Source organism: Chroicocephalus ridibundus, chromosome 9, assembly GCF_963924245.1.
Source record: "Chroicocephalus ridibundus chromosome 9, bChrRid1.1, whole genome shotgun sequence".
Taxonomy (NCBI): domain Eukaryota; kingdom Metazoa; phylum Chordata; class Aves; order Charadriiformes; family Laridae; genus Chroicocephalus; species Chroicocephalus ridibundus.
In genome coordinates this window covers 36834067-36978245 of record NC_086292.1, presented here as the reverse complement: position 1 = coordinate 36978245, position 144179 = coordinate 36834067, and the positions used below count along the sequence as shown (strand labels likewise).

General features: G+C 40.6%; 4 protein-coding genes across 8 annotated transcripts; 2 read left to right on the top strand and 2 right to left on the bottom strand.

Moving 5' to 3' along the window:
- Window positions 1-12753: 12753 nt before the first annotated feature.
- On the top strand, window positions 12754-62117 carry TNFAIP8L3 (TNF alpha induced protein 8 like 3). The gene is made up of 2 exons (XM_063347063.1): window positions 12754-13004; window positions 59029-62117. Exons 1-2 carry the CDS (start codon window positions 12776-12778, stop codon window positions 59589-59591), a joined length of 792 nt encoding a protein of 263 aa, XP_063203133.1. The 5' UTR covers window positions 12754-12775; the 3' UTR covers window positions 59592-62117.
- Window positions 62118-64847: 2730 nt separating this feature from the next.
- On the bottom strand, window positions 64848-89383 carry AP4E1 (adaptor related protein complex 4 subunit epsilon 1). Of its 3 annotated transcripts, none has more exons than XM_063346293.1 (21): window positions 89165-89383; window positions 88637-88708; window positions 87655-87778; window positions 85311-85384; window positions 83773-83894; window positions 82748-82907; window positions 82068-82234; window positions 81377-81450; window positions 79305-79427; window positions 79106-79215; window positions 78683-78822; window positions 77160-77272; window positions 76901-77019; window positions 75888-76190; window positions 75019-75133; window positions 72823-72958; window positions 71410-71665; window positions 70049-70624; window positions 68446-68630; window positions 67493-67647; window positions 64848-67024 (listed from the first exon to the last, which is right to left on the bottom strand). In XM_063346293.1, exons 1-21 carry the CDS (start codon window positions 89327-89329, stop codon window positions 66864-66866), a joined length of 3450 nt encoding a protein of 1149 aa, XP_063202363.1. In that variant the 5' UTR covers window positions 89330-89383; the 3' UTR covers window positions 64848-66863. The 3 variants fall into 3 exon arrangements, with proteins under 3 accessions (XP_063202363.1, XP_063202364.1, XP_063202365.1); XM_063346294.1 differs by having other exon boundaries at window positions 88964-89307; XM_063346295.1 differs by lacking the exons at window positions 88637-88708; window positions 89165-89383 and having other exon boundaries at window positions 85286-85384; window positions 87655-87728.
- Window positions 89384-94655: 5272 nt separating this feature from the next.
- SCG3 (secretogranin III) lies at window positions 94656-125593 on the top strand. Of its 3 annotated transcripts, none has more exons than XM_063345434.1 (12): window positions 94656-95085; window positions 95771-95823; window positions 96417-96462; window positions 96557-96772; window positions 97834-97976; window positions 99193-99354; window positions 99680-99857; window positions 101761-101877; window positions 114717-114800; window positions 115419-115547; window positions 117981-118049; window positions 122271-125593. In XM_063345434.1, the coding sequence occupies exons 1-12, from the start codon at window positions 94698-94700 to the stop codon at window positions 122387-122389; spliced, it is 1704 nt and encodes a 567-aa protein (XP_063201504.1). In that variant the 5' UTR covers window positions 94656-94697; the 3' UTR covers window positions 122390-125593. The 3 variants fall into 3 exon arrangements, with proteins under 3 accessions (XP_063201504.1, XP_063201506.1, XP_063201503.1); XM_063345433.1 differs by having other exon boundaries at window positions 94661-95085; window positions 117981-118061; XM_063345436.1 differs by lacking the exon at window positions 96557-96772 and having other exon boundaries at window positions 94657-95085; window positions 117981-118061.
- Window positions 125594-126127: 534 nt separating this feature from the next.
- On the bottom strand, window positions 126128-141773 carry LYSMD2 (LysM domain containing 2). Its single transcript, XM_063345437.1, has 3 exons — window positions 141401-141773; window positions 135844-136181; window positions 126128-128979 (listed from the first exon to the last, which is right to left on the bottom strand). Exons 1-3 carry the CDS (start codon window positions 141596-141598, stop codon window positions 128928-128930), a joined length of 588 nt encoding a protein of 195 aa, XP_063201507.1. The 5' UTR covers window positions 141599-141773; the 3' UTR covers window positions 126128-128927.
- Window positions 141774-144179: the final 2406 nt, after the last annotated feature.

The following is a 144179-nucleotide window of genomic DNA, read 5'->3' as shown; positions in this document are numbered from 1 at the left end:
CCCATAAACTTGAGTGGCTTACCAAGAAAGGGAGTGAAGAAAAGATGGCCAAAAAAACAGATCACTGCCTGTGACAGGAGGCTGGATTTTTAACAGTCAAGTATCTGAGACATAAAAATCTCAGGACTGATCCAGGAAACAAACATTACATTCCCCACTGAACCGTGGAACTTCAGCTATCTAAGTGCACAGGAAAGAAGATAATTTCTTCATAAATCAGGAATAAGAGAAACAGTGAATAAAGGCTGAGTCATCACAACTAAAACTTCAGCTTCCACCTACACCTCTTACACATGCACATACACACAGAAGATGAACAGCATTGTTTATGAACACTGACACATCTTAATTTCAGATGAGTCATTACATAAGGTATTTCAGGATTCATTTTATCATAGTTTGTGAGAGGGATACAACAAATGGACTGCTTAAATCCAACCCACAGATGCTTTGCACAATGCTTTGTAAGGTTGCCTTTTCATATAGTATTTTTCAATATCAAGACAATCACACTTTAACACAAGTCCATTTCTGAAACCGAACCTGTTACCCCAAAGTAGGTTTGGCTAGCGTTCAGTGTGATACTATGCAGTTCTAATTGTATATGTCCCTGTACTTCTTATATTTATTTTCATTTCTACCTCTTAAATCTATCCTTAACTTGGAAAAGTTTTTAGAAGTTACATAATCGGTTAACTAAGGCTCACCTCTCCTAACAGTTCCAGTAGGTCACAGCAAAATTTTATTGCAATGGTGCCTCAACTGTGAATATTTGAATCAGTCCTCATTTCTACTGCAAGATGCTGTGAGGAAGTGACAGCAATACCACAGGCTCCATGCCTCCTTCACGGTGCTAAACGCCGCTCATTAGAACTCTAAAAGTCCTAGAACCCATTAGAACAAAGAATGCTGTCCTTCAGTAAAAACATGAATAGCCAGGCCCAGTCTTACCCCAGATAAGATATTTTTATCTCTAGAATGACATCCGCTACTAAGCACTTTAGATCCTTCTCTTGAAATTCTCAGTACACTGTTAGAACTTCATGGTACTTGGCTGAGTTTAACAAAGCTCTGAACACTCTGTTTAGGGACACGTGGTCTCATTAATAGGATTGGTGATTGTTGTGCATGCTTTCCTGTTAATTATTTGGTACAGTCACAGTTCATTGTCCTTCAAAACGGTGGAAACCTTATCTCATTTCTTTATCTAATGAAATAACATGCTTACTTTAGTACCCTGATGTTCTCTGCAGCATTTCAGTTCATAGACTTTGTGATGGCTTTCTATCGTTCTTCAAATTCTTTCATTGTAACACCTGCTTCAGCAGTTCATCTACCCTTGGGCTTGTGATATCCATGATGAATCTCCGCAGTGACTCAGCTCGCTTCTCATGGTAACTTGATACAGAGCTGAAAGTGTTGTTATATAACCAACCCATGGATACTATCCGAAATCTGTTGGTTTACTTTTGTTCTCAGTAATGAACTGGGCTTCCTAGCCACACACAGAGAAAGAGGGTAAGATTCTCACAGTCTGAAACACATAGTGCTGTCTCCTCTTCAGGTTTTGCTCCACGTGCTGCTGATCAAATCATCCCACACTAGCATCCTTCACATCACGTTTTACAATACTTGTCCTAGTCTAATACCTGCCTCCCTAGAGCAGTCTCACCTACTGAAGCTGTGAGAATTCATTGAGTTTTAACCAAATGCCTTTCCCCAGGATGTGCTCTGCTATGGACATGTGCGGATGAGTTGAGACTGACTCGGCATCCTGCCCTCCCAGCTACCATTGTGCAAAATGCACTAGGAGTGCAGTCCAGTAAATTCCACATGCAGGCAATTCAATCTGCCTGCCCCTCCTATATTCCTAAACTAGATGCAGCTGATAACTGCAAAGAAGGGGCCAATGTGAGAGAGCACAGTGTTTCTCCCAGATTGAGGGCTTCGCAATGAAGTTCTATTCTTGAAGGAGACTTGATATCAAGCCAATTCCCAGCAAGTCTTGTTTTGAGACCTTTCCTATCACTTCACCGCCATTGACCCCGTAGACCATTCCTTCTTATCTCAGCTGATCATATTTGTGAAAACTAAGAGATCATCTCTCCCAGTGCTCCCACAGAATAACACATGAAGTGTGAGGAAAAGGACTTCAGTTGTCCTACTTGGACAACGTGAAGTCATCTTTGTGTCACTTTTACACCTCTGAAATGAAATGGAGGCCTTACTGAACTCTCAAAATGTCCATTGACTTTAGATAGCAGGATTTCACCCATAAAACGATTCACTGTATGCTCAACAGTTCTAACGGTTTGATTTACAGTTTGATAAAAATGTATATTTTTTTCCATATTCAATCCACATTACAGCACAGGTTTTACATTTGTCTTTCAATGTCTGCTACATTTTCAGAATTCTTTTTTCTGTAAGAAATAACCTTATCATTTCTCACTACAATTTATGAACGCTACTATTTTTTACAAGATACACAAAAAACTAATCCTCAAAAAATCCCAAGTAGTTTCTCCTTGGCTTTTTAAATCTTACACAGCAAGGCTTGGAGGTACACTATCAATTGCCACTAGGTAAATATGCCACACAATATGCCTATTCATGTAATATTTTCATCCTCTATGTCAGGCTTCAGCTGAACTAATACTATGTTGCTTTGAAAAATCTGACTATCCTTTCTCCTGATCCTCATGTCATTAATTTCATATACCAGCTGACAACAGGCCCTTCTACAGAGTTGAGGAGCCCCAGATGTCTTATATCACTTCACAACTTGATTTTCTAACATAAACCTACATTAAAAATCAATAATCTCAAAGATCAGACATTTTACTTAGTCGCACTCACCCCAATTTTTAGACTGTTTGCATTTTGAACTCTTTTTGTCTGCCTGACTCTCCAGTTTAATGATCAAAGCATATTGCTATTTTATCTCATTACCATTTTCATCATTATGGATTTCTTCTGGTGTATATACATTATTGTTTTTTTCTTTTTTCAAACAACTGCCTGCTGGTCAGAATAAAAATGGGAAGGATCATAGTGAGTCATGACAGCAATTTTCTACACAACTGTAATTCCACTTTCAAATATGCTGTTACACACATAGAGAAATTAACATACCTTCTTTCCTGTAGATGTGGATCCTTCAGTACCTAAGCCACTCCTATTTTCTTCCCCACACCACAGTAAATTGCAATTTACCTTCCAAAAGGCCTACCAACAAAGAGACAGCATGTGATACACTACCTAAATCTGAGTTAATGCATGACAACCGTCCAGGCAGTTGCTGCCAAACAAACAACAGATGAGTTTTCCCTCCTTTTTTCCTTGAGCAGGGATACCAGTTTGGTTGCTGCGTGAAGGAGGGAGACCCAATTTTCACAGTTTGTAGAAACTGAATCATTTTTGAGGCATGCTTTCCTCCTCTCCTGCCTTTTTGAAACTGGCTAGTTGTATTGAAAGTTATTCAGGCAGAGAAAGACAACCCGAGCTTGTTTTCTTAACAAAGCAAAATACAAAGACACACTAATGCAATGCTCCTATTCTACCTCACATTTTTCCTCATAACTCTGTACCTTTCAAGGACAGAAGCACATCTGCTCTCTGACTTGGCAGCCACAGGTATTTCTACATCAGCATACCGCTAAGACATTAAGCACTTTTCACAAAAAGCATTGCACCCAAGTGTTTTTATTCCAAATTACACAGTACCAGGTGTGTTAATAAGCATTTTTCCTTCTTAGCTCTTTGGTATGCTTTACCCGCTGTATTTTTTTCCACTTCTCAACATTACTCTTCCCCTGTATATGCTGGAAATAGAATTTACGCAAAATTGTGGATTAGACATCATTAGGCAGACACGTCCCACACTGCCAAGCTCAGAAATATTAAAGGAAGATAGTCTCAGTACTATCTATCAAGAGAACAACTGATTTACATCTGTAGCCCAGCTTGAACCTCTCTTGCTAGAAATATTCACTTTGAATAACTATACATACACGCAATGAATCAGAACAACTCATAGGCAGTTCATATGATGTGAGATAAATAGATAGGTTCAAGTCTTCATTTTCAATCAGGCAAACGAGGACTGTGAACCTGTGTTTCTCCAGAACCAATAGGAAACTACTAAGAAGTAGGCTATAACTGAAACTTGCTTGTGTTCTGTTTTTCCCCAGTCCCAAACCTTAAAATCCTTCTCAACCAGACATTATCTTCCTCCCTACTCCTGCAGAACATTGAGAATGACTGCACCAATTCTAATGCTCAATTAAATGGCTGTTTATCAACAGTGTTTTCCTCGGAAGAAGGGGTGGGGTGGGAGGGAAGATGGAACCAAGTTTTTCCATAAATTCTTCTCTTTGGGAAAAAACAGGAACTGCCATCTGAACAAAGGATTCTGCCTAAAGACACACAGCCATCAAAGATTGCAAGAGGGCTTTATTTCAAAAAATCCTGGCTTGAAGGCCACATCTCGTACAGGGATAGGTAGGTTTCCTGTAGTGGTTGCCAATGGCAAGCAGTCTGTAGAGCTCACTGAAAGACTATGGAAAGTTATCAATGTCCTTTACATTTTGTGTTTCCTTCAAAATTCCACCAGTATTAAAAATGGCCTTTATACATTCTCTAGCCCGTTCAGCTACCTTAGCTGCAAAGAGGACCCAAGAGCTACAATTCAAAAATCAAGTCATACGAAAGTAAAGGCTCTAGACCTACCTATCTACAGTCAAATTCATACTGTCTAAGTTAATTCAAGTCATTCACATATTGTATTTACAGAGGTACTCGAAATCCCTCAGTGTGTGCAAGAGAAATAATTCACCTGAAAGTGGTCTGGGCAGCAAGTTTCTAAGTGATTTTATTCTCTTTAGTGGGACTGTTATAAGACTATATGTAATCTAATTGCCTATGTTGCATGTTCCTAAGACTACCCATAAAATGCAATTTTACTTTTGGGTTGATGATCTTTAGTTATTTATAGATAGGTGGGTAGCAGAGTGCCTTCTGCCATGCTCTTAGAAATGGTCATGAAGTAATGCCCACACACTGTCAGATGAAGATGATGTTCCCATACTGTTCCAAAAATCCCATCAAGCTCCGCAGAAACCACAAACAAGTATATTAACATGCTGCTATTTGAGCAAAGTCGGTGGATGTTAGTGAATTGCTCCACAAAAAATTGTTTTCTGTCTCTATGATTGCCTCTTGGAGATTATGATTTCCTTTAGTCCAAAGGGTGCTACAGTTCTTAGCAGAAGCTCTATACCAAGACTGATCTCAGATGTTGCATCACTATTTCAGTCACAGGTGCATCACTCATGGACTGAAACCCACAGCAGGGATTCAGACACCTTTCCAATATGCAGATACATCTTATGGCTGTAAAATGGGAGTCACAGCACCCAGTGAAAAGGAGCAATCAGACCTAGTTTTCTGCAAAACACCATATGCTTTAAGACTTTTTCTTGATAATATCCAATTTGAAAAGTGTTAATAAGTTTCTAGGTAAGTTGTGTAACTCTGTGGATGTCAGCATTTGTCTTTTGTGGGAGAGCATGACCTACCATATCCTAATAATTCAGAATGCCTAGGCAACATTATCATGTAAATAAATACCTGCCTTCAAAACACAACACAATCTGAAATGTTTGGTGGGTTGTTTTTTGTGTGTTGAAGAAGAGAAGAAAGCAATACAGAAATAACCACAGAAAGAATGTATTTTCTAGTACACATAAGTGTGTAACAAACATCATGACTATAGGAAAAAATATGGATGTTTGAATAAAGAATAGGATTAGAATGAGAGTTAATGAAATAACTGACACTAACTATAAAACATTCTGGAAAGACAGTACAGTATAGGTCCTCCATAGTTTCCTAGCAACAAAATTTTCTCTGCTTTCTCAGAGTATCATGTTGTGGAATCCTCCTCCTACACATAATTTGAAATCAGGGATGAAAACAAGGATGACCCATCTTCCACACCAGAAGCAGAAAACTGTTTCAAAGCTTGGTGAAATACAGCTCAGTAACAAGCAGCATCTGTTGTTGGTTTAACTGTATTTTACTTGCATTTTAGACATTGTCAAAGGCTTAAATGTAGCCTTCAGAAAAATCAACCCTCGTAATGAAGCACATAACTCAACAACACGTGGCAAGCAAGGCATGTGACGTATTTTAAAATAACTTCAGTGACCACCACAAGAATTCAAAATAATTTCCAAAGACAGTGGCAGACAGGAAAATGGTTTTGACCAGCAGCTGTCTCCTAACTTTCTCTACAGCATCAGAATGGGGACAAAATGAAAGACAATCCCCTGCTTTATCCTATATTTTACAGTGATTCCCTTGAGTAAAATTCTTCAAAGTTTATTTTCCCAACGCCAGAACAGAGAAAGCAGAAACAAAATTCATGTTTCAGCTAATTAGTCTTATCCTTTAATGTTATTAGTACCCCACCTGTAATGAAATTTAAAATTGCAAGTAAAATAAGTAACTAATTTATTAGGGCTTTAAAATAGAGATGCCTAACTCCCTGCTCATGAAAACAAGTGAGGGTGATGGCCTAACCAACAAAATTTCCACAAATAATTTCCTCAAAAGAAATTTTTCACCAACAGAATTAACTGATGTGTTTTCACAGTTTGGGAAGGTAGCTTTTATTTCCTTAATTGCTTAGAATGCAAGGTTATGAATGCAAGAGTTTGCTAATCTACAGCAAATTGCACACATAGTTGCAAGATCGGCATTCTTCTAAGCACAGGACCAATCATCACCCCAAAAGAGTAGTAAAGTACCTTTAAAAAAAAACAACCCAAATATCACTAACCCCTATCACTAACCCAAATATCACATTCTCTAGGTGACCCTGCTCTGGCAGGGGGGGTTGGACTAGATGATCTCCAGAGGTCCCTTCCAACCCTATGATTCTATGATCACTGAAGTAGTACAAAACTACAAAACCACACAATTCAAATTACAGTTTAATACAGAAAATCTTATTCTATGAGCAAGACCCTACTCTAAGTGAACAGAAAAGTAACATCATCCTCATGGCCAAAAAACGGACACGAACATTTATGCCATTCAATGATCACAGGAGTCTTATTTCTATAAGGTAAGAGGAAACAGGATAAGTTACTGCTTGAGGGGGGAAAAAAAAAAAAAACCCACCACAAAAAAACCAAACCCACAAAAAGTGGGCACTACTCTGGGTGTGCTGTTCTCCTGTGTCTGTAAGCATAGATGTTATCAGGCTTGCCTCCCAATTTGACTGCTCCTTCATTAAAAGTTTCTGCCCTTGTTCAGTGTTGCACAGCTCAAGGGAAACAATATTTATTGTTCCATCTTCCTTTCTTAGTATGAGCGGACAGAATTTGGATCAGACCAATTGCTTACCATTATTAAACTTTTCCTGTGCTAGTCAGCCCACAATCCCAGCCTGTTTAAGCAGGTGAAAATATCAATTTCTGACAAAACTACCCTTTCTGATAACCTACCAAGAGTAATGCAGTTCAGCATGATGTAAGTTGCACAAGAGTACAATATTTTTCTATTCTACTTTATTTCATTTCAATTAAAATCTCTTAAGACCACCTTACAAGGCTCTTCAAGGTGACTGAAGCTAAATCTCAATCCTGGCTTTAAATCTGATATTCCAAAAACAACACAGCATAGGTTAGCACCAGTACCAGCCTGCAGCCTCAGTCTGTAACTGCTTCCTCAACTCTTCTTCAAGAAGAGTCAACACCAGAAAATGACAGAACGCAATTCAGCAAGTCCAATGGCTAAAAATATGTCTATAGTATGGTAGGTATTCAGAGCTGATGCCCTACATCTCTTAACAGCAACTTAAAAAAAAAAAATGGGTTGGCAGGACATACTGCACTCTTCCATATTTATTCTCTCAACACAGGATATACATGCACTGCCTAAACCAGATATTACAAAAATCTAGATCTTTGAATACCTACTGGCACATGAGTAAGAATTAAAGTAATGCAAACATCTTGTTCATTATTGGAATTCTAAATCAACTATGAAGAGTGTTTGTAGACCACCAATAGATGCCTTATTGCAATTAAAATCTATTAAAAATGCATGCAAAACGTATACACGTATATGCATGCTGACTAGCTTCCAGACATCAGTAAGAATCTAAGTTCCTGGCACGACGAAGTTGTTGACAGAGAATCTACTGATCCTTGATATTGGTTATTCATGTTTTGCCAATAAAGGTACAAAAAGTACACGTATATATATTTCATGAAGAAAACTGACACCACAAAGAAATTGGAAAAAAAAAAATCTAAAATCTGCTACAGTACATTTCATTAGTATATCAGTCTGTGAGAGACGCTTCTCTGTTTAATACATTCAGTAGCAATGGCACCTGGATATGCGAAATATAGTATCATAAATTGTGAAGCAAAGTATCAGGCAACTGTATCAGAAACAGTACATCCTAGGGTAGACCTTATTTAAATAATGTAAAAAATTATTTGTGAGAAAAGAAATAATCTACACTTTTACATTTAGAGCCAAAAAGAAGATGTAATCCTACCCACGTGTCTTTACAGTCTAATACATACAAGTCAGACACAAAGATGGTAGTGCAGAAGGGGTTCTGCTAGATTTAATAACGGAAAGAAAAAAGAGATTGCTTCCTGGGATAGGTTTGAAGGCTCAGTTTGAAGGAGCAAAGCTCAAGAAGCAAAGCACAGGCAGCTTGCCAATCTTTTATTTAGCAGAAATGGGTAACCTAACAATTCAGGTACAGCTTAAGAGGTACAGGTGAAAGTCTGTGCTTCACATTCGACTTTAAATCACAGCTTCTCAGTATCCCGTTTCCCTCTCTCTGAAAGAGAGATATATTATTATCCTTATTTCACAATAGCCCTGTAAGGATAAATATACTAGACATAGATACTATGGTAGCTGGGCCACTTAAGTACTTAGAATACAATAAAATTCTATTTGTGTGAACATGCAAGCATGATTTGCAGATAGAACAGTGAAAAAGCATGAATCCTAAAAGCTCTCACAGGCAGACCTTCAGCACTCAGATACAATGAGTAGACAGAGGAGGATTTCAGATAAATTCCATATGGAATGAAGATCAAGACCAGATGCAGCTGAAATGTGAATGGAGGAGCCATACAGTGATGTAGCCGCTACAGACAGCGTCATATAACTCGGAATATACCCAACACATGGGACAGTTCCAATCGGCTGTGTTACCAGCTCCCCTGGTAAATCATATTTGTAGAGATTTGCAGGCAAACGTATTAACTAAGCCTTAAGAAAAAATGTTCCAGTTTCTAAATATCCCAACAATCTTTAGATAGAATCATAGAATTGTTGAGGTTGGAAGGGACCTTTAAGATCATCGAGTCCAACCTTTAGCCTACCCTGACAAGAGCCACTTCTAAACCATGTCCCTCAGTGCCCCATCTACCCTTTTTTTAAACACCTCCAGGGATGGTGAATCCACCACCTCCCTGGGCAGCCTATTCCAATGTTTAATAACCCTTTCAGTGAAAAAATGTTTCCTAATATCTAATCTAAACCTCCCCTGACATAACTTGAACCCGTTTCCCCTCGTCCTATCACTTGTCACCAGGGAGAAGAGGTCAGCCCCCATCTCTCTACAGCCTCCTTTCAGGTAGTTGTAGAGGGTGATAAGGTCTCCCCTCAGCCTCCTCTTCTCCAGGCTAAACAACCCCAGCTACCTCGGTCATTCTTCATAAGGTTTGTCCTCCAGACCCCTCACCAGCTTTGTAGCCCTTCTCTGGACACGCTAGATCTACCCTAGTAATAAAGGAAACAGTCACAGAGCTTTAGCTTGTAACAATGAATATGTAATTGCACGATTTGTACTAAATGCAAAAAATAAATAAGTTAGGAAACATCAACTTTCTTCATGTGGAGTTTCATTTAATATGCATTCAACTGGTATATATATCACTGTTAATAAACCTCTTGTGTTTTTCTCTGCACCAGTATTGTAACGAGCGGAAACTATGAAGTTCAGAACTCTAAGCATATGGAATTTTCCAGGTCACATGTTAAACCAAGTGCTGGACTCTGCTGGGCAGAGACCATTAAGGAGGAAAAAAACTGAATTCTAACCATATGTTTTGAAACAAAACAATATGCTCATTCTGTTCCAGCTGAAAACTTTAATACCTGCTTTACAGTTTGCAGTAATAAAGGGGGAAAGTAATCTTGAAACAGCATTTACTGTGGAATAGAAAGTAATTACAGCATAGTAATGAGAATGCCCAACGTATATATCACAAGTCTGATGCAATACAATATTGATTAAGTTACACCATTTTCATCATAACATTTATTATTGTGGTTATAGAAGGATAAAAAAAACTGACAAGAATTAAAATAATTTGGATTCAGTTTTCGTTTTAACTATTCTGTGCCAAGACTTCCATCTTTCATGAAAAATAATCTGCCCTTTTACCAACTGAACTATGATCAGTAGCAGAGAAGACTGACTATTCAGAGTTTACCATTTAAGTGCAATTATAGTATAGGTTATGCACTCAGACAAAAAAGGCCACACAGAAAATAGGGCAAAAATACCTTGGAACAGAATACCTTGGAAGCGCATACACAGCTGCCTTGTATCAGCTCATTACATGACCCAGAATACACTGTACCGGGCAGTTCCCTTTGCCGCTGGGGGAGCAGGAAGGGTTCCACTGTACACGTGTCCCTGCAAAAAACACTTTTTTTTTTGGCTTACCTAATTACAGCCATTGTCATTAGAAAGCCAGAGTTCTTCCAGGTTAGAAACTACCGTTATAGTCCAGAAAATTAACTAATTACACTCAAATAAAAAATTACCGTTCCTATTAGACTTAAACTGTTCTACATTTATTGGAGAGGGGTTTTTAGGTTGCATTTATGCTAGTAAGAAGCAAACAACAAAAGGGACAGAGAGAGACTAAACTCTTTCCAGTTCTCAAGTTCTGTTGTTGGCGTGGTATCTGGGATTATCTTTTGTGACTTAATCTCAGCATTTTTCTATTGCTACACTGTTTATATGATGCTTGTAGATTCCCCACATCATCCACATTCTGATTTTGCATTGGCTCCTCACAATAGAATCCTAGAATCACTTAAATTTAAACGTTTTTCCTTATATGATACTAATTTATGGGATTATAATCAGCACTATGTGGAATGTCATTTAAAATTTAATGAAAAGAATTACAAACAAAAGTCAGAACTTGTATTCATGGAATAAAAAACAAAACTGACTTAACACTACAGCCCCAGGGTATGACAGCAACATGAAAAATTAATTAACACTTAACTTTTCAATCCGGAGATTGAAGAATTTTGTGGCTAAATTCAACATACCAATGCATGCATTCCAGGGCCAGAAAGTTTGAGATCTTCTATCTCTTCGGGCTTAATCCGATTTGAAGGCAGGGGAGTATGCTAGGATTCACCCTGGAACATAAGGCAAACTCGCCTTCGTTTTTACTATTGTAGTTCTCAGCATTGCACAGGATAAGCCATCACTGAAAAGAATCTGACAGGGCCCTTTGATTTTATAAAGAATCCTTTTTTCTTTCTTTTTTTTTTTTTTAGAAAATGTCACTGTATACACTAACAGAGAAGGTCTTCACATTTGTCAAGGGTGTTTGGCATGGTCTGATGACAACAGATAACTTCATACACGCAGCTTCAAAGCAGCGTCCAGGCGCTGCTTTCTCCAGCAATGTGAGGTTCCGCATGGTTTGGGAAGGAAGAGAGTTACAGAGCAAAGAAAGAGATACCTGGTCTACAGCTACAGGCATAAACGCCTGGCTGGAGATTGCAGTCATCTGCAGGTAAGAGTTCAAGGCACCAGCTCGCTCCTAGGAGGTGCCACATCTATGGATCAGACAGACCTATGAGGCCTAGTCTATGATGACATTTTGTTCCCAGTTAGAAAAGTATTCTTGCTACTACTTTCCTGGGACTTTTCTGTGCTAGAATTAGTGATCTTTGGCCTGTAACAGCAAGAAAAAAAGGGAAAGGAGCAAAAGCAAAGGGAAAGATCTACCTAACCTCACCCGAGCTGAACAAGCGGCCTCAATCGCTGAATTAAGGTCTGGGTCAGGACTGTAGCAGCCAGCAGGACACAGGCAAAGTCTGCAGAGTTCAAGCTATAAAGTTTTCAGGCTCAAGAGTTCAAAAGAGTCTTCTGACACAGCCTTCATTTACCAAGTGTTGCTCTGTCTCCCTGAGCCTGCAAACAACGTGCAAACCAGGCAGGGGCAAAACTCCCTCCTTCGATATTCTTCTGGGCATGAATAGCTGATAAGAGCTGACACGTCCCCGTTAGCCCCCACGGTTCGAATTACTAATTTTTTAGGAAAATTATCATTAAGGGGAGAGAGCTAGTGAAAAGAAACGCGAAGATAACGCCCACAAGAGGGAAAAGACAAAGTAACAGCAACGGCAGCCAGTGTGACAATGACTGTCTGTCATTTAGGTCCTTTTCGTCCTCTGAAGTTCTGCCTCAGGAGCGGCCTGGAGCCCCCGGGGGAGCGAGGAGGCCGCGGCCGCCCGGCCCTCACCGCACCAGGGCCGGGCAGTCCCGAGGACCCGCGGCCCCGGCGGGGAGAAGCAGGCGGCCGCCAGACCAACTTGTGTAACAGGCTCGGGAAGAGCCCGCTCCTCCGCCGCGCCCCCGCTCCCTCCGCCCCTCGCCCGGAGCCCGCCCGTCTCCGCTCCTCCTTTGCAGCCAATGGCACTAAGCGAGGTGGCTGCATGTGGTGGCGCCGACCCAGCGCCCGGGCTGGGAGGAGAGGAGGAGGCAGCAGGCTCTGCTCGCCGCTCGCTCCAGGCTCCCGCTCCCCGGCTCCGGGCACTCCTCCCGCCCCTCGCTGCCCCTCGCTCCCTCTCCCCCGCCCGTACCTGCAGCATGGACTCGGACTCCGGGGAGCTCAGCGAAGGCGAGCCGGTCTCACCCGCAGGTAAGGGGCGGGGGGTGAGGGTGGGGGGGCCGCTGTCTGAGACACCGGCGCCGCCGAGCCCCGCAAGCGATGGGGCTGGGGGGCTGTTGCGGGGAGGAAGGGATCTCCCTCCCCCTCGCTGCCTCCGAGGCGGCTCCAGGGCAGGGCTGAGGAGAGGGAGGGAGAGAGAGAGACCGCCGCCGTCCCGCGCCTGCCCTGAGGCAACTGCGGCCCCGCGGGGTGCCCGCGCCGAGCCCTGAGGTTAACGGCGGTCCCGCCGAGCCCTGAGGTAACGGCGGCGCCGCGGGAGGGCAGGCACCGGCGGATGCGGGAAGCCTCCCCTCGCCCCTCCGGCGGTGCCAGCGGTAACCGGCCGCTCTGGCGGCTGCTGGGGCAGAGGCACCCCGCGGAAGCGGGAGGGGTGCGGGCCGGCCCCGGGCTGCGCTCGATCTGCCCCGAGGAGGGGAGAGAGCCGCCCCGAAGAGTCGCGCTCAATCACGACATGACAGCCGGTTGATTTAGCAGTGTTGGCGTGAGGCGGATGCATTGTGCTTTATATCCAGACGCTGCAAAGTTTTTTTGGGTTGGGTCGGGGTGATTTTGCTATCGCTCCAGGACCACAGCGGTTCGTCCCCCCCTCAGAGGCCGGCAAGCAGAGCCCTCGGGCCACTGGGCTTTTGTTTTCAAGTCTTAACTTGTCACCAAAAAAACCATAAAAATGCTGCTGTCTCACTGCTGCGGCCCACATAGTTTTCAGATGAGACAGAAGGAAAAAAAAAAAAATAAAAAGTCTCGTGCCACTTCCAAATCTCCATGTTCCTGTGTCCTACACAAGACAAGCCATTGCTGTAATCAAAGGCTGACCTGCACAAAGAGTAAGTGGGGATGATAAACCTGTGTGAAATCCAGCATATATAGAGGTAGGTTTGCGCCAACAGCACAGCACGCGTCCCAGCGCTGCTCCGCTGAGAGCTGCCATCAGCTCAAGGCCACCCCCTTTCCCCCTGCACATCTCTGGGTCTCTAACTCTTCTTCCGTCACCGGCGTGTCAGCCTGCCATCAGCAGGGCAGGCTTCAGTGGTATCACACACATGGCTGGCACACCACAGGCGCTGGGTGCAGAAGGGACCTGTTCGACCTGCAGCTTCCCGTGGTGGAAGCCACGGGCACCTTCTCTGAAGCCATTTAACTGGCATCAGACACGAGTAAGCGCCATTGGAATGATGTCTGAAATTGTCATAGAGATCATAATAAACCCAAATAGAAAGTTACAAAAGATCTTTGAGAAAAGTCTTTTCACCATGATCTGTCTAGTTTAGACATCTTTATCCCAGCTAGACCCCACCCTTCCCCCACTGCCCTCCAAAAAGAAAGGTTTCAACACCAAACAATATTTTAACTAGAACAGGAAAAAAAAGTGCCAGATATTTTGTGAAATATTTTAGCTGCTTTGTTAATACAGCAGTGATGAAAAATGTTAGGAGCTCATAAGATCAATAGGCGTCATCTTGTCTAGTCTCCCAGCAGAACAGGATTTTATAGCATAGTCTTAAATCCAATTCAGTTTTAAATATTAGGGGTATTTACTCTTGATACTTGCTGTGTATTTTCTTGCTTGATATCTAGAGAATGAAATAAGACTAGCAACAGGTCATACAGCTCCTTAGATTCATAAAGCTCCCTTAGGCTGAACTTACTAACAGAGACCACCAACAGCTATACTTTTTCATCCAAATATTTAAAGCAGTGCATGAAGCCCAAGTTACAAACATTACATTTATAGACAAATTAACGTAATATAGCTCCTGCCAACAACTTACTTGCGTTCTGAATAGGATTTTCTTTTAAATAAATTAAAAGTATCTATGCTTTGAGATTGCCATAAGTGCTTTTTATGTTATCACTTGCTAGCTGCCAAGAGTTGATGTTCATCATTCTCCTCTCCTCTTTTCTATTCCTTCTTTGTACTATCTGAGAGAAGAAAAATCTGGTATTTCGACCATACATAGCAGATGCCTATGCAGTAGAATAAAATTGGAACAGAGTGAAAACTTGGTGGTTTTGTCTTAACCAGTTGTGATCATCTTTTCTGCTCTAAAGAATTGCTTGCTGTTTGTATCTCCCACCCTCTTCTGAAAATTACATTTTTGCTAGATTTTGTTTGGTCTTTTTTCTGTACTCTGCCATATGTACAGTGCAGTATCTCTTTGTATGTGGGTGTTCCATAGTCATGCTGTCAGTCACTGTTGCAGGCACAGAAGCTGAGGGGTTATAGTGTGGATTTCAGCCACCACCTTGTTCAGGGTGATCCCAGTGACCAGGGCCATTCTCCCTGCAGTTTATAGGGCACGCAGAGCGCCTCACGGGATGTATTTGGGATAAAGTCCTAGTAACGGCCTGATTTTGTCCATTGATTGTAGAAAAGCTTGGATTTTTATATTGAAAGTGACACCAACGTGAGTGTTTAGCTTACTCTCTTCATTACCAGTCTTCACACTTCTAAGTTTGTAAAGCAATGAGTTCTGCTTGCACAGTTAGAGTTCCTTGTAGCCAATGCCCACTTAGGTTGTCTGATTTTTCAAGCCCAGCTTGATACCGTTTATCAGTAGGGCTCCATGATGCTAATGCAATACAGGTCTTTGAAAACATATCCCATTTAAGAGTTCGCACTACTCATGCAATACTTACTCAGCCTTTTGCTCTGTCCCAGTGGGGCAGCACCCCTGCCATTCCTGGGATTCACACGAGTGTGCACAGGAGAGGAGGCTACCTTGTACGCCCCCACCATCTGCCACGCATGCTTGGCTTCCAAGAGCCAGCTGGAGTCTTACTCCGAGATCCCAACAGCCTCATTTGCTTTAATAGCCCACTTAAAGCTCAGTCTCCAAGGAGGAAGAAATATTTTTTTTCCTGTATTTATTCTGAACATGTTGTCACAATAGCATTTTCATATTTCTTTGGTGCAAACAAAAAGCTCCTTATACGCAAGTAGTGTAAGATGTTAGCTGTGCTTTAAAAGAAACCAACCAAACAAGAAGTACCACACCTCTGCACGCAAGAGCATCCAGCTCCATGACCTTGGCTACCACCAGTCTCCTCACACCCATTCATTACTGCTTCACATTTGAGTTGTCTATATAGTAAAAGAGTGTTCTGGGTTGGTATTTTGTTTCCCCAAAAAAGTTACTCCTGAGACAGACCCCTATTAAGACCATTAAACAGCTCTTCATAATTCTGAAAAAATATATAATATAATGCAAGAGAAAAAAGTTACATGCCTATTAGCATTCCCCTCAGTGAAATTTCTTGAGTTTTACTGTACACGTGACTAGTCACATTTCTTTTCTTGTCCTACAGATAAGCTTTTGAGAACTGAACAGGTAATCTTAAAATAGAACATGGTTCTCATTTTTTAATGTCCACCTATTGAGAGGTTGTTTTTTTTTTTAAAAAAAAAATTCCTCAGTAAGGCAATGGATTACTTTTTCCCAGCTCTTTCATAGGCAGCACACCACATGAAAGTACGTGCTGTCTTTCAGAGTAATATTTCACAAAAACCCGGGTCACCTCCAACAGCAGTGATTTTGCAGTGGATTTGGAGATTCTGCATGTAAGAGAAAGAAAGTGCCAGACCTTCATTTGGTGTGCCTTGTCCTAGGTTCCCTGGCTGAAACAGCAGGAATTTGGCCATATAGCTTTTATGCAATATTGATTTAAGCCTTTCTACAACCTACTAAGTCAGAACATAGATTTCCATGTTATTTTGATGGAACTATTATTATGTTACACTACTAACATATGATAACTAGAGGCTACATTGCCTGTATAGTCTTTGAAACACTACATATTATTTTTTATGAAGTTTAAGATATCCTGGAGAGTAAACTGTTGCTGGTCCCTTCTCTGGCTTTCCTCCTGATGAAGACAAAAGACATCTGGCCTAGGAAAGGCAGAAGCTTGCACTACACATAGAGCTCTTAAGTGTTTTTTTTATTTTTTTGAAACATCAACACTGCGGAGCCTATGACTTTGTATGATGCCAGGAAGAAGAAAATGAAGACAACCTTATCACCAGGCTTGCATCCATAAAAGTAGTGGGAGGCTTATTATTGTGTTCAATAGGGCCAAGATCTTTCCCTGCAACTGCTGGCACAAAAATATTAATGAATTTAAAATTATTGGATAAGTTGTCTGAACTCTATTCTGGACAATAAATATATACTTAGTAAAAACATGTTTAAATGTTATTTACTGTTGTAAAACAGCCCTGGCAGACGTGAATAATTTTTCTGGAGCTGTAATATTATTTAATTTGCAATGCTTAGCAAATAGTTTTTTCTGCAAGTTATTTATCATGCTACGTGAACTGCCTGTACTTTTGTGATATTAATCTTTTATGCCTATTACATATTTTAATCACCGTTTTACAGAATTAAATGCCATTCAAGAGCTAATATATTCCTGTAAATATAAAGTAAATTAGAAAGTCTAGCGTAAGGTATTTAGCGCTTCATTATTTGAGGCATCAGTAACATGCTTATGTGATATAAAGTGCAAGTAGGCATTTTATAACTCTTTTTGCAGTATCACAATGGTCATTTGAACAATGTTTATCACAACAAAAGGTATACTTTGCCATAGGGAATACTCGGGTGTTTGAACAAAGAGGGTTTTGATTTAACAGAGCCTTGTTTTGATTCTACATAAAAAGGTCTAAGTCAGATAGGCAATAATATTTACTGGACTTTAGACAAGCCAGCTGAAGGGGTAGATAACATCATGTTCTAAGTATGGAAGCTGGAAAAAAAAAAGCGCAACAAAACAACAACCAAGGAAAAAAAAATATTTTGAGTGGTCTGTAACAAAGTGCTTTCTAACACAGGTCTAATAAAGGGCTCTCCCTTCCCTTCTGCTGGAAAACAAAGGAAAAAACAAAAGCTAGTTGAAAAAAGATGGACAGATGACAGACATGAACTAGCATGTCATGCAAACCCATGCTCTAAACTCTCTTACAGGGATTTTTTTGATCACACTGCAAGTGGAGGCAAGCACGTGTCCAAGTTTCTCTGCCAAGACGGAGTGGGCAAGAGACACTTCAGGATGAGCAGGCAGCAACTGCCTGTAAGAGCAGCAGCTAGGGCAGGCATGTGAGCCAAGAGCCTGGTTGGGCGATTTTTTTTTTTGATCTCTTTACTGTTCCCTCTAGGAAACACCTGGGCTGCTGATTTACACACAGACCCCTCTTCAGCACAGTTACTGTCAGATTGTGAGCCTTGTCCAACTGAAAAAGAAGTAAAAACTTTGAAGGGCAAAAAATATCTAATCATACTGTGACAATAATAAAGATTGTAAATAATCCTTTTGTCAAGTTGACTAGACAACTTGGATAAGCAGAATAGACAGTTTAGTTGAACAGGTCAACTTGTTCAGGCTTCTGTTCTTTTTAAACTCAAGTGGAAACAAGAGCTTCGTGAAGCACTGGATTAAAGCCCAAGCTCACCCGCTTGTGCGATAGCAACATCTGTGGATGAGGCAGCTGAGCAACAATAGCTGATAGTGTATGATGTAACAACTCTTCTCAGTAGCTTTGATAGTTTCTTACTACTTTTGAAAGGATGACATATGAAAACATGTAGCCTCAGAAGGACTTGCCACAGGTGAAGCAGAATCTGACTCTCCTAGCAGGCACATGAAGTATGTTGTGTTAAGTTATCTTAGTGCATACATATTTTATATTCTTGACCAGAACTACTCACTTTCAGGATGGGGTACACTAGTGCCACCCAGACACACAAATAGCAGGCAGAGGCCAGCCACAATTTTGCCAGGTCAGAGACAGACCATTTCTCAGACAAGGAAGTTGATTTTACACTTACTTATGCGAATGGTAGTTGTAAGGGGCTCTCTGTAGCTCCAAACTGAGATGTTCCCACCTGAAATTATGATGCTGCTAGCAGTCAGTGAACAGAAAGCCTCTGCTTTTTCTAATACGTGGATATGGAAAAGTCTTGGTGCAGGAATTTATGATGCCAGATGAAGTTCATAGATAGGAACATGAAGCAATATCCTGCCATACACCATTCCTGTCTGCTTGCCAAAGGCCTGGGATGAGGGTGGGTTCCATTTGATGTGATATTTTGACAATAGTGGATGACAAGGCAATGAGTGCATCTCCTTAAAAACCTCACACTTCCTGTTTGAAGAAATAAATCTTTTAGCCTTTCTGCTCATCTACACCAAAGGCTAAACCATGGTAGGAATGGTAGGTCACCCTATTTTGTTGTTAACAGGAGAACAAAGCTATGAACACCAGGTAAAAAGGAAAACTTTAGGCAAGATAGATGAGAAAGGTTCTTCCAGAACTACTCTGACCTGCCTGGGGAGCCTTCTGTATTTACATTTTACCCACAACATCAGATTTGGGGTGACAGGCCCTCTCAGGTCCCATGAAAGTATGAGACCCTGTACCTTTCTAAGAACACTGACTATCTTTTCTCGTAAACAAAGCAGGACCCAGCTTTGGGCCTGAGCAGTGGTACACTATCCTCTAAACTGTTTATCTATTAATATACTTTCTGGCACTGTTTCAGCCCATGCCAGATAGCCTCCCACAAGATGTCCTGGCATGAGACAGAGGATAACAGTGGCCGGTATGAATTAAACAACGTGGAGTGTGGGAAAGAATTCAGCTTGCATCCAGATGGCAATAAGATGCATGTATTACAGGTTCTGTCCCAGGTATTTTGTGGTTTGGGGTTTTTTTGGGGGGGTTTCTTTGTTTGTTTTTTTTTTTTTAAAAAAAAAAAAACACAACACAACAGACATAGCCCCTGTGGCCAGAGCAGGGTGCGGAGATTCTTCACTATTACTGTGACTTCTAGTGCGCTGCTAACAGCCATCCGGGCTGTTGGACTGCTTGCAGACCTCTCTCATGGCAGTTGTCTCAGGCCAAGACCAGGGTTTGGAGCCTTGCCCAATTAAAAGTGTGTTATTTGCTGTTTGTCTGCAGAAATCTCTCTGCCAGTTCGATTATGGAAGGGCATCTTACAGGCTGACAAGACTACCCTACTCATAGGAAGCTGAGACTAACTTGTTGCAATAATTATGACTTTATACCTAAGACCCAAACTTCTTGAGAAGCCGAGATTGAGCTCAGATGCTGGCTGGTAGCCAGTGATTTTTCTGCTTTTTAAGGCAGCTGTCTTTAATGGAAAAGGCTGAGAAAGAGCAAAAGTCACTTTGCTGTCCTTTCCAGTGGTCACAAATCCCTCCTTGGTACAGATTCTGTTTTAAGTCAAGTTTTATCAGTTGGTTCTGTCTAGCCTTCCTACAGAGGAACAGTGTGACCAGTCCCTCTGTACAGATACAGGTTTTGTCTAACATCTCTTGGTGTAACAACAGACAATAGAGCAGGAAGGTTATTTCCATCTATGATACGAAACAAGCACTTCACCATAAAAGACATTCCCTTTGGTCTTCTTAATATGAAAGATAATCTTATGAAATACAAATAGTAAAATTAGCAGAATACCTCACAACCACCAATGAGCATCTCATTTCTGGCATTAACTTTGTTTAACCAAGTAGCTGGTTATAGGAAAAACTAAAGTTTTCTCTCTTTGAAGAAATGTATTAACACTATTATTGTGTTACTGTTTCCTTTCCAAGTACTTTACTTTTAGAGCAAATAATTTACATGGTCAAATCACTGACAGACACAGATCAAACAAATACAAGTTTCTTTGACTTTTCAAAGTGAGGTTTTTGAGTTATTTGTGTTTGGTTTTGTTGTTTTGTGGTTTTTTTTTTTTAATTAAGATAACCATCCTTCAGGTGATTTTTCCAACAAAACCTCTGGACCATGTAGTGTTATGCCAGGTGAATGTCTGTGGGTTTTGTTTACTCGCATTTAATTTTAGCTTTGTGTATTTGTACATCATTTCCCCTTCACTCCCAGAAGTCAGGGAGGTTAAGAGTACCAAGAGTGACCTTCATGTTCATTTCAAAGCAAGTTGTAGTTGGTGCCTCAATATTTTGATACTCGTTACTATTTTGATACATTATTTCATTAGTGATCTCTACTGTTAGGAGAAACATTTAGTAGTAGATGCAAAAATAATCAGTACAGTCATTATGATGCACAGCTACTGGATTTCTCAGAAAATGATAAAGAATCAGTGAGGAAAAATGTTGACTTGAATTACAGATTTAGGAATGGGATAAAAAGTTCAAGCCCAAGTACATGTAAAGACTGCTTCCAGAAACTTCGCAGAGTGCCAGTATACCTCATTCTTACCAACTTGGACTAACTGGTGCCTTTTAAACATACCAGGCTAACTAAAAGAGGAAGTTTTTGTCCAGTGATTAAAACTCATCTGTATCAGAAACCAGCTTCTCTCATATAAATCTCACCTGACCTCAGCTATGAGGTCTCTCTGGCTTCTCTGGCTTCTGTCTTACCTGTGCTTGTTTTTAAGAGTCTATTTCCATATCAATTCTTAAAGGCTGGTATCAGATATCATACTGCATAAGAAGGAATGACATAACACTTTGTATCCTTGGGGCAGATATGGCCGAGATTTCACTCTTGCCTGCACCGCTGCCCCCCAAAAAACCCCAAAACAACCAAAAAAACCACACAAAAGAACACCACCACAAAAAAAACCAGACCAGTATACTCATCCAGAACAGTCACCACTGGCATTTCTCCACAAAGCACTTCCCCTTACAGAAATCATACAGAATTGACGGAAAGCCAAGAACAAATCATTTTAAGGACGATGAATACCAGTGTTCTCCACAATTCCATGATTTAACTTTAAAATTTGGATTAAATCAGATGCCTGAGGGCTTCGAGCAGTCCCAGTACTCTGTTGTTAGTCAGCTGGTATCTGTTTATCCTCCAGACCACGAGGTCTCTTGTAGTTTTGAGGCGGACTTCCAAACTGTGAACTAGGGTTCTTTTTAACCAGTTGTTACCATTCACTTCAACAAGTTCAAGAGAAAGTTGGGCTACGTGTTTAAGAGCATAGCTATGAAGAATCAAAACACACAGCCACTTTCAATGTTATGTTGCTACATGCAACAGCTTGTGCTGGTAAATATGGATGTTTTGACTCCATCAAGAACAGTGAGTGGAACTGCATCCTGGGAGGACACGCAGAAATACCTCATGCTTGGAGAAAAGGCCTGGCACATACAGCATACTTTGGCATGCAGAAGGCAAGGAAGGTCAAAAGTCCTCATGCACCCTCCCTTTGACTGCCACATGCTACCAAAGAGGTTAAATCCCTTGCAGGAATGCACATACCAAGATTTTGGCTATATTCTCCATCTAACCTCTAGAATGTTTTTGTATTCCTTATCTTTCCACCCATCCTCACCTTTTACACTAATAATTTGTTTGTGTTTGTCCTCCATATACCCTCATCTTTCTAGCCTATAACTGATCTCATTTCCCCTGTGCCTCAGCCAATATGCTATTCTTTTGCAAGCCTCAACTCTTCCAGTATCAGCCTGATTCTTCTTCTTCCTTAACTCATTTCTTCTCAAATATTCTTAGGTTTATGATTTCTGCCACTATGAAAGTGAGTAAATGCTATCAGGTTATATTTCATGAAAGGGAAAACTGATGGGAGTGAGATATTGTCTTGTCTTTGTCACTAGAGGTATTAGAAACAGATGTGCCTTGCCAGAGGAACTAACCTGCCTCCTCTGGCAAACAAACAATACAGACAGTAGGCTTGCAAATGAGATCGGTGTCATCTTTATTAGTAAAGCATGTTGAGAACAAGAAAGTTAATTTGATTTTGAAATGCTGAAACAGGTAGATGCAATATTTGCCAGAAAGTGAGAACACAATAGCGTCTCCACAGATAAAAAGAGCCTCCCTGGTGTTTCCAGAGTGCATTCCTGAACAAACACCTACTTGGAGAGACAGTAAGATCTCACCTCTGTAAGATCAAATCATTGGGCTTGAATAGCAGGTCCAGAGGAGAATTGCATTTCTCTCCAGACACAGCAGCCTGCGACTGTCACTGATCAAAGGAGGTCACTGCTTTCTAGTGACACAGCTTAATCACAAGGAATAAAGGAAAACAGAACCTAGCCCCCTTTTGCAGAGTATTGTGATGACCCATGGCATGCAGATACCCCCCACCCAAGTTTAACAATATGTTTTCCTAAAAGTTTAATAATTTTAAATGAGAAGATATTGTAAGAGGATTCACAGAGATTGCCTCTAGAAAGTAAGAAGCAGCTTTAAACAGCCGTGAAAAGGCAGTGAAGGTGCTTCTAGAAACCAAACTCTCCTTCACTTAGGACAAGAATGTCTCTTTCAATGTTCTTCTGCCAATGACACAAGGATAAGAGCACAGAAATGCACCAAGGGAGGCTTTAGGGAAAGGACTTGAAGCAGGGGAATTGCCAAGATGGTACAGGTTCACCAGAACACCAACACAGTGCCTGCATCCACCTTTCCACTCCACCACTGACCTGGCTTAGCTGAATCAAACTCAAATCAGAGCTGAGTCTGCCCTTTGCAGCACTCTGACACCTAAGTTTTGTCTTCCATCACCAGGGTGGCTAGAAACATTTTCCATCACAGCATCTCTCTGGATCGCTAACCCTACATGCTCAGCCCACTTCATCTGTCCTCAGTCGGCAACATCTTGTGTGGGATCTGCCAGAGCAGAAGAGGACACACCGTCCTGCCCAGGGAGAGAGACAGGGCAAGCACAGCTCTGCCCTGGTGCAGCAGAAACACGCTCACATTGCATGATTCTGCAGCCAAGATGTTTGTGCAGCTTTCAAATTCCCAAAAGCTATGTCTACACTTGCCCATCCACGTCCAGAAGATGGGTAACAGTTGCTCTTGCACTGCTTAAACCTCTGTGTATTTACCTTTTAGAACTTCTCTAGGAAAATATTGCCTTAGCAACAGCTGAGCAGTATTAAGACGGAGAAGTGATGTGTAGGAAGAGAATAAGGATGATGGTGGTGGGGGGAGCCATTATTCAGTGTTTTCCATATTTTCATAGAACAGAATTTCATTTCCTTGCAGTTATTGCAGTCAATGACAAGGAGGTAGAAAGGTGCATGTGAAATACTTCTGGCTGTGCACTGAAATAAAGAATGACTAGACATACTAAATAACCAACGCAGGCAACCACAGACTGTGAGGTTTTTTGATTATATACTCGTTACCGAAACAGCTTTTCTATATTTGGAGTTCCTTCTTCCTCATAGCCACATTTGATGGAAATTCAGATAGCATGTGCACCATTATGATACAACTAGTTCTGGAATACTTTGTTTCTTTCCTCACTTTCACAGACATTAAAGCAGTAGTTACACTTCTTAATAGGGATTATAACTTAGGGACAGTTGATGCCCATGCTTACTCACTTAATAAATGACTAAAATACAAGTTCTGTCTGCTCTACAGATCATATATTATTAAAGAGATTGAAAATAAGGTTAAATAAGTACTTAGCTTGCTTTTAAAGCAATGTGGCTTCTTTACCATGATAAAGTGATAAAAATACACATGACATCATAAAGCTCATGAAACTCACAGCAATTTTGTTGCTGAAAGTTTTACAGCTATCTACTTGAATTCATTTGGTTTGAAATGCCTTGGTCTAACATTTTTGGGGGCTGAAAACATTTTTTTGTATGCTAACAGCATACAATTGAATATAACTAAGCTTCATTATACATATATAAAATGGACAAAAGTAATTTTCCTTAAGTAAGGAAATGCTATATATAGAAAAGCTAAATACTTTCAAGTCATAGGCTTCAGTAGGTTTTTTTGACAGCATCCCTAGAGGCAGAAACATAACAAGCAATATAAAAGCAGTTTCCTTCATAAGAATACACAGAACATCAGAAACAGCTTAGCAAGAAGAACAGCGTCCTGCAGAATGGAAATCATTATCTTGTTGGTTCACGTTTTTCACTCGAGTAATGATCAAGCCCTGTAATCATGAATGGGAGGCGTACACACATCAGTAGGTGAGGCTTTAAAGCTAAGTTTTAAGTATTTTTAACAAATGTCAAGACCTGAATAAGTCATAGAAGGTGCAGGCTCTGCAACTCTTGAGAGGTACACTGGGTAATAGCAGCTCTGGGGAAGAAGAGAATGTTACAGAGCATTTTTGCGCCACCAAAACTGCAGACTGGTATTGGGGGTAAATCAATCTCTGCCTCCCCATAGCTGACCCTGGGGAGCACCATGGCCTGGAAGCTGCCTCCCCAGAGAGAGCCGCACACAATGCTGCTGCTGCTGCTTTGCTGGGAAAAACCTACATCCTGGCCTTTTGCAGCTCTTTCTCAGGCCTTGAGGATAGCACACCTGGATTGTACCAGGAGTTGAAGTAGCACATCTCTCTTGTTGAGGTTTTTCTGTTTTGTTTTTAGCAGATCCACCAAAAAAGAAATAGTTTATATACGCAAACACACATAAAATTGGTATGTAAAGTTACTTTCTCTTGGGCTCATATATATACACACACACCCCTTTCATGATAGTAAGGGGGAAACAGAGGCTAGCTTGCCTAAAACAATTTACAGTGAAAAGGCAAATAAAAGTTTATCTCGGGACAGGCACTGAAAGCAGGGTGACCAATTCTGCAATAGCACAGTTACTCATGTAGAGCAGACATCACAGAGAAAATGTTAGATGCCTACAGTTAAATGGTATTGGGAGGATACTCTTGGGATATGCCCAGATATGTCAGATTTCAACAGATGGAAAGCTGATTTGGGGTTTATGTAATTCAGAGCTGCTCTAACAGAGTATACAGCAATAAACACATGCAGAGTAACAAAAAATGGCAGTATTTAAGAAGCTTCACCATGTTTCCACATGCTAATATGTAAAAATAATGGAAAGAAAATATCTGAGTAAGGTTTTCCAGGTTTGGGGTTTTTTTTCTTCCTCTCTTTTCAGTTTTTCCATGACTAAAAACAAAGAAACAAACAAAACGGAGTGGCAGGATTCCTTTCTTCATGTAACATCCCAGTGGGTGCATGTATTAGTAATACTGTATTCATATTAAGCCTGGACTTCCATATTAACAGTTTGTCCACCAATTTAATACATTGAAACTGTCATTTGTATATCGTAGAACAAACTTAGCCACTCCAGATTTCTGTTAAGTAACACTTTCCTGAATTTCAAAGCAAATAGGATTTGAAGGTTAAGGACATTGTAAAGATACCAGTCCTATTTCTTTGTGCAGCCTCCCATATGATATCCTTTCAAAAGCTGATGGATGAAGTACTGGACTGACAGCAGGGTCTAAATCACAGCCTTAAGCAAATGTTTCACTTGTGTCTGTTTCTCCTCCCACTCCTGGTCTGCTTTGCCTGTTTACCTTTACTGTTTTTAGGTCAGGTGTGTCTTTCACTATGAATTCGTGCAGGAAGAACCCCAAGATGTTTTATTAAAAACCAATAAATACTAATATCAATGCAGTGCATGGTCACTGTAGGTACTTGTATAGGTATGTTACAAGAGAACTTCCATCCCTGATAAGGAAGCTGCACCTCTGAAGTTAACACATCGTCTTAAATATGAAAGATACATATGCATCCAATATGGTCTTTCAGAAGTCTTTCATGAAGGACTGCAGTTTGAGAACTAATTTATCTTAACCACACTTGACACTCTGTCATATTAAACAGATGACTGTAATTATTTTTTTCCAATAAGCAGTGCTACCGCATACAATAAGACAATAAAGGAGGGTTACAAACAGAAGTAGAAGATTCATATTTTCTAGCAATTCAGCTAACACACTCATGTTTGCCCCCCTCCCCATCTTTCCATTTGCTTCCGATTCCAACTGTCTAGATCTCTGGCAGTGAAAGCATGTTTGGAATAAAAATAGAATCCCCAATTTGAAACTATTGGGTGTTGTTTTGCTTTTCCCCTTTAATACTGGAGCCTCTTACTGAAATGAGGAGAGCTTTTCACCCAAAGAGAATTTACAAGAACAAAAGAAGTTCGGCAGAATTCATATGCTCATGACTGCTGGCATATTTTCTGATACAAGCCTTTCAAAATACAGGGTGGGATCAAGCACAAAGAGAGATCCTGATCAAGTGATAGACGCAGGCTTTCTTCCATGACTGCGATACACACACCATGGTCAAAGACCACAGTCTCCCCAGGAAACCCCCTGGAAGTCACAGAGTGAAAGTATTCCCCACAGCATGTGAAGTCACTCTGTGTTCTTCATAACCCAAGTTCCACTTCTTCCACATAATACAGTTTCTGTGGACTTTACATATAACAGCCACCTACACCATAATCTTGTCAAGAGGTTGGTTGCTGCCAAGCTCTCTTGTGTGCAGGCCAAGGAATATGGACATTTTCTGATCCTGTCTGTTAAGATTTTTCTGCAGGAAGCTGGCTTTCTAGGGTGTGAATTTGTGCTTTAAAAACCATCTGCCCTCTGTTGCTTCATCTCAGGCAATGCCTCAGCGGAAGGAATAATAAATCCAGTTCTAAGGTGACAAGATCTGGTAACCTGGCACTAAACCTCCAATTCTAGAAAGCCAGATGAAACCTGTCTTGAAATATAACAAACTCCAAAAATCAGGTCCATCTGAGGCATAGCCTTCCATTAATAGGGCTCTGACAGTAATCTTGCTGGTAGAAGCACAGGTTGAAGAATTACTAATAAACAGCTGTAGCAGATAATGTTGTTTTCCTTCTCTCACTTCTCAGGGTCATCTTATTTAATCTAGAAATGAGATCACTACAGGACAACGTTTTCCCCGCACACACGTACTGGAAGTTTGTTAAAGTTAGTTAATGCGCAGAGGGATTGATGTCTGCTGGAGACAGAACAAGAAGCACTCAGCATATTTGCAGCCAGGGAGATTTAGTCTGACATTAAGAAAATCTTTCAAACTGTCAAGCATTGCATTAAGCTATGAAGGGATGTTCGTCTTTAAGAACAGATTAGACAAGTATCTCTTCTAGCCTGCTAGTCTTATCTCAGAAAAAGGAATGGATTAGATTATTGATAAAAAGTTTGTTCCTTCATCCTCATGTTTCTGTGATACTGAAACAATACACAGCAAATTGAAGCTTAGTTCAGCGATATAAACAAAAATTTCCTTCACCAAACCAAGTTGTTATCCTACCTTTGCTTTCCATGCAAGCAGACAGAATAACCTTTGCTAAAAGTCTGTCCTTAACTCCATCTCATTTTCAACACTGATAGTCTTTTAGATACAAGCTCCAGTCTTTCTAGATAGTGTCATTACTTCGGTTAATATCTGTGTAGATTAGGCTAGATTGCCCACTGATCCCAACAGTAGCCAAACAACGCTTGAGATCAGAGTGTATCACGTGTGCGTATCTTATGCTATCAGATCACATTCACAATCCATTCTTGTCTCCCTAGGTTCCATTCAGATGAATCCCTCCCAGCACCACCTCAGGTGTTACCGATCCTTAGTCACCACAGCAGGCACTGCCCTCATCTCTTGGGAAGCTAACGTTCCTCTAGGAGCCAGGTGCAGCCACCTTCTGCGCCAGCTGGCTTTGAAAGCAGAAAAGAGACAGTCTAAAACATCAGCACACTACACCTGGAGGTCTGTCAATAATATCCTGTATTTACATATCACATAGCCACTAGCCATTGTTGACACCTAATGGCAAACTTCCCCTCCTTAAATAATACTAAAATATAACTATCTCCTGTAGATAGTTGTGGACACAACTTGCCTAATGCCCACTAGAAGCACTTTGCAGGTGTAAATTACACCTGGAAAAGAGCAAGGTGGATTTCTGCACAATTAAAAACACACCATCTACTCCCAGCCTATAGACTGACGACGTATTGTTTTACAGATTAACAGTGCATGAGGCCAGGAGGCAAATTAATACCAAGTACGGTTGCTGAGGAGCAGATACACTTTCTGGCAAACCTGACAAAGTGATTTTATACATTGAACATCTGGAGTTTTTATTTTAATCTTGTTATAACAAAGCCATATATAGCAGGGAAAAAACAGTCTTACAGAAGTAGAACTGTTCCTGAAGTGACCTAAGATAGACTAAACAGACCATCTGTCTTAGGAATCTGATTTTTAATCAGAAAAAAAAAAAAAGAAAAAAGAAAGGAATGTTAGAACCTATGAATTATAGTTAGCCTTACTCCTTTCTTCATAGTGCTATAACTTTCCCATGGAAAAAATCTAAGCAGACTGAAGGGCGGGGGGGGAAGACAACCTTTCCAGTTACAAGAATGGGTGAAAGAAACAAAGTTTGGTAGGTTTTAGGTTATATCTTAACAGAGGGAGTATTCCAGAGTCCTCTTGCAGATTCCAGCCTCATCCTAAGCCACATGGGAAAGACTTAAGGTACTTTAGCCTTCCTCCTACAGACTTGACTTTCCGTACAAAGGAAGGGAGGTGAGATGCCCTCCAGGCGGTCACTCAACTGAACACTGCGAGGACCAGGTCTTGAGTTGCTCCGCTGCATCTACAACCAGGAACACCAAATCTTTCATTCAGCTTTTATGAATTCAGGGTATGGCAAGGCTAAGAACACGGACTCTCTTCAGCTCCAGACTATGGGAGAAGAGAGAGATGCAGGCTGCTTTATGGAAATAAGACTCCAAACCAAGTATGATCTTTTCTTCCATCTACCTGCAAGCAACAAGTTTGGAATTTGTTAGCACAAAGGTTTTCTTAAGTTTTGTTGTATGGGGAGACAAGGGAAAAGTCATTTTTCCCCTTTTGAAGACTGTGCTACAAAGTCACTCTGAGTTATGTAGGGAAAGCACATCAGAGAAAATTACTGAAATACAACGCAGGAACAAGACTACTATGGAAAGCAATTGGCATGATGTTCAGAAATAATGCTGCCAGAAATAAACTAATCAAGCCTTGACGGTATTCATTTGAATATTAAAGGAGTTAAACATTCATCTGCCTCACAGATGAAAATAAAAATACCTCAACAGAAAGCAGCTGAAATATAATAAAACAGTATTCTGAGGGACCCTTTGAGCTTACATTGCAAGAAAACAGTCTTCCTGTGAACACCGTTGGGCACGGAGCAGGTACTTGCTTGTATTGGTTAATTGAACAGTTTCTTTCTTTCTGACTGTTAAAGAATATTTCTGCTTTAAAAAACAAACAAACCCAGATAACCACACAACCTAAACAAGAAAAAATTCAAACGCTGCCAAACTAACCTGAATATTAAAGTCACAGAGTAAACAGGAATGCTTTAAATACATAGTCAGACAGACCAGTGGACGCATTAGCACACAGGGCCTTCAGAGATGGCTTCTTGGTTCATGCAGGACTTACAGAATGCCCTGCCAGACACCACTATAAGTTTATGATTAAAGAATTACAGCTTCAGATTTTTATATGCTTAAATAGGCTTCTTTCAGCAAAAAAAAAAAAAAAAAAACCAACAAACAAACAAAACCAACTTGGACAAGCAGTTGGATCCACTCTCAGTTCCATAAGACAGTGAAACAAAACTGTAGTGACCACCCAGAGAAACCCTGGTTCCACCTGTGCCTGCTGCCAGAGCAACAGAGAAGGACCATGAGACCCCTATACACGCTCTGTAGCACCATGAAAAAGCTACTGTCCTTTGCAGAGATTCTCTATGCAGGCCCTAAGCTCTCTATTGTAGGCTGCACAGAATGGCCACCAAGTCAGAACAAAGCTCCTTCCAGCCCAGCCCACAACCTCTCACAGCAGCAAATGCCCAGGCAAGAAAAACAAAGTACATCATAATACCAGCACAAAAGTTTCTCACAGCCTCCAACAAGTAACAACCCCAAGAGCCATAAGATACACCACCAGTACCAAGGAGCTACACACCCACCTTGCAAGTTGTCCGTGTGGCATTTCAGCCTTCCACAAGTGCCTACCCCCCCTGTGGGTGTGGTGGGTAACTCATCCTCCTCCCATCTCTCTTCCATTTCAAGCCCCAGGTGCAGCTGAGCAGTGAAACCCTTGATTTGCTGATGAGGAGCACCTTGTGCTATAGGTGAGACAGCAGCAAGGCACTTTGGCCTGGACTCTATTAGGAAGGTCCTGGTGTAGAAAGGCTGACAGATTACCACATTGCATCCTAGCACCACTGGTCTTTCCTCATTTTGTGCCAGATGCATTTCCCATGACAGGCTGCAGCACTTCCTTACACACTGGAGGTGAAGACATGGTTGGACTCGATGATCTTAAAGGTCCCTTCCAACCTAGGCAATTCTGTGATTCTATGACTTTTGCACCGTGGTGGGGGTTGTGACGCTCAGGTTAGCCATGAGTCTATCAATACTCACACAGACCTCCATCCCTTCCAGCTGGGAATTTCCCAGCTCCAGAGGCTGTGAGGAGCAGCAGCGTTACCATGCGCATCTCCCATGGCCACACATTCTGTGCGTCTCAGATGCATAGACCAAAATCTGACTACGTGGTTCATGTTATTTTAAGCCATTAGTTCATTTATATCCTCGCTTTGGTACTTTGAAGTCTGCTATGTGGTTTTCCGTTTCAGACATTCCTGTGCTCAAAAAGCAAAATATAAATAGGATGGCAGAGACCGATCTTCCATCCCTTCCAGAGTAAAAATTAAATCTGCAGTATTGACAATGTCATATGCAAGTAGCAATTGCAGAGTAGGACTACATAGCAAGGCATAAAAAGATTCTGCAAGTATTAAAGGAGTTTGATTTTCAATTGGACTTCCAGCTGTCAGACCGTTTTTTAAATTCTGTTAATATTTTTGAAAATCAGTGACAACATTGTTTATCTTGCAGTGTAAAATTGGTTAACATATGAAATAATTCAGAGTAGAGTAAAGCAATTTAAATGCTCGAAATACTTTACTGGCATTATGGGGGAAAATGTAATTGCCAATTTTGCTATTAATAAAATAAATAAAATAAATTTTGTTTATTGTTTTAACACTGAAGCAGGCCTAACCTTGCAGTTTGACTTTGGTAAAACTCCCATGAAGTGAGGAGTTAGTGCTAGACATAAGTCATTATGTGGGAAGGAAGCAGGAAAATATTTTTCTAATGAAATTTTACAAGTTTTTTGGAGTAGCTAGCGGGTATTATCAGCCCGGTGGAAATTAAATGCTTAAGTGCCATCTTGGACTGTGAAAATCACACTGTTAGAGCCTGCAAGGGATATAGCATTGAAGAAGGCAAATGGAAATTTAAAATTAATTTACCACTAACAGGTTAGTCTAGGTGGAAGTTCTCAATCTGGAAACGATGTTATTTGGGTCTCTCTTTCACATCCTTCACCATATCTCTCACGGTTGCTAAGAAACAGCAGCATTACAGTAGAGTAATCATTCCTACACCATTCTAAATTGTAGTTAATGAGCCTCTGTGTGAAGTGGGATTTCTAGCATGAGAAGAGGAAAAGTTTCTGTTTAAATGCACAAACCAAAACAACTGAAGAACTGAGGATTCGTTCTAAATCAAAATGTTCAAATGGCAAAAAGCTTTGGAAAGTTTACATTTCCCAGAATGTTTTATAATACTTGGGTAGAATAAAGGAATCATGATTAGCTGTGTCCCCAAATCTGCCCTTTTGCAAACCTTAATGAAAATTCTCAGCTTGAGTGTGAAATCTGATGGGTACAAAGACAAAGATGATGTGATTGGATAAATTAAAAAAACCAAGGAACTTGTTCCCTGACATGCATAGCATATACAGCGGGAAGAGATTTACAGCTTAGGAGAAGGTGGGAAATGAAAGATGCTGCTGGGGGTTTTTTTAGAAAATTTGAAGGTACACTTTTTATATGGAAATTAAAAGAATCTGCTACAAATTATTTGGGAATAAATCTGTTTAGGTTACACAAATATATCTGATTGTCCTCGTCTTGTGCATTTCTTATTTACCTGAATAAGTTTAAACATCATGGTCTTGAACAGAAATGAGTCTTGGCTTTGTCATTTGCCAAGGAATTTTCTAATTAGTGCCTTCGCTGTACGTAGCTGTAGTCAAAGGATTTTGTCATTTGATTTCCAAACATGAGTGAAAATTTGGTATTTCATTGTGAAAGAACAATGAGCAAGTGCCTGCTATTTGAAGCTCAGGACAGATCTGTCATTATCTTTCTAGCAAATTTGTGGTAGCAGTAATATTACTTTTGAACTATGTCAAGTAAGGGAATTTTAAATACCTCAGAAACTGATTGCTGTGAAAGCCTTTTTTTCTCTGTTCAATTTTATGTGGAGAGGCTTTTCATAACTGCTGCTTGGAGAGGAAAAGGAAAAGTTGTTTCAGTGTCTTTTCCTTTTTTCTTTTCCAAATAGGGACGTTACAGAAAGACCTTTCTAACGCAAATGCAGTGGACCTCTCTGTTCTCACTGAGCAGCGACTCTCATAGACTACCCAGGTGCTAAGCGGTAACATTAATAACTGGCTAGATCTACGCTCTTAGACAGCCTTCATTTTAGTGGTTATTTATAAGAGCCAACGTGCCACGTGGTGATGATTTATTAAGCAGGACATACTCAGCAACCCGGAACTGAAAGGTATTTGTGTTCGGTATGCTTTGAGCGCTTTCAAATTATAAAAATGAGAAAATATGTTTAAAATCCTTATTTGTTAAATGTATGCGTATGTTTGTGTATGTGTTGCTATTTCCACACTGAAATTCAAAAGTTATTACTCTGATTATTACTCAAGCCACTATTTTCCTTCCTCTCCATAATGGTATAAAGATTGATGCGTCTTGTAAGAAATCAATGATTATTTCATTTTACTACTTATTGGGATGTCAGAGGGCTTTTAAGATGTATTGTAAATAAACAGTGTGACAGAGGCCACATTGTCTGTGACCCAAAAGAGAAGCTGTGATAATTTTTGGAGCAGCTAAGTGCTATTTTGGAAGTGAGCTGAACAACTAGCTGTTGTCAAAGGGGCAGAAGGTTAAAGTGTACGATCAGCAGGGATGGATGCAGCCCCGACCTAGGGGAGGAAGACAGGTTGTACGGCCACCCGAAAGCACATAACGAAATTAATTAATTGAGCAGAACTGGGGGCGAAAGGGTGATAAGGCTTTCTCTTCTCTCAGTCCTCCCTCTATCCATCCCAGCTCTGACTGTGAAATTCGTACGGGTCTCCGTAGAAGGTCTCCGTAAGATACACTTCAATAAGGATCTACGGTCCACAAAATGCTAAGGGCTTATGTTGGCCTTAAGCAATTTGAAAAGTTTTGTAGGGATTCTTTATATGTTCCATTACCCTCAGATAATATAGCATTAAGAAAAATCTTCAATTCTAGCCACAAAAGATTATCCATGGTTGATCGTGGTTGGTAAGAGTTTTACAAAGCTTGCTGGCTCGTGAGAATGCAGTTTTAAAAAGCACGGTGGACATTCCACAAAAATCTGTTTAAGGGCATGTGTTTGAAGTACATAAATATGTATTTTAGTGTGCCACTACCCTTTGAATGTCATTGTGAAAATGTAATGAGGTGTGGTATAATTCAATGAGATGCCGAGTTTTGTTGCTGGGTCCCAAATCTAATGCATCGTTTGATTGTACGGAATGTTACCCGAGGGACTGACAGCCCTACCTGAGCCTAGCACAGTGGCTTTAAATTCTCTTTTATGAGCTTAATCTGTGAATAAAACTAACCATGAGTTAGAGTAGCTCCACTATAATAATCACAGAATCATCCGCTGTCTTGTGAGTGCTCTTTGGCTAACGCCTCACAGACTACATCTCTTCTGGCTTGCTCCTAAGGACTTGCAGAGTAAGAACTGCGCTCAGCGGGAGCAGCCAGGGTTCTGGCTGCCCGTACGCAATGTAAAGGAAAAGCAGAGGTGTTCTGCACCTAGTCAGAAACTCTCCTCCCCCTACCCAAGGCACGTCTTTCACTACTTTAATTCTGTCCGTCTCAGCCAGAACTACCAATGTATTGTCTCCCACGTGGAGATGGTTGCAATGTCTTAAAAGCATCGATTTAGATGGTAGTTCTGTGCCCAGAAAACTTGAGGTCCTGAAACAAACCTAAAGAAGCCTTTATTGAAAACAGTAGATAGTTCTATAAGTGCCAACCCCTTCATATATGGTCACATGGAGCAGCATGACAGGGTAATTGCACTCTGCAGGAAGGAAAGCAGTTTGTGTCAAACTGTGCCCTGCCTGCGAGTCCGAGTACTGTTGGAACATTGTTTCGGGGAAGTCCTCGTAAAGGCTGGTGGAGATGCGGGCGCGTGACAAATGGATTTGGCTTCACGAATCCTCTGGCTAAAACTCCTACGTATGGCATGAGCAGCAATAGCCACTATTACAGCACATGAATTGTCGTAGCAGAAAGGGAGGAGCTGGCCGGACGTACAGACACTAGGCAAGGACTGCATTCCTGCATTCCCAGTGGCGCGCTCTGGCAGATCTCTGTGCTCCAGTGTTTCAGCTTTCAAAAGGAGCTTTTGGAAAAAGGCTATGGAACAGCCACTCGGTTTCCACTTGACAGAAAGCAGCAGTTCAGACCCACTAACTGTAGATTCTTTTTAGAGAACAACCCTAGAAATGAATCAGTGAAAGGCGTAGCACAAAATAGGCTGCTGTTTCAAGTGGCAACTGAGGAATACACTTACATTGGGCTATTTCTGTCTGTCTTGTACGAGAATAATTTCCATCATTTTAATTCATTTTTCCAAGTAACGCGATCTGGTTTCATTTTCCACTGCTAATGGAGGAGAAACCTTTATTTAAATCTTGTAAACGATCATTGGTAACTAGATGAACTGGTAACAGAGCTAAATAAATATGCCAGATACCCAAATGAGCTTGCTATCTACTCCAAAGTGCTGGAAAAAATAAATAATTCTAATTAGTTCCTGGAGTGGCAAACTTCCAACCCCAGCAATAAAGGTGGGTCCTATGTTCAGAGCAGGCATACTCCTCGAGCATAGAACAAAGTGAACTCTGCAGCAACGATGACTATAGCCAGCTATGGGAAGGGTGATCTGCCAAGGAATAAACACTTACCCAATAGTCTACTGCAGTGATTTTTCAATATTTTGTTTCATTTTGCAGATTACTTAACTTTTCTTCAGTAAAGCATCCTTATAGAGTAAATTTAAGCTTATAGATAATTGACTGGGTTTTCGTAGGTACCTTTTCACTGACATCTTGGAAAAAGTTCACGGGCTGCTCTAGTCTGGGTATGTCCACCCAGGTCTTACTTATCTAGGCTGAGTGCTAGCCTTTACTTTCTATCTGGTTTACCTAGGAAATAAACTCAAAGCTCTGTGGAGAGTTGTGAAATTTTTTGCTGTATGGAGAGCTGGTACAAGTGCTAGTAGCATATGAGCAGTGGTGCATATCCTCTCTGTAAACATCTGAGTTTCGTCCAATAGAAGAGGGAAAGAGGATGCTTTATGGCTTGGCGGATTTTCCTGTTTGGCATTTTTGGGTTTAATTAATCTGTCTTTATTCCCCTGCTAATAAACTAGGTCTTGGAGTTACATCTGTCTCGTTGTATAACTTGAACAGCGTAGGCACTACCATGGAAGTCAATGTTTTCTGTGCTGCACTGTTTTCTGCAGGTTTTTTAACACGGTCATTATCAAAGAATGAACAATACAAATATAAATGAGCCCTCAGAAGTTATAAGCTTTGAAGATTTGTATAACAACTGGTCCTAAATAAAAGCAAGTACTTAAGCAGCAGCAGCAGTTATATGGACAAGAAAGAAACCTTTCATGTAGTGAGTAGCTACACAGAGACTCCTACTGATCACCACCACATGAAAGGATACCAAAGAGGAGACATGCGAGACATCAGTTGTACAAGGTTAATACATTACTTACTTGAATCATGGAAAGACAGAAGAAAGAACACAGGACACTGAGAAGTTAAAAAAAATAAAGTCAGCCTGATTTAATTGGAAAGCACCACTCGTCTGTCTTCTTTAGTAATTGTTGGAAGCCATCCCAACTCTTTATATATTTAGAAGTGATATAATTCAACTCATAAATAATTTCTTAATAAGCAACAGTTCTCCCAAAGTATGTGATTTAATCCTGCAGAGCTTGTGAGAAATAGGGTTGTTCCCTTCATGCTTCATACATTTAGAACATTTTATGACAACGGTAATTTTTCCACTGTATATTTTAGAAGTAGGGTATCCCAATAAAAGCATTTGGTATCCTATGAAATGACAAAGGCTTTGGACAGTAGGTAATAACAAATGCTGAAACAATTATTACTGTCAGTCCTGTGGTGTCACAGAGATGAAATTACAGTATCATTAGGGAAATCTACATAAGTGTATGCAAGATTAGACCTGATTAAAAGGCAGTCTTTACACTGCTGAAAGACTAGAAAAGTCTATTGGAGCTGTGTTGTCATTAAGAATGAAAAATTTCCTGAGAAAATGTGAAAAATGTATGTGTGTATATACATATTTCTGCATATATATATATATATATATATATACACACGCATTTTTTTGTTAAGGTTTTGGTTTGATTTGGTTTGGTTTGTTGTTTTTTTTCCAAAATGACACTGAGTCTACAAGACCAAGGTCAATGTCAGCTCTGTTAGTTTGAAGAGGAGCAGAGCGCTGGATTCCCTATTACACAACAGGAAAAACTCACTTTTTCAGCCAAAATCTGTGCAGCAAAGCTAATGCAAACGGCAGACATGGGAAGAAGGGGCTGTCTGACAACCTGGGAGATTAACAGGAAATCATAGGGAATTTTATCAAAAATACATGCATTTCCAATAATCCTTCAATCAGTCAACATTTTCAATCAAAACAGCTTAATAAGAACATTTTCAGCTTATATTAATGCTAGGGATAGCTCATAATTCATTAATTTCCCTGTTCGCCATTGCGTAAGTAGATAGAGCCATAATATTTGCCCATTCTTATGTCTCTTTAGGTCCAGAGTGATCATTGTTCTTCAGTCAACCTATTAAAAATAAATCTGATGAGGGGAATGCTCCCTCCCTTGGTATAGAACTGTACGGGTTTATCAGTGCAGGTGGAACTATGCCAGTGTACACCAGAGGATTTCGCTTCTTATTTTAAAGAGGAGCAAATAGTTTCAGAGGCTGGATCTGCGCCTTGGGACAGGAGATATAGGAAAGACCATAAATTCTTCTTGATTCAGGGGTTATGTTTTTCCATGACTTCAGTGCAAATTTCAGGAAGGCTCTGACTCACCTTTGGGATAATATTCAATATGGCTATTAAACGTTAGATTGTACGAACAAGGTTACCCTAGTGCAGGCAAAAATTTAGGGCACATTTGGAAAGATATGAGAGGGGAAGGGAAAAAAAAAAAATCAAGATTTTTTAAAATTCAATTTCACACGAAGGTCTGTTCATTTTACTCAGAACATACCCTATAAAATGATAAAGCTATTTACATGAATAAATTTAAGCAGGGCTTGGCTGTGAAATCCCTGGCTGTTAAAGAAGCGTGTTTTGATTAGTTTCAACTTGCTTTGGGTTTAAAAAAAGTAACAAATAGTGCTGAAAATCAGCGAGGTGCCAAGGCTGGCAACTGGAAGTCCCCCGAGCCGCCAGCCATTCTAATCAGGGTACTGCTGAAAAGCGCTGTTTTGAGAGCTGTTCTCTGGCAATGGAGAAAGAAACGGCTTTTCATTCATTTTCTTCCCACTTCAGTGGGTTAGTCAGGACTAACCAAGCAGAATAGGCTCATTATTGTACCTGTTCAAAGGATAAGGATTTTATATTTTCACATGGCGGTGGCTTTGCTGGTGTAACTAACCTCTCGCAGTTAGTTAGGACTTCAAAAGCGTTACTTTGCTCCCCTTACCACTTAGATCATTCCGTTCATTTCTGTACATCTCAATTAGGGAAAGCAAACCAGACAGCTTTACTCTCTGGAACTCATTCATTAACTGTGCTGCAAAATGATGTTGCAAATTCTGCAGGGAATCGGAGGAAACTTTTTCCACTGAATCTTTTAAAGGTTCCACGTAAACACGTCTGTTACCATAAAATTTAGCTAAGCATTTTCCGCTCCCCAGTAAACATTAAGTCTGAAATATTAAGCCAACAGCGGCCATCTTAAGCTGCAAATCCAAAAATGCAGCAAAAGGCAGCAATTAGAATAAACAGACTTTGGGAATTGCTATAATTACAAAACACTTCTGCTGGAAAATACCATGCTCTATATTGCAAGAGAAATAAAAATTTAGTTGTAAAAGGGAAGCAATGACCCTTCTGAATTCAATGCTTTTCTTCCGCGGTATCCCGAGGGTTGGATCTATGAGTCCATTTCCCATGCTAACATTTCTGTACGGATTCCTTACCGGTGAAATAAATGGCTCCTTTGCCGTGTCAGTGCTCCGGAGGTACAAAAGTGCGGAGAATGCCCCGTTTGTTAGAGTTTGTGCGGGTATTGTATCTTATCTGAGGAAACCGAGAAAGCGGTGCTTAAGGGCATAAGGAGGTCCTTATGAAAGATACCGTCTTTTTTGAAAGATACCTTATTGGGAAACCTCATACAGCCCTGGACTTCTCTGCTAAACAAATAGTACCCAAAGCAGTCCCTGGCTGCGTTAATTTTCCTTGGTCCCTAAAGAGATAGCACAGCTCGCTCCTAAGGCAAGAGGAGCTGAAGCCGCAGTATCGTAACCGTGGTCCTGTGTTTGATGAGGAGTTTCCACCCCTGCATCATTGCTGCTGGCGTATTGAGTAGCACACAGATAAACCTACTCTGAAGCAGGGAGGAGAGCAGGGGAGTGTCTGTGTGTCTACTGAATGATTACTATAAAACAAGGTATCTGAAAGAACGTTATTTTGTAGAAATGAGGGAGGAACTAGGTATGTTTTGCAAAAGGGATGAACAAACCAGGAGATGCAGCGGTTAATGCAATAGAAAACGTCTATTAAGCAACAAAGAGCAAGCTAATGCACTGTGTGTTGTTCAACACTCTCCATCTAATCTTTCCTCACCCAAGTAGAGATGTGGTGTAGATTTTCCAGGTCAAACAAATACCTAAAACCAACTAGGAAAATAAATAAAATCAAAATTTCATAGAAATATACCCTTATGATTTAGACCTAGACATTGTCAGAGGTCTAAACTGGTTTTGGCCCAGGTTTTTATTTGAAGAGGAAAGTCCATTTTTCTTGTATAACAAAGAAAGGGGAAAAGATGACACAGGCGGGACTTGAAGAACAGAGTGTGAATGCAGTTGCCCGTATTTAACCAAAACGCATTAACTAGCATATGTGATAAGAATGACAGCCAACAAATAACATAGAACTAAGAGTTCCAGAGATCTTATAAATCATGAGAGCTTGATAGAATTAGCCTATAATATTTCAAAACTATGGGGTTTTTTAATCATTCATTCCACACATTCCTATCTCTGAAGCTGTTTTTTCATATACTGCTTCGGTGACCTATGCCTTTGTCTCTTCACTTCTGAAGCTAAAGCAAAGATAATGCCATTAAAAGTCATTCCTAAATCTATCCATTGACACAAGTAATTTATATTCCCATATTCCAGATGAATTGCATAATTATTTTGTGAAAAAAAAGGAGGAGGAATGAGGCAAGAACAGACACAGTAAGACTTCAGCTTGTTCTCTGTTTGAGGAGTTGTCATAGTGAAAAATAAACATAACTAAAAGAAATCAGAAAATAGTCCTTCTCTGCATTTACTGATGCAGTCCCCAGTCTGGAGGATGAGAGCCTGAGTATGAGAAAGACGCACTTTTTGAATTTGGGACACTAATTCAGGCGCAGCACCGTGCAGTGCATGGTTATCTTCTGGTAGCTGTGGGAAATTAGAGCGATAGCACCAGATATTCTGTATAGGGAAAATACAGTATGAGAAACATGATGCAGGGAATCTCAAAAAAATACATTTGATTGGAATACATCTCCCTTAAACAGCAATTTCCTTCTAAAAGAAGTAGGAAAGAGCACCACGTGGATATTAAGTCAGTCTTGGATGAGAAATGGCTGAAGTCAAACCTGAGTACATCATGGAAAGCAGGGAAGCGTCATTGGAAAAATAATCTCCCTGTCATCGTACATGACATCATAATTTTACATGGCCAGTTTAGGCCATTATTACTGATATTAATAAAGACTTTCTTTTGCGAAACACTGAATATAGCAAAAGAATTCCGATTTATGCGTAAGGAGAAGATTTATGCAAAAAGAAGTGAGTCCTTAGCCTCCTTGCTCGTATGCAACTTAATGATCTACAGGTATTTCACAGGTGGATCCTCATACAGCAAAGGCTCCTCCACAAGGCAGAATTTTCTTTAGCTTTGTTAAGAAAAAAAGATCAACTATTTTTTTTTTAAAATTTTGTTTTCTGTAGAAAACAAATCTATCTTGAAGAACAAAAACTTCTCTATCTATCTGAGAAGATATTTAGTTAACTTTTTCTTACCACAACATCTTGGGCATTTATTTCAATTTTTGAAAATTTCTTTTTTGAAAGAGAATGAAGGAGAGGCTGCCTTTGAAATAAGTTTAGTTTGCTCTTTAAAATAAAGATCTTTTATATGTAAACGTAAAGTAAGAAAGTAACTAAATGGCACTAGAAGAAGCCATTACAGGCAGATCCAAATTAAGACATTCAAGTGTACGCTTTTTAAATATTGAAATACGCTAAATTGCTTTTATGGTGTTAGTCTTGGTTTTATTATGGCGTAAAGCAGATGATAGCTGTAGAATTGTCAAGCAGCTCTGGATTTTTATGGACCATACCCATCACAACGTTAATGAGACTTATCAGCTTCCGTTTGACCAGTTTACAAAGCAATAGAATTATCACAGCTACCTAGATTAAGTGCTGCCCTGAATAAATTCTTGTGGTGTATCATCACATTTCTAGACCTGTGTTTATAGCATGAATATTCTCAGTTAACGAAAAGTCACTGGATACAAATCTCTCTTGCAAGTTCTAACGCGCCGCATGGATTTCTAGGCAGTCTCTCACTATGTAAGAGACAGGGTTCTGGCATTTGGAGCTTTATTTCTTTGACAAAAGCTTTCTACAAGTGATTTCTGTGTACATTAAAGTCAAATAAGCGTCAACTGATGCACCATTACGCTGGCACCGCTGGGCTGCGCTTAATGAGAGTTCACGTAGTGGGGAGCTCGTCTGAGAGGCTCACTGGGGCCCCCGTTTGCTGTAAGAAAATGTGATTTTATCATGAGTGTATTTTGCATTGGAGGGACGTTTGTTAAGCATCCTGGAAGGGTAAAGCTTCTGCGTGCGTTTTCTCTGCAAGCATGTGAGAGTATTTAATATTTGGGGAAAGAATATTGAAAAGCAGTGAGTGGTAACTCATCTTCAGGCTTTAGGCTTGAAGAAAGGCCAGCCAGGCAGCTGGCTGAGGGGGAGATGCTGGCAGCATCACTGCTACAGCAAACCTCGAGAGACGTGTAGCTGGGGAGGGCCCAGGGGAAACGCAGGTGAGCGAGCTGACCCCAAAGGCAAAGGCAGGCCTGAACAGTTAGCGCTATGCCGAGGGGTCCTCAGCAGCACCATCAGGCCCAGAGGAAGAGAACAGGTTGCTGCAAAAGAAACTTTTTGAATAGACTTGGTGGGGTAGGGGGTGGGAGGAAAACATATCAAAAAAAAAAGCATGCCAGCTCTTGAGTTTGGCAGCAAAACCAGCTCCGCTAAGGTGAGGTCAGCGGAGTTAAATTTCTGCTCAGTTATTTCCAAGGGAAGCTTCAAATGTATTGTAGTGTAGGGCTTAATAGCATATCACTAGCAGCTCAAATTAGCATTAGTTAAAATGAAAAAAGAATAAACAAAAGGGCTCCTCTTCCAGACCTTTCATGTTGAATACGTAATGTACTGTGTCTCTGTGGGGAGCACTTCAAACTTTCTCTCTTTTGGTTTAAATCATCCTGGGAAGTTTCATTAAATTAATAATGACTTAGTAAAAGTTAAATGATTTATTTTAGAGTATCATTCAACTTGATGATAGAGTTTATTTAATGTTCCTGCTAACAGTTTATTCCCTACGAGCAATACAGTGATACCTATATTCAGAGCACAAACACTGGATTACTGTTCTCCAGGCTTTGGAGCAAACTATGAAATCATAGTCATGAATGACAGGTATACAGTCATTCCTTGTCAAGGCTCCAGTCCCCATTTACAAGCGTACAAATGTATCATTTGATTGACGGCTCTCTGCGGCAGTGATTGCTTTCCACTCGCTGTTTATTTCATTAGATGTGAAGGTCCCTGGGTTATGCTACGGCAACTGCAGGAGCACAGGGCAGGAGTTACAGACAGATATAGTTTTGGGAAAAGTTGAACCCTACAAAACGCATAAGCATGGTAGTCTTACTTCTCTAGACAAGCGTATGATAGGGATTGTTAGACCCTTCTGCTAAAGGGAGTCGGACCAGTTATCAGGATTGGGGCGTCCAAAAGGTCTAGCCCATCCTTACCTGACAAAGTCCTCTCTGATGGGTGGCCCGTACACAGCAGTACAGACCAGAACTGTTCAAGTCCCTCTTCAGGAAAGGAATTCACATTTTTCTTCATCGTAGAAAAAGTTGAATGAGAAACATGAGATTGGGCAGAATCCAGTTTGTTCCTACGGGACTGGTGAGAGCTGAGCAAGAAGTAGGTATTGTCACGCTTCTTCAAGCAGAAAAAGCGCTGAACCCAGCAGAGCCCTAGAGCAGGACTAAGAAATGCAGGATTAAGTATCTAGGAAAGAAGGATTTACCAAGTCCTAAAAAGCAGTAAGAGGAAACTAAGCTGTATTTCCCCTCAGGCGACTGCTAGACTGAGGAAGCTCCACAGGGTGTTCACTCCTTGAATACCATGTCAAATCCAGGAGACGTCAGATGGGTCTAAACTCACCTTTGGAAACTTTCTTGATCAGCCTCGAGAAGCTGCCTATATTTAGAATGGCTCTGGGAGGAAAAGTAGCACACCGGTGGCTCTGTTTCCTCAGCGTGTACCAGACACACTAAAAATTCACACTCAAGAGTAAGAAACGGCAAAATTGACTAAATTACCTTCAGAAGTAGCAGCTGTTTTGGTGGAATCAATTTTTGTTCTTAAGCACAACTTTTTAGCAGAACTGTCTATTATTCTGTTACCATTAACCAGATATAAAGGCGGCAGTTTTGCTGGCATCCGAAAGAGCCAGATGATGACAGCGTGTGGGCTGTGCTACGATACTTCCGCTTAATATCAGTCTGGGCCTCATTCAGGTCGTGTGGAGTCTCTCTCCAGAGACCGTTGTGGCTGCTGTACTCAGGGGGGACGTTTCTGCATTATCCTGGCTATTCAGCTGGATGCTTTCAGTACATGTGTAGGTATCGGCACAAATAAACTCAGTACGTATGTACTCAGAGATTTCACAGAATTGAAACCTCACGAGGGACGGCACATTCTGCTTATTGTGTTTATCGCCGAGGCGTCTCATTTCAGAGTTTTCTTTAGGTAGCATAAAGGCAGTGATTTTTTTACTTTTCCTCTGCAGATTCAGTCCTGATTCCATATATCTGCAATATCATATAACAAGGATACATACATGTATATGTTTCTTTTAAAAAACCAAACACGACACATTGCTGTTACTCACATGCCTCAGAATAACGAAACAGACCTCCTAAGAACTGTCTTGACCACTTCAGTGCTTTTCCAGCATTTTTCCCGTTTCTGCTTTCCTGAAATAAAGAGTTGCACTTAGAGTGAACTTCTGCACCATGGGTGGTTACAGCTACTGCTGTTAAACTGTTATTAGAGACTCCCTGGTGACAGAGAAAGCGTCCCTGTTATCAGGATATTCCTCCTGGCATGATCTGTTTTGCAATATGTGTACACACAATGAACAAGATAAAAGTACAAACCCCGATTATCCTCATTAGCATTTATTCTCTACAGGAGTTTTGACTGTAAGATATTATTTATGCTGCTCGGGTCAGTTACATCGCTGTGAAAGAATTGACACCACGCTTAGCGCTTTAAACCCATAACAAGGAGAACATCATTTGTAGTCTACTTTCTCCTCCCTTTTTTCCAGTATGACCTCAGGATTTTTTCTTTCCTTAGTGTAACAAAGTGAGACACTGTAAATTTGAGCAGATATTATTCATGCAGATCTTGAACCAAGGAGGAATGGAACTGACCTGCAGATCCACCGTACTGAGTTTTGTGGCCTTCCACAGGAAATAATCCTTTGCTCTTATTGTAAGATTCAGCTTGTACTTTCACTAGGCTATACTAAGGTTTTCATGGTTTAAAAAGTATTCCTTCTTATTAAAGAAAATGATGGCTAAGCAGTGGTCATTCTTTGCGACAGGCTTAGAGAGAACGAGCATGGAGAATACAGCAGGTGGTCTAGTTCATGTGGGATGGACAGACACGTATTAGGCTGTGTCCTTTCTTCAGAGGGATGGAAGCCATCACATATTCCATTCTTAGTCCTTTGTGCATCTTCATCGGGATGCTTGACCTAAGACTGCAGATGAGCAGCACAGAGCAGATCACCCAAAGGATATATTAAAGTCCAAATCGGGCTTCATCTTAAAGGAAAACAGGGTTATAGATCACATCTGAGGCATGAGGCAACATGTGCTCTCTTCCTACCAATAAATCCCCAATCAGATGCACAAAACCACGTAAGAGATGGAGAGCCTGATGAATCCCAGCTGCATTCACCAGCGTTAATTTTTCCTTTGGTCAGGAGTTGTCTATTTAGAATCTGGGTTGGCCATCTCCCCAGCAGCTAACCCTTCTCTAGAGGCGGGGGGAAGGAAAAAAAAAAAAAGAAAAAAAGTCAAGGATTCCACACAGCCTAATATTCCGCAACTGTAAAAATCTTTTTCTTTTTTTTTAATAACCAGGCAAACAGTAAAGCATTGTTTAAAACAATAAGTAAATGGAGACTCTTGCAGTTTTGTTGTCCTCTTTTGGGACCAACAGTTCACAGGCACAAGCAGACTCTTTCTTTTTTTCTTTTTAAGTATTCATGTCTTTTGCCTTTTCAGTTTCAGCTTTGCTGTTGTTAAGAAATACTTTTCTAGCACTTTCAGACTGAAAACAAGACATTGATTTCACCCTGGATCAACAGTATTGACATGTTCAGTTTAGATTTTTCTTGTAAAGGTCTGCAGAGCACCCGTGTTTGCCCGTGGGCGGCTATTTCAGTGGAGCACATGCTTCATCTGTTCTCTGTTGAAGAAAGGAAAAAAAAAAAACAACCCTAAACTACAAGGAAAAGGAATTTATTCATTTGCTTGTCAGCCAGGATAAGCAGATGATGTTTTTTTTAAAAAAAAAAAAAGGATTCTTTTATTTAAACCTGTAACACCGTTGGTTCGTTTATAACTATACCATTGAACTAACCCATTGAAGATGGATTCTGGACTATCAGTTCTGATGGTTAAAATCAAAAAGCAACCAGGTTGTTTCAGCAAGGCCATAGTGGCCGTTAGAAGTATCTAAAGAAATCTTTAAACTTTGGGGGAGGGGGGGATACTTCAAATGAGTTAAAAGAAACCAGAGCAAGCACGATTCAGACACTGATATTATCAGCATCTCTCACTCAGAAAGGGAGGGTGCCCTCAGGTCTCTTCTGGACTTGCGGAAGCCGCATTCCCCTCTGGTACTGCGCTCTAAACTGCAGCACAAAGCATCAGCTAATCGCAGCTGGGCGAAACACAACTGTCTGCTTCAAGCAGCCATGAAATCCTCACTGCCGTGTTTGTGCGGGCAGAGCACGGACCCGTACCCTGTCAGCTATTATGGTAAGTGAAGTGTAGTAGCTTAAAACCCATGTGAGAAGGGCTGGTACGCTCTCCACGCCGCAGCGGGGCACAGAGCGGAGGGCAGTGCGTGGCTGCGTGCCCAGCACCGCGCGCTGGGGCAGAAGGACATGGGGCCAAGAGAGCAGGGGCTGCTCTGCTGCCAGGAGGCAGGAGGAGGGTCACTGGTGTGGCGAGTGGTGAATTAATCCGGAGTATTTTCTTTACCCCAAAAGACTTCACAAGTTTCAGTAACTCTTCCTGATTTCTTGTAGTCCTTTTTTTTTTTCTTTCCCTCCTGAATATTCTCAGACTAGGAATTAAAATTTTAGACTACACTTACTGATACATTAGGTGCCTTTACAAATCTAGACCTTTGTATTCATAGAGGGAATGAAAATTCATAAATACACAGACATAAGTAGCACCCACATACCTTGTAAGTAATGATGCCGTGACATACCAAATATTGTAACTAGGCATGACTCAAGCTGAGGGTTCAGAAGAATATTTCTTTAGAAATTGACTTACACACCTGCAGAGTCTCTTCTATCAAGAGTTTTGGGTTGGGTTTTTTAGTGGGTTTTTTGTTTGGTTGGTTTTTGTTTGGTTGGGTTTTGTGGGGTTGTTTGCTTTTTGGTTTAAGAACATTAATCAGTCACAAGATATGCCACACTTTGAATTCCTTTATGCCCCTACCAAGCCCTCACGTAGCAGCAGGTTTGACACCCTTTGTTTCCGTTAGTGATAGTCACATCATGGTCCCACTGTTTGGGCTGTGTTATAGCCAGCGCCGTGCCTACCTGTTGACGGCCAAACAGCAGGTCCAAACGTGTTCAAACCTTTAAGCCCCCGTCTTCCGCAGCCCTGGGACTAGGAGCTGGTTTGTAAGCACTAATCAGCATCTTCAAAACACTCTTCTTTTGACTCCCCCAAAGCACAGAAGCAAAAAATAGAAATTAGATAAATAGTCTAAGGTTAATCAAACTTTTTTTCTTAATAGTTTTAAATATGTTGTGATCAGTCTAGAGAGTCTGCTCCCGACTTGGGAAAGTTAACTGCTGTCTGACACTTCTTGCACCGTTGTCATAGAATCATAGAATTGCCCAGGCTGGAAGGGACCTTTCAGATCATCTAGTCCAACCATCAACCGAACTCTGACAAAACCCATCACTAAACCATATCTCTAAGCGCTCTGTCTACCTGGCTTTTAAATACCTCCAGGGATGGCGACTCCACCGCTTCCCTGGACAGACTGTTCTAATGCTTGATAACCCTTTCAGCGTAAAAATTTTTCCCAATATCCACCCTAAACCTCCCGTGGCACAACTTGAGCCCTTCTCCTCTTGTCCTATCGCCTATTACTTGGGAGAGGAGAGCGACCCCCACCTGGCTACAGCCTCCTTTCAGGGAGCTGTAGAGAGCGAGAAGGTCTCCCCTCGGCCTCCTTTTCTCCAGGCTGAACACCCCCAGCTCCCTCAGCCGCAGTTCATGAGACTTGTGCTCCAGACCCCTCACCAGCTTCCCCTCATTTGACTTTCTTCTCTGGTTTAAACACAGCTTGGAAGCACGGCTGGAGTTAATTGGGAAAATTAACAGCTCCTCTAGTGTTTGATTTAGGGACCCACAGTATGTTTTTCCAGATGTACCTGATCTCTGCCATTGTTTTATTTCCCTCCCATCCATCACCGTCTTGATTCAAAACCTAGTGCAAGCAAGTACCAAGGTAGTAAAACAACGGCATATGGCGTTCATAAAAAATATATGTCCCTCATTTGCCAGATACACAGATGCCATTAGCTTAAATCAATTCCAAGCTTAAACAGCCTGCCTTTCCCCTCCACCCCCCGCTGCCCTTGGCCTCTTCTCATTTACACGCCCGGTTCAGGGTTACCCACCCGGCACTCGCGCTGTGTCACTGCCCTCAGAGCGTTTCAAGCAAAGGTGGCTAAGTGGCATTGTCAGTGGGGTTTTTTGCTTTTAAAACACAAGACAAAAACCACACAAGAGTAAATTGCAACTTTGCTTCCAGTCACTCCCCCTCTGTGGGACAAGGAGGGCTATTTTGGGTGTCTCTGAGCAGGATGCTGGAGGATGGTGGAGAGAGGCGTATGCTCTGCAGAGACGCTGGTGTAGTTCCGCAGGGATGCGGTGCCAGAGCCGCCGACCCCCATCCTCTCCCTCTGGACGTGGCAGAGCTCAGCCTGGTGCAGCTGGAGAGCCCACTGGGTCAGCTGCAGCTTGACACCTTCTGCAGGTGCAGCCTATTCTGTGTGGTTTGGAAGTTTATTCACCTTGACCTGCTTCAGCAGAAATACTTTTCCCACCCATTTTCCTTCAGCCTCGTATTAAGCTGCAGAGAAATGCCATCTTGGAGTTTCACAGCATCTTTGGACCAGCTACCCTTGGGGTCCCAATTGCTTGCTTTCTCACGGAGTTTTGTGCATCCCCAGAGCATAGATGTGCTTATTTTTCATGCCATTCTTAATATATTAGAGTCAAAAATAGAATTAGTCTATGTAAAAGGCAAGGATGTTATATCTCTGGAGAAAGAGCAGGGTACTGCAACAGCAAGCAACTTCAAGGCACAAAAATAAACCCTCGGAATTTTCTTCCTGAGGGGACGGGAAATAGGGGAAAAAAAGAAATCAGTGAGCCAGTACCAAATGGCCTCTTTCTTAGCTGCACTTTATCTGTTTGAAGCCTGCATATTGCACGGAGGCCTTGTTTAATATTTAGGGCTGATATTGCCAGGCCTTGCTGTACTAACAGCATATTATTGTGTTCCTACTGGGAGCGACTGGCTCCTGCATGCTAAAGAGACTTCCGTGGATGGAATAGAAAGGATTTGAGCTACAGAAGCACGGGGAAATCGGCACCTCCTGTTACAGGGGTGATGGCTGCGGTACTTAATAAGCACCGAGCCCCAAAAAGCAGAGACACCTCCATAGCCCTTCGCCTTCCCTCACCCGGCCAGGGGAGGCCGTGAAAGAACACACAGAAAAGCTCGTGTTTCCTGATCAACAATCCAAGTCACTCGTGAAATTGCACTCAATTTCCCCAGGATCTGTTACGAGCATCACAGTGTTTGAACACTCAAACATCAGAAAAAGGGCATAGCTGCTCCCAGGCACCAAACTCCCCGCCTATATCAGGAAAACATAGCCAGAGGGTGAACCAGGCGATTTGCTTCTGGGCCACTGCAAGTGAATACCAAAGCACAGATACAACACTTAACAGGTGGAAAGCACCTGCCATGTAGTTGTACACGGTCTGTCCTGGCTCTGTTTTCTCTGCATGTGGTTTGGGGTTTTTTTTAATTTGTTTTAAGAGGCAAGGGGAGAGACTGAGTACTTGTTACACTCCTGGAGCAAGAAATATTGTATGTACTGAAACCAGAAAGCCTCAGCAGCTGTAAGTGAGGCGATTCTAGCTGCTGGCTTCCAGGATGCCTGGCTGTATCCCTCATGTTTAGGTAACACAGCCTGGATTTTCTATTTGCAGTGCTTGCAGTTTTATTTTTTTTTTTCCCCTCTTCAAGTTTTTGCTCAAAACAGAATCTACCGGTTTGGAAACTGATCATAAAGTAAAACTGCACGCAAGTTCTACAGATCATCTACAAAGAGAAAGTTGCTACTCTAATTGTATCTGGGTTAAAACAGCATAGCTGCGAGATCTTGAAAGGTTCCTCATGGCTTATACGAGCCTCAGTGGCAAATAATACTTTGGCAAGAAAATCCCTTCTTTTCTAGATAATTGTTACTTTTCTGTGGAAGAATATGGTGGTTGAGTCCTTTTAAAAAAAGGACTTTCCCTTAACAAGATAATGGGTTTATCCTTCATTATATGCCTGATGCTCCCCCAGAGCCTGTCTAAGCGATAAACAGCTCCTTAGCACACACCAAAGAACTCCTTACTGTCCTGTTGTGTAAATCACATGGACAGACATTAAAACAAGCCTAATTTTCCTATAGAGATAATAATTATTCATCTAATTAAGTATTTTTGCTGCATAGTCACCACGAAACCTTATTTTTTAATGCAGTGTCTTTAAAAGGAAGGTGCAAGAACAGTCATAATGGTGGAGAAGACAAAGGAGATTAAGCACAAAATGTTTCAGAGACCAAAGTTAGGCTCTTCAACAATTACTGCCCAGGATTTGCCATATAGCATATATTGGAAAAAAAAATAATAAAAACTATTAACAATTTGAAGGCCAAAAATCCTAGCCGAGTCAAGATGTCCCCTATTGCCACCAAAGCGCTGTCTGCTGGTTTGTGTGAGCTATCTACCCATGCTGACCTAAGATCCTGCCGTAGTGTTGTGGGTATGTCAGCACGCCTCTTTGCTCTAGAAGACTTTTTTGGACCAAAGCTAGTATTTAAAGAAAAACATGCTAATATAATCATAAATATCTGTCTCAAAATACAGGAACAGGATCAACAGGTCACTGCAACAGGTAGTAACCAATCCTCCAGCATTCCCATTCCCTAAAGACGGGCCCAGGCGATGCCTTGGTCTGCACGGCTCAATACCTCCCTCCCCAGACCTTTGCTGTCGGCGTGCGAGTGTTGTGTCTTGCAGCGTCAGCCAGAGTTCAACCAGCATTTTCTGGGGTAGGGATGTTCAGTCTTTTCAATGCGTTCTGCACTTGCTATCAACATAATGAGCTGACACTGAAAGACTTTAAACCTCTTTATAAGCTACAGTGGTCAGTTTGTCAAAACCTCTTTTAGCCGTAGAGTAAAGCTTGAAAAACCCAACCACCACAGTATTTTACTATCACTCCTGGCAGACAGACTTTCTCATTTCTGTAACGCCTGAGCAGTTCCAGATAAGAGCAAAGCCTTGTCCGCACCCTGTCTGTGTACCTCGGGGTGCTGCGTCAGCAGGCTCTGCATCGTTTAGCTTTTCGGCAATCTGTGGCGAGTGCAGCCAGATGTGTTTGCTGCCTTGGCAGAGCTTCCCCGCGAGCTACAAAATGGGAGCTGCAAGGTTTAAACTGAACACTTGAAAGTCACTCTTCAAAGACATCGTTCCCTGGGCCGCGGCCTGGTTTTGGTTCTGATATATGTTATTGGATTAAAAAAGTTAAGAGCTCTGGCAGCCACTTTCGGAGCGGTGACTTTGCTGCTTGCACGTGCCAAGCTCCTACTTGGCAGGCTGGACCCCGGGGCTGGGTCGTTAGCAAAGCTGCTGCTGCCTGGTACCACCGCTTGGTTTGTGGCCAGGGACGCAGCGCACGGAGATGGTCCTCGCGGAGCCTTTTCGTCAGGGAGTGGTTTCCTCTCTCACAAGCTGGATGCGAGTTTTCAGGATATGACCGAGTGTAATGTCTCATGTCTGATGTCAAATAGCAGCCGTACAAAATCACGGCACCGTCTCAGCTGTGCCGGATAACCAAGGGAGCTCTTGTGAAGGTTTCCACACCGTGGGCCAGTTATAGCCACGGGACAGTGCTGTTATCCAGACACCGCTTGCCAGCTACTGCTTTTAGACACGGGAGGAGAATACAGCGGTGTAGTTGAATTCCCAGCCAGCTACTGGGGGTAGCAGGAGAAAAGCTTATCCAGCCCCCTTCTTGGCAGCTCCAGCAGAGCTGATGGAAACCGCAGCTGAGCTCCTCTCCCCCTGGATATCATCTCTGGAGGCATTACCGAGATGAGACAACAGTTTAACCGCTCGTTCTGCATTGCTCCGCTTCTCTTTACGGAAGGGGCTCCCCAGCCAGCCATCACCTCTGCCAGGTATTGAAAGGCACGCTCCAGTACGCAGCAACAATCTATTATTAGTAAAGTAAATGCCAGATACAAGCCAGCCACCGAAATAAGACTCACTGGGAATCTCCACTTGCTAGAGTCCCAGACAGTGCTTTTTTTTGCAGCATGGTTGCTGCTCGTATAAAGCACTGAAAGGAAAAACGGTCTTTTTTCCATTCAGTCATGTTCGCTCTGTACAGGGCTGTCGCTGCCATTTCCAGCGTGTCCAAGTTTTGCCTTCAGACGTTTGGATAGCAGTACATTCTCCCAGGATCATACAATTATCAGTCTGTAATCTCCCGTTCCACTACAGAAATGAGCAACCCTTTTATGTTCATAGTAACAATTTAGAAGTGTTAAAAGTTTGAGCGCCGGGCCCCTGGTGCTTACACGTGTTTAAATTGGCCCTCCCTGAAAGCTGATATATTCCATCTGGTCTATTGGATTTCTTGGCTTAAAGTTACTGGAAACACTGAATGTTTCTTCTGCAGTGATCCTGTAGCCGTCCAAGAGCAATACGCACGCTTAGAGCTCCCTGGCTGCTCACTGCTAAAATACTATGGGAGAAGTGCTTCTAGTGCACTTTTTTCCTGTCTGCTTTTAGAGCTATTCTGAAATCCCGAGTTCCGCGGTTCACTTTTCTAATCAATCTTAGAGCATTTAAGTGATACTTGAAGGATAAATAAAACACACGAGCTTGCAGCTCCTTACCTCTAAACATTTAGTCTGAATACCGCCAATTAAGCAACTAGATTTTTTTTGTTGTTTTTTACATTCTCCTTTCCAAATCTGCATTAGCTTTTTCTTGTCCTTACAGCTTTACATACCAGCTTGATAAAGTTTCCTGCTCTGATTTTCCTCAAAGGTTGTTTATGCTTTATTAACTATTTATGTCAAGCAAAAGAGGCGTTACAGGTAACTCTAGGTTATAACAAGCTGCCAGCCCAGTAAATTATCAACACTGGCAACACTGGATTAACCGTTCAGATATCCCCTGCTCATTTAACTCTGCACGAGCTTTATGATACGGCTGCCTCGTTCCTTCTTGTTGGCATTCCCAGACTCCCCCCGCTCAGGGGCAGGTAGGTCACTGGGTTAAAAAACACAAATGCATTCAAACTGGGTCACGCAAATCATGGAACCAGCACATTTCTACAATGATTTTCACAACCCAGCTGTCTCATACCGCAGCAGGCTCCCAGAGCCTGCCTGTCGCTGGGCTTAGTCCCTCTCCCACCAGCCTGAGCAACTGCTGGCAGCTGGAGGGATGCCCGCATTTCCAGCAGCTTTGCTGACTCCTTAAAGCCTGTCTTTTGCTGCAGAGGCTGCACTACATTTGAAAATTGAGGATTCGGGAGTATTAAAAATATTTCAGCCTCTTCATCATCTTTACTTTCCTACGCGTTTCCCTCTTGCTCAGTGAAGATTCAGGCCTTTGCTTGCTTACAGTACAGCTGCAGCACAGACGCAAGAACCTTTGCCGATCCCATCGCCTCCCATTCCTGCCAGGCTGCAGCCTCTTTTAGCTCAGTTTTTTATGTTTTTTAGCTCAGTCCTTTAATTTACAGCAGCTCGGCTCACCTCTCCAGGATGCTGTCGAGCTAACTCAGTGTGTGTCCCCCCCCACACACACACACACTGCTTGGCAAGCGGCTCGAGAACAGCCCACCAGCAACTGCGCGCAGGGAAGGCGGGAGATAAGGCGCACAGCTCCGCGTGGGCTTCTCCTTAGGCCAGGTGAAGTCAGTGGCTGAGGTAACTCAGTGGTACAAGCTGCAGCAGGCGCAGTCACAACTCCCAGGCGTGACAAAACCAAAGAAATTGGTTTGTATCCCTTCTCTCCAAGCAAGGCTGCCAATGCCATTAAAAATGCCCTGGACGAACTCTGCCAAAACCCTGCGGATGGACTCCCGCTCTGTCCGTTTTCACCCGAGAAGCAGCACGCCCTCCAGAGCTCACTTCAACCTGCCTTTCAGCCATGTGCCAGGGGAGAAAGTATCCTGGCTGCAAAACTTTATTAAGCCTTTGACTAAGAAGTGGCTAACTGGGAGGGAAATGGATTCATGTGCCCGGGGGGGTTGTTTCCATGTCCGCCTAATTGCTTTCAGAAAACGTGGACCGTGCTCTCTCCTGGGCATAGTGGGAGCACATTCTGGTTCACTGGTTCTGCCGTGTGTTCCGTACAGAGTGGCTGAATGGGTATTTACATGAAAATAGTATTGCTGAGCATTTAGTTCTAATCATTTTGTTCTTGGTACAGCCATCTGGAATCAAACTATCTGGTGAATATTACAGATGCTCTTGCATTTTAGTCTCAAAAACTCTCAAAATATAAAACTCTTACATCCACTCTCTAGAGTTGCCAAACTTTTTCCGCACTTCTGTTATTAAGCAACTCTGTTATTAAGCAATCCTGTTATTAAGTTTAGTGGCTGCGAGGCATTGCTGTCGTGTTCAGCGCCCTGTGCCAGAGGCCGGGCGGTCCCTGGGGGGAGCAGCACAGCGTCCCGACGGCGGGGCGGGAGCCTGTCCCCTCCGCACCATTCCCGCTGCGGGAACGCAGGTCCGAAGGATGGAAGATTGTTGTGGGATCAATCCCATAACCCGGGGCTTTTTGAATAGCTTTTATCATGCACAGCTCTAAATGACAGGTAGAGGGGGAGAGAGCAGGTCTGAAGGCAGAACTGGTCCTTAGTTTAATACAAACGAAGACGTCAGGCCTTCTATGATGGAGGCTAACCATTACCCAGCAAAGCAGCACGCTCGGAGGCTGGCTTTTCTTTTTTAGCTCTGGTGTAATGTTCCTGAAAGCTAATAGCGTCTGTAATGTTGTTGCTGATTTGTTTTGCTGTATGAAAGCAAGCAGAAAATAGAACTGCTGTCTGTAGGAGGCAAAGATGTTGTATTTTGTGTAACGAGCAATGTGCCGCAGTAAGAAAGGGCTGCCACAGTAAACCCGCCGTCCCCATGAAAGCCTGCATTTAATCATGTGGCTAACCACCTGTGATCTCTGAAAGGCCAGGCGTCACCTTGCTGCCTGAGCACTACATGATTTTGGAGGCAGGAATCCAAACAATCTCTCGCTCCTTCCAGCATACGCTGCCGTAAAACTCTGCACTCCCTGAATTTCCGCGAAGCTGAGCACAGCCCTTTGCGAAGAGCCCCCATGCCGTTGTCCAGGCTGCACAAACGGGCTGATGGCTGTCGTCTGCCTCCTCCTCATCGCATGCACGTTGTCCGACCCCACCAGCAGGCGCTCGGGCAGGTGGAGACCACGGCTGAGCCTCTGCGAGCGCCGATGCCGGCGGCCGGGTTGGCAGCTTGCTGGTGCAGCTGGGGTGCACCAGTTGTCCTCCTCCCTGAGCTTCTCAGTGGTTTCCCGATGCGGTGGAGGGACTGTGGCAGCAGGCTGCAGCTTCTCTATCTAACATAGAGCTCCACAGAATGCTACCAACGTACAAGCTTGTCCTGTGTCCCCACAGAGTGCAGCCCTTCCCCACCAGGACCTTGTCTGTTGGGTACAGCTGACCGGGAGAGAGCACACAGCAGTCCCGGTGGTGAAACTCATTACCGGCTATTACAGATTTTACAATACACACAGCAGGAAAATCATGGAAGGAGCTGGGGGAAAGGAGTGTGCACAAAGTAGTAGGATCTGCCTGGTTTCTGAGGGCTCTGAGCACTCACGGCTGCTGGAGGTGCCATGGTGAGACAGGGGCGTGAAGGGGAGAAGGGGGTCACAGCAGGGACACGAGCCACAAAACTGGCGTCTTGGATTGAACCAAGGAGAGCAAGAGACATGAGAGGAGGAGGAGGAGGATATAGCACTAGGGCCTGGTAAAGGAAATCATAGAGGAAAAGGAATACAGCTTCCTCAGAAGAGTTTAGCAGCTCCAATGTAACAACAGATTTATTTTATTTTTAGAAATCATGAGACTGAGCTCCCTCTCATCTGTTAAACAGCAGATCCCACAGCTGGGACTTGCCATGGAAGACTGGCCCAGCCTTAACATCCAGTTAAGCTCAGGCTGATGCTCTCGGGCTGCACTGCCCCTTTCCTGGCTCACACCTTCTGCTGGCAGCTGTGTCACCATTGCTCCAGGTACCAAACCCAGGGCTGTCATCTTTGAAGGTCGCACTCCGCTCAGTTTTGTGGATGAAAGGCAGGGCTTTGACTATAGAAACATACCCCTGAACCACTTTTTTTTTTGTGCCAGACAAACCTCACTACCATGTTTATTAGAAGCTTTTACCTGCTAATTTAGCGTCAAATTTTGTCTCTCGGAAATCGCATAGATGGGAGGGCAGCTGCACGCGTGTTTGAGAAGGTGCTGGTGGCTGTGCTGGTCCTGGGGGAGGCGGTGCTTTTTCGTCCCCCTTTTCTGTGCGCCACCACTGCAGGCTTCGCTTTCAGCCCCAGCATCGCCCGGGTTCTGCAAAGCTCCCCCTCTCCCCGCAGCGGAGCCGGGCACGGCGGGAGCCAGCCGGGCTCTCGCCTGGCGAAAATGACACGGAGGCTGAAGTGTCATGACCGTCAGTGAAATTAATATTCTGAAAATCGACTGCAATTATATCCAGGTTTTGATCAAAACAGATACGGAACAACTGCGTCCACTTGATTAATTGCAAACGCTTACTACAGAAACAGACGCTAATATTAATCTTCCATTTTACTGTGTCAAATGCACGTAATTATTCATCACGGATACTATTTATATACCCACGTACTGCTAAGTGAAAGAATGCTTTCATCCTGGTTTTATCATTTCTAGATTAAATCACAGTTTTTCTATTTCCTCCAGTCAGCAGCTCAGCCCCACAATTTTCTCTCTAAATGACAGGCAATTCTTTGAAGCACACTGAATTATTTTTTCCAGGTGGTGGTTCAGTTGAAATTTAATGTTACTCTTTCATATTGCTCAGTAATACAGCAGTAGCGCACAAAGAAAAATGACAACTTTAGTATTCTAGCTAACTTGAAAAATCGGGTTTAAACAGCAGACTATTGAAATTCAGAGCGTTACTTGTTCGAAGCGAGCGCTGGCACCCCGCACGCCTTTAGCCTGCGGGGAGGGAGCCCGGGGAGGAAGGAGAGGCTGCGGTGAGCCCAGGGCGGCGCGAGCCAGGCTGCGCGACGGACTCCACCACAGACGCACACAGGCTGAGGGCTGCGCAGGGGCGACAGCGGGGTGTCTCAGCTGAGCACTCGAGTCCTGAAGGCTGGCAAGGGCCTCCGGAGCTCACCCAACCAGCCCGCGACCCACACAGGCTCCAGAGTCAAATCTGTGACTGGAAGCTTTGATTTTTATTGGTGTTTTTAATCTCTTAGTGGTTCGATTCCCCAGCAGCTGGCGAAGGACGCTGTTACCTCCGTCCAAGGCTCTGATCTCCCGGTGAGCAGAGCGGGGTCCCCAGCTGGCAGGGAAAGCCGGGCATCTCCGCTGCGCGAGGGGAAGGCGAGGAAGGCGTCTCGTACCAGAGAGGCCGCTCTGCCAGCAGCCCGCGCTCACCTCACCGGCTGTAAGCCCGAGTATATAATACACACACCCATCACCGTTTTGCTACAACAACAAAACGCGCTTTGACTCAACAGAGACTCCACTACCCGAGTATTGAACTGGATGATTATTTCATAGGAAATCTTTCCATTTTCTTTACTTTGTCCACATAGGGTCAGTTAAAAACCAACATTAATGTGAAAAACAGAGGAAGGTCAAATTAACCTCCACCAATAGTTACTGGATAAAGTCCAGCGGGAGTAGCCACATGCTCGGGTGCTGAGGGAAACTTGCACAGATACATAAAGGATAAAAAAATCCAAGATACCTATTTGATAAATGTAGAGCAAACAGCTCAGGTATTTTTATCTGTCAGGAACCACATGCACTGAAGCACCAACATTTTACAAAAATCACACTCTATAATTTTGCAAATTGGTAACAAACCGGAAAGGCATCGTTACTAGAGATTAAAGCAAAGTAAATCCAGGCTTATGAATCTGCTTTCATAGCCCTCAGCTGAGATGCTGCTTAGTCTAACCATGCAACAACAGTGCCTCCCAATGACCAAAACCATGATTTTTTTCAGGTTCATGTATTTATTTGTCAAGTATCAGCCAAATGTCACTCTCATTTTGCTTGTCTGTGATAGCTTATGTATTATTTTGACCACAACATCTCAATGGATCCCTCTGCCAAGAAAGCTTTAATATTGAACTTCAAAATTAAAAGACTGGCAAAGAACCAGCACAGATATCCCCTGCCGGGATATTCTGTTCTTTATTTGTAAGCAAAAAACCTCAGTGACAGCAAGACCTAAAACACAGATGTCTGAGACCCCAAGGATACCTGGGAATACAGCATGGGAAGTGTTCCCGTTACTGCAGCCATGACTACACGTAGCGATCCGTGACACACACAGTCTCTGGGTTAAGCACATCGGTACTGCGTTTCTTAACTGATTGTGAAAATTATTCACCAAACAACATTAACATTTTCCTCCTTCTCTGCTACCCCGAAACAGGTCCTGATTGTTTCAGTTCCAAGAATCTCGCACTGCAAGCCCAGAAAAAGATCCTGAGTAAAATGGCAACTAAAACCATGGCCAACATGCTGATTGATGACACGAGCAGCGAAATCTTCGACGAGCTATACAAAGTAACAAAGGAACACACGAGAAACAAAAAGGAAGCCCATAAAATTATGAAAGACCTGATTAAAGTGGCAATAAAAATTGGGATCCTCTATCGAAATAATCAGTTCAACCAGGAAGAGCTGGAAATCGTTGACAAGTTCAGGAAGAAGCTGAACCAAACTGCCATGACAATTGTCAGTTTCTACGAGGTAGAATACACTTTTGACAGAAGTGTTCTTGCAGAACTTCTGAACGAATGTAAAGACCTTTTGCATGAACTAGTAGATCGACACCTGACACCGAGATCCCACGGGCGCATCAACCACGTCTTCAATCACTTTGCGGATGTGGAATTTCTAACTGCCCTGTACAGTCTTGATGGGGATTGTCGGCCATACCTCAAAAAGATCTGCGACGGCATCAACAAACTACTTGATGAGAAGGTCCTCTGAAACTACACTCAAAAACAAGAAACCAACCAAAAACTTCTCTCTAGAACTGGCCACCCTTCACGAGCTGTGGTGAGCAAGCGAGCTTCCTTCCTACTGGTCTCTTACCAGAGTCTCCAGCAGGGGCCAGAAAGTGCTCACCAGGCTCGTGATGAAGTGGAAAACTGCAATCAGAAAGCTATCAATTTTAATGTTTTGTTCAGATAATTCAGTCTTTTCCAAGGAGCGGAGTGAACAAGGCTGCTGATGTATATTGTTCAGAAACAGATGGCGATACACCATGATCTTCCTGGCTTTCTGTTCAAGGCTAAAGGCGTGAAAAGAAAGTAAACTCAAACACATGGCTATGTAAAAATAAGACAGGTGACGGCAACGAGCAACACATGGAATTTCCCCCCAGGCTGCCCTTGGTGCGTATGTTTTTATTATTCCCACACTAACTGAAAAAGCTTAGGCAGAAAGTAGGGCCGTAATGGATTAAGCTCGCTCCTTTCAAAAGGACCAGGGATCAATATGAGAAGGCATCTCTGATTTTACATAGTATTTAAGCCTACTAGGGGAATAACAAATAATGCAAACTGAGTAGAAGTGGGAGAAAATTTAAAGAGCTGCTCTATGAAGCAATATTTTCATTAAAGAGTTTTGGTTTATACCCGAGAATAACAAGAGAAGGTTTCATTCTAATTTTGAAAAGCAGCTCAGTAGTTCAAGCTCAAAGATAACCACAAACCTAGATAAAGTAGTACATTGGTGTAGCCCTCTTCGGTAACATCAGATGAGTTTAGGCTGAAGGTTGTGCTGCTCTTTGTGCTCTTGCTGTTTTGCTGGCCAGAACTAAATACTCTGGGAAGATTTTGAAATTGCACTTGTGAAGAGGAGCATGACTAAGACACCAATGGAGCTACAAAGCGACGTTTACAGGCCCTGTCCTCAAAATATTCAGCCTAGATAAAACCCTCGGTTTAACGTGTCCATGATGTTAATTTGTGCCTACGGGAAGACAGAGGTGTGATAAAAAAGAAAGCCCATCCGCTACGCTTATGGTGCCATCCAAGCGTAGTATCTCCACAGGAGTCTTAGAAGAACTGTCGCGGTGACTCTGGTGAGCTTCACGAGTGACTTGTTTGTTCAGAATGTTTTCAGTGACTTTCTTTTTCCTTTTTTTAAACAAAATACACTGATGTCTTCAAACTGAAAACATTTTGCAGAGAAATACCGGTTTCTGTACGCTTTTGTTAGGATTAAGGGAGAATCAGGGCAGAGCAGATACACCAACTTGCTACTTGCTGAATCTCGCTGACCGTAAGTAGAAAGAAGAATGTTCGGAAATCTCTCCTCTCCTCACCCAAGGCATCTTATCCTCCAGACTCACCTCCATCCACTGACACTTCAGTGTCATGTACCATCTCCTTTTAGTTGCCACAGATAGAAGACAATTCCATTACCTGGAGGTTAACACCTTCCATATCACATATATTAAAATACAGAGATGCATGTACTTGAAAATTGACAAAGACAATAAAATATATTTAAAAGCCATTCCTCTCTAAGGAAGACTTCCAGTATTATCACCCATTACTTCAGGATAAGAAAAATTTATGTTTCTCATTTAAACTCTGAAATACTATGGTGGTAGAGAAAACTCTTCAAAGTTTTCTTCTTCTTCTTCTTTCCTCACCCCAGAATAACTATATTGTCTCTCTTGCAACAACAGTTTCGCCCATCACGCCCTTACAGGGTTGAGAATACACATACCCAGAGCACGTATTCACTAGGGCTGCGCTAGATGGATTTTTATCTGTTCCCAGGAGAACTCATTTTGGAGCACAGTAAAAATGGCAGCACAAGACATTACCAGAGCCGTCTGTAACAATGGAATTTTCCTCACACATTTCCTTTAACCATAAAAACGTATATTTAGTAGCAATGAAGGTGGACAATTCCTTTGCAAGGCAGCACGGTAATGAAATACCAACATTTGAGGTCTCAAGTTCAGCCATTTGCAGAGCCATATTTACAGGCACCATTAGTTGCATTTTTCCAAGCACATACTTGTCAATTGATGCTTTTGAACAGTATTTATGGTATCCAACGCTCCTGTCCCAGTGCGCACGTCAGATTCTGCGTGTTTGTTTCACTTGTGGCAAACAAATTTAAGTTCTTTTTTTAAAGCCAGAAAAAAAAAAAAAAAAAAAAAAGAGATTATTCAACATTCAAGATGTCCAAAGGAAAGGGATATCCTGTGTCTGTGACTTTCTTTTTGTGTGTTGCAAGTATCAATATTCATATTCTGGTATTTTAGACAAACCAGCTGAACATCTGTTGTTTTATTTATAAATCTGAGTAGCCTTAAGGAAAGAGAATGTTTTCAAGTATTTCTCATACTTGCATATACTGTATATTCATTGTTTACTTTTGTACTTGTAGCTTGGTATGTAATAACATTGCTAAAATACGGGCAATGTTCAGGTCACCTTAAGTATATGATCTATTATCATATTTGTGGATTAAAAATGTGTGATTACTGCCCTTTTTGTTTCCTTTTCATTTATTTATTCTGCCATCCAACGTAAACTGAAATTAAGAATAAGAGGAGGGAATTCATGTAATCTAAGTTTTCTCACCTTCAGCTTTGCGACCTTAATGTTCTTTGATGACCAGATTTTGTGGCGGTAGGAGGTTGGTAGACGGACAGTTTATGGGTTTAAAAGAAAACTGGAAATCCGCAGTTCTGTTGCGCGACACACACGCAACACAAACACGTGCCAGCAGCAAAGGAAAGTTCTGTTTTTCCACAAAAGGTCTCGAGCGCTTGAGCTCACAAACGGTGGTGGCTCAGGGTGGTTAGCGGTGGGGTTCAGTCACCGGGCTCAGAAACTCCCTCAAGGGCCACGCGGAGGAAACGGCACAAGCTTCTTACCCCAGGGTACCAGCCTCTCGCCCAGCACAGCCGGCGCGGTGCCTGGAGGCAGACGGGCAGCCTGTTCTGCGCCACAGCAGATGTAACACGCCACAGTCTAGCTCTCTACCAAGCACCTTCTTGCAAGTTTTCCATGATGTATTTAGCTCAGTTTAGCTAGACATGATTTAAGTTAGACAGAAGACACGTCCCTGACAGATTTCCTATCCCTGCCCTAAACACTTCCATGCTAGAACCTACCAGAATGTTTTAAGTGCAAGCATATATTCTCCTATCCTTATTCCCAGAAAAGGCAAACTGTTTTGGCTGAAAGAGCTCAGGATTTGCAAACAACTCAGACGGCAATTATCCTGGAAGCAATTAAAGATTGGCACAAAGAGAAAACTGCCAACTACCTTAAAATAAAGGTTTAAAGCAATCTTCGTAAGTGGTGTTTTGAGCCACGCTGCTGGTAAAACATGGCTGACAGGTTCATTTTATGAATCATATCATGGCAGGACACAATATTCTTTGCTTCATCACTGCCAGCTTGATGTAATAAAGTTAAAAAGAGAGAAATGTTAATGTTCAAGAAACTCAAGGGAGTGACCATTTCTGGCATCCTAAGGAAATTGTACGTGTACCACAGAAGAGCACATCGCACTGAACACGTCATCTTATTTGTGGTGGAGACACATCCTCACAGAAAGGCATATAAATACCCCACCCTGATGAGAACCAAGAGGTAAAGCACGATTAACTCTTATCACAGGAACAGAAATGCAAAAGCAAGTCTTCACTGGATGACTTAAGCAGGTCTACTTCCAGTTTTACATATTTCAGTGACAGAAAGACCATGCATAGTCTTATCCACACAGAAGAAATAATACAGCTTTTTATGCTGAAAAACCACTAGTGGGATCTATAGGTGGTAACCACCTTTTCAGTATTTAGAAACCATCAGGCAGTATCATTTATGAACTGCTTGCAAGCACAGGAAAATCTCAAGATAGCGCCATTCATTACACAAATTTATTCCCTCTAGTCCTTACAGGATGAGAAGGGGTTGGGAACACCCAGGAGCAAGCAATATAACACCATGGGAGATGTGATCTGTGTTTAGGAGAACATACTGCACCATACTGCCATGGTGCACGTCCACCAATTTTCCTACCGAAGTATTTGTATCAGTAAAAATATCTGAAAATATTTGGGGTAAGGGGGAGAACCTGACAAAATAGTTGAAATACGGATCCAATACAATCGCTTATCTGTTGACTCCAAAATGTCCAGAACTCCAAGTTGCCCATGGCACAGTGCAGTAAAACAGTGGCATCTCCAGGTACGTAGGGTTTTGGTCCAAAACGCTGTTAACCTGCCAGTTCAGAAAGGTCAGTACATACTCTGACTGGCCTCTGGCTGCCTCTTGAGAGCAGGCTTCTTCGTGCTAACGGGATTACATGCTCTCTTCCTTCTAGCCTACTTCTGTGCACCTTCTTGCCCTTTCCCTGAGAACAGGTTGGTTAATCCTTGCAAGTCACAAAGAAAAGTAAATGGCAACACCACAGAAGATGAAGATATTTGCTAAAGGATTTTCAGTACAGAACTAGATGAAAGACTATTCCTTTGGATAATTACTTACGCAGCTGTATTTCATTTTAGCAACAACTGGATGATGGATGAAGATCAGAGGGACTCCCAGCACTGAATTGCTGAGGTTCTTGAGGGCCTAAACTCCCTCCATCCGCCAGAACCGCAGTGCAGCATGCCCTCTGGGTACACAGCAACAGCCACCCCACACAGAACAGCCTCACGATTTCCATCGGGGCTGCGACCACCTTCAATTCAGCAATTATGTCAAACTTCCCAAACTCCTTCTCAATACTACAGCAAATAGTGTGTTATGTTAGGATTGGACTTAAAAAAAAAACACAACAAAACACCCAAAACAAAAAACCCAAAACACTATTGCTGTCAACTATGATTAACAAGAGACCCCAAAGTCTCCTGTGATGTCTAAAACCAAATCCCAATAATCTGGCAGTATTGCAAAAGGAGTATTGGATAATGTGAGCTGGCACACAGAATGCTGTTCAAAAGATCTCAGGTGTACTCTCACTCTTTTTATGCCTCCAGCTGAGACACAGGACATTTAAATCACCAATGGATTCGAGACTTCTGCAGCATTACGTGCTTCATCACTGTTCAGATGCAAAGAGAAACAAAATAGAACCTAGTTCTTAATATGCAGAAACACTGCTACATGAGGTAGCAAAGACTATTTAACAAGTATCAAGCTAATTTTCTTTTTTTTTAAATAAAATTGAATTTTATTAAACTACAAGAAAGGCAAAGATGGTGACAGATTAAGAAAAATGTTTGCTGGGCAATCTGAAAATGAAGACTGACCCAGATACAACTCCCTGCAAACCCCTTTGTGTAATGTTACCATAAAGCCCTTTGAATCTGCATATTGACAGCTTACATACAGTATTCCTGTGGAGAAAAAGGTTATAAAGAACCTTACATGAACAACAGAAGGTGTTACTGTCTTCTGCTGTTCTTTTTTGACACTAGGACATTGAACATCTCATTGCTGAAATGGTTTAAATGCATAGGCCAAAACCAGATACTTCTGTTATAGTTCATATGATTACAAAAGTCCAATTGCATAACAGAAGTCTGATTTACCAGCAGGGAAGTAGTTTGCTGGAAATTATTCCACTATAAATCAGTTTCATTTATATGAACTGTCCTGAAGTGCCAGGTAAACATTAAAGTATGCAGAACATTAAGTATATTTACAGGTTCAGTGCACTTGGAATTCCTCAGTAAGAGGGTACTGAAACAGCAATAAAAAAGGAGCTTTGCTTATATGATTGTACTTGTGATAAACAGAAGTGGCTTGACATAAAAAAAAAACACCAACCAGAAAAAAAAGCTATCAGCGCATTTGCATTCTTATGATGATTTCATGAACATTTACCAAACCATTAGCAGAGTAACAATACTTTATTTTCCTTTACAACCAGTGCTTATCAGGTGAGAATCAGTAACATTGAAATAACAAAGACTTTCCTTGTTAATATTAAACACACAAAGGAGGGAATTCCACTGTAGAATCCATCTATACCATGTCTGAATCGTGCGGACAATCTTTGATGTTTTTAAATAAAAAACACAACCAGTTATAAATAATAAACAGCATTAAAGTTTTCATTTAGCATCTAAATAAATTAAGATTGCTGGATTTTCAAGACTGTGAGGCTATTTCAGGAAAAAAAGGAGACAATCTAGACAGACACATTCATCACGTATGTTGCTCTGATTTAGATTTTTATGTCTTACTGCAGTTCCTGGCCGTGCACACACAATACAGTCACATCTGTGCAAGTCAACTGAGGCTATAAATAATGAGAAGTAAAAATAAATGAAGGTTTCTGTCTGTGAAAATTCACATGGAGGAGAGATTGGCCAAATTTATAGGATTGACTGGAAAGCAATGAAGATGTCCACTAGCCAAGTACCAACTGGCCAGCATGTCCACAGCCAGCTACCCCCAGCTCAGTCATCGCGGACTTGATCCACGTGAAACCTGTCCTTGGATGTGCATCGACACCCAGTGACTGTCACAGACCCCTAAGGAAAGGGAACGTGGCTGAAACGTGAGGCAGGAAGAACTGCAGACAGGAACTAACCTGAAGGGCCTTAGATCATCCCCCCGGAGGTGCTTCAATCCAATTTCACAGGCTTGCCTCCTAGCAAAAACCTATTTAGATGTCACCTCTTAAACAGTAAACATCAAAGACCACAGGAAGTGTGCTGATCGCTAAAACCTTTCAACTATTTTCAAAACATGCATTTGTTGCTATATAAGTTACTTTATACAACCACCAATACGGCGCTCGTTGTCAGCAGTGCTTAAAAATAGCTTTAGAAAAAATATCAAAATAAAATTAGATGATCCTGATAACCGATCAAGCCTGACCCCGTAATGGAGATGTTTTCTTTAAAATAATATTTAAGTATTTGCCGTGAGGAATAATTGTTGGCATCTATAAAAGCTGCATAATAAAAATAAATACTTTCGGTCATTTACAACAAAATTAAGAAATATACATTTCACTTAAACAGGTAATAATACTTTAATGAATTGCTTGTTAGTCACTGTACAGTCCTGAGCATGTTTTTGCAGGCATAACTTAGGTCATCATTCTTCCCCCACAAGTCCACTATGACATACACGAGCTGGAAGAAAACTTGTAATACTTCCGAGAAGCAGGATCTTAATTTAGCTTTGGTAATTGTCTGTGCAACTGTATGAATTCTGATTTGCTTTTCACACAGCAAATAGATGAAGGCAGGCACTATTGTTATTAGGATTCCTCCATCACCTTTTGACACTGATAAAGCAAACCATCTGGAAGGGCGGAACAAGGCGATCTGAACCACAACGCCAGCATCCCTGAGTGAGTGCGACAGTGCAGCAGACAGGGCACAGATGGAAGGAGCTGGCATGCCAGTATTCCCTCATTGCCTTAAAACAGAGGCCACAGAAAACAAATGGAGTAACAATTAACAACAGCTACAGTACAGTTCACAAAAAAAAAAAAAATCCTTCTCTCAAACTCCGTTTCTGCTGTTCTCTCCTACTCTTACCCCTGCTCCCCTAACAGGTCACCAAAAACCATGCCTCTTGCCTGCAATCCCAGCTTCATATTTGTCGTACAGCTTCATTGCCTTTTTTTTTTATCCTGTTCAAAACTCTTCAGAGCACAAGCTTGCACCCTTGTAAAATCTACCACTTGCTGTACACTTATACCTTCACATCAATCTTCATAGACCCCCCCGAGTAAGGCAAATAAAGTCCACAGGACAACACGCCTGTGTTTACTATGCTCTTAAACATTCCCTGCCTTAAACTGTAAGATACCTGCTTCCATGCATTTATTTTCCTGGGAAGAATTATAGGTTGTAAGCAACCTTACAGTGTACTTTCACTCACCTATAATGTCAACTATATGGAGTTTCAGCTTCTGTTGCAGGGTATTCACAGCTACTGAAAGGGAATCTTGAGATGCCATTTTTATGTTCTGTTTCACATCATTGGAAAGGGACAACCACAGCTTCCCAAAGTCTTCTGTAGTCATTTCCATTGGCCTAAAAAGTAAGTTCACCGCATGTCTTAGTGAAATAAGACACATTATTCAGAATATATTTGGTCTCTCAAAAAAATTGTATCTGGAAGCAAATGGACAATACAGCAAGCAATAAGTTTAAACAAAGCCCTCCTCTTCCTAGCTTACCATTTAAAAACAGTTTCTATTCCTTGCTTTACATTTTTAAATTTTAAGAAATGCGTTATTCCATTTAAATACAAGACCAAAGTGAACGGCCTTGAGATATTTGCCCATTGAAAGAGACAAAACAAGCTGAATGAGAGGTAGACTTCATTATAGAAAATAAGGTGGATTTCACTATAAAAGAGTTAAGTCTATTGGAAAAAGAACATTTGCAATTTTATTATTTTTTTTTACTCCCCAAATAAATGCAGTCTTCAAAAATTAACAGAATGAGCTTTCTTCTCCCCCTGCAAAAGCTGTCAGCCTTTTCTTATCATGTATGGGTCCCTGTACTCAAATCACTTATTTCATTTTGACACATTTATATTACGCCCTATTTTAAAAGGGCATGGCCTTCTCTTCACTCAGTTCTGTTAGCCTCCTCAGAGGTGCATTCTGTAGTTCAAGACTATGCTAACCTGCAGCTACTGTCAATATTCTCACCGAAATAAGTGTGCAAATAACCATTCACTCTTCAACAGTCATCTTAAATTAAAATTAGCTGCTCAAGATGAAGCCTTATATTTTCACAATCAATACCCAAATCATCCTGCCCTTGTCTAATACTTAGGTAAAAATGCTGCATTTTTTAAAAACTGCAGCTTATTTTATTTACCTGATGAAGTCCAACAACGATACAGGTATTGAAAAGTCAAGATGAGTTTCCATTTCTGACTGGTAATTAACAGAGCCAGAAAGAATTCCCTGTGTACAGATTTTGTCCATCCACATGCATTTCTGACAACGTTCCACACTTTGAGCTTCAATTACAGGAAACTGATAGGTGGGACTCTCCAAAATCTATACAATTATTTAAAAGGAATACAGAATATAAGTCTTGCTGTCAAGTTGTGTAAGTGGCTAAGATACAGCTATAAAATTGCGTCAATGACTTATTTCAATGGATTTTTCTTTGACTATTTGGCAAGTGAACAGAGCTACCATTTCTCAGCTCTCACTAAGGATAAATCAATCATTAACATCTACAAAAGCTCTAGTTAGAATTAAACCACTGGAGAAATTAATCTCTTTCTGCCAATTGGCTTCCCCCCCGAATGATTGCTCAGAGAGACAGAGAACTGATGGCCAAGAACCTGAATTCTGTAGTTCAGTCCGAAAATAAACTAATATACAAGGGCAAGCAACACTGCAATATACCCCAAGCTATATACTAAAAGCAAGAAGTTGAGAAATCATCCCCAATAACAAAGATGATTTCAAGATTACTCAGCAGTCCCCAGCCTCTTCAAACAAACTGGTAACACAGATTCTATCTGTGGTAGCGGTCTATGTAGAAGCTTAAATGAAACAGAAGGAAAAACTAGACATGAGATGCTCGTTTTCTATCAATGCCATGACAGGTTTGATTCAAGCCAGAAATGGGAAGGTAGGAGACTTCATAACCAATTAGCAGTTCCTTGAGTAAGTCACTTCTAAAAGAAACATTCTGCTTAATTCTTTGTCCAGTTACCACTTGCTGAGTGTCTCCAAGGTTTCATAATTCCGTGCTTCTTTCAGCAAAATCTGTGGATAGTCATGCTGATAGGCAATTCCTAAATAGCTTTCCAATTAGTTAACTGACATTTAAATCAAGACATCACATGCTTTTACCAACTATAGTTAAATCCTAGATGTATCCAACGTCAAACCCCGCCCACACACACACTGGGCAACTCCTCTCCAACATCAACTGAATGCAGGAGAACAAGAATGAAATATGACCCGTGTCTTTAAAGGACACCACAAAACCAAAAACTTGAAGCACGCTTACACACTTTTATGTGAAGGAAGAAACAGCGTCATGTCTGCCTATCAGATAAATACAAATAAATGCACACACCTAATAGCCACACTCAGACAAAAGTTACACAGTGATTCCTTTGGCACTCTGAGTACGACTAGTTAGGTTTGCATTCAGTCAGACACCAGGAAGAAGCTGAATTCAGAACTGAAAAGTCATATGGATTTGTTATACGGAGGCAAGCAGTAGGAAACGAAACCAAGGTGAATTAATAAGTGAGATGTTCACTTTTCTATTAAATGACACTAAGTTTAGTATTGAAATTTCTTTGACATGTGTAATAGCCATACCACAGGTTTTAAGGAAATGCTTTGGCAAAAAGGCACAGCTGTGACATTAAAACAAACATTGTACACAAACGTAAGCAAAACAGAAGTTCCCAGGGAATTTGAAATACAATGGAAACAAAGTTTCTTACCTGAAAATGTTCTGTTTCTTCAAACACTAAGGTCACAGCATGAAGTGCAGAAGTGGTTTTATTTGAAACAAAAACAGTGAGCAACAGAGAGTCATCTGTCCACACCTTACATAAATACAGAGCTACGGCATCACTCTGACAAAGTTCCACTACGTCAGAGTGAGCGAGCTCTTCTAGCTCATCTGGTAAGGAAGGGACCCACGGTGTTTTACTGGCACTTTCACATTGAGCACTTGGAGAAGGCTGAAGAATTTCAATATTACTATCAGCAAACAAAGATGATTGTGACAGCCTACTATCTGAAAGTCTGTCATCCAGCCCAGATTTTTTTAGGGACTGAGGTGTTTCGAGTGATAAATTATCTTCTACAATATCGGAAGAACACAGGGAGGCTTTCCTTAACCTTGTGTGTATATCTCCCTCAGAGTCTTCTGTGTTAATAGGTACTGTATCAAGTAAGGGACCAAAATCTGAAGCAGCTCTATTCTGGAAGTCTGACACCTCCTCACTGATTTGGGTTTCATTTATCTTTGATTTCCTTTTGAACTTCTGAGTAGCTGTGTCCGCTTTCCCCATCTGAAAAGTAAAAAGGAAAAAAAAAAAAACAAACGTGTGGGGAAGTTTCTATCAACCATCTGTGTTACTGTTGACAGCACAAAAAAGAGTGAGCAAAGACAAATAATGACCAAGGAATAAATTCAGGTAACAAATAGATTCCAAACGTTTTAGTGGATCCAGTAACGGGCTTTTGTTGTATTTCTTACAGGGTATTGGATTAGCCTGTAACGCAAGAATGATTCAAGGTTCTCTAAAACAAACTAAAAGCTTAAATATTAAAAAGCAAGCACAGCTAAACATTTTCTGGTTAAACCAGTGATAAACACCATGATTTGAGTTGGCTAATATGATAATGCCGGTCTTAAAAAGATTACCTAACAATGAATTCTTTAGCATTCTGCATATTACCACACAAAAATAAAAAATGGTCTTGACAAACGGCCATCAAACTCTAGCCTCGCTACCAAACGAACGCCAACAGCTCTGCAAAGTTGGGTCAAGGAACAGTTATGTAAAACAGGCTAAAACTTGAAGCGCAACATGTAAAGAGAGGGAAGTTCTAATTACTGAATCAGGTCCGCTCCAGAGGTTGCTCGATCAAGTAATACCCAACCCATTTCAGGTTCTTAACAAATTATCAGATTACAAAAGTAATTTTCAATAGTTTTTCAGTGACTCGGGGGTTTTTTTTGCCTTGTTTTACCACAACACTAATTTGACCTCCACTTACATATAAATATCTGCAATTGTAAATAAGGCAATATACAAACTTTAAACTGGTAAGTCTCAAAAGAGCCACTTACCAGACTGACACCAGCATTTGATCCTAGCCCAACAAACAAGGTTGATGCTAACTGCTGCTTCTCTTTATCTTCCTCGGAGAGGCTGGCAACTTGATCAGAGCGTGATGCAGGTGGATCACCCACCTGTCCTGCTAATATGCTGCCACAAGAAACAGTTTGTGGCTCATTTTCTTTCCCTACTTTGTTTTCTTTCTTTGGAAGATAGCCTTCTTTTCCCCATAGCTTGCGTACTCCCTCAAGTTTCAGAGTATTTGTCCTAAAAAGGCCACCAAAACAAAGCAGGATCAACCGTATGAACATCGCGTTCATAAAAACATGCCAACACTCTAAACACCATTCACAACTTGGTTACTTTGATATACGCAGCGAGCAGGGGAATATAAATTAACACTTTTGCATCTGCGTGAAGTTCTATGTTAGCAATGTCATTCATCGCTTTTAAAACACCCCACAAATGCAAACTTGGACTAGTCTATATAGTCCTAAATATAGATCGAGGCCAAGTCAGCATTAGTCACCTGCAGCCAGTAGTAGACTGTGTTTGCCAATTCCATTTAGAGTTTCAGATGACATCTATAATCTATTTGAATAATTTTTTAAAAGTGAATACAAACAACATGATATCTAGCTTTTTTTCTCCCAGACGAAAGATTCTGGGAATCCTTAAGTAATATTTAATTATTTCTATTGCTGATTCCTTAAAAAAAAAAAAAATTTAAGTTAGAGACTGAAAATAAGAAGAGACCTCGAAAGCATTTTTATTTCTTATGAAAAGCGTACGTGTTCTCAGACAGCCTGAACTCCAGCAGAAGTTAATTCAACAGACACAGGCTAAATGCTGCAAGTCCTGCACATAAAAGTCTCACTCAAACTTTCTTACACAATCTGGTTAAAGAATCTGAAAAAGCTTCCAAGGTTTTCTGCATACCAATTTACTAAAGTACAAATGAAGTTAATTTGTATGAAACAATGGATATGGAATTTATTTGTAGTGTTCTAAAACTTAAGAAGTATCTTACACTGCAAATCTTAGCCTCACTTTTATCTTAAAAAGTTTCCTTAAAAGGCACATTATTGCAAGTCCGTAAAACGTAAGCATAGCCTATAAGGAAAAGAAAGAAGCTAGAGGAAAAAAATAAATACTTAATCCTGTAATCACCAGGTAATCCTGTCCCCAATTTTACTGCATTAACTATCAATTAATTTGTACTTTGTGAAGAAAGTGAAAAAACAGTCCAACTGCATTAGCTTTCTTTATAATTATTTCAAAGAAGATGCCATCCTGTCATTACATAACAAAGGTTTCCAAAATCAGCTGTATTCTTTTCAGTTTCATGTACTAAAGAGGCAAAGACACATGATGCTGACAAGACCAGAAGCTTAAACAGACATTCCAAACACAAATTAACTCACTCTTTATGCCCCGTCTCAGCACTATTACCAGATGTGTCAGAACCAAAAGATAAACCAGTGGGGGACTGTCTGCCGGTGATGCCAGATGAGGACACACTTGAAGCAAATGACAATCCATAAGGTTCAAAATTCAGAGCTGCAAGACAGACAGAATCTTGACATTACAGTGAGGCATAAAAAGGTAAGAAACAAGACTATTTTCTGAAAATAGATATGCTGTACTGTTGCACTTCGCAAACTTCCCATTCAGGATGCTATCATTAAAACTGGATGTTTCTGTTCTCAAATAAGTTTAGACACACAGAGGATTTATCCAAAACATGTATTCATTTGGTATCTGGTTTTAAATACTGAAATTAAGAAGAAATAGTGACTTAACAGTGTATCACTAAAATATCTGCAAATGCTTAGTATTTGTAGAGAGACGTACTGCATTGGATCTACGTAAGTGAGCTTTCCAATCTGTTCATGAGCCCAAGCAACATTTTAAGTCCACAGCATTATGTCCACATATCACTGTCTGCTTTGCAACTCGAAACCTTGGGTGATAAATCACTTGCACTAAGACTTGCAAACCAGGACTCAGAACCAGCCACCTTAACTACGCTTTATGAATCAAAATGTAGTTTGAAGAGCTTCTAAACATCGTTTTGGACTGCAACATAAACAGTCACTGTTACATATGAAGCAGACTGCAGACTGTCCTTTGCAGCCCTGGAACTATTAAGAGGTACAGTCCATTCTCCTTATCTCCACCCCAGCCCTACACTTTTCTTCTTCCCAGCAATGCGAAGGAGCAGGGCAAAGCTGTCGGGCATCTGGAATGAGAGAAGTCTCCTGATAAAGGAGGAGGTAGTGCTAAGGAAGTGTCCTGTCCCATAACAAAGCAAGAAGGAATGGAGATCCAAGGGCCTTTTGATAAACGGCATCCACATGCATCCACATAAAGATATTCAAACTCTACCAAGCCATAAATTTACTTATCTATAAAGAAATCATTTCAATAAACTCAGTGGACTCCCCTTCTAGAATATTTCTGAATATTCTCCCTCACCTATATGTTATCTTCCAGAATATTTATGAGCCAGTGGAAGATGCTAATCAATACGTGTGATTACTCAGAAAAAATGGCATTTCATAATGGCTTCCCTGCCATTATTCTAAGAATACTGCAAACACCACAGTGCTAAACAGATGTTCTTCAGCAGTAAAGACCACTAATTTTGTTCTCAACACCCCTGTATGAAGCGCTATTATGAACTCAACCTGACATGCAGCAGATTGTATCCCTCACTGGGCTTTATATGCATGAAAAAAACAGTATAGAATATCCAGTTTCAACATTTCTCCACCAAAGTTTTGAATTTTCTAGCAGACTTAAAGTGGAGGCTGTAGATGGAATACTCTCAATTTATAATTCTCTCAGAAAAGTGTTAAATCCTGCCAAGCTACACATGCAAGCAAATGGCAGTATTATTTTTTGTATCCATTAACCTGCATAGTCAAAATCTTCTTTTAAAAATAATAATTTAATTGTAATAATGCAATGTACAGGACTCATTTTTCTAATTCCTCAACAGTAACATTGAGAAATGTTTCAGAAAAGTTTTGCAACCTCAAAGTGGATCATTCAGAAGCGTCTAAAAGAAATCCTTTTGTGACTGGCTATAATAAAGTAAATGAGTACTTCTATGGAAAAAAAAAAGTAAAAATAAAAAAATGGACTATAGGTAAAGTTTTGGGGTATTTTTAAACAAATAAAATCACATACTGCTGTCTTAACTGTATTTACACTGGGTACAAAATGTAAGATTTGTGTCATAAAATAAACTCACAATGGTTATTACTGCGAACTATAATTCCAGACAAGACTACATGCTCAGAATAGTAAAGTTAGGAATCCTTTGCTTTCATTTGAATAAACCCCACAAATTTCAAAGCCCATAGACCAGCAGAGATTATAGTAAAACTTTCTCCTCTGCAGTACAGCAACCCACGATAAATGAACAGTTACACATACCAGCTAGACAGACACGGAACTAAAATCTAAGTTCAGCTTAGCTAAGTCTAGAGAGAAGAGATGCATTGAGATAACATTACTTTAAGAAATAAGATTAACAGTACATTTGGATTGTTTGTTAATACTTATCAGGTAATTTACCAGCTACTTAATAAATGCAGCAAACTAACAGTCACCTTTTCCCTGAGAAAGTTTCTCCTCTTGTCTCTGGTGATGAGGCTTATATGGTGCTGCACCACGACCAAGTCCCTCAGCCACAAACCCATCCAGAAAAGATAAGGAAGCATCTACCTACAGAGAATTAAGAAAAGTGAGAAAGCAATAAAAATGTTTTCTATACATGAGCCTGATGTTACCAGAAAAATATTGTGTCTTATCAACAAATCGGGATCTTGTGTCTCACATCTCCCACACCTACCACTAAAGCTGCTGTATTAACAGAAATTGTTTAGCGTGTATGTTGAAACAGACTGAGCTAAAGATCTGCAACTTAAATTAACTCTTCCACTATTGGTTTTTTTTGTCTAAACAATAAAAAAAAGCAGAGTAGAGTTTTCCCAAAATAGTTGATCCTACTGTTATATGAAAACACTGAATTAAGAAAAAAAAAAACAAATTCAAAAACCTCATCAATACTGTTTTCCATCATTTATTAGGGACATTTCAGTGCAGAGATCAGTAGTTTCTAAATAGGAAGCAAACCCTTTGAACTAAAAGTAACACATCACTAAAGCAGGCCTAATTTGTCTTTAAAAATGAGAGACGACAACAAAAAAATAAATCAGTGTTTGAAATCAGAATTTTGTTAAAAGCTACCCCAGCTTAGTAACTGAACACTATGGCTCTTTATCTTTCAGTACAGAACAATATGATTCATCCCATATGCCTGGAAAAGTATGTTTCTGAAAACTCACTTTACACAAACTAAAGACTGGCACCAGTCACAAGTGCCAAATGTCATTCATTCTGACAACACTTCTTACCAAAATATTCAACTGCCTGAACTACAGAAGGTCATGAAGAACACACATTGCAGCTGCCTTACCACCATGTCATTGCAACTAGCATCAAATGGAAGCAACTTTTTCATCAGTGCTTTGTCTTCACACAGATGCTTCAATTCAAAGGCATATTGTCTCATGCAGGTATCTAGAGAATTGCTAAATTCTTGGATTAGTTTGTCAACTGTTTTAGAACAAGAGGTACGTGATGCTGTCTTGGTGACTGCAGCCATTATCCACACTTTAGTTTCAGGAGTAACAAAAGTCTTCTTCAGCAGGCTGTGCAGCTTTGTCAAAATAACTTCCGGATCAACATCTGTAACAAGGCTGGAATACTCCCCCAATACCTATTCACAAAGAACAGACAAAATATGCATTTAGTCACACTGAGCAGTGCTTTTAGTTTTGAAATCAGAATGCAGTACTAAATAACAACACAATAAAATCCACCTCACATTCAAAAAACTATTGTTTAAACATGTTCTAAATTATTTCTTTACTATTTTAAATGTCAAAGGCTTGAAACGATCTTTGTGTTTACCTCAGCAGACTCTAACTTTCAGCTTCTTAAAAATCAAATAGCTCTTAAAAACAAAGCTAAACATAGCAATTAGGTCCTTACAAAACATGATTTGCTCATACTGCAGCCTCTTCCTTGGGTGGAAGCTGAAGCTGACCCAGGAGCCAGACAATAGTAGCATAGCACTTGGCCTGCAAGGCTAAAAGTGCATTTGACAGCCACATCTGGCCTAATTCTGATGAAGACAGAAAGGCTCTCAGCACACAGCGAGATTCATGTGGCTGCTAAGCTATAGCAATAGTCACCTGCCCTAAAGGGAGCAAGTCAGCTTTTCCACAAACTATGACAAGCTAAGCAGTCCTCGGGCACCAAAGGAGATCACTAAAAAAACCAGATTGCAGCATGTGATTTGACTTCAAGTAAAAACAGAATATTCATAGCTGAAAATAAAAGATTAAAATATTTATTAAAAACATCACCACCTTTGACAGTTTCCTCATATCTGTGTATTCAATTTTGACCATGTGTGTACCTTACCCAACTCATAACTTGAAGGAATTTCTGTGGATACAAGGCGTCTTCCTCTTCAAGTAATGCCAAATAAGACTGTACTGCATATATCCGTAGCTGATCATCTTCTTTTCCATCATCAAATCCTAGATAGAAAACAATACATATTTTGACTGAAATATAAGTAACACCTCCCATGAAATATTTCAAAGTGCATTTAAGAAAAAAAAAAACAGAAGATTAAGGAACGCATCTAATTCTTCAGAGCATTCAGGGGGTATCTCACCTTCAGCCAACAGCCTCAGAAAGTTGTTTGGGATATCAGGATGCACAACATCACCTCCAACTGAAAACACGGCATTCATTGTTTGGATGAACCACTCATTGTCAGGGGCATACCTGTCCAGATGTTAAGGAATGAAGTGCTACGGCATAACTTTTTCTTTCTTTCTTAGTGCGTTTCCTAAGGAAACAAGTTTTCCACAAATAAGCTGTCCATCTTGCTCTCTCCAATAAGTTGGGGTCCTGATGGTCAAGTATCAGCTCAATCTAACTGAAGAGGAAATATTCCTGTATCTTTTGTAAAGTGTTTCCTGTAAATTTCATGAAAACTGGTGGTCTTAAATTACTGCCCTGTAGAAAAAGCTCGCACATGAACTTAACAGCTATGCATTATGTGCAACTTGCTGGCTTGCCAATCTTGCACATCTTAAGTTGTGCATGAACAAATGTTAGAGTGGAGAATAAGCAGACTTCACGCAGTAGGAACAACGACATTCCCACAAGGGTTTAGCTCTGAAAACCTGTCCTACTGTATTTTAAGTTCACACTTGTTCCGTGCTAGCTTTCCAGCATGATCTTTTGTGTTTGTTTACCCAGTATCACTTGACCACTGATAGACTAATCTGTTCTTTTCAGCAGTGTTTCACTGTTGATTTACTGAAAACCAATAAACATTTTGAAGTACTCCACAGAAAGCAACACTGCTTTTTTTATATATTTAAAATTTGATCGGCCTTTGCTAACTTTGGAGGTTAGCTTCTGCTTTCCCTCAAATAAATCCTGAAAATGCACACTTACTGAATGGAAATTTTCAACAGTACAGAAACATTAGTATTACTGCCTTATTTTTGCATACTGCATGACAACACAGCCTTTTTGGTACACTACATCTGCGCCAAGCAGTGTACAAATAGGATGGTAAGGTAGCTCTCTTGTTACAAAGAGCTCACAACTCACATTATCAGACAAGAACACAGAAAATCAGGCAATGGCAATTCTAACAACAATGTCCACCATGTGCCAAATGCCTAATCATCGCTTTCACCTTTTTGGCATAGTTAAATAATCTTTTCTTTTAAGAATAACACATTTGCATACAAATAAAGCTGTACACCAACAAAGAGTTCTCCGATAGGAAGATCATGCCCACAATTACAGAACAGCGCTCAATGTAGCGCCGAGGCATCTCTCTCCATGCAGCAGTGTAAGACTTCAAAGTTTTAATTTAGAAAACACAAAGTTTTAATGCTAAACTCCAAAGCCTAAATAAAGCATTTTGAGTGCGATTACTTTCTCTCAGTGAAATACAAGAAACACCATGGTCATTTTTGTATGCACTTTTTTTTTTTGCATATTTTTTTCGCATTTGGAAAGAGTGGAAAGCACAGCTGTAATACTTACTTCCAAAGATCATAAATGAAAGATGCTTTGAAAGGTAAAAACGCTACATTTACCTGAGCTCTGATTCCAAAGCTTCAGAAAAATAAAAGGATATTTCTCAGCTAGTTCAGAAAAATAAAAGGATATTTCTCAGCTAGTTCTGCTATTTTGCCAACTAAGCTGATGATAGCATATTCTTCCTTGCTTTCTTTTAAGTAGTCAAGCATCTTCTGAACTATGACAATTACATTCTGTCCATTTGTAATTCTATAGAGAAGCTCTAAAGTCTGAAACAGAAATCAAAAAGATATATTTAATTGGTTCTGATGACTCAAAGAAGGATGCAGGCAAACAGAAACACTTTAGTATGATGCCAAATTAAGCAACTGTATTTGACAAGTCTTAAATGAAATACACTGCTTATCTACACAACTTGTCACTTTAGTATTGTTCATAACTGCTCTCTCACAATAACTGAGACATAATACACCTTTTATACAGCTCATTTTAGAAACCCTATCATCCACCTTAAAAAATAACTTAATTTTTGAAGTCCAAAAATTCACTGACCTCCCTTTTAATAATGGGATCTGGATGGTCCAGACATTCAATTATTGTCATCTGGTGCTGAAGTGCCAGATTAGGATCCTGCTGGATAACGTAGGTCAGAGCCTTTAAACCTAGAATATAAGTGATTGGAAATGATATAAGAAAATGTATACTACTATGATCAAATCAAAAACATCTTAGTGAAATCAGGTATCCTTACCTAAGTATTTCAAATTAATTTTAGGTGACAAAACAAATTTTCCAATGCACTTGGCAGCCTTTTCAAGTAGTTCAGATTTGGGATGAATTGTATAAATTGTTTGGACACATTCAAACAAGATGGCTGTGGGAGGGGAAAAAACACGACATGTAATTAATGCATATTAAATACTTCTATAATGCAAGTTTTTAACAAGCAAACAAGCCCACCAACTATACCAAGGAACTGCACCGCTGTCCCACCCCCACTGAATCTAACTCCGGAGTACCTACTGACATAGGCAAAAACAGGATGGAAGACCACCTACTTTAGTATATACAGATTTTTTATTAGCTTTAGCCATCGTGCATACAACTTTCTGTCCTAATTGCTCAAGGGACTGGACTGGGATGGTTTTAGAACACCGATGTGCAACTATAAAGGATTCGAGACCAAGTACTTTTCAATAATTCATATGTTTTCTTAGCTACTACCAACAGCTACAATCATCCCAAGAACATCCTTATTAAAAAAATAGTTGTTTGAGAAAAAGCTAGAAGTAAACTGAACAACACACAAAAAGTAATTAATCCTTTGTGTCAGCAATTCAGGCAAAGCTTCAGACCAAGTCACTCTCACCAAGTTAACTGGCATTTAAAATCGTGATGTAATTTTCAGTTGTTCTTGTAATTCAGTCTCTAACTGAAGTGTCCAATAGACAACCTACTCTTCTTAAGCATTACAAAACTATATCTGAGAAAGACTACCGTATTAACAGCTCAATTGCCTACAAGAAGCAAGAAACATGCACAACCGAGGACTTTGTGTAAGAAAGAGTAATCACTCAGAATTACATTTTTCTTTTGTTTGGGATCAACAGAAGTTTTATAAAAAGCTTATCATATGTGAACAAAAACTACATACCTAAATTCTATGTCCTTGCATAAATCATAATAAACTGCCCTCTTTGGCCCCATAAGTGCTTAAAACAAATTTAATGTTTAACTCTTAGCAATTCCAAGTGCAAATTGTCTGTATTATAAGGCAACACACCTCCCAATATCTTGTATGTTCTTGCCTAAAAGAATAGAAGCAATAAACGGAATACACTAAGAGTCTGACAGATGTTTCCTCATTTATTATTTACTAAAAGAGACTACTTCCCCAAAGCTCCCCTTTTTAGTGGAAGTAAAGCTTACACAATGCTTTACAAAATAGGTATCAAGTAGGCATTAGACATCTAGAGCTTTGAGCCACGTTCTTTCTCCGCCCCAGTGTTGTTTTAAAAAGGTCTCAATTTTCTTTTCATTCCATTAGCACAGGTACTTTGGCAACATTTATGGGGCTTTACTTTAACAATAAAATAATGGGGGGGGCTAGTTTTTTTTAATAGTGAAACAACTCTTAATGCAGGGTTCTAGAACATCACATCTGGGTGTCTGGAAAGGTATTAAGACCTGGGTAGGGGAAGGCAAAGAAAAAAAAAAAAAGACAAACAAATTGCTCAACTTTTTATTAGAAAAAACTTAATGCAATTACTCCTTTTGCTGTGTTCTAGCAACAAATACACCTTTCTCTACTGAGAAGGTAATGAAATTGATGCAGCCTTCTACCATGTTCTAGAAATTTTAAATTGACATGTGCGCCAAAAACGTCTTTTCACAGCCACCACTATCACTGAACTCTGGAGGTGTAGTTTTTATTAACTGTGGCTTCAGGAAAAGCCCTACACAGCTGTAAAGAACTGATGCTGTCGCCCTTGTGGACTTTTTTACTGCCTTTCTCAGGGCAGCAAAAAGAAGATCTAAGCATTTCTAATAAACAGAGCTGTATCACTAGGATTTTTCTTTTATCAAGATGAATTCCCAGTAAATGAAAGTGGTTTGCTTCAATGATAAAAAAAAACCTGTGCTGTACAGCAATGTATCATTTGTTTTACAATTTACTAGTTGGACACTTCAGAATACAGTTGTTGTTCATTAAGAATATAATAAGATTTTTAAAAGTACTGCATTAAGTATTTTAGCATGATCAACTACTCACATTTTCAATCTTTCCAAATACTGATAATTACATAAAATAACCTCACCCACCATATGTAATATTATGATTTATCTCTGCTCTTCTTAAAGATTCATCTAGAACATCATACATCAATTCACTTGTCCTGTTCAACAAGAAAAAAGTATTTAAAATTATTTGCAGCACTAACAAGCATGTAGTCTTATTTTGCCAAACAGCTCAAACACTAGTATTGAAATCTGTAACAAATTATTCATATCCACAGATTCACTTGAACATGGAACAGCTCTATAACACATTTCTAAACGGCATCTAGCAAGATGTTTGCACCTTTCAAAAGAAACATTTACCATATCACAAAAATAAAAATGTTGCCCTCGCTGCTCGTATAACAAAATAAAACATCATCAGGAAAAGGATCACAGATAACTAGGTCCTCACAAAATGACACCACTTTTAAAAGCGTCTTTATTCCGGATTTTCACACAGTTGTTTGATAACCCAGTAACAGAAGTCCTAGCAAAAAATATATTTCAAGCATATTCCACAATAATCAATTGTTTAGCCAATCCAAAAGAAATTAATTTTGCAGTTGAAAAAAGTATCTGCTCACTGTATTGGGTAATATCAAACGCGTAAGTAGTTCAATACTGAAATCCTCTTATAAAAAAAAAAAAAAAACAAAAGCTGCCTACGAGATACAGGTCATGACTGTTTTCTTCGTAGCTTCAAAATATTAATTATAGAGAAAGATTTGATTACCTTGGATCATCTTTTCCTAACAGCCCCAATATTCTTAAAAGCTGAATTTGTAACCATGGTGCTGGCACACTGTGATAGTTGAAGTCAATAGGCAGCTTTCCTCCCACTACCTGCTTTAGGATGGTTACAAAACTCCCAGTCAAGTCCTTGTACCCAGATGAGTTTTCCTACATAATGAAAAAGAAATACAATCCAAATACGATACAGCACCTCAAAAGTAAAAAAAAAAACTTGAGTAAGATCAAAATATCTAGGCGGATGGTTTCATTTCTTTAAATCAAACTTCTGCTCTCATCCCTCAACACCTGTAAACTCTTCACTTTAAACCTATGCTATTTTCTCACACATTTGCAAAGGGAGTGAATGGAGCTTGAAGGCAACAGTAAAAAAAATAATTTACAAGAAAATTTCAGCAAACCCTTTAAGAATCTGTAGAAGTTAGATCCTCTAGCTAAGGATGCCAATGACGCCGAACATCCAGATTATGCAAGAAGTGGATCTGTCAAGTTAAATGGAGAGCTAGCACAAAGAAACATAGCACGGATATCCACGATCACGTAAATTAACTTTTCTAACAACTACAAGTAAGTTTCTTCTGCAAAGCTTATGAACAGTACGCTGTGTATTTACAATTAAAAAAAAGCTCCTAAGCTCACTTGTGCTTCTAATTCTTTGCCTACCTTAATAATTTGAAGATAAATATGCAAAGAAGCAGCCATGACTCCAGCATCCCTGTCACATAAGGCTTTCCGGAACTTATCATGAATATGCTGAACTTGGTTAGGAGCAATGAGGTAGAATTTATATAAAGCTTGAACAGCTTTTCTTCGTATAATTTCCCTGAAGAGACATGAGATTTACACAAAACAAAATGAAGTCGCTTGTGCATTTTAAGTATTTGACTTCACAAAACAACTTGCACTTGTTACTTCTACAGCAATTTAAGATTACATGGCCAGCCATCATGATTTGGAGAGAGATGAGAACCCGTGTTTTACATATTTGATAACAAACAACTTTGCAAATACCATTGAAGTGGGTAAGTGAGAAAGCAAACTTAAAAGCCTAGTAGGACTTGATGTCAGATTGACAATTCAAGAGAATGGCCACCAAATAAACAATGAAATTGGCCACTGCTAATCTATTGTGATCACACACGCAGCTCCAAAAAATACCCATCCAGAAGTTACCAAGCCAGTTCATTCTGCAGTTCCCTTTATAATCAACACAACACTTTTAATGTTATCCTCTGTGTATGGGACATTATAAATAAAGAATCAAATAATTCAGGAGTATTAACATATGCAGATACACTTTTACCAACAAAGTTGCTATAAAGGGCTTTATTTTTAAAAAAGTATCAGTGAAGTACTTCAAGGATCCCAATCTGTTTCTCCACTTACTCTACAAACACTTCTTCATCCACATATTTGTTGAAAGGACTCCAGCAGATAAATTCAATTACATTTACCTATCAAAACTGGTTATGAAAAAAATTAATACCAATCCAATACTCAGTAAAGACTGAAAATAAGTGAGACCAGAATCCACGAGAAAAGCTAGGAGAGGAACAATTTCTGAAGGCAACGATTAGAAAGATCAACTCCACGAAAAAACATGAGTTTACTCGCTTTACGAGTTTACCTACAAAATTAAGTCATTCAACTGTACAAGGCCACTTGAAATTCCGTAAATGAATACGTACTTAGAATGCTGGAGCTTGTCTTCTATTAGGGGAAGAACAGCTGGAATCATCTCCCGTGGAAAGATCTGGCTGACAATGGTTAACGCCATGCACACCTCTACTAGATTAGTGCTCTGTAAGTCCTATTACAATCATTGAGATAAGACAGTCATTTTTTATTTAGACTTTAAAATTCTTCACAGACATAGCCCAAATCTTTGACAAGCGGGCTGGATCTAGCTGACCTACTGCAAGCATCCTGCTGCCAGCCATCCTGTTGTCTGCTCGTGTTTGAGAAGTGTCAGCTCTCACTGAGCTAATCGGGTTCTTTTCTTCTCTTATACAGGAAGAGGAAACAAGGAGCTCCTCACACTTGTGTTATAGAACTATTCATATTTTAAAGGTATGCTCGATTAACACATAGAGCTATGATCAACGTTTGTTTACAGAAATTTTTTTTTTATGATTGCAAAACTACGCTGAGTCCCCAGTTGGATCAGTGGGATGAGTCACTTCTCACAGAATTCAACACTATTCTCTCTAGCGCCTTTGATCTAGCCCAAAGAATTCAAAAGAAAAACAGCAAGCTCAATAATACTGGCAATTACATATTTGTACACTAAAATAAGACATTACCTACTCCCTAAGAAATGAAGGCAAATTACACATAATGTTCTACAAAAAAAAGAACAGAAATTAACAGTCTGTCCTAAATATAATTAAAAATAGTAGATATAGCTCATTGTAATCTTTAACCAAAAAAGGATGGATGAATTCATGAAATACAAGATTAGAATTATTTTTCAAAACAAATAGAACATGTAAGATTTCCAGCTCACATCATTATTTGTTCTGGCCATTTGTCCCAGATAGGTTTTAGTCCTCATCTTGGTTTAGTTCTTTGTGGACTCCCATTTTTCACTTCTTTTTATATCCTTACTAGTTTCAAGTTAGATTTTCAAAGATAATAACACAGTTTTCAATCACAACAACAAAATGAGCATCACTTTCAGTCTATAATTCACGTGATTTTCGTCCCAGTGTAATATAAAAGTAATCATCACGCAGAGTTATAGTAAGTCACAGCTGCTCCATGTGAGAGGCAGTAATACAAACCACGGCACCTATAAATATTATTAGGTACTAGAATTTCAGTATCACTCCAAAGCATATTTCCATTTTCTAACAAAATTATCAAAAGAACTCAAAGCAGCCAACAGATACTTGCTGTCAGTTAAGAGCAAAAGTTTACATTGAAGTATGTATGCCTGGCTCCTCCTGGAGTTGACAGTGTATATGTGTGGCACATTTTATAAAGAAAATTTTAAGGTATATCTCCTTTGAAAAAATTTTAAAACATGGCTTCGACAGCACGAATGCCAAGATTAAATTAAAAAGCCAGAGAAAGCTATTTCAAATTTTCATTCCTAACCAAAGAAACAGCAATTTTAAGAGAGCAAGACAGAACTAATAAGTACATAGCTTAGATGTTGTCTGACACAAAATGGGAAGAATTGGTTCAAATTTAGTTTACCTCCAGACCTCCAAAAACACTGTACCTTCACAACTGTGTTCACAAGTAGAAGTAGCAGTTCATGATTTTCATGTAGAAATAAAGAAACTGCCAAGTAACCTATAAAAGAAAGCAGCCTCCATCACTACTTTCAAGCAATAAGCAACTTCAAGATAGAAAACTTAAGACTGGCTGTAATACAAGAAGAGTTAACTCAAACAATTACAAAAACCCAAGAAAAGGGCCCACTGTTGGGTGACAGTTGCTCGTGTTTTAAATATCAAGACTTTTATTTCCAGGCAAACCACTTAGATTTAAGTTGCAGTAAAACTCAACAAATAACAGCTAAGAACTTGTAAACTGTGAGAAATGAGACGTTACAATACTGTTATAGCTAAAGAGCAGCTAAGAACACCATGAGAAATCACTTCCTGGAAAGCTAATATCTTCTCTTCACACATAAAAGTTATTACTTGTATATTACTTCTAGGCTACACAACACAAATGCACCTCCTTTTTTTTTTTCCTCCAAAAAATAAGGTTCCATTTCAAATAAAATTTATATTCAGCTTGAAATACAGAAGAGTAAATTCACCATCCTATGCCAAAAACTCCCTTGTTGCTTCATAACAAGGACGAAACAATTCCAGAATGCCATGAAAGAAACCTGACAGAAGCCTTTTTCTTCAAGGCCGCTCTACCTTTTAAATTAAGGGACTGGAAGTGGGGGAGTTGGGAGGGCATGCCACAACTCATGACAATATTTGTATTACAGAGATGGGTCTTAAAAAAAGTCTTGGTTTATTCAGGGCTTAGGGATCAAAATTAACAACTGAGATACAAATAACCATATTGTCTGGGCTATCAGCTTGATCAATCTGCTTGTGGAACTATGGACTTGATCAGCTTTGCACACCTGCAAAAGTGTAGCTCACTCTCATTCATTGAGGCTCACATTGGGTAAGAGAGTAACACATCCTGATTGAATCAACTGACAACGCTTCCTTAATACAGACTTTGGTACACCGCACCAACAACAGACAAGGTCATCCTCATGTATCACATATAACTGCAGAACAACAACCAAAAAAAACCCAGACAAAACCCCTGTACACACTCCTGATAACATCCTTTTACCAGATCAAAGCTTAAGGGCACTTTGTGTCCAGAGAACTTGAAGCCACCTATATTAAAAAAATAAAAAAGAACTGCTGCTTCACCAAAGCCGTCTCAAAAAGACCAACTTGAGCCCTAGTATGGTCTCAAGACCGACCTAGAAAGTTCTCAAACCAATTAATAACAAGACACATTGGTACTTGACACTTACAGAGATCACAAAGTTTTCTTCCGAACAGCTTACTACCTGGCCTCCCAGGTTTGGTGAGGACAGAATTTCTTAATCCCTACCAGAGCATCTGTACACTATCTTTCATTACTCAGGGATAAAGTAACTTTAAATCACCACTTGTAACACATTCTCTCAGGAACTCCAATACTTGAGTGGATGATCCAGATGAAATTCAAAGGATATCAAACAAGCATATCCCATAAGACATTGCCTTCCTTCTGTGTATGCAGACACAGTATTGCTTGGAGTTAAACTGTTTTCTCTGCAAACAAGAAGAAATGTCTTCACTAGGCAGTTGAATCAGCAACTGCAAGGAAATTCTCCAGATGAGACAGGCTGACAGCTACTCAAACTAAATCTACCAGAAACAAGTTAATAGCCACACTCGCAGGCAAGGAAATCACAACGGCATGACATTCCAAAGAAGTCTGAATTAGCCTTTCAGATTTCCTCAGGAACTTCTGCGTCTATGTTATACAGACCTTCCTTCTTACCTTATTTCCTATAACTGTTTCTAGACTAAAAAAATCCTACAAGCACCAAAACAGAAAATATTTTAGGGCCACTTTGCTAACAGTAATAAGCCCTTTATAAAAATTCTAAACAACTATCTCCAAGTTAAATACCGGGAAACCAACACTATGCTTGCAGAAATTGTCCGACATGAGCATCTTTGTCTACTCTTGTACTACAGTGCTTGAAAAAGAAACCAAACCCTGACAGAAACTCATTTTCAGCATGACGTGTTTTTTAACAAAATTTCTCATAAATTACTTGTTTATTGGGCCGCAATTCAAACCAACGAAAGAACAACTGATGATTGAAAATAAATTAATTTCCACTGCCTTCTGTTCTACAAGCAGATACATAGCAGCTTACAAACTAGAGAATTAGTTATCTTCAGAGGAGTGAGAGACCACGAAACAAGACCAAGAAAACAGAACATTTAACTAAGTTGTATTTTTACATAAATTATAAATCCTAAGAAACTTTAAAAATAGAGTTTAAGAATATTATTAAGGCTACAGCTCCATGCACATACCAACTCTTTTCTCCAAAAGATTTCCTTGCTGTGCAAGCTTGATTGCATGGATATATCCAAACGAAGACTCGTACCCCAGCATTTCGCAATAGATTAGTCTCACCATGCATTCTTTCATCAGTCTCTGAAATACCAAAAATAAATTATTGAGAATTTTGTCAGCCATGTTTTATGCTATTCTTCAGTGCTGTAGTGAATTAGATGACCTTATCTCATAGAAACATACGGGCATTCACACACATTTTCCAAAATCAGGGTACTCGTAATTTTCCTTTGCTATGAACCTCTTCTGCAAATCAGCATTCATTTCTGACCATACAAGCAGAACTCCCAATATACTACCCTTAAGGATGTTATCAACAGTATATTATCAACAACAGATTAATTACAACTAACATAAAAAATATGAATTATCTGAAGTGTTAGGTGATCGCACTGCAAGCGCAGATTATTCTTTACTAATCACTACACTGACCTAGGATGGGTTTTCACTATGTGTAAGGTAAAACTTTATTTTTCCCTTCAAAAATTCGCACTCATGGGACTAAGATGTTCATTAACTAATTCAAACCAGAATACATCAAACTCCTGCAACTCAGACACACACAACAGCGCATACAACAAAACAGCTTCTTATACAGCACAAATTAATTGTAAGAACAATGTCGGCCTACAAAGAATGTTATTTGATGGAAGCAGTTCCTCATGTAGCTTTTTTATTTGCATTAATTTCAGAAACTACAGAACGACAGACTCAGGGTGCCACATTGCTACAGTTTATCCGCATCAAGTGGAATTGCAGCATCCTCACTATCTGAGCCATGCTGCAAAACCACAGACACTGGCATCTCTTAATGCCGATGATTAAATGACTATAATGCAGATAACCTGTACGTTCCACCTGGCAAAAGGAGCGAGAACATTGCTTTTCTTCACCCTTGGCCTGCCGTTCCCACGGCCTGCAACCACTAACAGAACTTACAAGTGTCGTGGTAGGGGCAGAAACTGTTGCTTTCAAACTGGTTAGCTCCTGCTGGATTAGCTTTTCTTCTTCCTAGAAGAGATTAAACTTCTTATTTTCATTTCGCATAAATTTTGGAGGCTAAAATATTAAGCAGAAGCTGAAGAAGACATGTTAGTTTAACAGCATTCGACCAGCGTACACCTCATTTATGGCAGTACCACCAGGCTGCTTATTTCAAGCACAGAAGGCAATTTTTGCCCTCTTTAAGGCAATTTTTGCCCTCTTTAAGGTTCTTTAAGGTCCTTTAAGGTCCTTTCTAACCTAAACCACGCTATGAATACGCACTGCAAGGAGGTTTATGGCCGGTCCCGGGTCTGTGCGGGGAGGCCGGTGCCCCGCGCCGCGCCCGGAGCCCGCACCACAGCCAGCGCCCCACGGGACGTCGCCGGCCCCTCAGGGAGGGGAGAAACAGGAGTGAGGCCCGGCCCCCGCCTGCTACGAGGCGGCGGGAGGAGCGGGAGGCCCGGCCCGCCCCGCGGCCCGTACATGCTTGGAGGTGAGCGCCGTGATGCTCCGGATGAGGCTCCCGAGCCGGGAGGTGACCGAAACCCTGGCAGGGCCGCCCCCAGCGCCCCCCAGCCCGGCGCCGGGCTCCTGCTGCCCCAGCAGCCCGGGCAGGGCGCTCAGCGTCCGCTCCACCACGTCGCTCATGGTGGCTCCGGCCGCGGCCAGTTCCCCGCCGCCGCCCGGAAGGGAAGGACAGCCCGCGCCGCGCACTTCCGGCACCGCCCCCGCCCCGCCCCGCCCGCTCCTGAGGGAGTGAGGTGACACCGTAATGGCGGCGCGCCCTGAGGGGCGGGCAGGAGGCTCGGGGGCGGCCGCGGCTGTGCGAGAGGCGCTCGCCCGGCCTCGCCGGGAGGTGGAGCTGAAGGACAGCGTTTAGAGCCGGTCAGCCCAGCGGGGGGCGACGGCGAGCCCCATCCGGCCTCCAGGGGCGGCTGTCCGGGGTGTGGCGGCTGCGGGTCGCGTCCAGATACGAGCAGGTTCCCCCCCTGAGGGACCACTGCCCGGGTGAGGGCTGCGGGAGCGGCCGAACAGCCCGCCCGGCCTCTTTTTTTTTGTCAGCATCACAAAACAAAGATGTTTAAAGGTGGGTTTCGAAAAGAGAGCAGTGAGATAAATTGTAGATTCTTATGGGAAATGTTATTCTTAAAGTGTGAGTGGGAGCACCTAGAGAGTGGTCTTGACGAGAGGTTCCCAGCAGAGCTGTTCCTGGGATGATTCGCATTCCCCTGGCAGCAGGGTTTGGTGTCTTTGGAAGGTTTTCACCACATAGCTCCTGGGAACTGTCTCTGCATTCCTTGCTCTTGCAAATCACAAAAGGGTTACAGTTGGAAGGGGTCGTAAAGCTCATCTAGTTCCAACCCCTTGCCATGGGCAGGGACACCTCCCACTAGACCAGGTCACTCAAAGCCCCATCCAGCCTGGCCTTGAACACCTCCAGGGATGGGGCACCCACAGTTTCCCTGAGCAACCTGTTCCAGTGTTTCACCACCACCGTCACAGTAAAGAATTTCTTCCTAATGTCTAATTAAATCTCCCCTCTTTCAGTTTAAAACCGTTACCCCTTGTCCTGTCGCTACACTCCCAGATAAAGAGTCCCTCCCCATCTTTTCTGTAGACCCCTTTAGATACTGGAAGGCTATATACCTGTTAAAAGCACGGTGTGAATTTATAAGAGTAAAGATTACAGTTTTTTCTGATTTTTCAGATACCATTTTTGCCACTTTGTAATACTGTGCCTTTCAAAATGAGGGCTAGTTTTATGTCACCATAGCTGAACAGCAGTAGTTGCAGATGCTAAATGAACAGAAGCCTTGTTAGTTTTGGTCATTTGGTACCCAGAGAAGCGATTTCAATTAACAGAAAAAGCTCGTCCTCTGTTTGTCAGACACAGGCCATATCCCAGCTCTGCTCTGAAACATGGTGACATGCCTTCTGGTCCATACATGGCTGCCGCAGGACTGCGTGGCAGTGGTGGAACTGGGCATTCGCCACCAAAGCAATGAAATGAACACGTGAAAGAAGGATGACAGATTACTTCCATAGATATCTCATACTACAAGGGAGAAAGTGCATCTAATCCAGTCATGTTTACCTGATCTGTTAGGATATGCCTTTCCAAATTTGTGTAATGAAATCTTCAGCCAATGGCAACAAGATATATCCATATCATCTTTAATGTATTTCTTAACAGAATTGTTTTTCTCTCACTGTTTTTCCTGTGAAGGAAAAAGCGTAGTACCGCTTAAATATGTGAGTCAATCATCTCGCAAAAGACAGCAGACTAAAATAATACTGTATCTATGTAGTTTTGAATGCTTAATTCCATTTTAGAAACCCACGTATATCTTTTTCAGTTACACGTATTTTTCTGAAACAAAATTACTTGACATTTTCTGGTTTGTATTTCAGTTCACAAGGTGATTTTCTTTTTTTTTTTTTTTTCTTTTCCAGAAAGAGTGGGAAGATGATACTGAAGCAATCCCTTCTGAGCTATGTGTTTCCAAGGAAAAAGTATTCCTCCATCTCCAACATATGCCTGGTCAGAAAATCATGCTGAAGTTCAAAGCTATAAGTTGATTTATTATCAGAAAAAAAGCCAAATAGGAACAAACTGAGGTCACTACTTTTAAAAGTATTAAAAGTTGGCATTTCCTTGAAGCTAAGTGGAAAGATTTGCACTGTATTTTTTGAAATTCATTTTACAAAATGAATTGTTTAAGAAAATCTCAATTAAGAGTTGCTCATGTAAAGACATACTATGTTGCAGAATGTAGAAGACCTTCTAAGCTTTGCAGACCAAAAAATGTAAGTTCAATAAGCATAGGAAAAGCTGCTGGTAGAGCTGATGGAACATGAATAAATGCTCAAATCTCAATAGCGTTGACTTTTTTCTTCTATTTTTATTGATCCTAGGGTCTTAATTCCTTCTCTTCGCTTTAGGTGGTGTACTGATAAATGCTGTATGTAAAATGGCTTGTAGAATACAAACCCTCAGGCTTCTGCGTGATTAATTTCTCATACTGTTGATGATTGCATTGAAATAGAGAGGACTATTCATAGTGCACACATATGTGCAAAATACATGACTTATGGTCAGATGATTATAGATACATCTAATGCCTTGCATAAAGATCACCAGTAACTTTTCCTATTTTTTTTTTCCTTTTTAGCACTAGAATATTAAATGTATCATTTAGCATAATATGAGATAAAGTAGAAAAAGCAAATACAGAAAAGTAGGGAATGTCTACTAAGTAGGCATAAACTTGGCAAGGTGCGTTGTTGGGTTGTTTGGTTTTTTTTCTGCTTTCATCTGCCTTCTGTTTTCATCAGCTAGATGAAAAACCTTGAAGTGTGGTTATAAAACAACTGTAAAAATAGCACTGAAGGGCTGCATTTCAGTTATTTCCCTAGGCTCCCTATCAACTGCACTCAACACAATAAAAAACATTCTAATTGCCATTCCTGTAAGTTTTCCTTGGCATCTGATAGGCAAGTGGTATTCTTTCTGGCTCATGAATCATCACTGGAAATAAATAGTTCTAGAATAGAAAATGGGTTGATTGTGGATGAGCCAAAATAGAATCCAAAATAGAAGAGCTTATGCTCTTCACCGTATTGTCTCTGGGCTGGGAAGAGGAGTAGTAGTAGGTGATGTAAATGATGCGAAATGAAAACAGAGATGTAGTGAGAAACAAAGGCAGCACTTTTACCCAGTCATTTTCCTACGGTGATTAAACGTATTTTGTTATAATTAGCAGAGATTATGTATTATCTGTCACGTGTCATACGAGCTTACCAGTGCAAATGTGCAAAACCAGAGTGTGGCAGTGCAGGTGTGTTCTGTGCTTGCCAGTTAGAGCAAGTGCCTGGGAGTGCGTTGCCTCTATAAGTCTTCATGAACTGGGAAGTGGTTTATGTCTGAAGTTTTAGGCTTGGCTTTCCTAGCGTGTTTTTTTTCGCTTGTAATTTCAAGCACTAGAGTGGCTACAGCAGCCGTGCTCTCTTTTGATGGTGGCAGGTTTTGAGTTCTTTTCTCTCCCCACCATCAGTCCCAGCCCCTACAGAGTCCTGGTGTATCATTTCTTGTTAGGGAGGCTTGGCAAAGCAGGAGGCAGTTTAGCACAAAGGAAATAACAAACTAGATGGAATTGGGAATTGTATAGAAAAGATTTCACAGAAATAGAAACATTTATCCCATAAACAGAAGTGTATTGTGTAAACACATTTGAATACAATTAAACGTATCATTATATACAAAAAGCCATATGTAGACGTATCACATAAATAGGTGTGTTTTTAATCAGCAACTTCTTTGCACTATCGTTGCCACTTAGAGTTCCTTTTCTGATTGCCCCACTTTACAGTTATCCTGATTTCAGCATGTTTAAAATACATTTACTGCTTTTGTATTGTATGGTGACTTTTGTCCGAGTAATTAAATGTGTAGAGTCCTATAAATGGATGCATGTTTACAATGCATTGCAGGAAATGTTCAAGGGGTATAGAAGTAAATATCAGGAAGTGTTTATGGACAGAAAGTACACATTTTTTGAACATTGAGAACATTAGATAGGCAATGAACTGTTGAATTAATCCAAAACTGGAATAGAATATAAAGCCACATTGAACTAAGAATCAATCGTTTCATTTTTCTGTATCAGTAATATTCTGTAGTTTTGAGATTCCTGTTGGTGTGTGTATATGTCTGCTAAAGATGGCAGGGGAAGAGGTTGCTTTACGCTTTCTTGTGGAAGCTGCTTGTCTTCTGTGCTTCTAAAGTGAGGGAAGGTTCTGTTTAGTATAACAATTTTCCTTGTAGGTTACCAGGCAATGTTTAAATAAGGCTATTTTTTTCTTATATACAACTATACTCGAAAGGTTTTTTCCTAACTCTGGTACAGCTCCAAGAATGGCTGGCTATAGGTAGAGATTCTGGGTTATCAGTGTATAACTGAAAGTTATTTTCATTGCTCTGGATCAGTGGATCACAGGCAGAGTAATTTACAGAAGTGAGTCTGATGTAAACTAGAGCATCAGATTTTATCTAATTTTAATTTAAATTATATAGAAAGGCTTGAGTATTAAATACAGTGGTTGCTAACAGGGGAAAAAATTGCAGTGTTTTTAGTGCTTGTGATCCCATTAATTATCAGTCTTCTACCCAGCTTCTACTATAATAGTGTTATACATTGATGAGGGATTGAACAGTTCCACTGTGTTCCTACTTTTCAGTTGTAAAAGCACTGATCCTCTTCATCTCTTATAATAGAGTTTTTAGCCATTTTTTTAGCAGTTAGCAAGATTTTTAATGTTAAAGGTTTTCAGCTGACCCCTGCATTTATGCATTTATGACTACAAAATGATGAGGTCGTTTTTGAAGAAAAAAACACTGTGATTCTGTCTCCCATTTTGGAAGCAGATCCCATAGTTCTGAAAAGAGCTACCGCTGCGATCCTTTGTTCTGCCATAAAACGGTGAAAATGTCTTCCTCCGACCCCTAGGGATTTGTTGCCATTCTGTGCCTGCAAGGGCTAAATTTTAATTCATGATAATGCTCAGAAATAGCTTACATGCTTAGTGTCATTTGTGCTGCTGCTTTTTTTTATTTTATTCTAAATTTTAAAGAGCAAGATGTGCTATAATTAAACTTTTGATATCCTCTATTTGTAGTAAAAAGAATCATCGATGACTGTGTCTTCATTGTGTAATTCAGCCCCGTGGAAAGGGCTTGCATAGATGGGAATGATTCATAGGCCTCCTCTGCAGGGCCGGATTTCGCTTTTATGTCTCAAAAAGGGTGTGCGGCCAAGCCTCGCTGAGCTGACCTCAAACCCGAGCTTCCCCCTGGACGTGCTGGGGGGGACCCGAGCCGGTGGGATTTTCCCGCAGCCTGTTCCCAGAGTTTGCCTGCGGCGCTCAGCGCCGTGCGGCGGCAGCGCTCCTTCTCCCCCGGGAGCGGGAGGGACGGGGCTGCGGCTGCCGGGAACCGCGGGAGCGGAGCGGGGCGCGCATGCTCCGCCGGTCGCGGCCCTCCCCCGTCTCCTCCCCCCCTGCCCGGGGCCGGCGGCGGGGACGGCCTCCACCATTTCTGCGGCCGCGGGGACCGGGCACCGAGCGGTTTTCCCGAGCTCGGCGGCCGGCTGCGCTCTGCGGCTTCAGCACCGCGCCGCTGGACAGCGCCCGCCGGGCGGCGGCTGCGCGGCGGTCGGGGCCGCGGGCGCGGAAGGGCGCGCAGGGCGGGAGCCCCCGCGGGCAGGAACCCCCGTCCCTGGGCCAGGCTCGCCCTCCGGAGTGGGGGCCGGGCAGCGGCAGGATGTTTCTCAAGCTGGCGGTCGTGGTGCAGGTGCTGTCACTGCTGGTGAGCGGGGGGCACGGCTTCCCGAAACCAGTAGGCAAAGGTAAGCGCCTTCGTTACCACATTTTCTGCATTTTCTCCGAGATGGGGAAAGTTTTGCAGGGTATAGATAGAGGAAAGTAAAAACTTTCCTTCCAGTTGTCTAAAAGCACTTAGATGCTAAAGAAACAATATCCCTGGCGCAAGATGCCAAATCACAGAAGTTGCAATCTAATATTAAAGAGGATAGGTGCTGGTAGAGGGAAAAGCTCTGAATTTTTTCAATCTTTTCCAAGCAATGTTTTCATCCATTCTGCAGCAGTTTCTGCACAAGTCTCTCTCTCTCACTCTCTGTCTACCCCAGTATTCTGGATGTAAGAGATTTTTAATCTCTTGGTTGTGCCAATCCGATTATTGCTATTTTAGTCAATCTCCTACAACATTTTTTTCCTCAATTTGTTTATGAGTTTTCTCATCAGAAAGGGGTTGCTGAGTCTACATCTGTATTTCTATTACATCTTTTGCAGAACCTCTCCCTCAAACAGTCATGCTTTGTTTAAATGACTTTTTAATTGTATTCTCATTCTTCTAGGAACACTACATTTTTTTACGAGTACTAGCAGTTGGCAACATACTTAAGACACCACGTTTTATGGGAGAAAACTATAAAAATTAAGAAACAATGTGCTGTCTCTTTGTAGTTGCACACATCCTGTAACTGAGTATATATGTGTGTTTGTTTATTCTAGATAAAGCTATACACAACAGACAATTAAGTGTAGAAAGACCTTTGGAGGAACAGGTAAGTGAAATAAAAAATAGTTACAGTGGGGTTTAGTTTTGTTATTTTCATAATATTTTGAGCCTTCAGGTACCAAATCCATGGATTTCCTAATATCTTAACAAATGAGTTGAAAACAGGTTGGTCAGTAAAGTAAATACTGATGGGGTTGGGTGGAAAATAGTGTTTCAATAATTTTTAAGAACGAACATATAGAGATTTACTGTCCAAAAAAATGCATTCCAAAAGCACGTTGTTAGCACCAACAGCTCACAGGTGTGTAACCCCTTTGTATTGACATCGTATGGGAATATAGACAGAGCTTGGATTGAAGAAGGAAAATGTAACTCACATTTATCTTAAAATGGAAAGTCTATTGCAGCTTCTCGTAATGTCTGATTCTGATCAGAGGATGCGGTGGTACTGACAAAAAGTGCCAAGCGCTTAATCATTGTCTACTTATTAAGGCAAACTTCTTACTAAGAGTGAAGATCAGACATTAAGGCTTCTGCTGATATTGATAAATTAAGAGATCCCACACTTCAGTGTATTTATTCTTTCTGCCTGTTTGTTGTTTTGTTTGCTTGTTTGTTTGTTTTATTCTTGTATATCAGATTGCTGAAGCTGAGGCAGACAAGAATAGGAAAATAGTTCCCACAGGTAAAACATCTTTCCTGTTTTTATAGTGATACTCATAACGGTATTCAAAGAGGTGTAAGATTTTATGTTATGTGTGCATTGATGTATTTTCCAGAGAATAAGCCAGAGTTCAGGAATTATTCCTTTGTTGATGACCTGAACCTGCTAAAATCAGTAGCAGAAAGAGAGAGGAATGAAAAGGAGAGGGAGTCAATTAGAAGCTCTTTGTATGAACAGCAACTGGCCATTGATGATGCAGACTCCACCAAGAACCGCAGGCTTGTGGATGACTATGACTCCACTAAAAGTGGACTGGATTATAGATTCCAAGGTATTCTATAATCATCTTTCGGTGAATTTTAGATTAGACTTCTCTTGCAAAGTGATTGCAATCATGGATGTTGTACTCACCACTAAACATGAGCTGTATTTGTTACTGGAGTGCGATTTCAATTATTTCCAGTTGTAGAAGCTTGTTGTATTACAATTAGGTTTTGAAACACAATACAAAAGAATTGCTGTTGATTTTTACAGTCTTCTTCCGTGGAGGAAAATCCAACTGTGTAATTTGCATTATGTTTTTTAGCAATTTAGATCTGATGGAAGGAAAATGAGACATATTTTTAAAGGAAAATATATTTATTCTGGTTTGAAAGGAAGAAGCACTTCTGTATTGAGCTAAATCACATATATTTGTTCCAAATGTTATGTGCAATGTTAGATAATTCTCCTCATCACAAAGCTAAAAAAAGTTACCGAAGGCCAAAGAATACTTGCCTTTACTACAGGAGTAGTTAATTGACTTGTAGTTTAAGTGAGTCCTCTGAGAGTTGTGAGCAGCATTTAGATCAGTTTTTTTTTAATTATATCAAAATATGCTGATCACAGACCAAAGCTTACTCATCATACTCACTTTCCCATTGGTTATGATGATATTATTTGCCATAAGTAATGATTACATAATTAAAACTTCATTTGCTGAAATCCAAACAAGAAGACAGTATGCTGTTTGTCATGATCTGTTTTGATCTAAGTGGCCATACAGTGAAAGTAGATGCCAAGAAGATGCATATAAGCAGATATGTGAGCAGTGTTCTTTTATTCTTACAAATTTTTCTGTAAACAGGAGAGTATGCTCCTTACGTTCATCTCTGCTCTTTCAAAAGAGCCAGTCAGAAAGCTCTTTTTCAGATGTGTAAAATGGACACAAATAACTTTTCATTGAGACTGATGTAATGGACTTCAAAGTGTGTATCAAACTATATTCCTAATGTGTGTAAAAAGTGCAGCTTTGTTCTGAAGAGAAAAAGATGCAGGCAGATATTTTTTACAAGATGTCTAATCCAAATGAGTTAGGATAGTCAGCACACAGTTAAACTGTAATCCTTTTAGATGATCCAGATGGCCTACATCAATTAGATGGCACTCCTTTGACTGCTGAAGACATTGTTCAAAAAATTGCTGCAAGAATTTATGAGGAAAATGATAGAGGAGTGTTTGACAAGATTGTTTCAAAACTTCTAAATCTGGGACTAGTAAGTATCTTTTTTCTACTTCATTTAGCTGTTATTTAGCTGTGGGTTAGTTCAATGTTCTTTTACAAACAATTTGGATGAACACTGTGTCCAGCTAATAATGCTGACTTGAGTGAAATTGACCGGGATTCAGGCTCTATGCAAGCTTCTTGACTCATTTGTGTACATTGGTTTAGTTCTGCAATAACATTGTTCTTCCTGAGATGGCTTTGCAGCAAAATAGACCAAGCTGCAGAATGTTTCTGGTGTCAAGAGAACATTCACTGATTGTACTCCTGCCATGTTTGCCCTCCTTTTTCCTTTAATTTCTCTTCTGATTTTAATTGAGTTCTTTTGTATTATAAATTTCTTTCGGATGTTTATGGAGAAAGGTCTGAGCTCATTCCTATCCACTTACTAATTATTGTCATCAGCGGGCATATAATGATGCTGGTTAGTTGAGGATACATTTCTCATTGTTATTGCTTTTTAGCAAGACTGGGTTTGTCTCTGTCTTCTGTGTGTCTCAACGGTTTTAGCCATTTCAATATGAGATTCTTATATTTAAAATACTAAACTTATCTTTTCTGCAATAGATTTTGCCATTAGCTATTGCATGCGGAATCCCACTGATTACAAAGGGAGCTGTGGGACAGTTGCACGGTGGAGTTCTCATTCAAGTGACAGCTGTTACAAAGCAAAGAGAAAAGATTTTGATGATGCCATAAAAGCTATTTGCTTTTTCCCTTTCTGTATTGCTGTGTACTGTTGTAGTTATTCAGTTGTGCCTAGATACGTTGCAGAACATATATATTTATATGTGCACACGCACATATATACACATACAGGTATATCACACTTGCAGCTCTATCTTTCAAGCTGGACTCCATTGTGTTAAGCCCTATATGGCTTTGTTTGGAGGCTATATGTGTGGGTGGGTGTTTTTTATGTATACACGTGTATTTGATGTGTGTTTGTATGTGTGTTGATGTGTGGATGTGTGTATATATGCATTTATATAAATGTAGACATATGTATGTTTATATGTGTACATATCTATATCTATGTCTATATGTATGCACACACACATCAGTGGTGTTACACCTAATTTGGCTGTGCTCAGCTTTGAAGCAAACATATTTGAAGCAACCTATTTACAAAGCTCAGATTTCATATTGATGTTTAATGTCAGAAACCCACAATATTCTATAAGTACTCTGCACAAATATTTTAACAGATCACAGAGAGTCAGGCCTATACCCTGGAAGATGAAGTGGCAGAGGTTTTACAACAGCTAATTGCCAATGAAGCAAAGGATCGTGAGAAGGAGGCTGAAGATTTTGATTACCCTCCAAGCAGAGCAGACAGTGGTACAAAAGAAAAGCAACAGGAAAGAATGGTAATTTCTTAGCTAATCATTTTGAATCACTTACCAAATGGTACAAGTAGACCAGTGCACTGCTTTGCTTTAGGGAATAGTTAGTTTAATCTGGAAACTAAAGATGTTCTTAAAGAAATTCCATCAGATAGAAAAACGAATTGTGAGTTACTTTGAGGTTTAAGCCAGATCCCAAGTTGAAGTAACTTTGAAAAAATACTATAGCCTTCACCTTGTAACTAGGAAAATGCTGGCATAAGATTATGATGCTATTTCTTTCTCTGTTAACTCTATCACCAGAAGCAATGTGCTTATAAGTTGTGGTTTTTTTATATCTTTTGTGGAGACACCAAGCAAAGCTGATCGGGATAGTTTCATTAATGGAGAAACTGATGATACACTGGATAACACATGGTCCTCATCTAATATCTTGGAAAGAAGAAATGAGCTGCCTTCTGAAGATAATTTTGAAGACCTTCAATATTTTCCAAACTTTTATGCACTATTAAAAAGTCTTAACTCAGGTGAGCTCATCATGTGTTTACAGGAACATTTAAGAAAAAAATAGAAAATCAAGATGCTCTCTGTTTTCTCCTACTCCTTTCCCTTCCCTTCCCCACAGCTTCCCTAGTTGCAAAAGACCATGTGCTTTAAAAATGTTCTCTAAGATGCATAGCAGAAACTAATTTGATTAGTTAGTATGGCAAAACATTGAAAGGAACGGCACTCAGAATGGCAAACCGTGTGACGTAGGTAGCCCTTCCCATCTTGTGCTGTATGATTCAGGAGTCCTGAATTCTTTTCATTCCCGTAAAGGCATGATGAAAAACTGGCAAACTGTTTTCTCCAGAGATCTTTCCAGTAATGTCCGTGTCTTCTAAGCCAACAGAGACACGAGTAAGCCACAGTAGAGTCCTCACTGTGAAGGTACCGGTAAATGAGCCTGAGCCTCCCAGCCTTTTCACAAACCACAGGTTTGCTGTTTATTGCAATGAAAGCTCCGCACGTCTCTTCCTATTCCGGTGCTAGACATCATTGCCTTCCATTTATTGCAGGCAAGATTGTGGCACCTCGCCACAGACCCTTTGTCAGCACACTCAACCACACACCCATTCTCACTCTGTGCAGCCAGCATATTTTCTGGTCTCTCGAGTGCAGTCAGCAACAGTTTATTCTGTAGATTCCTTATCCTGCAGGAGCTTCAAACTTTCCCCATAAACACCTGAGTGGAGAGCTAGAATGCAAAACCTCAGGGCATATTTTGCTCCAGTCCAATCTACAAACCACATATTCTTCTTCCTGTTCTTTTCGTTTTTCCCATGGTAGTTTTGCATGCTAGTTCTTCTCCTTTTTCTACTCACAAAGCAGAAGGGCATGTTGTGTTTAACAGGTTATCAAGCAAATAGAACCATGTCCCACTGGCTGCACATCTCTGCCTTGTCCCCTGCTTTACGCTGTTCACCGGCCGGCTTGTATCAAGCTGGAGAAGAGGGGATTCAGTTGCATCCTACAGATGTGTGTCAAACTGCAGACAGCAATAAAAAACCTGTTCAGCAGCTCTCCAAAGGGGCTGGCCCTCTGCCAAGGCTGGGAGTATGTTTCCAACTGTCCCTGTCTGACAGAGCCCCTGGCTCTCTTGGGTCCTTTGGTGACAACCTGGGCTACAGGAAGAGCTTGAGTAACTGTGTGTTGGGGGAGTGTCATGCTGCTAATACAGAAATAGCAGTGATACTGTTCAGCGGATAACTATAGCGGAAAAAGAAAGCTAAGAAGCAATGATCATGAAGATAGTCAGAGATATGTATGGGCAAGAAAGATGGATTTTTATAATGAAAAATCATAGTTCATATCCTATTCTGGAGTCATGATCCTCCCAACCATGTAAGATTATGTTTTCCCAGTACCTGAGTCATGGTCTTGCACATGGTAACAATCTCATTTGAGACACTTTGTATTTTTGTCGTTGAACCCATGGATCTTGTAGGAGAAGGGATCTCTGAGCTATCTTCCTCATACAGAACCAGACTGGTCTACTAAGTAGTTCACAGACAAATAAAAGAAAAAGACAGAGACTGTATGAAACTGCCTATATCTGCCCTCTGACCAGCAATTTGAACTCTGTCAAGTCACTTCATCTGAGTGTGTTTAGTGGCCTTATCTGTAAAATGGAATTATTACCATTTCCCTTCAAGACAAAAAGCTATAAAGATGAACCAAACCCTGAAATTTTAAAGTATATTCAGGTGCACTTTGCAGGAACAGTTTAAAAGGACATATATAGGAGCTCTCTCTACTAATCCAGCACAGCATTTTCTTTTTACTGACTAGGTCATTTTTTATGCATGAAGTTTGTGCAGAGTTTGCAGAACTGAGTTTTTCCAAGTTGCCTGAAGTCTTTGACTAGTTTTGCTTTATTCCCTCACACAGAGACAGAAGCAAAAGAGAAAGAGACCTTGATAACTATCATGAAAACCCTGATTGATTTTGTGAAGATGATGGTTAAATATGGAACAATCACACCAGAAGAAGGAGTTTCCTATCTGGGTGAGAGTGCATACTTTATACAACAGTGTTATTAATGCTATGTTCTTACTCTGCCAACAGTCATATTGTCATCTTCCTTCATTTTATGAGTCCTGTTTCAGACTTGTTCATTCAAAATGTTAAAGCTGTACTTCTAAATGATTGATCAGTCATTATAGCAGTGTTGAATTCCATACTGCTTTAATATTTCCATCTAATGAAGGAAGGTTATGTATCAGATAAGCATTTAGAGGATCGTTCCACTTTCACACCCGTGAAGTGCACTTGATTTGGCTTTATGATTGGCTTTTAAATACCCTGGCTTTATGTCAGGGGAAGATTAGTGTTTTGTTCAGTTATCAGGTACCTGCATTTTCCAGAAGAATCCAGCCCTTCAGCACCTTTAATCTGTCATCTGTAAGTAGCTAGAGTAGACATGAGCTAATGCTATGGTCTTCTACCAAGTAAAACTCCGTCCATCTATGGAAAGTGTTACATCTTGGCACAGGAGTAGTTCTTGAAGCACTCTTTCCTGGATCCATTTTAGAGTCTGTGGCTATGAAGATTTTGTAAAATTGTTATAATTTCCTGAAGAGGGATTTTGGAACAGTCTGGGTTTGGGTTTTTGTTTTGTTGTTTTGTTTTCTCATGCACCTCTCCTGGCTTTTAGAAACTCTTTTATATTAACTGTTCATAGCCTTTCTAGTTAAACAAGCAGAGCTACAAAAGGGCTTATCTGCGTAAGCTCTACACAACCCTTTCATTTTTCTGAGGTGTTCCTGGTCTGGGGTAGCCTGAAAAGTTTTTGTTTACATCAGAGCAATTTCTCAGCTTAATTTCTCAGCCTGTCACAGAAATAGGACTGACAATGATCTTTCATGACTTCTCCAGGCTTGTTTGATATGGGCTGTTGCAGATACATGATTGATTGATGCAACTGTAACTGTACAGACTGATTATCAATTACTTGGCTACATGAAGTCCAGTGGGTCATGATTCACATTCAGTGCATGATTGCATCTCCTCTCTAAAGAATTCATTATATCTCTGGCCAAGATTATCCCTATAATTTCTGTGAGAAGTCCTTGAATTTGGGACTATTCGAACAATTTATGCTACAGTTCAGCTCTCTATTTTTCTGGCTGCTGGTACATTTAAAGAAAGATGCACATAAAGAAATGGTTGATTACAAACACAGTGGTTTCAGTGTCATTCTACAAATGAAGATAATATGGCTTGAGCAGATATTGCCCTCACTGATAGTGTTGTGCCAGAATTTAATAGGTGAAATTCATTGCTGACGCAAGATCAGTCAGATAATGGAATTACACTAGAGATGCATTTTTCCTGCTGAAATTCAGGGCAGTTGTTCACATTGGCTTTACTTGGAGTAAATAAGTACTGTAGCCCTGGAAACAAATTGCCATGATGACATAGTACTGAGGGCAGGGATTAGGTTAAGAATTTCAGAGGTCTGATTTAGTCTGGATTTAAAGTAAGACTATCAACTGATGTATCCAGACTCTGCCTTGCAAATGAGTGATTTATGCAGAGATGGATTTTGTACTCCATCAAAGCAACTTACTGTCGTGGAAAAAGCTTTCTCATAGGTCTCAAGTTGCTTCTGTGGTATTCTTTTTTTAGTTTTGCTGTTCAGAAATGACTTTAAAGCTGACCTTCATTTATTGAGAAAATATTCTCAGATATTCAAGGACACCAAGCACAGGAGAATCTTAGCTTCTTGCAGTATCCGTAAGCATGGCAGCAGTTTTATTGCCACCCTTACTCAACAAAAAGTTACAACATAATATTTCCAGTAATACTTCGATAGATACTGTGTTTCTTGGTGCAGTTGGGGTTAGGGGATTGATACCCAGCTGTGTTTATTTATAGCAAGTAAAGGAATTGGTATGAATGTCTGTTAGAGAGAAGACACAATTATAAAGTTGGCAGCTTTTAGTTGTTTTGTCAGTCCAAAATCAGTGAGCAAACCATGCTAGTTAATGGAAAATACCTACTGGGTCTGTGCAGATGGATTATATCTTTTCTGTGTTTTATTACAGTAGGAAACTGCCTAAATTACTTTCCCCCACTCTGCCTGAAGCCATGCGTAAGCTATGTCCCTGAATTACACATTCAAAATAATAAATCATTTACTGAATCAAGTCACAAGCTTTTGTGCCTCTCACATGGACGCAGAGACAGTGAATTTGAATGCATATACCAGTAACAGCTGGTTTGGGATTTTGAAACCATCATCGTCATTGTATCCCACTCTAGGGGGAAGTATCTTGCTGCTGCAGTGAATGATGTTATTAGGTTTAGCTTTAAGTTACAAAGGATCTAGCAGCAGTGTGGTGCAAGAAAAACACACATGCACACACATACAAATGCAAGGAAGAGGAAGTTCACGTTTTAAAACACATATTCAATATTATGTAATAAGTTTTTTGAAAGCTTTCCACATGCTAAATATAATCTGTAACTCAGAACCCAGAAAGCCAAAACAAAAGTGTTCATATATATGATAGAGGAGAAAAAGTACCGCCTGCTGTTTACAGCATGTATTCAGAAAGTGTAGCTCTGGAAGCATTAAAGGGAGGCTGTAATAAACTTGTATAAAATGTGCGTTCAGCTGAAATGCATCATATTTGGTAATTGCCCCGCTGGTGGCAAAATGCCACTATCTCTATCACTCTTTACTTTCTTAACTATGAATGCTGTATTTTGATGTACGGGGAGCAAATTCTTCTGTGGACTGAAAGCCTGTTCGAAGGCTTTTAGAAATCTCTCTAGAAAGCCTGTCTGCCCTTGAAGATTGAAAGCTGCTTTAAAATCATTTTTGCAATTAAAAGAATGGACAAACGTTGTTGGTACAGAAAGCACAAGGTAATCAATCATATGACACAGGACCATAGTTACTCAGGTGACTTGTGAATTAACTGCGGTATCCACTTAGATACCTAGTTGGTATCCAACTGCGGTATCAACTTACCCACCCATGGACTGGTTGTCAACATCCAGCGAATGCTGCCCAAACAGCTGAATTCTCCTTGCTTGCCCCAACCTGCTCTGGACACAGGCTGTTATCACTGAACAGGCTGAATATTGGGAGGGACTTAGGACAGTTATTGAAACAATGATTGCTGTTGGCAAGGGTGCAGTGAGAGAGTGGAGTGAAAGCGTTGGAATCCCTCCACATAATGACTAGCGTAAAGCAGCAAAAAGCTTTCAGAGAAGTTACGGCTGATTCAGCATAAAATATTTCATTATTCATGGCATTCATACTGTTTCTGTTGCATAAATAGCTGATATTGAATTTTCCATGCAGAACTGAAAGGACTATATCCTTCATGGTCCTGAGTGCTTCAAGGGAAAAAGCGCTGTTTGAGCCAATAGTAAAATTTACTTTGATTTCAGCAGAGCAGAATAAGGAATGCATTGCACAGATACTTACACTGTTTTGAGTATTAGTTTGTGAATAATATCTCACTTTCCTTCATTTTCCTCCTGTCTGTTGAGTAGTGTCATGGTGGAGATTCACTCTGATAGCTTTTCTATATCAGAGTCATCCATCACAGACCAGATAAATATTAAGGAAAAGCTTCATCTAGAAAAGCTGCATCTACACCACACAAAGCAGAGGAAATTTTTGTGTGCTGAGTGACTTTTCCTCCTAATTGAAAGCTAATTTTAAAATGGAAGCGTATCAGTCCACTACCATCCTGGTAAAAGCTCTATTTATAGTAATTATGTAAAGGGAACTATAGTTTTATAATACATTTATTTTAATAATATTGTTGTCAGCTTAGAAGCAAGAACAAATGGTTTCTGCCAGTTTGTTCAGATACATTTGTAAATCATCTCCCACTAATAAGACCAAAATAATGAGTGATTTTTAGAACCATTCTAGGAAACATTTGTAATTAGAGCCAAGTGGACCATAACAAAAATAAAGCTTTCAGAAATGATAGGCAAATTCTTAAGAGGCACCAGTGTGTATGTATGAATTCTTTTTACACAGTACATTGCTTATATTCTCCTGCTGTACATTGCTTACAAGAGTAGATTTGTAGCAAATTTATCCATTGCTACCCTAACCAAATGGGAGTTGTGTTATCTAATGAGCTATTACATTAGAAATGCAAATTAGTTATGTGCACATTGTATACATGTGTGGAGTTCTCATTTATTGACTAGTACATGTAGCACAAACTTTTGCCATCTGTGTCTCACAGATACATAGAAGCTTCACTGTGATACTGCATATAATCCGTATTTTATCGAATCTTATGATTGAGATGATTGGTCATTTTGTTTTCAGTTTCCATATCAGGGCTTCTGTATTTTCCACAACTGAACAATGCTGGAGAAGAGAAAGAGGCAAAAGGCAAAGGAGTGGGAAGAAAATTAAGTTTAAGCACTCTATAGCTTTGCTCTTTCTGAGGGGGATCCCACTTTTCATCTCCTTGTAGGAGAGCATTTAGCTTACTGGAGCCACAGTGTACAACACACAGCCCACAGGAGACTGGTTGGGGAGCAAACCCCCCTTTAATTAGGAGGGAACATAGAGAAATTGCTCCAGCTCATCAGCATGCAGTGTTTGAGTCATGGCTGCCTCCCTCCATAGACCAAACCAAACACCTCTCACACCACCTCCCTTTGGCTCTGACTCACTGTCAGAATCCACACTCTCCCCCGTGACTGAGTAGGAGGTTGTGTTGGTTAGAAATGGGCATGAGCAGATGTCTCTGTTTACCTCTTCTACCCCCTCATCATTTGTTCTCCATGGTCAATTGGAAAGCAGACCAGACTGCAGGACACACTAGCAATAGGGAGATAGATGGCTCATTGGTGAGCCGCTGCCAAGGTATATGTACGCTCATTAATTGGGTCCTTTTCTAAAGTTACTGTTGGGATATTGTTTTGCTATAATGCTCTCTTTGACAGAGTGAGGCTGCATGAAAAAACATCCAGGGGAAACAGAAGAGGCAGAAAGTCCTCTATGTTGATTTTTAACATGGCCCTGCCTCTGCATGCTGAGGAATATGGAATAGCTGTTCTGCCTCTCGCATTCACACTTGGTACCCTCCACAGCTCCACTTCTGATGAATGCGAAGCTCTGCAATTTCCTCGGCATAGGCCAGTGCAGAATAGACACAATCTGGCCTTTTCTTGGGAGAGGAGGACTCGTTTGAATACTGTGACTAATCCCTGAAGTTCTCATCAACACAGATGCTGCAGGCCAAAGGTCTGATCCTGATACTTGTTTAGTTAGGCAAGAACAGGCACGGAGCCAAAGAGCGTGAGGCAAAGAGCAGATCACAGCACAGACTGGCATCATCTTTCCTCTACTCACTGTCTGTAGAAGCAGATGCTCCCTGATGCAGACTGTGTGATTTCAAAGGGGTGAGGGAAGATGCCAGAGTGCTAAACCAGTGCCAGAGGCTGCAAGTGATATGTGGACAGTGTCACGTGGACCTTTTGTTCTTTCCTTCATTTTGACCTGGGAGATGAAGGGCACTGACAGTATTTTGTACAGGGAACTGTTCATACATAATACCTTCTTTTTCTTTTTTAGCGTCCTTTTTTTCAAAGGGCTCTTTGTTGCTATTGTAGGTTTTCTTCATAAGCATTAAAATCTTTAATCGATTTTCCCTATCTGAACGTCCCTTTGGTGATTTTCCTTGCCCAGTATTACTTTATCATATGACTGATGCATACAGCTGCCAGTGGGAGTTATTTAATTTCAGGCAGCTCTGTTTTCTCTGCTATTTATTTTGTATCTGATGAACTAAGGTGACACAGATGCCAGTATACTGTACTGTTCTTAGGAGGACCAAGGACACTCACACATTTGAAAAGCAGAAATCAGGGGTGCCTGAGATGGGGGCAGTGGGCTGAATACTGAGGAGCAACAGCGATAGTGTAAAGTATATATGAATAGTTAAATCCAGGATGAATTTGCATGGAGGTGAGGTGAAAGGATGTGGGGACAGAGAGTGTGCAAAGGTCGCAGATAAGACTGGAATCTAGCAAGTATGTTGATCGCAGACCTCACTGCAACTTTATAGCTTACCTTTCTGTAACCTCATCCCATGCTACTTCTGCATTTGCACAAACACATTAATGGTTTTTTGCCCCCACTGCTTAGATCTTATCTCCTATTTTCCCCCATTAAGACTCTCACTGCATAGAAAAAACCCAGGTAGCTACAGTGTGAAAAGTCTATGACAGCTAACCTCACAGTTCATAAAAAACACACTACAGCAAAATGGGCATTACCAGAGGGTGACAATATGTGTGAGAGCATAGCATTTCCAGTATCTATAAGACCTAAATTTTCTCAGATATCTTTTTGGGAGAGATCCAGTAGTTTTAGTATTGCTAATTCTTTTTCCCACCACGTTACATGACTGTCAAATCATGTGTACAAGAACCAAAATGAATATATTAAGAGTTCATTGCTTTGCTTATCACTATCTACCCTTTAAATTTGCAGCTGTTTCTTGCAAATATGTTGCCTCTTCTTCTGTTTCCCTTCACTGCCTCCTCTATGCTTTCCCAATAGGATACTTTGTAAGAAATCTCTATCTCCTTGTAGTGTCTCTTTTGACAAATATATTGCTTAGTTCCTGAAAATCTAGGTTTTGCATCCTACCAAGTGGTTTGTGTTTCTAAAGGAAGGAGGGCAATACCTTTATTTTTTTCTCACTGTATTTAATAGCTGCATAAAACCCCCTTACTTTCTGAATTCGGTCTCTCTCTCTTGACAGCTGAGAACTGAGACCATAAGTTATGATTTGAGATGATGATGTGGGTGCAGGGTAAAGAGGGTGTCACTGAACTTTCAAAACTAAGCTCCATCCCACTCCTGCAGTAGAGGCGGCTGTGTGCTGCTTCAGTCCCAAACCATTGTGCTTATAAAGTGCATGCTATCAAAATACTTAAAATGTGTGCACAGGCCATGTTGCAGCCTCAGGATGGGAAACGATTAGGAAAGGACTGCACCACACCGCGCTAGTAGATCTGGAGTAATGCAAAGGAAATGTCTCTAGAATACTGAAAGGAAAAATCTGAGAAATAGTCCATGAGGTAGGGAATTTAATAAGGACAACACAGGAGACTCGGTCAGAGCTGTGTTCACCTCAAAACACATCTATTTAATTGTGTTTTACTTTTTGAGTTGCTTTTAATCTGATTGCCAAGCAATACTGCTGCTGTGTTATTTCAAATCACTCTGACCATCTTGCCGGTAATCCATTTGCAAGTGATGCCACTACCTGGGGTTTGTCACCTGACATGTCATTCCTCGTAGCAGCATTAGGCTTCAGACACACCATCACGACAAATCAGTGAAACAGGAAGATTGATAAAGAAAATGCCATGTCTTGACATGTAAAGCAGGGAGTTGGAAACAAACAGGACATTTGCAAAGTTGAGATCCATCTGTATATCCACAATGGAGAGATTTCTCTTGTTCATCACAGTTTAAGCAGTTTATGAAACATATGCACGACACATATACGAACTGACTAAAGGTCAAACTTTGCTTTTGGCTACATTGGTGAAAATCCAGTGGATAATGACAGTTCTTGGACCTGCACTCATGTAAGCTAAAAGGAGGATTTGGCCAAAGAATTAATCAGGTACACTATTCCCCACAGAATAGTCACAAGCAAATGCTGAGATGTCCTGAGTTTTGTCACAGATGGAAAAAGGCCTTACAAACTCTTAAGGATCATCTACTGCAGGAGACAGAATAGCCCTGGGAGAACTGTGCTTTTTTAATGCCTGAAATGTATGCATCTCATACAAGCAGCCATCAGCACAAAGCTTTCCTGCTGAAGCTGCTGTAGTGTATGGACTCATTAAGTAAACTCATTTTTTAGCTATTGTTAAGATTGATTTCAGGTACCATGGTCATCTCTTTTTCTCCTTTAATAAACACAGCCTTTCTATGCTGTGTGAAAATAGAACAGCAAAGCAGGTCTTTCTACAGAAGTTTAATGACATGAAATCTCAGCTTCAGTCAATTTGATGAGGATTGAATGTGAAACTGCCTCCTGGGTGCAAGACAATTACGCAGATGAAAAAACCCTTTACAGCAAAATTTGCAAGAGACTGGAAAACACCATGAATCTCTCTATAGAGAAGGGTCTATTTCAGGCTTCCGTTACCAATTCTGTTAACTACTTGGGTGGGTACATTAGTTTCTGCCTTTCTAATAAGAACCAAGTATTTTAATTTGTAATATTTTTTCATGCAGTATCTTTTCCCGTGGATTTAAAGGGTGTTACCCAAGTGCATTCTCCCAGAGGAAAGATAAGCATTCTGCTTTTATGCGATTCAGATTTTTGAATGCCCAACTCAAACGTCAGAGTTTCAGAAGTGCTGGGAATTTGCATTTTCAGATGCAGTTAATAGGATCTGTCGGTGTGTAGCACCTGTAAAAAGTGGGCCTAGGACGTCTTAGAATGCCTACTCAAACTCGGAGCCCTCCTGCAGCCTGAGTGCTTCAGCAAGCCATCTTGGATCAAAGAGCAAGTTAGAAAGTGAGGCAAGGCAGAAACCAGATCTTCTGACTCCTGGAGTCTGGTTCGAGTGATGAGATTATACTGCTCAGCGGAAAGCCGGCCGCGAGAGGAGTGACCTATTTTACCAACGTAGGTCACTTCCATTAGCTCAGTAGTTATTGTTCTGTTGTTTTAATTAGTGCCATTTCAAATAAGTGGCCAGCTCTGTGGAAAGGTCAGTACCTTTCTGAACTCTTCCTGTGTAAAAAGTACGTTGCTAGGGAAACGATACCGGAAAAGTAATCAGTTCTTGTTAGACCTCCAGATACGACATGCAGTTGCTTAGCTGCTGGCCAGGCACATCGCGGTTGAGGAGATGACTCACTCCATCAGTGTAACTCAGAGCAAACATTGTTCAGCCCTGGCCTAGCTACATATGACAAGTACAAACATGTTTTGTAACAATACCAGCTGTTGAAGATTCTGAAGGGGAAAAAAGGGCAATAAATCCTGTTCAAGAATAATTGTGATTCTCTGGTAACGTTCTCTCTATGATATATATGTAGATACACCAGATGATCGTCATAAACATGAACAGGCTTACATAGTTAACTGTTCTCTGTCACGCAGAAAGTACAACTGCTTACTAGATCTTGAGATTCATGTTGATGTGCCATCCAGCTCGCAGGAGAGCTTCAATATTTCTCCTGTAAAATGTAGTCCTTATTAAAAGGCCTGACCTATAAACTTGTCCATAACTTTGCTGACAAAATAAAGCTTTGAAAATGGAATATAGTTGTTATCATATTCAGTCTGGCTTTAGTGGCAGAACTTGGATCATTAGTGGTCAACGGTGCCATATTATACTTCATGTACAGATGTAACTGTTCGATGCATATGGCTGGAAAACAATGCATATTACCATGTTACTGTACGTGACAAAGTAGTAATAAATATTGTTTATTACTTATACATTGACCTCAAATGAAATTGTTAGCCAAATCGAAAGACTCAGGGAAATTGTCGAATTCCTGATGGGATTTATAGGAGTAACTGAATAATGGAGGATCATAAATCCTATTGCCGTCAGTGGCACATGCTGTATATGGATACATGTAGAATCATAGAATCATAGGGTTGGAAGGGACCTCTGGAGATCATCTAGTCCAACCCCCTGCCAGAGCAGGGTCACCCAGAGCAGGTTGCACAGGAACGTGTCCAGGTGGGTTTTGAATGTCTCCAGAGACGGAGACTCCACCACCTCTCTGGGCAGCCCGTGCCAGGGCTCTGACACCCTCAAAGTAAAGAAGTTCCTCCTCACATTTAGGTGGAACTTCCCATGCTCAAGTTTGTGCCCATTACCCCTTGTCCTGTCCCCGGGCACCACTGAAAAGAGCCTGGCCCCATCCTCCTGACACCCACCCTTTAAGTATTTGTAAGTGTTGATAAGATTGTAAGTGTTGTCTTTTTTCCAGACTGAAGAGACCCAAATCCCTCGGCCTTTCTTCCTAAGAGAGGTGTTCCAGTCCCCTAATCATCTTGGTAGCCCTTTGCTGCACCCTCTCCAGCAGTTCCCTGTCCTTCTTGAACCGGGGAGCCCAGAACTGGACACAGTACTCCAGGTGTGGCCTCACCAAGGCAGAGTAGAGGGGGTGGATGACCTCCCTCGACCTGCTGGCCACACTCTTCTTGATGCACCCCAGGATGCCATTGGCCTTCTTGGCCATGAGGGCACATTGCTGGCTCATGGTCATCCTGTTGTCCACCAGGACTCCCAGGTCTCTTTCCATCGAGCTGCTCTCCAGCAGGTCAGCCCCCAACCTGTACTGCTGCATGGGGTTACTCCTCCCCAGGTGCAGCACCCTACACTTGCCCTTGTTGAATTTCATAAAGTTCCTCTCTGCCCAACTCTCCAGCCTGTCCAGGTCTCTCCGTATGGCAGAACAGCCTTCTGCTGTGTCAGCCACTCCCCCCAGGTTTGTGTCATCAGGGAACTTGCTGAGGGTGCACTCTGTCCCCTCATCCAGGTCATTGAATATATTGAAAAGGACTGGACCCAGTACCAACCCCTGGGGAACACCACTCGTCACTGACCTCCAACTAGACTCTGTGCCCCTAATCACGACCCTCTGAGCTCTGTCCTTCAATCAGTTTCTATCCACCTTACTGTCCATTCATCTAACCCACTCTTCCTAAGCTTCCCTATGAGGATGCTGTGGGAGACTGTTGAAGTGTTTAGAAGTGTGCAACTTCTAAACGCTACAGTCTATCAGCTGTAGCTGATATCTATCAAACATTTGTTTGATAACACTGTACGTTTTTAATTCTGTTTGTTTAATAATACTGTCAGTATGCAGACATTTAAATCTAGAGATGCCTAAGCAGGTTATAAATCTGTCTTGTGGTGGAGTCTTTTTGTTTTCTGCTAATACAAGCTTACTGCAGACACTTTTAAGATAGAACATGAAAGGCACTTAGGAATCAATGCACTTAAATACATGTGGCATTTTAAACATTTAAATACTCCTGTTTGTTTTAAAATACTATGCTTACACTTAAAAATAAGACTAATTTAATAGAATTTGCTGGGTTAAGGTCTAAAATCAGCAACATTTTTGCATGTGCATGAATTAGTGAAGGAGAATAATTTATTCACTAGAGTTTACAAACAATTTTTTAGTTTTTAGCTGTATAATCTTATCCTAAAAACTGTGTCTCTTGCAACAGAGAAATCCTTATATTCCCGCTGGAATACTAGTATGGTTCTGATTCAGGATAAAAAATAGTATCTTGAGCTCAGCTGAAAGGAATTTTTACAGTCCTTTCAATAAGCTTTGGATCAAGTGATTAGTGAGGCATCAATACCACCACTATAATTCTAGCTTGTTTTTTTCTTCACCAGTATGTCTGACGCGGCTTGTAACCCAGCCCAGACCTGTTTAGTTTAGGGCATATGGCAAGGTCAGAAATCACATTAAAAGGATATGTACCAAGCAAAAATAGTTTTCATAAAAAAACCCTAATGTGATGTAGAATTGACAGGGTGCAATCAAGCAGCATGCCAACAAAAACTCCTTACATTTTAATTTTATGTAAATCACAAAATATAGAGGACTCAGGCAGACAGGATTATGTGATTTCTCATCAGATGGCAGGCAGAATTGTTTATGGTGATCTGCCATGAAGAGAAATGTGCTTGCTAAAAAACTAATCTTTAGGTTTCAGTGCTGAGTGTCTCTCCGATGGAAAAAGATGCTCCTGGCTGATAGGTAAAATGTGGGCCTTACATGGAAGATATGACCTAAAATATTTACTAGCACAATAATACCTATTCTGCCACGGTTACCACATCTCATACTGGATATTTTAGCTGTTTATATATAGGGAATATTGACAATTCAAAATGAAGTCACTCAGAAATACCCACCAACTAGCCGACATCTATCAAATTTTGGATCCATGTTTAACTAAACCTTTAAAAAAAGCTGATAAAGGGAAAGAAAATTCTACACCATGTCCATACTATGACTGAAGAAAAATGGCAGATTTTACGATGATCTGTATTTGTGCATATCTGTTAAGTGTTGTATCACTTTTCCCACATAAGCATACAATGTTTATATCTGAAACATCCATCTTGATGAAAAGGTGCTTTTCCTTTCAAATTAGATGAGTTCAGCTCTGAAATTTGCTTAGAAAAACATTTTCTAGACTTCAAAAGCTGTATACGCGGCCATGGCTGCCTACTGGGTTTTTAGGTAAATGCTTGACTTCAGCAACTTTAAAAAATACTTGTTTTAATCAGTTCAATTTACATATTTATTTCATCTAAATCTAATTTAAAACTTTTTATTAGACTTCTTTTCCAATGAAACCATATAAAATCCAGACAGAGAAGCAGTTTGGGATAATATTTTACCACCAGCATGAAGCACATATTTCATAGTTTTGTATACTTTGTGAAGTTAATTAAAACCTTTCATTGCTTTCATCAGAATAAATTGCTACAGATACTCTTATCTATATTTTGTGACTTACGTGACTTAATTAGAATATCTATGCACGTATTTACTGTCTCTATGAATATTGGCTCTGTTTGGTACACTTATTGTCATGATTTAGTTGTTAAATTTTTTAAATAAGATTGATCAAAGTTCCATATAGCTATTTGTTTGTTCTTTTAGTATTGGCTCTGCATTAATTCTTCAGAGGCAGGGATGAAGACTGTTCCTTTAGATTTCTACTTTCCATTCAAACTGGTGTTGTGGAGAATATAGTATAGATTCTGCATCATATCTGTTGAAGAATAACTGGGGTTTGGTTTTGTTTTGCCTTGATTTCTAGAAAACTTAGATACAATGATAGCTGAGCAGACAAAGAAGAAGCTTGAGAACCCTTCCACTAAAACCAGAACAAAGCTACCAGCAGGTACTTATTCTACAATTTGCTTTTCTGGAATACCACATTTTTTTAACCTATTCAGTTAAAAGCACGCTGATCGCTGTAGAAGCCAGACTGCTAGTTAAAGATACCCTACAGGTCCCTCAAGGACCTGTAGCCACAGCTTGGACGTCTAAACAGACAAGAAGAGAGGAATTTTTACTTAGTTGTCCAATCTTTGGGAAGTATATTCACTGCCCTTTTCTTCAGTGGAGTCCGGGCATTATATATATACAAAAGCAAGCTGTATCAATACTTCTTAAGACTTAATTAAAAACAAAATCATTCTTTGTCAACTTTGGATTTAGTGAATGCAAATTTCCAATAATTTTTCTCTGGACAAAGGAATATGCCTTTCTGAACTACATATTATTGCATTTTAGTCACCTGTATTCAGCTGCTGTTTGTAGGAGCAGAAACAGGCATTCCTGTTCCCAGAGGTCTGGGGTAGAGATGACCTTTATAAACCAATTTCAGCCAGACTCCAATAAGATTCTTCCTCAATCACCAGTCAAAATGTTGTACTTCCTAAAGATTGTATTGATGTGATTTAGAAGTGCTTTTGGTACGTTTGATAAAAAATTGCTCTTAACGTTATTCTTTTAGACAAGAGTAGTGAAGAAGCAGACAGTACGAAGGAAGAAGCAGCTAAAATGGAAAAGGAATATGAAATCTCAAAGGATTCTACAAAAAATGAAGAACAAAATGCAGCAGGGAACAGTGAAGAGCCCAGAGGTACAAAATGGCTATTGCTTTTGCTACATATGTATACTCCAAGTGATTAGAATCCTCTCCTATCTTTGGTATTGTTTTTCCAGTGTGTTAGCATAAATATCTTCAGCTTGTAGTTACTGGGAGTCGGCACACAACAGCTTGATTTGGAAGCGTACTTATTTGCCTGCTTTTAAATATATGAAACTATATGCCATGCTCACTAAGGCCATAATCTTTCACAGAATTCATAGCCCGTTTTGAGAGCAATATGAAATGCATTTTGACACAGTAGTGCACAGAGATTTTACTTCTTTGCATCTGTGGCTTTTCAGTGAAATCAGATCATCAGGATATTCAATATTCTGAGTGAGCCCTATGATTTCTCTAGCTTCTGTTAGAACAAGCTAGTACTGAAAGGTACTGAAAAGTTCTGCAAAGTGAAACAATTTGCAATACTCAATGCCAGAGGTTAAAGGTCATCAGCAATTAGCCTGTTTTACATAGCATTGAAAACCTATTACAGTAAGTTAGTGTCTCGATAAGCAAACTTAGCACAGTAGTACTTTTATTATTACACTCGCTGAAGTTGCTCTGCCCATGGCGTGCAAATCAGCTGCTACATCTCAAACCAAATCTGCAGAGGACAGACACTATACTATACTTACACTGTACTTCAGAGTCTGTCTCCCAAAGACAAGCACTGTTTTAAATAATCTTATATAACCGAGCAAGTAAATCTTAGAAGTGGTTGGTGCGAAAACTTGTAAGACAAGAGTGGGTTCATTCTAGGTCTGTGTGTGGATGAAGAACTTACTGAGGGGACAGAAAGTTGGAGAAATTAGTTTGGCAAGTGACGGTTACAGTATAATACTTCAGGCTCAGCCATGTCCCTTGGTAGCATGAGTTCCACAGTCTAGCTGCGTCTCCAGAGTAAGTTCTCCCTCCTGCACACAAAAAAATCCTCCTTCACCCACAATTTATTGACTAGACTTGGTGGACTTCCTTAGGAAGTGATGTATAGAGAGGAGATTTGTTGGGTAATGAATGCTGAACTTTCGAAGGAGGATGTTGGTTGAGGCAGAAACCTTTCAGTGGGTTCTTATTGCTATGGATCCAGCATAAGCATCTATGTTGTTTAGTCAGCTGGTTTAAAAAAATTGCTTTTAATCTATTTTGCACTGATGCTGTTTTATGCTCATACTTTTTTGGATGCATATGTTTTCACTGCAAAATGCTTGGTAATCAGTTGCAGTAATCAAGGCTACAGTAGATTGTCTGGTTCAGTCCTGTGGGCAGTGCAGACATATAAACTATTAGCCACTCACAGATAGAAGGTGGCATTTTTTTCCAGCAGTGGTTATTTGAGCATAGAAGAGGAAAATAGCTCAAGATGGCTATCTGATTTCACAGTGAAGAAAAATGGTCTCATACCCATGGGAAGTGATAAATAACATATTTCACTTGTCTGTTGAAGATTTGTCTGTTCAGTTTGGTTTGGGTTATTTTCCTTTACCTTTAGAAAAATGTTCAGCCCGATAGTGTTTTAGAAATTTAAATTGGATCCGTATTTAGTTCTTTGTCTCATCATGCAATGCCCTTTGCTCTTTCGTGAAGTATCTTACTATAAAACTAACTCTGCACTCCCAGCTCAAAAATTACAGTATATCTAATACAGTATCCACTTACTAATGGGACCAGACATGCCTAGTTGGCAGTAATAGCCTTCTACATGCTAATAACACTAGGGGTTTTTTTTCTAGACAAATGTAAGAACATTACATCAATAAAGCTCCAGCCAAGTTAAGAATTCAAAATCCATTAGCTGGAATATTTCCTTAGGGGCCTTATTAGGTAATCCTTGAACTAATTCTGTCCTGTGTGCTTTCTAGTCCAAAAATAGCCATCCCTTTAAAATTTCAGTTATAACAAGGAGTTATCATAGTAATTTGAATACATCCTTTTTCTCAGTAAATGTAAGTAGGTGTATTTCAGCTTGTCTTTACAAAATACCACAATCTGAGATTTGCTGTATGCTGTTAGTACTACTGAAAGGACTTTTCTGACACTTTGTATATGAGATACTCAAAGCTCTCAGTCTTATTTAAGTCATTCCTTGCTGTCTTAACAGCTTCATCTTTGCTGAGTAATTATTATGATCAAAAAGCTACAGATCGCCTTTAATCCACATATGCAGTATCTGTGGATACCACCAAAAGTTATGTATACAGGTCAAAAAAGCCATGATCCTAAGTTTATGGATGCCTAATCTTGCACAGACAAAACCTGCAGCCATCTGTGGGAATTTTGCCTGACTAAGGCTGACAGGACTCGGGTTTTAAACAGAAACTAAGAATAGTTTTAATCTGCCTTTGCTGTGACCAGCTTCGCTCAGTTAAGCAAGCTGCATCAATCATTGATGTACATGCCTGATTTCTCTCTCATCCTTTCCTCTAGGGAAAGCTGAGGCGTATTTGGAAGCAATCAGGAAGAACATAGAATGGCTAAAAAAACACAACAAACAAGGTAACAAAGAAGGTACGAATAAAACCCCTTGACATTGGGGTGGGCACCATATACATTGCAAAGCATGTAATTTAAATTGTGTTGTATAACTTAGCATTATGTTATAAGTTAAATAATAGTCATGCGAAACTGTGCTTGTCTGGATCGTGGTGAGAATTTGTGATGTTAGAGTTAAATAATACAGATCATATAAAAGTTACATCAATTAATGAAAATAGTAAACTAAGGCAAAATCATGTAACAGTAGTTGGCCACAAAAGACAGTGACTTACCAGCTAGAAGTTAGTCACGTGCTGTCCAGATAGTCATGGTGCTCTGCCTGTCACCAGCTAGCAATACATCAGTTTTGCCTAGCGCTTCATTTCTTCAACATATCCTTTAATTATGGTTTTATACATGAGGTAAATGTTTTCTAAATGTCTGGATGTGCCTAGAAAAGCTCAGTGCATCTGGCTAGCACCGTGCATGCCATCACAAATAGCAATGAGTTTTGTTTCTTAACCATAAATAGTTAAGATACAAATTTATGTCACTAGCACTGGAGTATACTGGATTACAGCCCAAGACAACTCTAATGACTTGTAGTCTCACACGCAAAGCTGCGTAGAGGGGGAGCAGTGACTGAAGCAGCTGCACAGGGTATGCTCACCAGCTGCCCTGCCATCTGACCCTCGGAGGCAGGGCTGTAGGAGGGCTGGAGGGAGGGAGCTAACAGCAGCAGGATTTCTAGCTTATTTTTTACAGATCTTTATCTATCCATATCATGTTTGCCCTCAAGATCTTACATAAAATCAGCCTCCCATCCCTTCTCTCTGCTATTTCTGGGTCTTCTACTGTCTTCTACTGTCACCCGCTCTGTGAGTGAAGGTTCCTAGCCAAGGGATCCATCTCTGGGGCATGACTGGCGCCTGGAGAGAAGGATCCTTCTTTGCACCAGCCAAGCTGAAGGTGGTCTGAGATGAGATTAGCCCTGGGTAATCTAGCTGCCCTCTCTGTGAGTTGAAGTGTATATGAATTACATTTCCGAGATGAGTGCGTGCCTACAGCCCAACACATTCCTTTTCCTGTATACAAACTCTGTAATAGGAAGGACTTTTTTTAAAAATTTTTTCCCTCTTAAAATCATTTCCAGACAATGGCAACAATGGCGATTAGCAACAGACACACGTATTTGCTTAAGAGTTTTCCTGCCAATTCTAATAAATGTTTCTGTTTATCAGGGTACTCATTAGAGTAATTAGATCTCAGTCACGTGTGATTATTTCTCTGTATCACACATACTGACTGGGCAGCCCCTCGCTCCTCCTCATAGTAACCTTTCCTCTGCACTACTGCACTCTGGAAATGGCTGTGACTGCAGATCAATAGCATCTTATCTGCCTGTGAATGCATTAACATGTACACTTTCTGCGTAGATGGACTTTCATTTGCACTAGAATATCTTTATTGTCCTCTGGCAATGGAAATGAGCCTTAAAGTGAGTGTAAGTTACAACAGAATTAGAATAGTGTTCTTACTCTTCTGATACATTACATTTATTGTGCCTTTCCATACTTTTTATTTTTGTAAAATGCTAATTCAGTTCTCCTGCGATGATGTTAAGGAAGTGCAGTCAGGCTACCCTTATCTAACTGTGAATGCATTGTGCTGTGTTTCTTCAGAAGAAGATTAGGTGGTGTTGATGCGCTCATCAATCATTGCTCCACTTCCACCTGGGAGCTAGCAGAAAAGCGATTTGTGGAATAATATGGCCAGTCTTTTCCACCCCTATTCATGGATTGTTTTACTGACTGAATATACTTGGAAGAAGCTTAGGTTTTCTTCAGGCATATGTTTGTAGATCCTTAACTTTGTATGAATTTCAGTAGAAATTGTTATTCATTCAATGACTAATGACCCTGGAAATGTTAATTTGCATTTTCCCAGTTTAAAAATATCAATTGCCTATTAAGGAGGCAAATAAACTTGAGTGGTCTGGATGATTTAAAGAGAAACGTATCAAGAGCCTAGATTTTGGCCTGATTGGCTTTTGTATCCAAAGTTTGTTCTGCATATATACGATCTATAGGCTCTGTGGGCCTGTCCTGGCTTGATCTTTGAAACCAATGCTCTTTAAGACCAGCTCCTCTCCTCTGTAAATTAGCATCACTCCCACCAGTAGATGTGGGCTGCTGAGTGTCCTATTGCAGTTGGTCTCCAAAGAATGTAACTGCGAGTCATTTAACGAATGTATGCAAATAGCATGTTCGGATTTTTCACAAAATACTTAGGTAGTTTATCATTTCATAACACTAACAGTAGCTGTTTAGGAATGAAAGTAAATTCTCTAATTAATTGCAATGGCAAATGGCTTGATCTGAATATGCAAAGAAGACCTCACTTCATTTACTGTAGCAGTTTCAAAGCTCAATGTAATGCTGCAGCTGTTGCAGGGAATATAAACCAAAGCTGATTCTTCTAATTACTTGTCCAAATTAATAGGTTGTAAATAAGTATTAGAAATTCACAGTTATCAATTTCTAGGAAAAAAAAATCAAATTAAATTGCCATGAGATATACAAATTAGCCAGAATTGGGTAATATCTTAATGGTTGTAATCCCATACAGAATGTTTAGTAATTCACATCTCCACGTAATGATCTTAGAATTGTAAATACTATTCTAGAAGGAAAATAAGCTCAGGAATTTTAACGGGAATAAAGTGGATATTATATTAATTTAGTATTTGTTTTTCCATTCATTTCCATTCCGTGGTGTCTTTCACTGGAGACTCTCATTCTGACACAGGAATGAAATCTCACAACCTTATTATTAAATTGCTAGGTACTGTTTGTCCCTATTACTCAGACAGGATGGAGAGATAAACAGGTTACATTCTCCTAAATAATGCTGGTAACAGACCAGACGTGAAACCCTGGCCTCAGAACAGCAAATAGAAAAATTCCTATTAACCCAGATATGGAGAGGACACTTCTGCAGGAGTGGGGAGGTTTGAATATCAATTTTCTGTATTACTCACTTGAAATTGCCTTATACTGTTAGAAAAATGATCGCAAGGATTAGTTTGCTTCTTAATGTCTTTCTGTTTCTATCCAATTTTGGTCACTCAACCATAGAAAGACAGAAAGTCATTATTGTCTGGTTTGTGAAGAATGTGCGGTTTGAAAGAAGGTCCTTCCACTTCTTGCTGTCTGGTGATATACACTGAAGTACATTACAAAGTCACTATTAATATATTCTGAAGGTTCTGTCTGTGGAGCAAGTAATTTATACTGAAAAATTCAGGATGTATCTGTTTTTATGAAAGATATTAATTCATTTAACTTAATGTGAACCCTTAAGACATTGATGCTTTCCAGAGTACTAACTTGTGATTCTAACAAATTAAGCTTTACATTTTATGCTGTAAATTATGACACACACTGAAACTTGTGTTATGTGTGAATATACTGGATCTGTTGCCAGAGTTACGACTACACAATAGGTTATCTTTTTATGTTGTTTGGAAGTAGAATTCTTTTCATGGAAAATAATGATGTCTTCCAGCATAGGAAAAGTCTACTGAGTGTATGTGGCGTGAATCATGCTGCATAGATGCAACCATCTATCGGAAAAGGAGAAAGGGTCTTTGAGCATGGTATTGCAGATTGGCGCACACAGGTTGTCAAAGACTACTTTGACACTAACACTCTCATAAAGACTACTCACTGCGCTATTTTTCATGTCAGGATATTGTGTTCTGTATCAAGGTAAATAATTATTTTGATTTATTTTCAGGAAGTCGCTTTCTTGAGTTTTCACTACAGGTGCTTGTAGTAAGTGGGAATTTTATTGACATTTCAGTAGAAAACAGTCAATTTAATACTTTCTTTTGAATCCCTGACAATTGTGAAAATAATAGGGGTTTAACACCAGCTTTTGCCATGCAGACTAGAACACCAAATCTCTGGACCAGAAAATATTCTTACTTTAGCATTTGCCAGCAATCAATTAAGCGCAAGAGATGATTATTCTTCTTGAATGCTAGAAGCACCGGGTGTGTGCACAAAGATTTTGTGCAGGTGTCTTGGTTTTCTAAATTGTTTTCACAAGTTGCACTTGTAGTGAATTCTCGTATTGGGTAAAGTGCATATGTTGGATAAACTTTACAATGACATTGTTTCTTAGGTGAAGCAGTATAATGGTAATGACTCATTGTGCAAATGAATTCTTATTTTTCAGACTATGATCTTTCAAAGCTGAGAGATTTCATTGATCAGCAAGCTGATGCTTATGTGGACAAGGGCATCCTGGACAAGGAAGAGGCTGACGTAATTAAACGCATTTATGGCAGCCTGTAAAAAGCTAGTGGCTGCCAAACATGTAGAAAACTAGTATAGCTTCCCCCACTCCTGGCTCAATGACTTATGATCTGTTAATTTGAGGATATCATTAGAAATGCTCTGTTTACATTGTACCGACAACTTTCTAGACAGAAACGAAGAGCTGTAGTGCTCCGTTCACTGACTGCATACTGTATTTTCCTCCACTCACAAATCAACCCTAAACGCCAAATTCTGACACTGAATTTCTATTTGATAGGGTCAACGTTTATGTAATGTTCTCTTTGATTTATTATTTATGTTGGGTTTAATTTTGTAGATAAACCAACCATTTCTGATGGAAAGTTCTTTTAATGCTACATCTTTTTGCTGTCATTCCACTAGCTTTCTATAGATGCAACTATGTAAAGGGCATTATTAGAAAATAGTTCATAGTTCTCTGAATAAAATATTTGAAAATAATTTACCTATTAAAGTATTCATTAATCTTAATATGATTTTATATCCAGAAATCTTGGTTTTAAATCATAGTACTTGTTTTTTTCTTGACCCTTTTTTATTTCTTTATGTAGTATTCTGTAACTTGGACTATAGTGTCCTTAGCAACTGATACACCTTTGACACTGCAACTGCCTTTCACATTACAGAGCTATATTCTCCCCGTTGTTGCTTCATTCAGCATGTATAAACATTCTCTTTGGTGCACCATTTGATGATTGTGCATGCATAATTAGTTGAATTCCTGATGTGAGTAGCCTGATAACAAATGTAAATAGCCATTACTTTCTTTAAAGAAAAAAAAAAAAGGAAAGCAATTCAAGTCATTTTGCATGGGAAAGGGAGTTTGGAACTAGAGATGTTGTTAAGAACATGGGCCCTGCTTTTCAGAAAGGCTTAACTTAACCTATCGTATTTCAACATCTCTGAATATCAAGGCTGTGATGTGTTTACTGATTTCTGATCTGTGTTGAGCAGTATTATTTTGGAAAACTATTTTTTGGGCATATATATGCTATCATTAGCCAACAATTTGGTACCTCCTAAATAATGAAAAAAGAAAACGAAATGTCACCCTCATTCTTCTTCCTCAATTTACAGAGTTTTTGAAGAGTGATTTAAGATCTTTTATATTTAAGTGAATGGAAAATTTTATGTATGAAGAACTCATGAAGCATGATCAAAGGTAAAGAAGTTTTTAGAAGAGTAAATTTTAAACTGAGTTCCAGAAGATGTAAATCGGAGACTTATCCCCTGCAGCAGTCATTTGTCTAACTGAACCCCATGAAAGCCCTGTTCCCTTTAATTACAGGTTATTCATTGATAATTGAGGTTATCCCTGCTCTGATTTTTGTAAAAAACTCATGATAATTCTGAAATTGATAACAATCAAAAAATGTTGGCTGATGCAGAGGTCGGTATCTGCCTGCCAGTGAAGGGAGATCCTGGCTCACAGCACAAAGTTCTGTAAATGTTAAATGGGCGGATCGTTTCCATCCTCATTTTCTCAGCACAGCTGGAGATTAAGGAAGAGGAGATTTGAGCAACGTTTCGTAGCCAACTGAAGTAAATGTTGGAATCCCTGCAAAATTATCAACTGGGCATTATCAACAGAACATTATTGGTAACAAATATTAAATGATGTGATAGCAACGAGGTGTAACAGCATATCTATTTGAAAACTGGTGATACATAAGCCAATGAATGCTTTCTAGCATACAAAAAGTACGTCACTGCCTGCTCATACACATCCTGATATGGATCATTGAGTTCCAGTATCAGTCACTAATGGTGGTGTTTGTTTTAAGATAAAAACTCTATCCGGAAATATAGTCAATGTAACATTCCTGTTTGAAAAATAGTCCCTTAGAAACACTACAGAAATTAATTAGGAAAAAGGAATTCCTGTTATTTTGAATCAGTGTATTTGTTCTCATGTAAGCCCTCTAATTATTATCATCATCGTCATCATCTAATATTCCCAAAGAACAGAATTTCTTCTTGTCCCTATAGATCTCAGTTGTTTTCTGCAACAGCTTGTGACTTAGTTTCTTACGTGACTATCACACTGGAAAAGTGGACTTTTGGATTTATGAAAGAAAGAAAGATAACTAACCATAGACCTTTGCAGGTAGGGAAGTGGTAGCGATCTAGGATCTGCACTTAGAAAACAAAAAGGACAAACTTTCCTTCCTCAATGTCTACTTTAAAAAAACAGCAAACTTTCTTCTCCTGCCAATATAATGAGCAATTTAATAATATTTTTCATTTTCATTGCAAGTTAGGTTCATACTTTGGCCTCTGAGTCTATGCAGGAGTCCTATGGAAAGATGCCATCAACTAGTGACCAGTGATTATGAAGAGTTACGTGTCCACAAAAAGGCTAGTGCAATATTTTTTAACCTCTCAGTTTTGCAAATTTATTAACTTCAACAAAGCATAGATGACATAATTTAGAAAAAAAAAGTAGTCCACTGGGTATGCTCTGATTGTAGTTGACAGTATGCATGTTCTCGGGCCTGTTCTGTGCTTGCCCTGCTGCTGTGCATCACTTGGGGTACACACATAACTAATGAGACCAACCTGATGACTAGCTGAGAACAGAGCAAGCCCTCTGACAGATGGATGAGCAATCATCTCAGCTACATTCTTCAAACTAGATTCACTTCCCGTCCTGCCCAAGCCCATTAAACTTGTTATTTGAATTCTTCAAATACTGCTTGCATTGCTGGGACATCAAATGAACTTCTATCGGTAAATCACACCTTTCAGAACTAGACAGTAAAAACACAGCCAGCCTGATGAATCACCCTGCATTTCTAACAGGCTACGACTGACGCTAAATAAAAGCAAACGAGTGATGCGAGTTTCAGCCTGCACCACAGATCAGTCCTTCTTTTGAAGGGAATACTTGGAGCACATGAGCACTGGACATCTGCTGCTTGTGCATTTAGTACATAATTAGTAAATCACATTCTGTCAGTGCTTTCCTTTTTCCTGGTGAGAGAGGTATTTTCAACACCTGCACATCTCTGGTTCTGAATTGATAAAAATCAGTTTCTATGTTGTTTCTATCTCTGCTGGATCCTCCAGAAATCCTCCACTCCCTAAATTATCACTGAAAATGTAACAAGTACAACATATATGGTATCCACTTTTTGAGCTTTTCTATTAGACTACTGTTTCTGATACTGTACTTTATTAAACACTTTACTACAAGCTACAGTAGTACAAGGCTGCTTTTGTCTGTTGAAGAGAATGCATCTTTTCTCTCCACTGCCCAGCGTTTTGAGGCCGTCCTGCAGCACGGAGCAATAGGAGCTCAGCGCAATGCCTGCAGGAAGGGGGATGCCCCGCTCCGAGAATGTTTGATGCAACTACAGCACCCGATGGCTGAGTTAGAGGGACGTACAGGGGATAAGTAGCCTCCAGACACACTGCAAACAAAAACTTGTTATTGACAGTGTCCCGCATTTCATTTTAAAAGATCCTAGTCCAAGCCTGCCCAGGTTTTGACTTTTCAAGCTTTGACTGAAGAAATATGTAAAAAAAAATATGCAGGTTTCCACCCACAGAATAGGTGCAAAACATGGAATTTTACCTGCACTGTGTGCTTCACTTCTGCCTGAAATTGCCCCATTCCAACCCTAAACCACACCTTGTGGTAGAAATATATAAACAAAGAATGAAGTTACAAGTGTAGGAAGAATAAAGGCAGAGTGAGAAGCAAAATGTACAGGATAATGTATAAACAATATGTAAAATGTACAGGAAAAACTGTCATTTTATTGAGTAATAATATGACAATGTGGATTAAGATATTAAAACTTTAGTTATTTCAGAGTCTTAAGAACCCCTTTTTTACAGAGTAGGAAAACTCCCATCTTTAATTACTCTGACTGTACTACAGATAGACTATTTCCAGGCACCATGTTCTGTCATCTGCTCCGTTTTCCTTGGGGCTGAGCAGACATGGGGTCCATCAGGCGCCAGCTGGGAGGTGTGTGTGTGCACAGGGCTGCAGCCTGGCCACGTGTCAGTGGCACGGGGACACAGGACCTCACGCCAACGGAGGGGTGCAAGAAACTTGCAGAGGCACAGTAAAGCAATTTCTAAATATATTTTACTCCTACAGCCCACTCTGAGGCCCTGCAGCCGTAAAGAGCAGCCTCCCTCCAGGGTGGGGAGAGCAGTTGCTGCAGGTCTTGGTAAATAGGACTGGAAGTGCCAAGGATGGTGGAATGGAAGCAAAAGCGAAGGTCCCCTCTGGCCTGGTGTCAAGCAGCGTGCCCTTGGGGCACCATGAAGAGTGTCTGCGTAGCAGGCAAGGAGCAGAGCCTTGCTCTGGGGCCACGGCTGGCAAGGTAGGGCCTCTTCCAGGCAGCCTTTGTTGTGGTCAATGGCGGCATCAAAATCCTCCCTGCTTGTGTGGAACAGAAGGGTCAGGTGTCTCTGCTGGGTTATGCTAATGTTTTCGTACTGGATGCCATGCTGAGCCCTGGTGCGGTGGGGTTGCCAGAGATGCGGTGAGTCCATCAGGGTGCTGCTGGGCTGAAATCTGCCACATCTGAGGGGAAGGGTGTGCAGCCGTGGGTCTCTGCCCAACCATGTCTCCAGGCTGGCACAGCTGCTTCTTCCCTTGCGCTTCTGTATGGCTTTCTCAGGAAAAGTAGATGTAAACGGTGTCACTGATCCTCCACATTGCTTGTCCTGAAGGTCCTCCAGCCCACGAGCACAGCAGCACTCTAAGGAAGGATGGAGCGAAATGCGACTCTGCCTCGCAGGGCTGCCAGGAGGGGTGCTCGCTGTGCGAGGAAAGCCGTGCTTGCTGACCTGCTCAGCAAAACTCTCTGATCTTGCGTGTGCTGGATAGGTGAGGGTGTTCCAATAGCAGGTCTTTGTTAGAAAAGGATTAAATTTTTCTGTAGGATTAGAAAATACAACTGGGCTTGAAGCTAGGGTCACCTTTGGAAAAGTAGTTTATTCTGGCTCTGATAATGTCCTATCGAAATTAACTGACAAGAACAGAAATGACTATCCTGTAACAAATAAATATGAATCCCAATTTAAGAAGGATACCAGACCTAAAACTAATTCACCAGTCTCTTCAAGAAAAATCAATACTTCCTTTTATTCATTCTAAGCTTTCCCTGTTCTAGTTAATTTGTGTGCCACCACAGACCTCTTCAGGGCCAGAGCTAGAAACAATATGAATGAGCCTGCCGGGTCTGAGTTCCTGCAAGCTCTAGGGAAATACCAATTCCTGTCTAGCTTTGCATTTTTATTTCTAGTTTTAGTAAATTAATGTAACTTTCTATATTGCTTCCATCTTAACATATTGCAGAAAGTTTTTGCTTTGAGGGAGCAATAAACTATATAAATGACCTGATATATAGGAAACAGCATCTCTCACAGTGGGGATCTGGCAATTCTTTACTGACAAGAGTTTTGTGAAGCTTATTGAATACTTGAGGAAAAATTGTAGGATGCTTAACAAGAATTTGCTAATACGTTAGCTTCAGGGCAAAGAGTGAATGCAGTCTGTACTCCGCCTTACTGAGCTTCAGGTGGGATCCACTTTGCAGACTTGAGTCTTGCATCTCTTCTCAGAACAGTGAAGGCTAACCAGCGTGGCTCCTATTAATCTTAACGCAGTTTTCTTGACTGCACAACTAGATCAAATAGTCCTTACAGGTCTCATTTAGGAGAGCAAACTGTATGGTAAAGGACATTATTTGCCCTGAAATTAGCATCTAATAGCTCACGTAACTAGACAAACCATTCTTTGCAAAAAACAGACTAGAACCAATCTGACTTCATTATGAATAGACACATCAGTATTTTTGTATTTATTAAATTAAAACCACACAAAATATAACCACACAAGAACACACATCGATATTCCAATGTCATATCTCACAAAGAAAAATCTCTTGCTGTGACTCTTCCCTTTTATTAGCAGAAATCCAATTTGCAAACAGTTGTTTAATCATGAAGGCTTTAACTCATCAAAACAAGTAGAATTCCCCTTTCTAGGAATACATCGTAACCACACACAGACATACACACAGAGTTCAAAGGCAATTTCTGCAGCCCTGAAGTAGACAAAACTTCCACAGCAAACTAGCCTTTGTCTGCAGAACAAGTAAATTTCTGTTATTTTCATAGTTTGTCATTTACAAGCAAACTCATTGAATATTTTTAAATACTTAAAACAAATTTCACTTTAACAAGTATTTACAAAATCCTTACTAAAGATCAACATCCTGCATAAAGGTGACCTCAAGGATATATTGTTGCTACCATGCTACAGTTTGCACAGAAGGGGTATAAAGGCCATTGCTAGTTTTGGAAGGCTTTAAGCCTCTGTTGATATAGCATAAGGACATCAACCTATGGAAGGCAGAAGAGGTCATAATTTCAGTGCAATTACCCATTCATGACTTGTTTTAAGTACATCAAGACGATGAGTCCGAAAGACTTGGGTTTTGAATTATTGACCATTTAGTTCTTTAAGAACTGATTTCATGGAAAGTTTTCAGGCCATCACATCCGTCTTCTACTGGTGATACGAAGAAGTTGCATAGGGACCTTCCTCATTCTCCTCCTCTCTAAAAAGAAAATTATCATAATCATCAGATCAGGAACATACCATGGCCCACAGTAAAACTGTAATGCAGATGCAGATCACCACTTTTCCTAATGGATGGATCAAAATAGATAAGACTGGCATTGCCTAACAGAAATACTACTTGCAGTATACTACTGTTCATTATGCACCTCTGGAGATCTTGTTAATGTTGTCTCAAGAACAGAATGTTGAGAACAAGTAAAGCTGTGTAAGTTCAACAACATCAGAATGTGGTTAGAGTTTAATGAACTATTCTTGACATTACAGTGCCAAATCAATAAGAAATACTGTAAAGGATAAACAAGCGGCGGGTATGCTGGAATTTTGATACTGTTGCTTTCAATTTCTTTTTTTTAAAAAAGCAAGCTTAGTTGTGGGTTTGTTTCAGCCTTTTGAATGGTGGGGGGTGCAGACAGACCAAATGAGGCAAGAATATGAGCAGGCCATCATCGTTGTAGTTGGATCTGTGTCTTGATGCTGCAAGGATATTCCTTGAGTAGGCTCCTTGATGTATTCTTCCTGTGCATCAATCAATACTGAGACTGATCACTTGGATTTTCTTAGGAGAAAATAGCTGCCCACAAGTGCTGTTGTTAATTCAATCACTGCATAAACCAAAGTAGTGTTGCTATTAAAAAATCCTCATGAAAAATGAGTCTGCCTACTGTTTACTTGACAATATTGCTTTTAAAAACAAGTGGTTATGTAAACTTATTGCAGTACAGCATCCAGTACTAATTCAAGCATGTTAAGTTCTTGAAAGATCATTGTTTTCTACTACTGTAGCTTCAAAATTATGTTCCTGAGAGCCTATTCTTAAAGATGCTGCCAATTTTAGTGTTTTGGTGAGAACAGAAAGACAACGGTTGCTACACTGTGCGCTTCCAAGGATTTCCAGTTACTTTTAATGCTGTATGTGCCTCCACATAAAGGTACAGTTATTCAAATAATCTAATACTGGTATAAGGTAAAAACTATGTATTTCAATAGTATTCCAAACCCCAATCGTGCAGACTTTTCCCTACTAACTTCCGAACACGATTATTTATCTACAAGTTAAATTTCATATAACGCCCCAGAATAGAATCAGAGAAAAAAACAGTACAAACTAACCAAGCAGCTGAGTAGCTTGCACTCATTTTCCCAGCCCTTCCCTGCTCTTGGGTAGTCCAGCAATATTATCTTCATGAAGACATGACATCGCTTTTGCCTTGAAAAATCTTGTAAAACAAATGAAACCTCAAAAAAACCCAGGTTTTGGATTAAACTGGTAGTTATTGCAGGGATGTGTGCTTACAGTAGTACTAAAAACAGGCGTTAGCCTTTCTTACAAATACTACATCTATTTACATTAGTGATGCTACAGATCCAGTACCAAGCATGATTCTTAAGATACAGATGATCTCTGTATATTTAAGTAGTATCTTTCCTTATATCATCAATTCTGCATTGCAAAACTGCCATGGAATAATTTGCAGATGCTGTTCATAATACCTGGCATAACAGTAAAGTAAGGAAGCAAACAATTCATAAGCACTAAAGCACTTTTGATCTATAAATTGTCTCAAGAAAATACATTTTAAAACTTTTTTCAGAATTGAAACCTATCAACATACAAAGCTTGTAAGATTGGACTGCAGGTATGTAAAATTCAACCATAACTACTTGGCTGAAGCTAAGTATTTCAAGAAGTATATTCTGAAGCTGTGACATACACCCTTCTGGGGCAATGAGTTTCTAGCCACATATGCTCAGAACATAGCTGCAAATAGCAGTCTCTGCTAGTTTGTGAGGATGAAGGAGAACAACTATATTTTCAGAGCTTATACTCTCCAGTAGGGAAAAAGCTTACTTTCTATGCTGTACACTGAAAATTACTTTCTACTTCTTAGTTTTGTTACATTTCCCTTTTTAGGAGAATAAACCATGGCAGAGTTACAGCAAAAAGACCTTCCTTCTAATCAGAGGCTGTCAGAATTGGCCTTTCAGTCTTTTTTCTTGAAAGCCTTAATATAGGAATGGCATCCACCATGAGATGGCCACAAACACTGGACTGACATTAGCTGCAGTTGCTTATGGTGGATAGTAGGGGTGAATATGGAGAACTGGAAACCTGAACTAGTGATTAGCAAGTCTTCAAAGTAACAAAGCGGCTACTCTAAGCTGTTCGTCTCCACTTCCCCTGAAATACACTTGGACTAGGGGCTTTTACTTGGCATTTGCCAGTAGAGGGCAGAAGACTGGCAATTGAGTCACAGCCAGCCTTGAGGGGTTTCCGTATGTGGCAGGGACATAAGAACCATGTAGTAGGTCATTATGCACGAACCTAAGAAAGTCTAATAAATATGTGCAAAATAAACTTTTGACCAAGGCTCACGCATGCTGCAGTTGGCAGTAAGGGCTGTCAAGAACAGCTTCTAACCTTCTGTCCCAGGCTGCAGGACTAGGCTATATGAAGAAATCTACAACACGTTACTCCAAACGAAGGTAACAGCCAGGAAATGTTACTAATGTAGATCTTCAGAACTGTACATAGCAAGTACAAGTCTGTTCTGATGGCTTAAAAACAAGCCAAGCTTTATATGAAATAAAATTACATAATAGCAGCTCTGGCACGTGGCCCACAAGCAACAACATGGCAGTGTGTGTATGTTTACCAACCAACCAATTTTCTTCACTTTTACGATGCTTAAAATAGCAAAGTGGTAAGTCACTGCAACACTCCGCTTCAGGGAAAGGGAAAGGAACAGCAGAGCATTACAATGCTTCATAGTGCTGTCTCTTCCTGTTCACTGTTGCCACTTTGTCCAGCAGGTTACAGGAGCTGAAAGACATCTACTGCAAGCTACTGCATGCATCAGGCCACAATAAAAAATGCTAATAACCACTTCTGTAAGACCAAGTGCACCTGAGTATGAACAAGTAAACTCAAATCCAATGCTTGGATGCTTCTAGAATTCACAGTTAAACAAGGCAACAATCTGAGTTCGTGAATTAATAGCTTTTGGAAGTCTGAAAGCAGGATTCTCCACAGGCAGCCTCCTTAATTGAGGTATCTGTTTTCTTAGCTCATAGCCAACAATGGTGACCAATTATTGAACAAATTAACTCTATCAGTTATCAGTTTCAAACGCTTGAACAGCCTACTCTTTCCTAGGTTCAGGTCAAGGCAACTGATCAGATGACAATATATGGTTCTGTTCTAGCGCTGCACACCAATTAATTATATTGGCTTGTATAAGCAATAGTGATTACCATGGCTCTATTCAGTTACGAGGTTTTCAAAATGAGTCACTAAAAGGCAAATGCAGAAAGATGTGACCTGTCCCAGAAAGAGAGTATATGGCCCTAGTGTTCTAGCCTACCACAGTACTACTCTAAAATATTAAGGACTCTATAAAGACCTTGCATTAGACCTCTGGTGTTCAGCTATCTGATACCAAAAACATCACTAAACTCAACTTCTGTTTTGGTATCCGGAAACATGCGTAACAGCATTTTGGGCAAGATGAAGCACTACCATATTTTCTCAAACTATTACAAGTTGCTTTTCTTCCACGTGTGGATAAAATGGCATTCTTCCCTAGTATGCAACTACGTGAGCTGGCAACATATGCTACAAACTATATTAATACTTTTGCATTTCTTTTGGCCTATGATAGAAATATTGTTCAAAACAAAAATAGGTCTTATTGCCTTAAGCTGCTCAGCTAGAACTGCATCTTGGGTAAATACACCTGGCTGGGGGAATCATTAACCACTGATTTCTTGCTCAGAGAAACTCTCTAATAAAAGTAGTATTACATGCAGATCTAGCCATATGTTTACATAAAGTCTAATAGTGAAAGGTAGCTGTCACAGACTGAGTGGTTCACATTCTATAATCTTTAATGCTTGTCTACCTGCATAGCTATTGAAGTTTAGTATCTAGTCTAAATCTGCACCTATGTGCTCCTCAATTTTTCTACCTAACAGCAAGAGGTTTTAGCTGGGAAGAAGTTGACTTTAGAGATTAATATACTTTATTCCTTTGAAAGCACTTAAAGTGGTGACTTCAAGAGTTATGATTAAACAATGTAATTCACCTTAAGCTGTCTTTGGAGCACAAAGCCGTTTCTGACTATGAAACTGCCTGTACAGTTTGATCAGAATCAGTGCATGAATGCGCATGCATTCTTGGCAACTTTAAGGGAGACCAAAGTAAAGAGCAATTTAGGAGATATCGTGATTCTCTCCATCTGTCAAATCAGGCTCACTGGTATGGTGAGAAGTTATGACTCTTCCAAGTTTCAGAACGGATAGTCTGCTTCTGCTTGCAGTTTTCTTAGTCCAAATGTCCCTTTTGGTGGTAGCTGATGTAACTCTAGGTGCTCCTTTCTTACTCTCAAACAGGCACTTAAGTACACTGCAGCGTTGGTGCATGTCACATTCTAAACAGGCCTTGACAAGTCAATCTGAATACAGAAGGCCAGAGTAGCTGGAAACAGCATTCAATTTCAAAAATGTCTTTCACTCTAAGAATTGAAACTTTGTGTATTCATGACACTGGTTTACTATCATGATGGCTGTCCAATTTTCAAGGCCTCCTGCTTCAAGCAAGGGACAAGAAAGGTATAGGCAGGAGGAAGAACAGGTACCTCCTGGGGAGCTGCTGGAGCAGAGTAAGGCATGCTGCCACTTTCCAGTGCAGGCCCAGAAATGCCATTGATGGTACACTGCTGAAAAGGATCTCCAGGGCTTTTGGCAATGGTCTCCCTCTAACTCCTGCTCTCTGCAAGGAGTAAACGTTCTGCAAACTCTCTGTAAACGTTGACTTTGGTCCTTTGGCACTTTTTGTCAGACTGTAAAGGGGTGAACGCAGTTGGAGATGTGCAAGGACAGCTTTTGTGAGCCAGGACTGAAAGTCAGAGGTGGTGGGGTGAAAGGTGGCATTATGAAGGCTTTATCAGACATACAGGAAACTTCTCTTCACTTGGATAACATCCTGCTCAGCAGCCTGAACTCTGTAGCTCATGCTTCCTGTAGCATCATGACCAATAAAAATCTGTGCTCTATGCATAATTCACAAAAATTATCCGCTAAATCTGAACAGGAGGTGGGAAAGTAATTCATCCTCCTATATTCATAATTCCTTGGGAGGAAATTTGGCACCAGGCCTTCATTTCCCAAGTTGTAACTTAAGCAATATAGGAAATGTATATTAGTAGCAGCAGTGGCTATTTGTGCAGTGTCACTCTCACTGTACTGGCTCTGCTCATGGTGCAGCCAGGTCTAAGTGAATTTCCTTCTGTAAACTAGCATGTTATTTTGTTGAAGGGATGTTAAAATAATTACCTTCCTCTGGCAGGGACTGTGGTTTTCTGTGACCCAGATTAACTGCTGGGTCAACACCTACTCTAATCTGTATTAGATACATATGTCTAATGATCTGAGAGTCAGCAGCGGCACGTTTTGATAGATGCTCTACATTGTTTCAAATATAATAATGCAAGTGAAAGAGTTTGAATAGAGAAGAATACAAGTTCCAACAGTTATTTTTCCTCTTTCATGTAATCAATTCAAAAGAAAATAACTGACAACTGTGTTAACAAGGTGTGAAAGTGTTCCAGCCTTCCCTGACACTGTAACTCTAACTGAGCGTCCTTCTGGAGAGTTGTATGTGGAGTGCAATAAGTAATGAATTACCTTAAGCTGTCTTATGGGATATTTCTCCAAATGAGGCTTGTCCGATTGCTAAATGCAATATCCTGCTCCCCCTGAAATTTTTGTCTATTGAACAAAGTTTTTAAGTTAATGAAATAACTCCTTAACTTCTTAAAGAAATGATGGGACTATACGCTTGATAGATTTGGTCCCGAAAGGTTACTTTCTTTTACCATGAAAAGTATGCTGCTTGCACTCAAATCAGAGTATGTGAAGTGAACCAGGATGATGGAAGAAGTTTTGCATTCAACAAATTTGCAAAGGCAAAGTACATATCTGCAGGCATACCCTCTCCCCCGTTCGCTGGTAAGAGAAGCAATACCAGTCCCCTGCAGTCATGGTTTTTATTGTCATAAGAAATGCTACCTCAGCATCACACACTGAGGCAATTTCTGCAGAGAATAAACAGGCCAGACAACCAGCCCAAGAAACTGCTTGTGAACAACCTGAGGAAGCTTGTCCCAAGGATGTGGGAAAAACAAACACTACTGAAGGCCACTCTTGCTCTATGTCTTTCTGTACTCTCCATGGGATGCCTGCATATGTGAGGGGATAATCACCGTGGCAAAGAGGTCAAAAGGTATAGCTTTTTTTATGAGTAAAGTGTGTGGGAGCTCCTGGCTGTAGAAGAAATAATGAAGAAAAGACGGAAGTCTACATAGGTGGATCCATAAATTAGGGAAAGGAGATAGGATAGCTTAACTGAAACTGCAACATGGAGAATATTTACACAATTATGAGGCAATCTGGGACAGAAAAAAAATGCACTCATGCCTTTCTGTATGCAATCACCTTCCACGTAGGCTTTGGCTCAGTAATCTACTGAAAACTATGGGTTTGCTTAAATAGTTGACCACTTACATAGCAAGACATCTTGGAGAATACTGGCTTTCTAGCTTTCATGGAATATTATTGCTACTCTACAAACAACGTATTGTAAGACAGCCTTTAAAACTGCCGTATCAAGGCATCTGCTAATGGCGTGCTCTGAATGTACCTGGTGCATGACAATAGCATAGACTTGCTGTTGACAGATTAAAACAACAGATGCTGCCTGAGATACCCCACAAAAAGGGTTCAGCTTAGACTAAAAAGCCTTCAGGATGAGATTAAGATGCTTAATACCAAAAGCAGTATTTACCTGACATTGTCATCTTTTAGTTTTCTGGCTGCTTGTTTGGATAACTTAATCTGCAAGTCCAGCCTCTGTAGGAAATCTTTGGCAGACAGTTCTTCTGGTGCAGTGGGCTGATTGTCAGGCTCTTGAGGACTGGGAGAAGAACTACTTTCTTCCTGAACTGTCACTAGTCCTTCATCACAAGAAGGGGAGCTGTCAACAGTTTCATTCTCAGGAGACTCCAGTGAATTAAGTCCATTGAACAGTAATGGTTTCTCTGATATAACAGGAATATTCAGAGTTTTCCTCAGAAATATACAGTCATTAGTGAACAGTTTATTTGCCCTCTTTATTTGCTCCATCTGAAAAAGATAGGAAAAATATAAGTTATTAGGTTTTGGCAAGTACAAAGTACTAACTTTCCGAAGTAGTACAGTAACCTCTAGTTACAATAAATCTATACTTTCTTTGCAGCAGCAATGACTTTAGGAAAGTATTTTTTTGCATTCAAAGTGATTTCAGAGTGTATGTTCTGCCTCAGCCTTGTCAACTCAACAGCCTAGCTTCTTCCTTTTATATAGACTTCACTCCAAAATACTAGTCTTTCTACAGTCTTGCACTACATAAAGATGCTTTTCTTGAACAGTCTTCCAATCTCTATATAAGCTCACATGAACAACTTGCCACAGAATAAAAATGTATTGCAAAAGTACTGGTGATTTGAATTTATATTAGAGTGAGGCTCAGAATTGCTAGCAGCTGCTGTAGGGGAACTCTGGTAAAAGGCGTGCATAATACAAAGAAGGGGCGATAAAGTTACCTTGAGCATTCAGGACATACTAGTTAAGAACAGTGAGCACCACAAATCTTGGAAGAGCAGTATACATCTCGTGCATAGTATTTTCCCCCCTAACTGACGTAACAAATTCAGACTTCAGATGAAGTCCTGTGTTTCAGTGAGAAGTCAGGCAGTGAAAAGAATGGGGTGCTCGTAAACACTTTATAATGCAGCTGCATAGACTAGTGGCTGCATTAGTTCAGTAAACTGGATCTACAGCATGATCAACAGCAACCTCATGTATGTAATAATGCATGGTAACAGCCACCACATAACTGTTAAATACTTTTTATGCAACTTTTACCCAAAGTACTTCTTAAAACCTACTCATCAGTATAGACGATCTTATGACAGGAGCAAGAAGACGACCCTATCTTTCTCAGCGTACTAATGCACAAAGCCCCACTTGCTCTATACTTAACCTGAGAAGCTATTATAAATTCCATTGCTTTACAGGCAAGGACAAGTTCCCAGTAAATGTTTATACTATCTCCCTACTAAGAATGTTGTTTAAGTTCTTAGTCATCAAAATTTCCCTTCCAAGTCAATAACAGTTAAACTAGCTTCCTATTTCTCAACTGCAAGGTTTTAAAAAAAAGCACAGAAATCAGTATCCATGATCATGTGACTTTAAGCTTTAGTTATAACCTAAACTTACGATTTCATTATGAAAAGTCTTAAGCGAAAGGAAGAAAAATGACCGTTCTGGTCCCCTGGTGACTGCAATAAGCACAAACCCCTAATCACTAGGGTACTGCAACAATAAATGCACTCTAAATAAAACCTACTTGAAAACAAGTATAAAGAGAACTGAAAATATCTCTTGCCTGCATTAGAAGTGTTATTCATTTTTATTAAACTAAATGGAGCTAAACTGAGTAAGAATAAAACCTTTAAGTGTTGTAGTAAGAGTGTCTTACTGCTAGTATAATTGCACAGAAAAAGCTGAGCGCTCTAAGCACTAGCCACTCACTACTTCAAAGTCTGAAGTATCTTCAGTTCAGCATTCAGATGATGAAAAAATTGCTCTACCATCTTACGCTTGTCAGTCTTAAACTCTTTAAACTTTACACTGACACTACTGGGAGTCCTTCCCAATTGCAAAACAAAAGATCATTTTTAACAGATAGTAACTGGGTTAGCATGCCTGTGCATTTCTTACACTGAGCATACTAGCAGGGTCTAAAATGAAGTAGAGATGTTAGTCTTTCTTCTCTGTGCAGATGTGAGACTGTGTTGCCTCTTGTGTAACTGGAATAAACTCCTGCATGCAATGTAGACCTGTACTGTGTGGTAAGAGTATCTGCTGCAGTGCCACTATAGACCTGGTGTCATGTAGGGATGCATTTGCTTGGGTCCTGGAAGCCTGATGAAATCTTTCTCCGTAAAAATAAAGAGATTCTCTCTAGAAAGGCTAGGTGTTTGGAAGAGTGAGAGTAGTGAAAATGGTGCAGGAAAGCTCAGCAGTAAGTTATTTCAATCCATTAAATATACAAAACCGATATTCTCTATTTAAAGGCAACCCCAACCTGTTGCTGCAGATGGCTAAGATGATGGAATGATTAGATTTAATAATCATTTTCAAAAGCTAAATAACTAATATCCATTGTCAGATGGTAAGCTACTACTTCAAGTAAGAGCAGCTCATTACTCTTCCAGTTCCTGAAGCCTGGAAATTATTTTTAGTTAGCCTTACACAGTTTATGGTGTATCTCTTAAGTTCTTTCCCAAGCTGAGCACCATCTGAAGGGCATAAAGGAAGCTTCACCTGACTTAGTAATAAGACCTGTAACAGCCATCAGATGCTAGTTTAAATGTCAGTTATCAAAATGTCTAAAAGCTGGCTGTCTTCACAGGTAGCAAAAAATGTTTAAAATGCTAGCTGGAGCTTTTCTCTAAAAATACAATACAAAAGTTGAAAACTGAGATCTCTGCTACAGATGAGCTGGGAGGTGATGCTTCAATAGCTGATAAATAATGCACTGTACTGCTGTTCTCTATCCTACTTCACTGTAACTCTACCTCTGGTTACTTCTTCCTAAAATACCTTTAAATACCATCTTGTGGCATTTGGAAGACTGTGCACCTCTGCACTGAGCAACAATGAAATGGGAAATACTTGGTTCTAAAAAGAACACCCCTCTGCCTTGGGCAGGTTACTTAATGTGTGTAATACATACTGCTCCTTCTACAACTCAGTATGTCTCCATACATTCATGCATGTATGGAGAGCAGGATTTAACACTAGTTTTCCTAGTGCTAGGAAAAACAAACTGTCAGCTACAGACCTAGAACAGTGAAAGCATGCGCTAAAGCCTTTGCTCTTAACAACTTTAACCAAAGCTGCAGTAAGGCATAAACTGTTGCTGAACTAATCCATCAAAACTGTTCCTACTGACCATGAAACAAATAGTCCTCTACCTTCTCCCCTCAAACGGGATACCTTTGTACGGTGGAAAACAACGCTCCAGTGGAACTGTAACTATGATACTAAACAGTAATTCCCAGTGTTAATCTACCCAACAATGTTCAAAGAAAGACCTAATGAACACAAGCCACGCAAGATTAATAGACAGTGCCTGTGGGAGAGGGGTGATGGGCAGAGGATGAGGCCAAACAAAGCACACCGATCTCTCTCCCTCTCCCCCAACACTTTCATCCATCTTAAACTGCCTATGCTATGTCATGCCAAGGCAGGCACTGGACAGGATGTCTCTTGCTGCAAACTGACTCCCAATGAGGAAAACCACAGTAGGAAACTTCTAAAAACAGTAATACTGGAGGCAATGGCAGCCAAAGATAATTCTGATGTTCCCATTACAGCAACTCTCACTTCTAGCCAAGTATAAAGGATGCAGGAAGCAAATGTAATTACTCTTTAGAGAAAGTCAGCCCTTGTCATTGTGTGAACACGTAAGATTCTTCATTTTGCTAAAAGCAAATATGTTTGCATACATTCCTACCCTGGGCTGAAACTCATTAAAGCAGAAACACAATGGCTGATTTCAGCTAACTTGGCATTGCTCTTAGGGACATTTCATGTCAGTGTAACCTTTCTCAATTGAAGCCTATAATGATGCAGCTCTGGTTTCTTCAGCAGAGTACTAGCAACATTAAATCAAATACAAAATGAGGTGTTTAAAAAACCCCAGCATTTATACTTTAAAAGCATCATTAGCACAGCAAAAGCTTAAATTCATACTATGAACAAAGTTTATGGTTCATAAATTAAACCTGTTTTGTCAGACTGTACAGGTTCAATCCCTAGCTTCACTTCAGCTGAAAGGGAGTTGTAACGTGTTTAGAAATGCCTTTTTTCTGGAAAACTACTACTTAAGTAGTCTGTGTAGATTTTTCACTTACTGTAGTGAGCAAATACACTTCTGAATGAAGAACACTAGAGCCAAATCATTTAGGCCAGAGACTTTTATCCATCATGGAAAGCACGGCCAAAAATAAAAATTCTAACAAATCCAATGAGCAGCTCGGGTCACCCCGAGGTGAGCAAAACTTTGGTTTAGTGTGGACCAATATAAATCCGAAACACCATTAATCCTGTTGCCAACAAGATTTGGTCAAAATCTTTCTTAAGGGGAGAGAAACAGACTTTCAACCCTTTTCACAACAAAGGCTGAATGCTGTTGAAGTTGCTGGAAGGCTTTAGTATATCTTTCAGAATCAGAGAAGAAAAGGAAACCCATTCCAGTCAGAACCTATTAATTTGGGACTGTGTTGTACCTCTTCTGGATGGAGCCCAACTGGAAGGTGCTTTGTGCTGATGTGCAAGTGACATTGACTGTGTACTAGCAGCATGCTGTTAGCTATGCTCACCAGCTGCTTGGTCCCGGGCAATTCTGCAGGGGACTACTAAAGCTGCATATAGATAGGTCAGTTGGTAGCTCACTGGGCCCCAAATAACCTGGAATGAAGGTAGGGTAGGTGAGCTCTGCTCCATGGGGAATTGTAGTGCTTTAGGGCCTGCTGGTAGACCCTACTGGACTCTGCACGTCTTAGGCTGGCATAAGCCTTTCACCATTTTCCACAGAAGTAAACTTTTTTCCTCTATAGGAAAAGAGAAGGAAAGCTGCAACACTTTCAAATCAGTTGTTTATCACCTCTAGGCAGGTGAGTAGATGACAATGGAAGAATTTTTAGCCCTGAAGCTACTGGAGTAAATTCTTCTTTTCACAGCCTACGTATCAGCATCAAAACAATGATTCTTCTCAAGATAAGTTTAATTACATTGTGGGCTTTTTTAATCTGAAGTGAGTGTAATGGTGAACTGTCACGTGAGCCCAGGTGTACTTGGTGGCAGTAAGTGCATCTTGGAGGTCAGCAGCCAGTCCCGCGAAGTCAGCACTCGCCAGTTTCAAGGCCAGTCCTGTCTCGGGCAGCACAAACTTCAGCCACTGCCCATCAGAACTGGGCACTGACCCCTCCAAGCAGCTCACAAGGTTCAGATGTCAGCATTTTAAATACTGAAACTCAAACCAGCATCATATCCACGGCAAGGACCGAACCTCCTGCCCACTATGGGTAGGAAATGCTCTACGGGACAACTTCAACCTGTAATCTCGGCTGCTTTCCACTTCCAGTGCCTCTTCCCCTTCTCCTCCGCTACCTTCTGGGCCTCACAACTGCCCGCTGCCGTTACGGGAGCCCATCGCCGCTATCGGCCCTGCAGCCCCCGGGCCCTGCTGGCTGCCCGGGCCGGCCAGGCCGCCCCGGCGGCGCCCCCCTTACCGTGACGCCGTACTTGAGGGCGATGCCCTGCAGCGTGTCCCCGGCGCTGAGCCGGTGCTCCACGTAGCGCTCAGCCAGCGGCGCCGCCACGCTCGCCGTGCTGCCGTAGGAGCGGGCCTTGGTGCGGGCCAGCCGCTGCGACAGCTCGGCCTCCGACTCCGGCCCGCCCGGCGGCTCCTCCCGCAGCGACTCGGCCATGCTCCCGCCGCACCTCAGCGACCGCGGCTCCGCGCCGGCTCCGACACCGCCGCCCCGGGCATGGCGCGCCGACACCGCCCCCTCAGGCGCCGCCCGCCCGGCGGCAGCGGCAACGGGCAACGGCAACGGCTCGCGGCAGGCCCGCCGCGCATGCGCCGGCAGCACGCGAGGCCGCACGCGCGGGGGCAGCGCGCATGCCCACTGGCGAACGGGCGCCGCGCCTGCGCAGCGGCGGGTCCGCGCGTCTCGAAGGGCGCTGGTGGGCAGGCGGTCGCGACGGCGGGCTTTTAACGCCTTTGGCTAATACTCAAGGTGACAAAGGATTCACATTTTCCTAGAAAAAAATACCAAGCGAAGGTGTTCTGTCTTTCCACGCACCTCGCTTCGTGAGGAGGCCTCCTTGGGGGCTGTGGGCCTGTGAACCGCCCCCGCCTCAGCGGTGCGCCTGGGGCCCTGAGGGCCTCAGGGCAGGGTTGGGAATGCGGAGCAGGGGGGAGACCATAAATGCGGGAGTATCATCTGTCCATAGGGATAGGTGTTCTTGTACTGGGTCACAAAATCTCTAGTAGAAACATTGATTTCTGTTCTACCAGTTAGGAAGGAGCAAGCACAGAGTACTCTTGCCTGTTGACACTTGAACCCATTGGCTGAGTCTCAGTAATGCAGTTTGTCGTTGAGACTGAGAAGAGAGTGTGAAAAGGAAAGAGTTTGGGTGTAACTGCACAAATACAAAGGTGTCGTAATTATGTCAGATTTGTTAGAACAGTAAAAAGCGGGAAAATTCGTTTGAGGAAAAAGTAGATTTCCTGACTAATAACTTATGTCTTAGAATATCCATGTTATTTTAAAATGAATATAATAACAGTGTTTTAAGTGAGTACTTCTTGCCAAGAAACCCGCGTATAGGCTTTCTTGGGAAAGCTGAACCATAATTTCTGAACTGGAGCTTTCTAACAAAAACTGTGTGGTATGTATAGATGGCACAGACACGTGTGCATCCTACACAGGCACCATATGTACCAAAACACCAAGAAGTGTCCAGGGCAGCCTGCTCAAGGTGACTGTGCCTGAGCAGGGGTATCGGACAAGATGTCCCCCAAATGTCACTTCCAACCTCAACCACGCTGGGATTCTGGGAAATGGTGTATGCGTAACAAACACCTGGTGTGGTATAATTTTTTTTCTGGGAAGTCCTAGAAAGATATACCTCTAGCTTAAGCAAAAAAAAAGACATGCATGTGATAACCTCAGCATTCCTCAGCCCAGTATATATTCACATAATTATTTGGAAAAATAAAATGCATCAACTGACATAATAACTAGTTGTGGTTTTTAGATTAATTATGTTCAGTGGGTGGCTCGTTGAGTGTCTCTAAGAAATACAGTACAAAAATCAAAGCAGATCTGACAAATGTTGCTAATCTGGCTACAAGTTTCCAGGCATAAGTTGGGAAAATGTAAAAGCTGCCGTTCAAGATGCACGAGTTACTGATAAGGAATGACACATCAGCACCCCACCATCACATGAGAGAAGCAAATGTGACAAATCCTGGAGTGTCCGAACAGAGGAACTGTAGGCAATGCATAGATAGATCAGGGCAGTACAAAAGATTATATAAATTGATGGCAAGAAAAGGTTCACTTTAATTTTTCTACAGTCTAGAATATATTGGGGAAGTTGGAGGCTCCCCTGGGGATGTCCAATTGAGTTTATACCAGCTATAGAAAGAACATGAAATTCTGACATCTCCGTGCTTTCAATTCCTTGTGAAACAACTTGATCTGCTGGGCTGCATCAGCAATTCAGGCATGACCCACCTAGCAAAAGAGCTGAACTGCAGGTCAGCATTTATTAAAAATGTCTACTGTGTGTGCAGTGTGAAGTCACGGCTCAGCTTCAGCCTCTTAAGACTGATCAATTACAAACATCTGGATGTCTGCCTAGAGCTGGAATTACTCAGACCAGTTACTTCAGCTAAAGTGGCTTTTAGTAAAGGGGAACTGCAGTTCAATAAAATGGAAATGTTGTTTAACGTTACCGATACAATGAGCTGAACATGCAATATCAATTAGTTTGAAAGTATGTTTGACAGGTGCACTAATATTAGACAGTATTACTCCATCTAATGTTATCTTAAACTCTATTTATATGCGAAGTGCGTGCAATACACTTTAAATCAGCTGTCACAACTCTGAGAACAGCAGAAGCATCCCTTGCATTAGTATAAAGATACCACGGATATTTTAATGTTGAAAGCTTTATTTCGGTAATAAACCTTTCCAAGGATATGTATGAGTTTTTTCTTCTGGAGTTGCTGGATTGTCTTTTCTTTGCATTGGCAATTCGTGGATATGTTTGTTTCTTACCCCAAAATCCATATTATATCCAGAGGAATGTGTGGATGTGGGATGTTGCCAAGATACCTGATCTGGTTAGCTGTCTGCCTTTTCTCTACGTAAAGTGAACACCCTCGAAACCAAAAATTGAGTTAAAATTTGAGCCAGAGCTTAAATTAGGTAACCCATTTTTACTTGTGTTTTTAATATGCATTCAAAATGAGTTACGGAAGAAACTAGAAGT

What these genes read in the sequence shown, in the direction of transcription:
- AP4E1 (XM_063346293.1), bottom strand. Translation starts at nt 89,329, where the DNA reads ATGAGCGACGTGGTGGAGCGGACGCTGAGCGCCCTGCCCGGGCTGCTG. An exon ending in ATCCCATTATTAAAAGGGAG is followed by an intron (nt 78,823 to 79,105) that starts GTCAGTGAATTT and finishes TTTCTGTTTCAG; the next exon opens with ACTTTAGAGCTTCTCTATAG. An exon ending in GAAACTTTCTCAGGGAAAAG is followed by an intron (nt 72,959 to 75,018) that starts GTGACTGTTAGT and finishes TCTGTCTTGCAG; the next exon opens with CTCTGAATTTTGAACCTTAT.
- TNFAIP8L3 (XM_063347063.1), top strand. Translation starts at nt 12,776, where the DNA reads ATGGCACTAAGCGAGGTGGCTGCATGTGGTGGCGCCGACCCAGCGCCC. An exon ending in CGAGCCGGTCTCACCCGCAG is followed by an intron (nt 13,005 to 59,028) that starts GTAAGGGGCGGG and finishes ACCCCGAAACAG; the next exon opens with GTCCTGATTGTTTCAGTTCC.
- SCG3 (XM_063345433.1), top strand. Translation starts at nt 94,698, where the DNA reads ATGCTCCGCCGGTCGCGGCCCTCCCCCGTCTCCTCCCCCCCTGCCCGG. An exon ending in GAACAGTGAAGAGCCCAGAG is followed by an intron (nt 115,548 to 117,980) that starts GTACAAAATGGC and finishes CCTTTCCTCTAG; the next exon opens with GGAAAGCTGAGGCGTATTTG. An exon ending in CAAACAAGGTAACAAAGAAG is followed by an intron (nt 118,062 to 122,270) that starts GTACGAATAAAA and finishes CTTATTTTTCAG; the next exon opens with ACTATGATCTTTCAAAGCTG.
- LYSMD2 (XM_063345437.1), bottom strand. Translation starts at nt 141,598, where the DNA reads ATGGCCGAGTCGCTGCGGGAGGAGCCGCCGGGCGGGCCGGAGTCGGAG. An exon ending in CCCTCAAGTACGGCGTCACG is followed by an intron (nt 136,182 to 141,400) that starts GTAAGGGGGGCG and finishes TATCTTTTTCAG; the next exon opens with ATGGAGCAAATAAAGAGGGC. An exon ending in CTAAAAGATGACAATGTCAG is followed by an intron (nt 128,980 to 135,843) that starts GTAAATACTGCT and finishes TTTTCTTTTTAG; the next exon opens with AGAGGAGGAGAATGAGGAAG.